Raw genomic sequence first — 144,179 nt, forward strand, 5'->3', positions numbered from 1 at the left:
GCATCCCCGGCCTTCCTGTCCCTTCAACCTTTCATTAGTTCTGAATTCTAAATGTCTCCTTATTTCCTCACTGGTAACTCTCTCAGCCTTCAATCTTGTACCCAAGTCATGAGCAATCATTACAACTGTTCCCTTTATGTCTTCAGCCTGCTTCTTCCTCCCTAAGTCTTGTTTATTCATTTTTTTTTAATTGGGGTATAGTTGCTTTACAATATTGTGTTAGTTTATACTGTACAGCGAAGTGAATCAGCTATACATATACATTTATCCCCTTTTGTGGATTTCCTTTTCATTTAGGTCACCACAGAGCATTGAGTTTCCCTGTGCTATACAGTAGGTCCTCATTAGTTATCTATTTTATACATAGTATCAATAGTGTGTATATGTCAATCCCAATCTCCCAATTCATCCCAACCCCCCCTTCCCCCTTTGTATCCATATATTTGTTCTCTACATCTGTGTCTGTATTTCTGTTTGTAAATAAGATCGTCTATACCAACTTTTTCAGATTCCGTATCCATATATTTGTTCTCTACATCTGTGTCTGTATTTCTGTTTGTAAATAAGATGGTCTATACCAACTTTTTCAGATTCCACATGTATGTGTTAATATATATTTGTTTTGCTGTTTCTGACTTACTTCACCCTGTATGACAGTCTCTAGGTCCATTCATGTCTCTTCTCTACAAATGACCCAATTTTGTTCCTAAGCCTAGTTTATTCTTATAAGAAGTTTTCTTGCCTGGACAGAAAGAATCAATAAAACATGACCAATGAAAATATTGCCTCTCCTGCACCTTCTCCCATACATAGTGTGTTATTTAATCATTGATTTTATGATATTCAGGTCGCCGGTTCTTGATGATAAATTCTCAGAGAAGAAAAACGTTCTCTACTTGAGCAGTGGGCATGGGCGAACCAAATTCTTGTGCTTATTTTGTTACTTGCTTTGTGATCTTTGGCAAAGGACTGCTGTATGATGTATGCAGATTCATGTTAGTACCTGTCGCATGATCTCAGAGTGTCATCATGGTGCAAATGAGTTGCTTTCTTCCCTTGCTCTATTTTTTTCAAAAATGCTCAGATTAGGAGCTTATGTGAGCCTCTTGAAGGTAGTTTCTTTAGTGTCTGCTGTGTGTATGTGTGTGTGGGGGGGGGAGAGGGAGAGAGAGAGGGAATGTGAGAATATAAAGAAGGTAATGAGTAATCACTTATGGAGTGAATGAATGAAACTGGTTAAAATATATGAAAATCAATGGGGTGTCATTTTCTATTAATAGTTAGAACAGAGAAACACATTCACCTACTAATTTATTTATACTTAAGAAAAGCCAAAGTTCTGAAAAATTCAATGAGATTTTTTTTGTAGCTCCCACTTTTCAGATTTATTTCAGAATTTTCCAAACCCCACATCTTCTTAGAAGGTGTATTTAAGGTTTTTAAATGTAAGTAAAATAAATCGTGCTTTCAGGAAAATGTCACCATGCTAAGAATTAGTTGATTTCAAATTTTCAGATGACCATGACTATTAATTCTCAGTTGATAGGGACTTTGTGAGCACACTACACTCAATAGCGTGAGATCTGCCAACAACAGGTGTATTTTTGTTTCCAGTGAAAGGTGTTGCCTATTTTGGCAAGAGTGGAACCAATTTATAAATCACTAGTTTACGCTGGTGTTGTGTTTACACACACACACACACACACACACACACACACACTTACACACATGTATATTTATATATGCATACACTCTCCCAGCAAACAGCCCAGCTATCCAAGACTGCATTCCAATTTGCCAGTGTCAGTAAAATTGGCTACAATACCAAAAGGTGTTCTAATAAAATTGTGTGTCTATCCCCAAATGGTGAGAGTGTTCACATGCTTCTGCATGAGTATTTTCTGTAACGCTGTGACAATGAAATGTTGGAAGCAATCCCAACAGAAGTGCATTAGTTAAATTGTTGTGCGTCCATCCAGTGGAGCACTGAGCAGCAATACAGATGCTTCAGAACTGTACCTATTCATTTAAGAGATTTTCACAATACATTTCTAAATGTAAAAGAAAGCTATAGAACTTAATATCATGGTCTCATTTTGGAGAAAGTAACACACATATAGATGTGTTGAAAATTTTCTAAATGAATATACCCTGGTGAGAACTTGTCTCTGATGTGGAGAAATTAGACCCTTTAAAAGCCTTTTTTTCTTTTTTTGCTTGTTGGTACTTTGTGTTCTTCTATACTCAACAAGAGTTAATATGATAATAAGGAAAAACACTTTCAAGATGGCTATTTGGCCATATATGTTAAAGCCCAAGAATCATCATCCCCTCAGCATAAGAAAAATTTTACACTTTGGAATAAGACCCAGGAAAATGATTAGAATGTATACAACGTATCCAAAATATTGGACTAATTTCCCCTTCCTTCAGCAGTGATATCCTTGGCAATATTAAGCACTATCATTTAAAAAATCTGTGCTAATTTGATGGGTGAAAAATCTGTTTATTTATATTTTATATATTAATCTTTAATTAATGTGGAATTAGTATATCAAACAGGAATTCTAAGTCGATGTTTTTCTTTGATATATAGTTAATTAGCTAGACGTATTAATTAGTAAACCTAATTAATACCATTTATTGAGGGCCATAAAGTGGTATGAAAATTTAACCTTATTATACACTAAATTTATAGATATATTATGGTCAATTTCTGTACTATCTAGTCGATCTCATGTATCTGCTGTCTGATACTCTGCCTGGACAAGACTTTTATTTTTATTTATTTATTTATTTTTTCTTTTGCGGTACGCGGGCCCCTCACTGCTGTGGCCTCTCCCGTTGCGGAGCATAGGCTCCGGACGCGCAGGCTCAGCGGCCATGGCTCATGGGCCCAGCCGCTCCGCGGCATGTGGGATCTTCCCGGACCGGGGCACAAACCCGTGTCCGCTGCATCGGCAGGCGGACTCTCAACCACCGCGCCACCAGGGAAGCCCTGGACAAGACTTTTAAGTAGTGTAGCTTCATGATTTAACTCTGGTGAAGATTTGCCCCTCCCTGTCCTCACTTTAATGAAGGGGTGTTTACTAAAATGACTAGAGAATTATTAATCAAGGAACTCAAAAGCATGAACAGGACTGTTTGGGGACCCCTTACAAAATTTTGACAGGTAAACGTGTGATGTATTTCTCTAGGTATCTGGGTCAGTGATATCATTACGACTTGTCTGCACACGTAGACAGTGTTCACCTGCAGATCAGTATTTCTCCTAATCAGCTTTTCTACTATAAATGTTCTAACTCCTTGCCACCCAGCTTCTTTCCTAGGAACAAGAAATAACAATGTAGAAACTTCAGATAACTCCTTGGGTTCTGTGGGTCTTGTTTCATTCTATTCATCCTGACCCCATTCACTAGGTCATTCCTGATAAATACCTTTCCTCTATATAGTAAGACACGTGCTGAGGTTTGCACCTAACAACTCTGGTAAGTCAAGCAACCCTGGCAGTGATTCATTAGAGAATTGCATACTGGAGACATCTGAGATTGCTTCTGCAACTCTCTGTGATCTATAAAGATAGTTCAAGACAGTATTTGTACATGAAGCTCTCATCTCCCATTCTGCATTCTACTTATTCTTCCAAGTATGTTCTCCTAGAGCTGTACCTTTATCTTTTTTTAATTTAATTTTTATTTTATATTGGAGTACAGTTGATTTACAATGTTGTGTTAGTTTCAGGTATACAGCAAAGTGATTCAGTTTTTTATATATATATATATATATATATCCATTCCTTCTCAGATTCTTTTCCCATATGGCTTATTACAGAGTATTGAGTAGAGTTCCCTGTGCTATATATTAGGTCCTTGTTGACTATCGAACTGTTCCTTTTTCTTTCAAGTCCTGCCATTCGTGGTCATCTTCCAGGTGAAAACGACTTTGGTCAATTTTTTTCTATATTCTTGTCTCGAAATTTCTCTGTGCTTCTCGTGCCACCTTGTCACTACACCACTGCTCTCTTTTCAGGCTTTCCATTGTGCCTTCCAGAATGACTGTGGCATTGTTTACAAAACCTGTGTTACTTTTGACATCACTTCACTTCATTCATCTATAGCAAGGATAATGTACATCTGTAGCTTTTTAGTAGATGGTCCTCATTCTGTTACCTCCTAAGTATGCAGGAAGCAGTGTTCAGTTTTCCTAAGTTTCCCAGCTATTGGTATCTTTCCTCTTCTATATGTGTGCAAATCGTTTTTCCTCTGAAGCTGGGCAGCACTCTATATTTGCTTAGCCTCCCAGCTACTTCTGCATATTCATCTACAAGTTAGCACACTTTTCACAGATTTTCCTCTTTCAAACCCTAGTTTCTACCACCATCCAAGTGAGTACAATGTTCATGTAATCTGATAAAAAAAAAGCTGAGCTTATCGCTCAGTTCCTTGACATTCTGTTGCATTTATCTTCCCCTTATGTCATTCTCAGAAATAGCTTCATCCTCAACCTGTTCATCACTCTAAAATTCTCCAGTTTTGGAACATTAAAAAAAGTTTTTGATTTCTAATTTATTATATAAAATTAATAATGTTCACTTTAGAAAAATTTTAAGAGAATTTAAGTATATAAAGAACATACAACTCACCAGTAAGCCCAGGATATTGATAATTTGTAAGTTATATATCAATCTACCTCTATATCGATCTATCCATCTATCCATCCATCCATCCATCCATCCATTTATTGTCTATAATGTGCATGTTATCTAGCTAGCTAGCTATTTACCTATAATTCTCCCTCTCAAAACCCTCAGCCACACACTAACACACACGTACTAATATATAGGTATACATACATCACTTTTTCTATGTCTGCATGAAGTGGCAATTGACACTCATTCTGGCCCAAATTGCTAGGCATAAACACGTGCCCTGGAACTAAGGCTGTGTAGATGAATTCTCAAAGTTGTAATGTTGAAATCCAAGTAGATTTGAGCAAGAAACACACAGTTTCAGCCTTATTGACTCTCAGCGTCTAAACAGAACACCTCTGTAACTGCCTATTGCTCTTGAATAATCATGAATAGTGTGACCAACAGCAGTGCAGCAGCTATCCTGCAAGACATCCAAGTTCCATCATGTTCTGTGTATCTCCAGGGGCCTTGTAGTGTCTGGAGCAGAAAGATTAACTCCCTAGGCTCACATGGCCATCTGACACAGGTGTTCTTTTCCATGTTTTTTTCATTACAGGTAGCTCTCTTTGCACATGTAAGTGTTTTTCCTTCTCATGGCTTTCTTCATCTGTTATACAGACATTTAAAATATATATACTTTTCAGGGGGCAACATATGACTCCTAAATTGTTTTATGTATCTTTTAAAAAATTATTTTAACAAGCATGCTTTTTTTTTTGTGGAAACTTGAGAGCAATACTTCATTGCCTCATTTCTGCATATATTTTTATAGACTTCAAGTTCGTTATTTTATCTATATTCAATTTGAATGGAAAGACATCATTCTAGTTCTGGTGTTTCCTAATATACACGCTGATGGAAACAGATTTATGAATCCCAATGTCCAACATGCTCCCCCAGTCCCTCACCTAGCCCCTACCCCTTCCTTTTAACACATGACTCTGCTCTTATTTTATGGAGAAGGTACTTTTCATAGTGTGTATACTTCTTCACCAACCTTCAGTCATATTTTTTAGATGTTCCTTTATCTTAACAATTTATAATCCAGAACCTTAGTTTAATCAATTTTTAAACCCTCACATAAATGATCAATTAATATTTGACAAAGGAGCCAAGAGTACTCAGTGGAGAAAAGATAGCCTCTGCGATAAATGGTTCTGAGAAAACTAGATAATAACACACAGAAGAATGCAGTTGGACCCCTATCTTATACCATACACAAAAAATAACTCAAAATGGATTAAAGACTTAACTATAAGACCTGAAATCACAAAACTCCTAGAATAAAACATAGGAAAAAAATATTCTTGACAGTGGTTCTGGCAATGATTGTTTGGATTTGATACCAAAAACAAAAGCAACAAAAATAAACAAGTAAGACTACATCAAACTAAAACAATAAAAACTAATAAAACAAAACAAAACTACACAACAGGTAAACAATTGACAAAATGAAAAGGCAACCTACAGAATGGAGAAAATATTTGCAAATTATGTATCTGGTAAGGGGTTAATAACCAAAGTATATAGGAACTTATACAACTCAATAACAAAAAAACATACAGTCCAATTAAAAAATGGGCAAAGACCTGAAAAAACATTTTTCCGAAGAAGACATACAGACGGTCAACAGGTACATGAAATGATGTTCAACATCACTAATCATCAGGGAGATGCAGAACAAAACTACAATGAGGTATCACGTCATACCTGTTAGAATGGCCATCGTCAAAAAAACAATCGATAGAAAGTGCTGGTGAGAATGTGGAGAAAAGGCAACCCTTGTGCACTGTTGGTGAGAATGTTAATTGGTGCAACAACTAAAGAAAACAGTATGATGATCCCTCAAGATATTAAAATTAGAGCTACCATATGATCCAGCAATCCCACTTGTAGGTATTTATCAAAAACAATAGAAATCAAGATCTCGAAGAGATGTCTGTACTCCCCTGTTCAGTGCAGCGTTATTCACAATAGCCAAGAATGGAAACAATGTAATGTCCATTGATGGATGAGTGGATTAAAAAAATTTATGCATACAATGGAATATTATTCAAGCTTAAAAAGAAGAAAATCCTATCATTTATGATAACATAGATGGACCAGGAGAAGGTTATGCTAAATGAAATAATCTAGACATGGAAAGACAAATACAGAATGATCTCATTTATATGTGGAATCTAAAATCATCAAATTCATAGAAGCAGGGCTTCCCTGGTGGCGCAGTGGTTGAGAGTCTGCCTGCCGATGCAGGGGACGCGGGTTCGTGCCCCGGTCCGGGAAGATCCCACATGCCGCAGAGCGGCTGGGCCCGTGAGCCATGGCCACTGAGCCTGCGCGTCCAGAGCCTGTGCTCCGCAACGGGAGAGGCCACAACAGTGAGGCCCACGTACCGCAAAAAAAAAAAAAAAAAAATTCATAGAAGCAGAGAGTAGAATGGTGGTTATCAGGGGCTGGGGGGGAAGGGAAATGGGGAGTTTATGGTTAAAGGGTGCAAAGTTTCAGTTTTGTGTGGTAAATAAGTTCTAGAAATCTACTGTACAGAACAGTGCCTAGATCTAACAATACTCTATTGTATACTCAAAATTTACTAAGAGGGTAGATCTTATGTTAAGTGTTTTTACCACACAAAATAATAGTAGTAATAAACAATAATTTACAAAGGAGGTGGGAGGATACTTTAGGAGGACTTGGATATACCTGTGGCCTTGATAGTGGTGATGGCTTCACAGGTGTATACTTATCCCCAGACACATCAACTTCTATACTTTGAATATGTACAGCCTTTTACATGTCAGTTATACCTCAATAAAGTGGTTTACAAAAGAATCTGCTGATTTAAATGTTAATCTCATCAAAAAACCCTTCATAGAAGCATCCAGAATAATATTTGAACAAGTATCTGGGTATCATGGCTCAGCCAAGTTGCCACATAATATTAACCATCACCTATTTATAAGTTAAATTCTAAGTCTTAATTTCTTCAAACTCTTCTCAGTTCCTTGGCATTCAGTGGCATTTATCTTTTCTCTTCTTAAGCCACTCTCAGAAATGGCTTTATTCTTGACCTATCAAGAAGATCTGTTCAACACAAAATTAATTTAATTTATGAATAATTGGATGGTTTTAATTCATACTTATAGTGCATAAATGATCACAGATTAATAAGTGCATGGGTTAGCAGCTTTGCTTGGTTAAGGCCAGAGAGAAATCAGAAAGGATCACCCAGTCCTATATTCTTATTCTATCAAGCTTACAGAGTACTTCTTCTCAACCCAGAAGCATGTGACACAGAAGGAGAGTTTGTAGAATGACTAAGTTACAAATAAATAAATTTGTTTAATGTGACTTCTGGGACAGTGTTCTTCCATACAGTTTGTATAAAAGTAAGGACAATGCCGGCAGACTCCACTTCCAGGTGTTTAAAGTTCATTTTAATTAACCTGTCACAGCTTTGGGCATTATTACTTGTGTGGCTATCCCTTCCTTTCTCCAGTGGGCCCAAGATTTGTAATACTGAGTTGATCCTCTTTGTCTGGCAAAGAATCTCTTGGAGGGCCCTCTCTGATATGCAGATGTAGGGCTAGCAGGAACACATTTTTCTAGGATTAGAGAATTAGTGTATAACCAGTTCTTTTTTGTCTTTTTTCAATGATGAAATAGCTGCAATGTGGAGTACATCTCTGTGGAGAGAGTGACAAATTAAATAAAAAGCCCTGGGCTTTCTGGAAGGAAAGAGTCAAATCCCAATCTATATGCCTAGTGTATGATTAATTTTCTGTGTTAACTTGGCTAGGCCACAGTACTAAGATATTTGGTCAAACGATATCCTGTTCCTGTGAAGATATCTTTGCAGATGACATTAACATGCAAATCAGTAGACTTCAGCAAAGGAGATTACCCACCTTAATATGTATAAGCCTCATCCAATTACTTGAAGGCTTTAATAGAAAAGAGAATGACCTCCCCTGAGAAAGAGAGCATTCTGCCAGTAGCCGGCCTTCAGACTTGAGCTGCAATCCTAACTCTTCTGGGTTTGCAGCCTGCTAGCATACCCTGCAGATTTTGGACTCGCCAGCCTCCACAATTGTGTGGGGCAACTCAGGGAATACTTCAGGATATGAGGACCAAAGACAGAGACCTCTGAATTAAATAGCATGTGGGAAAAGGGACTTTACGCTGGAGAACGGGCTTTAGACAAGGTTTTAAGTTTGATTGAGAAGAGTTGATTTGAAGCAATATGAAGCTGCCACTTCCTTTAAATCTAGCCATCCTCCCATGGTAAGGGTAAGGGAAGTGAGCGATAGCTAACCAAGTCAATGTGAACTAAGAACCTTAGTGCCTTATTTGAAGCACCATCACTGTCCAGGGAGGGTTCAGAGCCTGTAAAAATACTTCTATATTATGGACCAGTTTTTCCATCCAGTGACAAAACAGTTGCAATAATAGACCAATCAGAATCCAGTTCTCAGTCTCTGCTTAATATCTTGAAAAGGCATGACGTACTTTCAGCTATGTAAATCTGTAAGAGTTTTGAATGATTTGGGGAATGGAAGGGTGTATACAGAGAAATATAATGGGTTTTCTGTTAAGTGTGTAATGGGGGCTCAAATGGGTTACTAAAAACTTTTCTAAAGTTAAAATATACATCAGAATTTTACGTTAATAGATAAAAGAATTTTTGCTCCAATTTTTTAATTTTTAATTTAAATTCATCCATTTAAAAAACATTAACGAATATTTATTGGGCATTTTCTAAAACATGCACAGTTCTAAGTGTTAGAGCTAACTATTGAACCATTACTTCATGGAATTTACATTCAAGGGGAAGAGAGAAAGGCTTTAAAAATGAATAAACACACAAATACATAATGTAGAATGTTGGTGTGTAATAAGTGCAATGGAGAAAAATAAAACAGAAAGGGTATGAGTTGTGCTACAGAAAAGAAAAATGGAAATTTCTGATTAAGTTACACCTCATTGAGAAGGCAACCTTTTTTTTTTTGTTTTTTGTTGTTGTTGCAGTACGCGGGCCTCTCACTGTTGTGGCCTCTCCCGCTGCGGAGCACAGGCTCCGGACACACAGGCTCAGCGGCCATGGCTCACGGGCCCAGCTGCTCCCCGGCATGTGGGACCTTCCCGGACTGGGGCGAACCCACGTCCCCTGCATCGGCAGGCGGACTCTCAACCACTGCGCCACCAAGGAAGCCCGAGAACGCAATCTTTGACCAAGTACTTGAACTAATCATCCAGGTACATATCTGAGGGAAGAGTATTTCAGGCAGAAGGAAGAGTCAAAGCAAACGCTGTGGCAAGCCTGTGCCTGATTATTCAAGGAATATGGAGTCATCCAGTGTGGCTTGATTAGAGTGAGCAAGAAGATGAGCTCAGACCAGAAGGGACTGAGGGGTGAGTGCCGAGTGTCGGAGTACAGGTCCTGTACAGCCTTGAAAGTCATTGTAATGGATGGAGTTGAGTTTAATTAGGGTGGTGAAGATTTTTCAGTCAGTCTGGATTTTCATGTGTAGGAAGACCATGAGGGGACGACCGTAAGAAAACTTTCTCTACCTTTGATTGTAAATAAGAGGAATGAGATTTCCCTATGGGAGTTTACATGTGAAATCAACACATAATGAATCCAAACAGATATAAGCAGAATGCCTCCCTGGTCCCTTTGGAAAGGATTACTGTTTGACTAGGGGACCTTATCCATAAAAATAGAGTAGGGAGGGAAATTTGTAGTTAGGCCAATCCAGGCTCTCTCTCTCTTTTTTTTTTTTTTTGCCATATCAAAGCACACATATTATTGGATCTTAATTTTAGTTTTTATACCAGATGAAGGGTAGGGGAGAGTGTAGGTCAGCAATGGAGCACAGAAAAACTAGAAGAATCACAGATGTAAAGATGGACAATGTCTATTCTCATTCCACCTGGAAGACAGAGTGTTCTGACAGCCCTATCTGCTTGTTAAGTACATCAGATTATGCAAATGATACATCAGTTTGATTGGACTCAATAAATCTCTGTGATTAGCTACTGCTTTTTAATTTAGATACTGTGTGATGAGAGGAAAGGTCACTTCATGTTACAAAGAGCCTAATGCAATGTAGCAAGTCTTAAATAATAGCTAGTAATTCAGGGTGATTCAGGGTGAGAGGAGTTATTGGCTGATTATAACAGTAAAACTTAAGGTAAAATCTTATGTAAGTATAGTACCTGAAAGGAGATAACAAAAACCTCTTGGCTTTCGTACGTAAAAATGTATTTACAGAGCTTAAAAGCCAATAGCTTTCTTTCTTTGTGTTACACTATCTACTTAACCACAGGTGGGAACATAAGTTACAAGAGGAAACCTTAAGGCTTTACCTTTGTTCTGGTTTGAAAAGACTAACAGCACTTTTCTCTTTTTTCTTCTAAGACTCAGCTGCTCATGGCTTGTAGTTCAGGGGCTCTGCTTGTTTTTTGAGTGATCCTCCTTCAAATCACTAAATCAATGTGCAAACATATATTCATTAGCTCCTATTTTCTAAGCACTCTGTTGGTGTCTTGAGGGTGCAATGATGACTAATAAGTATCCTCAAGGAGAGCTCCGTTTAGGGGAGAATAGGTCTGTTCTGAAAAAATACTTTGATTTTTGTGTTTACTTTATGTAATTTTTAAATTATAAAAATAATAGTAACCACTACTTAAAAATCAAGAAATACAGGAAGAAAAGAGGTAAAAACATTCATCTTCCCAGCACATACAGAAACACCTCCCTAAATATTTGGGAAGTTTTTTGCTTTTTTTTTTTTTTTTTTTTACTCCAAATAGGTTTTTGAAATTTTTATGTAGTTGTGACCATTTTGTATATAAATTTGTGGCTTCAGTTTTGTTCCAATATTATAATGTTACAATTTCCCATAATATTAAATTTCATTGTAAGTGGTTTAATATTTTATTGAGTAGGTATGTAGTTGACTATATGCCCATCTTTTTATTTTTGTATATTTAGTTTTAGTTTTATTCCTTATAGATAATGTAATTAACATCTTGATGCATAAAACCCATTTTATATTTCAGACAATTTTCTTAGAGTGATTCTCAGTGGTTGAATTACTTATTTAAAATAGAAAATATTTTAAAATCTTGAATTTGATGACCAGTCTGTCTTCCTTTAAACTCTAAGTTTGTATTTTTGTTTGTTCTGTTATAGGGATGTGATCCAATAAATTTTCAACATGTGTACAGTATGTGTATAGAGCAGGCAGAAGGAATGTATTCAGCCGTGTTAACGCCTGAGTTCCTTATGCTCTACAACATATCCTTTAATAGCGTCTCTGGAAGGTATTTAATTTACTCAGTGCCAGCTCTGTGTAGTTCATTTCTGGGCACAGGGAAAACAAAGGTGGTGCCTCAGTATTCACTGACCCCGTAGTGTGTCTTTGGGTTGAAGGAACGTTACCTCTCTGTCTGTTCCAGAAGCAATTTGTAAGAGCATAGCAGTGTAGGAATGTTTTAATTAAATAAAAACATATTGAAGAAAGATCCTACACCCAGTGGTCCCAAGATTTGTCACACATGCTCAGAAAAGATCAATACTGGGACTTCTCTGGGAGTCCAGTTGTTAAGACTCCGCACTTCTGCTGCAGGGGGCGCAGGTTCGATCCTGGTCAGGGAAGTAAGATTCCGCAAGCCGAGCGGCCAAAAAAAAAAAAAAGAAAAGATCAATATCAAGTCTTTGATAATTCAATGACACTTCCTTCTCTAGGTTCTAGGTTGTGGTGAAGATGATTCATGTTAATACAAAGCAACTAGCACATTCTAATCACACAGTAAACATTTGCTCCTTTCTCTCTGCCTGCTAAGAAGACTTTGCATCCCCTTGGTCTGAGTAGAGTCAAGTAGGTGGTGACTGAATAATCCTTTTCTCCCAGTTCGAATACTAACATCATTTGGTCTTTTTTCTACATGATGTTCCTTGAACTAATCAGAATGGAAAGCAGAAAGAATAGTGAGAATTCCGGGCTGAAAAGAGATTTTTGTGAAGTTCTTTTGAGGAAAAATACAGTCTTCCATGTGTGCTATTTCTCTTCGCCCTTAGTGAATAGGAACAGAGCTATAATGGTCCTGGGAGGTGAAACAGTTACAGTAAGATCTTCCTGGAGCTTCAGTGAGAACCCATCTTGGGCAGAGTTCAAGACCTGATCTCTCATTCAAATGATTTGATGATTCTAAATAATTACTGTTGAAGAAATTTTGAAAGCCTTGAATGACATAAACATACAGAGACACAGCAGAACGATTATATTTATTAAATCAGATACAATCTATGAGTCTTAGTAACCTACCCATAATTGGGTCCTTTTTTTTCCATGATCCCACTCTCGGTTTTAGGTCCATCTCCTCCTATAGAGGTAAAGATAAGGTGTTTTAAACCTTGAACACCTCCCCTACCCATTTATCTATGTCTGCTTCTCCAGAAGTTTCTTTTTTGAGGTGTGCAGCAGGGAGGAAGACAAGAAGAGAGGGTGTCCTATTGTGGTACAGACACTGCTCCAAGAAACACTTCCCAGAGCATCAATGAAAAGGCAGAGCTCAAGACCAGATCCTCCCTGATACATTACATTGATCCTCATTGCCTGTCTCCTGCTTGGTGCTGTGGGGTCCTTTCACTATCAGTCTTTCCCAGCCAGCATCCCTAAAGGATTTTCTTTTTCTGATAATCATCTCCCAGTGGACTGTGGCCCCGAAGGATGGAGTAGGATCTGAGTAACTCCAACGCTACCAAAAAACAATCCTTCATAAGCTACACACTGCTGAAGTCCCTGCAAAAACTCCTTTAATACATCTGGACCTCAGTTTCTGCATATGTAACTTGGAGTTGTTGATACGTACATCGAAAAATTTTAATAGGAACTAGCGACACCACATACAATGAACTTCAAATGGCATCAGGCGTATATTAAAGGGAAGGGGCTTTACAAGTGTCTTATACATTACAATGCATAGGAACTACACAATCTGGAACACCAGTTCAAAGTAGTAATGTTCTTACCTGTAACCAGATGAGATTTCATTCCTCACTATTTTTAATCAAATGATTAAAATGGATCATCTTGTTAGAATCCTCTCTTTAGGTGACATTTAACTAAGAGAAATTTGTGTAGACTAGAGGATAAAGTAAACATTTTACAAGTACTTTTCAAATATATATTATCATTTGATCCTTATAAAGTCCAGTGAAGTAGAATGCTGGAAGTGATATTTGCTACATGACTTTGGAACTTAACTTTCTCCATAATCAAGATTTAAGAGAAAGTTATATTCCCAGTGTAATAAAGCAAGTGGCAGAGTAAGAACTTGAACCTGTATTTTCCCACTCAAGTTCCTGTGCTGATATCACAACAACATCTTCCCATTCCCCCAGACACTCTTTGCTCCAAAAACACCAAAACATTACCAGCCATAAACTAATGTGTTTATCCTCCTCACTACTTCTCACAGTTGGTTCTTCATTGATCTCATTGTTCTTGCCTCCAGGAAGCCTTCCTTGCCCTGATAGGATTTCGGCATAGAGGTCACCTCTGACTTCTGACCTCTATGCCTAAATCTATCATAGCACTAAACACAAGGTACTGTGATATACGGACAGTACTCACTTTGCACAACTTCATGGTAACCGTTCTTGCCTATCTGCCTCACCAGACTGTAAGCATCTCAAAGGAAATGATTGTGTTTTCAGCCATGACCTCAGTGTCCTACGCATAAGATACTAATGCATGTGTACAGAATTAATGGAGAAAAGCCATGTAATCATTTAAAAGCAGATGTATTCTTTCTGTTCCCTGAAAAAAACAAACCAGTAGAACTTGGATGGAAGAGACAAGACACCTGTGAGATTCCCAATCCTGATGGCTGAAATGTTCAATAACTAGATTAAAAAATTCCCTTATGCTTGTTGGCCAATATGTGTATTATCATTTAGAGATATCCCTTTTCATTGCAATCACTAGTATAAGAATGTGCTTATAAGAATCCATAAAATGGATTTATGGATTTATAAAATCCATAAAATGATGCATAATTTTAGTGGACCAGGAATGGGTTTTGTAATAATACTTCAGGGTTTTTTAGTAGGAATTGTATATTTATTTCTCAACAGAAATATAACTGGGTGTATAAATGAACTGCATAAGTAGGAAGCATTAGAGTCTGTGAGTAGGAGATCAGACAACATCAGGTCCAAATTCCACTCCTACCACTTGCTAGCTAGGTAACTGTGGGCAAGCTGCTTACTCTTTTTATTCTATAAAATGAGGAAAACTGAGTCTTAATCTTCTGAATTTTTTATCTTTTTAAACCCCAGTTTTTTTCATATACAAAATATGGGTAAGATGATATTTATCACACAGGAGTATCATAAGAATCAATATGATAATTAGTATAAAGGACCTGGAACTTGGTAAGCAGCTCTAATTAATATTAGCTATACTGTGTGATAACTGGGCATGCCAGCTTAGACTCACTACCACCTGTGACAACTCCTGAAATTATCTTGGAAATTACATTTTTTGAGTCTTAAAGGCTTCCCCCTACCCCCTTCTCTTGGTTGTTATTGATGATACAAATACCCTTGGAGAGCTGAAAAACCTTGAGCTTATAGAGTCCCACATTCTTATTTCATGAGAGTTCAAGCTCCCTGAGAATGCCATTGTGGAAGAACAGGCTAAGGATACAAAATAATTGGAAAAGAGAGTTTTATATAATAATGGGATTGGATCAGAAATTGCTTCACTGAACCACATGTATATGTGAGAGGATAACCTTCTCAATAAATTTTTGCCAACATAGCAAATACATATACATGTATTTATTTTGCTTTTTATTTATTCATTTTTTTATTGAAGTATAGTTGCTTTACAGTGTTGTGTTAGTTTCAGGGATCCGCAAAGTGATTCAGCTACATATATATATATACTTTTATATATACATGTATATATGTGTATATATATATTTACAAATATATATATACTTTTTCAGATTCTTTTCCCTTAGAGGTCATTACAAAACACTGAGTATAGTTCCCTGTGCTATACGGAAGGTCCATGCTGGTTATCTGTTTTATATATAGTAGTGTGTACATACACATATATTTATTATACACATAATAAATACACACATTTATCAAGCTACATTGAAGCTATTATTGCAGTGGCTTATTGGAATATAGTATTTTACTGGAAATGTACTACTTCTGAGTGGGGAATATGGGGAAGAAAGAAAGAGAAACAATAGCGTAGGATCAAGGGATCTTAGAGCCAGACTGCGGCCAGAACTTCCGCCTGCTGTACCATTGTCACAGGACCATAGCTCTGAGGTTGTGCAACACCTTTAGTAAACACTTCCTGAAGCAGAGACAAGAATGAACCCTGAGGTTTCATTCTGTCTCACTTGAGAGGAAGGGACAGACCCAGTGCACGTCTGCTTGAGACAGAAGGACAGACACCAGGCTCCTGGGATCACCCAGCATGTGGCGAGGGCTTCTTTTGACAGCCACTTTCCTCCTTTCTCCACTTCCAGGTAGGTGTTTAACTCCTTTTCAGGTTCTGTTAAATACCCAGGAAACTGCTTGCTTTTCATCTTCTCCCAGTATTTTTTTTAACCAATTTTACTAACCAGTTGAGCTGGTTTAATTTGTTTTGGGGGGCTCTGACTGATTTAAACACTCAGTGTAAAGGAGAGGCAAGCAGACTTCTTGAATCAATATTTACGCGTCTGGTCTGAGAACACTTAGAAATCAGAGGGGAAATTTCATTCAGCATCATTTAAACAGTGAATGTGATCTTTGCATCAAAGAATGGAATGCACCCAAATCAACCTTGTCAGTTTTTAGAGCAGTTAAGATGAGGCAGGTTTGACTGGTTATTGTGGTACAGAAGGCTTCAGAAAGTATCTGTTATTATTTTTCGGGCCAGTTCGATTTGTCCTATTCCTTTCAATCACATTTTTATATTTAGTCCTTTCATTATTGCTGATGATAAATATGATGAATTAGAAATAAGTAGTGGACCCATTTCATGTTTATAAAGCACTGTGATATTACTTGATCAAAACAATGTTGCCGTTGAACTTATGTTGATCATTCACTTCCATTTTGCTGGTTAGATCAAACATTTGTCGACTGAAAAAAAAGAAAGCACAATGTGAGAGTTGTGAGTGAAGTTTTATTTGGGGCAAAATGAGGACTATAGCCTGGGAGACAACTTCTCAGATAACTGTGAGGAACTGTTCGGAAGAAGTAGGGCAGGGAGATCAGTACTATGTGTTTTGGTGAAGGGGGGCCCATGGAATCAAGCATACATTTTGGCAGGAGGTTGCTGCTAGTCACGATGAGCGGATGTCTCCATTAATAATTTTAGAGCTTTTCTAGATATGAGAAAATGCAAGAAATTGGGTTCATAACATCTTCTCCTAAAAGTATCTAATTATCTGAAGGTTTGTTCTGCCAGTTTTTCCCAGAGTACAGAGTGCCTCATTTCTGATCTTTGCCGGCCCTGAACTCCTGTTTCAGGCTGTGTATTGAAGGTCAACTACTGCAGTGGCTAGTGACTTCATTCTTTTTTTTTTTTTTTTTTTTTGGCGTACGTGGCTCCGGACGCGCAGGCTCAGCGGCCATGGCTCACGGGCCCAGACGCTCCGCGGCATGTGGGATCCTCCCGGACCGGGGCATGAACCCGTGTCCCCTGCATCGGCAGGCGGACTCCCAACCACTGCGCCACCAGGGAAGCCCCAAGTGACTTCATTCTTGTAGTGCCAGATGGTGAGCAGCAATTTTTAGTTTAAGAATTCAAAAGTAGAGTAATATTCCTTCCTAATAATCAATTATATCTAGCATATCTCTCCATCTCTGATGAATTCTCCAGTTAGATTTTGGCTAAATTAGATTGGCTAACACATTTCCTTTGTTTATTTCTACTTCGAGAGCTTATTGAAATTCAGCACGTTAGCTTCAGTGTGTGAGACTCCTTCCCTGGTAAACCTTTTCCTGGGCTTTAGAATGTTTGCCGGGACCTAGAAGTGGGAACACATTATCAACAAGAAGGATGGGGTTAGGTAGGGAAATATTCTCCTACCCCTTTTGCCCACACAGTACTTTGTCACTAAAAGCATCTTTCCTTTTACGCTGGTTTCTGATTTGTTTTTCAGACTTGAGAAAGTTTTAACTTAACATCTTTTGGTATAGAACTGTGCTAGGAATTTAAATTATTGACTTAAAATTCCTATTTTTTGAGTCAAAGTTAATAGAAATCTTCTTTGCCTACATTCTCCAAAAGTAGGATCACTGAACACTCTCTGGGACACTTTGCTTGGTTGAAACATAAGAATTGTTTGTGTACTAGCCTTACCCAACAGCATAAAGATCAAGCTGGATCTGTTAACAGAATAACATAGCTACCAGTGCGGTCCACCCACATTATAGCCTTTTCGGTGAATCTCGGCATACCAATTGATTCTGTTCTCCTGTCTTTGAATTCACATCATTTGCCCCAAGAGACAAAACATTTTTAGAGGTCGTGTCTCAAAGTGTGACATCTCTGAATACTTGGTGAGAAGGGGACAGAGGTTCTGAAGTGGCTTTTTTGAGGATGGGGGGATGAACAGAAAGCTGCCTTCCCTTATCTTCCATCTGGAACAGAAAGCTGCCCCCTCTTTTTTATTTCCCATTGTGTATTTTCAAGAATGTTTCCGTGAATCCGCCTGCCAATTCAGGGGACACAGGTTCGAGCCCTGGTCCGGTAGATCCCACATGCCGCAGAGCAACTAAGCCTGTGAGCCACAACTACTGAGCCCACGTGCCACAACTACTGAGCCGGTGTGCCGCTACTGAAGCCCACGAGCCTAGAGCCCGTGCCCCGCAACAAGAGAAGCCACAGCAATAAGAAGGCCATGCACCACAGTGAAGAGTAGCCCCTGCTCACCACAACTAGAGAAAGCCCGTGTACAGCAACCAAGACCCAACGCAGCCAAAAAAAAAAGGAATGTCTCCATGGTCCCTGAAATAACCTGAAATGAAATACCCACTGAAATGTAAGACGTAAAGCAATTTCCATTTTCCCATCTCCTCCTTTTTTTGTTTCTCTGCCCCCATCATCCAGAGAATAAGTATGTGCCCCTCCAACCATGACTCCTGCCCAGTTCTTACATATGCGAAATTAAAACATGAGGTCAAATCAGGCCAACTGTTTGTAATGAGCTTTACAATCCCCTGAGAAAAATAACTTATAAGATTTCATTGTAGGAAAGGGAAAAAAATTTAAAGAATGTGACAGGTGCTTGGGGGTGAAGAAGTAAGGAGAAGTTTCTTTACTTCAGCAGAATATCCAGGGGGTACAGTACTTTTTGAAATTATTTTATTTCAAATTGCAATTTCTTCCTATCTTCATAAGTCGACTGGAAGACCCCAAAAAGTATACGTAATTTGATCTTTAGAGCCAAAGTGATAGACATAATTAGGATGTCTTTTTTCCTTTAGCATTTGTACTCACTTTTACTGCAGGAAGTTTAAAATCACCAGATAGTTTGATGGGGTAGCTTGATGGGGTACAGAGAATCCCAGAACTTAAGTCCATGTCATTGCATAAACCCTGATTCAGGGCTTCACATCATGTGTTTAGTTTGAAAAGACATTGCTTTCAACAGTTTTGAAAAGATTTGAAGAAAAATGGAAATATCAGTATTATGTACAAAGGGGCTAAACTCTAAAATGGCTCCAAACACATTAAAAAATAAAGTAGCCATACAGACTAATGTCTGGTATATTAATCTTGTCAACAAGATTTAACTTTTCTAAAGACAGGGAGGGAGGCAGAGAGAGAAAGAGAGATAGAGGAAGGAAGAAAGAGAAAGAAAGAAAGAAAACGGTTGGAAGGAAGGATGAAGGGAGGGTGGAAGGAAGGTGAGAAGTTTCCAGATTAAAAGAGAGTAAAGAGGGCTTCCCTGGTGGCACAGTGGTTGAGAGTCCGCCTGCCGATGCAGGGGACGCGGGTTCGTGCCCCGGTCCGGGAAGATCCCACATGCTGCGGAGCGGCTGGGCCGGTGAGCCATGGCCGCTGAGCCTGTGCGTCCTGAGCCTGTGCTCCGCAACGGGAGAGGCCACAAACATGAAAACTAGATAAAATACCTGACCCTAGAGTGGATCCTGCACTGGAATGGGGAAAATGCTATAAAGGATATTATTTGGTCAATTGACAAAACTGGAATACTGATGGTAGATTAAAGTACTGGCTCAGTGTTAAATTTCTTAAATTTGAGAGCTGTGCTATGGCTGTGTAAGAGAATATTCTTGTACTTAGGAAATACTCAAGTTTGTAGGGGTAAAGAACCATGATGTATGTAGTGTAACTCATCCTCAAATGGTTAGAAAAAATTGTGTGTATGTATATTTATATACGTATGTATGTGTATATACACATATGTATATATGTGAGAGACTGAGAATATTCAAAATCTCAGTGACAACAACCTCAAAATATTGGTGGCTTACAAGAATACTTTGTCATTCATGAACATGTTGGCAAAAGGGTAAATCTGTGAATTAGGTAAATCCGGGTGAAGGATATAAAGACGTTATTTGTACTATTCCTATTCTTGCAATTCTTGTATACATTTGAAATTATCACCAAATAAAAAGTGTTTAAAAGTACCCCCCCCAAAGATTTCACTTTTCTAAAACTAATAAACAGTGAAAATAATGATCTAACCCAAAGCCAAATAACAGTTTTTTCTTGATCCGGTTTTGCTCGTCAAAACTAATCCATCCTGTGAGTTCTGTGGGAGAGAGAAAAGCAAGTATTAAAGTGAATTAGTAGAAACATATTGTGTTTCATCTCAGATTTGTGTAATCCCTGGATGATAGTTAGTTGTGTTTGTTCCACAGGCCTCAAAATAATTAGTGTGCTGTTATACAGCGGGGAGGAGACGGCACCATCACACCTTAGGATGATGAGCCAAACAACACTTAGGTCTGTTGCTCTCTTTAACTGCTGTATAATTTGTTGTATCTCAAATCTCATTCTTTCAGGGCCTTCTTGGTTTCAGAAAAAGAAGGGCCATTAAGGGAAATTCTATCTGTTTTCTTTAGAGAATGTACCCTGTTGTAAGAATGTGAAAAGCTGGAAATCTGTTCACTTCACACTGAAGAAAGTGAGAGGTTGCTGGAGGCGTTTTAAAAAATATCCTGGTTTAGTTTATTCATTGATTTGTTTTGGTTGCCATTTGGAAGTGCTTGGCCATCAAACAAAGAGTTGGAAAGAAATTTCTCCACTGATTTACATGCTTAGACTCCATATTTCATAGTCAGTTGGGAAACATTAGCATTTAGATAGTAACTAGAGGCATGGAGATCAATGTGTATATCAGAGAAAATTTGTGTTGGTTGGATTGGCCTGTCCCCTTCTCACCACTTCTGAAGGGGAGCATGTGAGTGTTATCCCTTTCTGCTTTTATAAAAAGAATTAGTTGGGTAGTTATTATTTTATGAACTGAGGGCAGCTTAGACTAATATTTCCCATCAGAATAATGTGTGTTTCATACAGCATTTTTAGAAGAGTTACTCTGGTTGCAATGTTGGTGAATATATGGCTTCATGAGCTCCATATTAATGGGACTAATTGCACTGATTGAACACAGTCCACCAGGCAGCATGCGGGTGCCTTATGGTGTACTTAGAGAGTAACAGGAGACTGTACGGAATTGCTACCATCAGTTAATTTCTGGCAAGAGTAATTTTCTTACTCTTGGCATATTATTTTGAAATAATTATGATAATTAGGAAAATTTTCACTCGATGGAAAGAAAATGACTGATTTACTGTTCCTTTAGGCTTTTGAACCTCGTTTATTGTTTTAAAACTAACATTATTATTTTCCTCTACCAAAAATTAATTAAATAGAAATAAAAGATGCCCAGTGATTAGCTCTATAACAGCAAGAAGTTAAGTGACTGAGGGAACTTGTGATTTAATTCTTGAAGTGTGACTATGTAATGAGACATTTTATCACAAGGTTCTGATTAGAACATTATTGAAATGACCTCACCTATTCAAAGAGATCATTGGAGATTCTGTATTTATTTGCATAAAGTTGTAGACTACTTGAACTGTTCTTCAAGATCATTTAATCTGCCCCCTCTTTTCACAATTAAAAAACCCAAACTAAACCCAAAGTTAATGTAGTCTAGTGTTGACGCCACGGCTTTAAGTGTTTTTGAATTATTTTTAACAGTAAATCTTGAGCCAGTGAAAGAAATGCCATTTCATCTCTTTAACACTCCATTTTTGACCCAGTGAGCTTTTAGCAAATTTAACCACTTTTTCTATTCTTCAAAGTTAGATATGCAAATGGCTCTTGAATGGTCAGAAGAATGAAAGCCATCCTAAAATGATAAAAGAAAATTGATATCACTAGGAATTTTGAAAAGTTTCTACTTTTGTTTCTGAAGAAACTGAAAAAATAAGCATTTATTCCCTGGAACATCACTGGGATAAGTGTACATTCATGCAAAGTGACTAATGAAAAATACTGTTTTATTTGCTAAAAGATCAACCCCATCACATAAATTTATGTTATCACAGAATTTAGGTTTGCCTATTTTAATGAGCTAGAACTACCCTCTAGTCATTTAAAGCCTTTCCAGTTCTAGTTAGGAAACTGCTGGGTTGGGGCCATCCTGTGGATCCCTGTTCCCTTGTACCTACGTTCTCTGTGGATCTGCAGCCCCTTAACCTCTAAAGAGCTGGTGTGTTGACATTTCCTCAGGCACTTCTTTATACAGAGCAGGGACTGGACCATGTGGGCAAATAAAAAAGAAAATAGAAAATTCAGCATCAGCTTTGGGAAAACTGAATTTCTCTAAAAAAAATAACTTCTAGAAACAACATTGAAATGAGAATTCAAGATGCCAATAGTAGGTTGAATCTTTCCAATTCTCTTTCAATATAACTGCAGGTTCAGAAGTTTTCCTTCCAGGCCAGTCCTAGTGTTCTAATTGTCTGCTTCTCCAGGTTTCATATGTTTCATGTTTTGTATTCAAAAATGAAGGTATGTCTGTACTGCAAAAGTCAGCCCATTCTATGGAGCTGATATTGGAGCCTTTTCTTACTGATTTCGTTTCTTTCATTACTGTAAAATATTGCTGTTGGAAAACCCAAGAAAAATATATTAGAATCTGAAATGGCATCCATTAGTTATTTCATTTTTATGACACTGTAGTTTCAGAGTGCTTCAGTTTGATTATTCTGACACTGATTAGGTTCTTAGAGGATTACTTTGGCTTCTGTTCTCCTGTCCTGGCTTTTGCCTGAACTGTTTGCTACCTTCCCCTAGGGGACACAAAGTGGTAAAGAGAAGCGGGAAAATTCTTAGTGAGGAAATATCTTCACTAAGTGTTTTTGAATTATTTTTATCTTTGAATTATCTTTTATCTTAGTGAAGATATTAAATATCTTCACTAAGCTGAGAAACACCGGTAAACTTTCAGTGGGAAAATATCTGAAGATATAGATTAAAGATCTGAGAGGAAGAGTGGGCTTCTGATTTTGTTGATCTTTTCTGGCATCTGCATTTTTATAACTCTCTCACATAACTCAGTTAAAGCCCCTGTGTGTGGCATCATTCATCAGAAACGCAATCAACATGACCACTACCGAACAGCATATGTTAGTTCTGCTTAGCTGAATCTTCTCTAACTTTTTTTTTTTTTTGCTCAGTAAATTCTATAAAAGAACTCCCTGGAGTGAAAAGCTATGAAGTGGTTTATCCCAGAAGACTTCATCCACTGCATAAAAGAGAGGTCAAGGATCCAGGTCAACAGGTACAGCTTTTGATTTAATAAAGAATTTTGAATACACGCACACACACACACACACACACACGCATATATATAACTATATTTAATATGTAGATATATATACATACACACATTTGTGTTTTTTAACCTGTCTTACCTTTATTAATCTTCACGATAACCCAACATTCTATTATTAGCTTTATTTTGATTTTAAAATTCTGGCAGTTGAGATAAACTAACTGTCCAAGGTCACACAGAGGGTGAACTTTATTTATGGTAATTTATAACTTATTCTGTTACTTCTAAAGAAATTGATGCAACTTCTTTTATCTATCTCTTTATATATCTCTATCTATCTATCATCTATACATACACACATACAAACAAAACCATGAACACTAAAATTGAAGTAAAAAATAAAATATTGTGGGTGAATAAATGCATATATGTGTAGTAAATTAGGATTAATTCCTGTAATTGAACATAAAATTTACCTCTGTTTTTTCAAGAGTCAGCTATTAAAGTTTGTAGAATTCTTACCACTTGACAAAACACACATTCTCAGTCAGAAGAGGAAAGCTAAAACATGATGATTCATTCCACAGCAATTTTCTAATTACCTACACCTGGAAGTCTTCTGCTGGGAGCCAGGAAAATACAAATAAATGAGACATAAATGACACCTTTTACATCTACCTATTGTAAGATGAAACTCACTGGAAGCTCATATTCCCCAACTGGACAAAGTTCCTCACAAATTATTTTTTCTAAAGCAAACACATGTATAGCAACAGAACCCAGAGTAGACTCTGTTTCCCAAAATAATTGTCTCTCAACAAAATGTTTCTGCTAAATTTATATAGGACCCATATGCATTGGATTCCCTGTCAATATGGCTTTCTTCAAATGCTTTCTGGCAGTCTCTTAAAAATGCCAACTACATTTTCCACTGAATATTTTGAGGTGAAAGCCAAGTTGCTAGAAATTAACTTTGTGGTTTCTGTGTTGAGACTCTTGGTCTTCCTTGTGCAAATAATTGATTAGCGATTACTTGAAACATTTAGAATTTAGAGTGCATGGGACAGAGGGGATCCCTGTATCTACACAGATCTCAGTCTGATTGATCACTTCTCAAGGCAGTGAAGAGGAGGACTCTTGTACTTATTATTACACCACTGTGCCCTCTGCTGGACCAGAGAATTAAGGCACCAACATTACCTGTCAGGTATGCCAAGAGCACGGCCCATCTTTCTGACTGCCTCATACCTGGCCACATTACTTAAGATTTGAGCTAGAATGAAGTAATCCTCTGAAACATTTTCTGGAGGAGGCACTAACAGCCAAGACAGAATCTTAAAGATTTGATTCATGATTGTATTCTTGACTGTATTTTACATACATGGCATAAGGAGACCTGAATAAGCGTTTGTTGAATAAGTGAGCAAATGAGTAAGTAAACAAATAGACAAATGAATGAGTGTAAGTGGAATACATTTCCTATAAACCTGCATAGATGTATAGTCAACACATTCTCAGTCAAGGTCCCTGATGTTGAAACTTACATTCCAAAGGTGGTCACTGTTCTTGCAGTCTTCAGATCACATGCTTCCTTAGAGGCCAAAATCATCTTGCTGTTGGTCCATGCCTTAAAACAAAATATCTGGGGCTTCCCTGGTGGCGCAGTGGTTGAGAGTCCGCCTGCCGATGCAGGGGATGCGGGTTCGTGCCCTGGTCCGGGAGGACCCCACATGCCGTGGAGTGGCTGGGCCCGTGAGCCATGGCCGTTGAGCCTGCGCGTCCGGAGCCTGTGCTCCGCAACGGGAGAGGCCACAACAGTGAGAGGCCCGCGTACCGCAAAAAAAAAAAAAAAATCTGGCATCACAATGCCTCCCCTATTGGGAACAACGTCAGGCCTTAGCTAGGTCCACCAAGGCTTTCAGAGGCCTCGGATTACTGTATGTTATCACAATAGTTGGGCTACAGGGTTTCCTTTGTGTATTCACAGGCATCATGTTGACTTTACAGTTCTGTTTCCATCTCAGAACCATACAGGACTCTAACCGTCCCAATCCACCCACTAGACCTTACCCATGGTGTTTCCTGGAGGAAATTTTTATTTATATGTCCCTGTGCCCAGTTAATCTTACCTAGTGGGCTCCAAATCATTTCCTTCTAGTGGAAGCTCTCCAAATCAAGGTGCCTGTTTCCTCTCCCAACCCATAGCTCAGAACCTAGATAGAATACAAATAAGACACACTTCTTATTAGCAGGCATTGTTCTCCACCATGAGCTTCTACTTGAGAAGTACAGTTATAACATTACCCAGTGCACCCTCTTTCGTGTAGTCTCTGGTTTTCTCCTTTGCTGTTTTCTTTCATCCTTACCCTCTATGGTAGTATTGGCTAAAACTCCCATTACCCAATTATCTTTTCTGAAACAACCTCCAACTAATATTTTATCTGAAAATCTACTAAAATCCATTGCTGACAGAAAACAGATATCTGGAAGGCTCTTCTGTATGGACGGTCATATCTGGTATCCTCCTAATATTTTCATTTTATCTGGCCTTTCTTAAGCCTGAACAAGAAGTGGTGACAACAATTCTCCATGACGTTTGTTTTCAACCCTCAGGCTTTTTTCCAGCTCCTGTTATTCATGAAAGTGAACTCAATTAGAGCAGCTTCCCCTCCTCTAGACCCACAGTGTAGGATATTTATAGTCTGAGATTTTTGACACCAGAGACACACTTCAATAACAGAAAATTTAAAGGAAATTTTAGCTGAAATAACTGACCTTGGAGATGGCAAATCCCTGCACAATACTCTGACCAGATGGCTCTAACTTTTTTTTTTTTTTTTTTTTTTTTGCGGTACGCGGGCCTCTCACTGTTGTGGCCTCTCCCGTTGCGGAGCACAGGCTCCGGACGCGCAGGCTCAGCAGCCATGGCTCACGGGCCCAGCCGCTCTGCGGCATGTGGGATCTTCCCGGACTGGGGCACGAACCCGTGTCCCCTGCATCGGCAGGCGGACTCTCAACCACTGCGCCACCAGGGAAGCCCCTTTCTTTTTTATCAACAATTTTATTTTTAAAAATTTTTATTGGAGTATAGTTGCTTTATAATATTGTGTTTATACTGTGCAGCGAAATGAATCAGCTATATGTATACATATATCCCCTCTTATTTGGATTTCCTTCTCATTTGGCTCTAACTTTCTATTGTCCCTGGATGAGCTCAGGTCCTTTTCTCTCTCCTTCAGGAGAGGGAGGAGACAAGAAAGCTTGACCTTAGGTGTAACACAGCAGTGGAAGCATCACTGAGTCCATAATAACTGGTGCTTTATCACGTTTGCTCTGCCATATTGGATCTCTTTAATAACAACAATGTCCTAGTACTTCCCAGTGAATTGGTAGATATTACATGTCACCATGGCTAATAACCCTGTTTTATAGGACAAAGTCAGAATTCAGTACCTGATAACATCTTTAAAATTCTTCTGTATAGACCTCTCTCTCTCCTCCTGTATATATAAATCTAAACTTAAAATAGTTCTCCTTTTCCACACAGTTTACTAGAAGTGACATTTTCTTCTCTTTCTGAACACCCGAGACTATGTTTTCTTCTTGATGACTTCTTCCTGCCTTAGGGTATAGATTCATGTTATTTTGCCCATATTCTGCCCTCCATGTAGCAGTGAGAAGACCTCTAGACCAAATCATCAGTTGAGAGGCTTGCGGGTCTTTGGGTCTGTGTGCATAGTAGTACTTCTTCTCAAATAACTTCCCCACCCTGTGTCACCTGGCTAATTCATATCTCAGCTGACATGTTCCTTCCTCAGGAAAGTCTTTCCCTGCCCTTAAGACGTGAGACATCCTACCCTGCTTCCAGATTCATACCCCTTATCATATAACTCACTTTTATTGTCTGTCTTTCCACAATATTATAAGCTTTCTGACAGTCAGTACCAATTTTTCCTGCTCAGAGGCCAGTTTCCAGAACTTAGCAGTGCCTGGCATATAACCCACACTCACATCCTCTTTGTAGAATGTGAGGCTGCCTGGATGGATAGATGGGTTTGTATAAAGGTCTCAGATCATTTGTCTATTCAGTTGGCAGCTTGACTTGTTAAAAGAGGCAGAAGCAGACATTTGGAATTACAGAGACCACTGTTAAAGAAAAGCAGGCACTGCTCTCTAATGATGAGACAGATGGACATAGCCAAGTGAATCTGTGTGTGTATGTTTTTAATCACCAGTAAGTGTTTGTGCATTTTTGCAGGAAAAATTTGAAACTGAACTGAAGTATGAAATGACAGTTAATGGAAAAATCGCAGTGCTTTACTTGAAGAAAAACAAGTAAGCGTCTTTACTTCTGATACTATCCTCACCAACAGCCAGTTAGCATGTGGCAAGTGTGATAACTGAGTCTGTTACTACTTATGACTCCCACAAACCTTGGCTAATCATCTTTTACTCTCAAGTGACCCAAGGGCTTCCACGAGTATTTGTTTGTACTGAAGTAGTAGAGACACTGAGTAAGGTAACAGTTTACTAGTGTTCTGCCAGTTGAAGTCATAAAACACGATGAACGAGGTGCGAGCAGACGTATATTTTATCAACTTCTATGAAACAGCACATAGATTTTTAAGTCTCCCCCATGCATCACTGCATTTTGTTATTTTAACACTGAAAGATTAGATATTTAAAAAATTTGCAACTATTTTCATCAGAAAAACAAGACATACATAAGTAAACTCTAGGGCCAAAAAACAAGTCAGTGGTAAAAACTGACTCAGGGTCCCCTGATTGCAACGCCAATGCTGTTTCTACCCAGCCAACCACTAACCCTCCATTTTCTCATACATTACATTTTCCTTTATTCCTTCATTCCTTCATTCAGTTCATTGAAATTCAACATTCTTTTTCAAATTTCACTACCTCAGCTCTCACCCAGATCTTGATCATCCTATATCTAGACTATATCCCAAGTAGTTTCTTCCTAATTCTATGCTTTAAAGTTTTTTTAATCCCTCAATTGTTCAGTATAGGGCAACGAGATTTTTTTTTTCCCCTCAAATAGACTATCACCTTTTGCAAAAAGCCACAACTGTTGAGAGTTTGGAAACAGTGTGGTACAATGGATTAGTACAGGCTTTGAATTCAGACAAATCTGGATAGGATTCTTTGCCACTTGACTGTTTAATCTCATCTGAAAAATAAGGAGAGTAATATTTATCTGGTAGGATTGTTGAAATGATTAAATGATATGTGTAATAGGTCTATTCCAGCAGCCAGGATAGAGATGGTATAGAATACATATTAGTTACTTCCTTTTCTCCTTGCCCTGCCTCTTTTAAAAATATATTCAGACTCCTATTTGCTGGTGGATAATTGAAAGAACTTTAAGAAGCTCAGTGAGAATGCTGAAAGAGCCCACACTACCAAGTGCAAGTCAATTTTCAATACACTTTCCACTGCTGCAACTGTTAACAGTTACTGGTAACTGACAAGGACTGGGTGAAAAAGGCAGTCATCCTTAGCTGTGGGGGAGAACAGTGCTCTTTTCAGTCATTTCTATCAGCTTTGCCCTACTCAGTTCTATTTCTTCCTCAAATCTCTCCTCAAACAGGCAGAGTCTGATGAGGAAACAGACATTGTTCCACACTACTCAGGAATGTCCCTGCCCTTCCCACTCTCTCCAGTTTAAGCATCCCTTTCACGCTTGGATTTGCCCTGAGGGGCTAAGAGGTAAAACTTTTCTCCACACCCAGGGAAAGCTCTTGCTTTGATCACTGGACTTTGCAATTAGCATGAGTAAACATGACATTTTCTTCCCACCCTCAGGGGTCTCCTTGCACCAGGCTACACGGAAACATATTATAATTCCACTGGAAAGGAGGTCACCACGAGCCCACAGATCATGGTAAGACAGTATCCTAAATTCATTGCTAATTGGCGTGTGACCCACACACTCAGAAGCAGTGTCACTGCCAATTAGTGAAAGTGAAATGGTGTTATGGCAACGATGTTTTTTTCACAGTAGTAATTTCTTTTAATTTTTATTTTATATTGGAGTATAGTTGATTTACAATATTGTGTCAGTTTCAGGTGTACAGCAAAGTGATTCAGTTATACATGTATATATATCTGTTCTTTTCCAGATTCTTTTCCCATATAGCTTGTTATGGAATACTGAGTAGAGTTCCCCGTGCTATACAGTAGGTCCTTGTTGATTGATTATCTTATTTTATATATAGTAGTGTATATAAGATGTGGTACCTATATACTATGGAATATTACTCAGTCATAAAAAAGAATGAAAAAATCCCATTTGCAGCAACATGGATGGACCTAGAGATTATCATACTAAGTGAAGTAAGTCAGACAGAGAAAGACAAATTCCATATGATACCACTTACATGTGGAATCTAAAAAAAAAATGATACAAATGAACTTATTTACAAAACAGAAACAGTAATTTCTTAATAGATCCTCTAACATTTTTACAGTTTGACAAGAACAAATGTATTCCTTGACCACCATGGTAACCGTTTCCAGCCTTTAAGGACTCCTTATAGGAGAGTGGGCAGAAAGAGCTTCTTATTTTCATTTGAAAAGTAGAGAATTAAATGTATCTGGTGTTCTTATTCAGTGCCAATCACCTCTCAGGATCATGTAGTCTCTCAAACTCAAGACTATTTCCTCAATGGTAGAATTGTAGAATTCTGTGTTTTCCCTAAATAATTTCCACTCTGGACTCTTATTCAGAGAAGAAGACAGGATGAAGTGGTATGAGGAGTGTTTTATCCTTGCCATCTATTCTGAGGAAGTTTTTCAAGCATTTTCTTCCATAGCAATGCACAGAGGTTTATGTGGGCCAATACCTCACCTGTTCCAAAGTAGAAAGGTGAATTTGACTGAAGTACATCCATGTGAAAAAGTGCTAAGACTGAGCATTTGGCTTCGAGTGGATACAGGGATGTTAAACTAATCTAGTTAGTCTGGCGGCGCTCTTTGGAAAAATCAAGAAATAACAGCACAAACTGAATAATCCATTCATTGGAAAGAGCTCATCGGTGTTAGGAAAATTTACTGAGCAATTAGCCAAGGAAAAGAATGAATGTCTGGTGTTTTGGGGGCTCAGGTTTTAAACTTATACCTGTGAGTTGTTTTTTTCCCAGCCTGTATTCATCCCTGTTATCCTTCTTCGGCAACAACAAAATTTACAACAGTGTTTAGTTAATGCCCCCTAAGCATTTGGGATCATTAGCTAAATAGTAAAGATTTTAACCACAAAAGGCTGCTTAAAAAAATTTTTTTTAGGGAGACTTCCCTGGTGGTCCAGTGGTAAAGAATCCACCTTCCAATGCAGGGGATGAGGGTTTGATCCCTGGTTGGGGGACTAAGATCCCACATGCCATGTGGCAACTAAGCCTGCATGCCACAACTACTGAGCTCGCGTGCCTCAACTAGAGAGCCCACACACCACAACTAGAGAGAAGCCAGCACGCCGCAACGAAAGATCCTTCATGCCTCAGCGATGATCCTGCGTGCTGCAACTAAGACCCGATGCAGCCAAAAAAAAAGAAAAGAAATTAAAAAAAAATTTTTTTGTTGTTCAGCATAAAATGATTTGAAAATATTATAGATCTTGTTTCAAGATTTCAAATTCAAATTTAGTAGCGGGTCTAAAGTACATACACACTTTTCCTTTGTCAAACCCCTTTTCCCTTTTCTCTAGGATGACTGTTATTACCAAGGACACATCATTAATGAAAAAGTTTCTGATGCTAGTATCAGCACATGTAGGGGTCTAAGGTAAGGCTTCATAATGGTTTGTTTGTACCTGTGATGATGGGGGTGTGTGTGTGTGTGTTAATTACCTAAAGAATCTCAAATATAATAAATTATACTATAGTTGAGTATGAATTCTAAGGACTCAAAAATTTTGAAATTTGAAGGAAACATGGCTTTTCTTGGTAGTAGTTTGTAAATTACACCTCTGAATTGCTTGCAGAGTTGTCTTTGTTTGTTTGCTTGTTTTCAAAATATAGGTTTTTGAGTCCCAGTTTTAGAGTCAGAATCTTTAGGGAATGGGAACACCTCTCTTCACTCTAAACTCTCTCTAGTGTGACCAATCCATGCCTATGACATCCATTTCTTTTGGGATGTTAATGACTTGTCATGTATTTGTCTACAGTAAGATATCTCTTCTGATGCCCAGACTTCATTATCTCACTTCCTCTTCCATATCTCCATATCTCTCCATATCTGGATATCTTAAGGAAATCTCAATCTTAATATACTCCAAATCAAACTAATGATATTCTCCTTCATGTGGCATTTTCCCAGTGCTTCCTATCTCAATAAAAGATATAGTCAACCAACCACCTAATATAGAAACCTAGGTTCCTTGATGACTTCTTGCCTTTCAAATATGCATTTTCTATCCATTTAACAAGCCCTATTGATTATATGTTCTAAATATTCCCTGAGATTATTCACTACATTCTCTCTCTACTGCCACATCCTAGTCCAAACTGCCATGATCCTTTAGGCAGGCTATTGCAATAAATCACCTAACTTATTTCCCCAATCCACTCTTCTACTTCCAGGTATGTTTAGTCCAGTCTCCCTGCTATATATTCTCAGACTTTTTCTTCCTAGCAGTTATCTGCCATAATTGCATGTATTACGTATACATCATATAATTGTACATATTTGTGGATCAAATGTGATTATTCGATCCACATCCATCTTCCTTATTTGAATATAAGCTCCATGAGATGAGAGACCACGACTCTTTTCCTTTTACCTTCTGCGCTTGCTCCAGTGTCTAATGAATAATGGGTGCTCGCTCCCTAATTCATGGTTAAATGAATCTTAGCTCAGGGCTTTAGCAGAGAGAATCGAGAAGAAATTGATAATATTCACTGATTATGTGCCTTATGTATTATCTCCTTCAATCTTTACGACTATACTATTAGGTAGGTATTATTATTCCCATTTCAGAGGTGGAGAACTAAGGCTATGTGAGTTTAAGTCTTTTTCCCATGGTATCATGGATAATAAGTGATAGACTCAGAATTTTAACTCTATCTATAAGACTTCAAAGTCTCTTTTATTGTCGGTGTATCTTTAGAGCAAACCAGGCATGAGAATCGGAAGGACACTTGACTGAGAGTCAGGAATTTTCCATTCTAGCACCAGTTCTGACACAGGTTAGCTATATGACTGCAGTAGTTACTTCTCCCCAACTAGTCCAATTTCCTCATAGAGAAAATAAGTTTAGGTAATCTCTAAGCGTCTCTTCAGCTATAATGTTATACTATATTTTACTGCCATGAGCTTGGAATGCTTTGGCATTGGTCATTTTTTGAAGTCGACAAGGCTTTAGTGCTCAGAACTGGAATATTTTTAGGAAGCTTAGATTCTTGTGTTTTTCAGGGGTTACTTCAGTCAGGGAGATCAAAAGTACTTCATTGAACCTTTAAGCCCCACAAATCAGGATGAACAGGAACACGCACTCTTCAAGCACGGTCCTGATGAACAGAAGACTAACAGCAACTGTGGGATGGATGACATGTTATGGGTACCTGAAATTCATCAGAATGCAGCCCCATCGGCCACCAGTCTTCTTGTATGCCTACTTTTATTTTTTATTTGCGGTGCTCTCATGTATCTCATCCTGGCTGCTCTGGTTTCCAGTCTTAGTAGCTCCAACTGACTGAAACTTTACAGTCATTGTTGAAACTAGTAGGTTAAAGAGACATTAAAACCTTACTGTACATTGACGATTTATTTAATGAGTGTGTAAGGATCAACTATTATTAACAACATGTTGTGTGCAAGGGTTAAAAAGATGCATCGATATAATGCTGGCCTCCTAGAAGCAGACAGCTTTCACGATGCTACAACATACAACAAAGGTGTAAAGTATTATTACTGCTTTGAGATAAAATACCCTGCCTTCTCCATGAATGAATTTATTCAATAAATCTTTCTTAAAGTACCGCCATAGGTGCTGGGGATATAGCAGTGGGCAAAATAAATATCAGATCTTCCCACAGGAACTTAGAATATTCTTTCATACCTGGAATTCAGCTTCTGGTCACAGAAGGAAAATGAATATTGCTTGTGTTTGAAACTATAAAATATATACACAAAAACTTTGTCATTATTACCTTCATTTTCTTTAGGATACGCTTCACATCCAATCATCTCTTCTACTGATACATGTTCTCAGAATGCATAAGCACTGGACAGAATAGGTTTGAATAAAATAGAATCTCTGTTGGATTCAATTTGCTATGGGTTTAAATTCTACCAGCAGTATGATATCTAAGAGTCCAGGAGAATCACTCTGAGCTATATGTTCCTATGAACGTTGATCTCCTCGTTTAGCTTGGTACAGGCCTCTAGTCTTTCTGTCTCAATTCCTTGGTAACTGTGTGCAAATAACCTCGCTCTCATGACATCTTATTGTTTGGTTTTGCTAGTTCTTCTCAGTTCCTCTCACTGTTATCCTGCCTCTGATGGACCACTAAATATTAGAGGCCTCATGTAACTCAATACTGGGTCCCATTCTTTACTTTATCTACACATTCTTCCTAGGTAATCTCATCCAGTGCTATGTCTTATTTAAATAGGAACTGTTCACTAATTACCATCAAATGTATATCTCCAGCCTTTGCCTGTAGAGGCCAGACCGTTACAAGTAGCTACCTACTTCATGCATCTAACCCTTGTCTGAATTTCTCATCTGGCCTCTTACCAATTTCTACTGATTAAAGAGTTCAAGAACCCAGATCAGTAAAAAATCTACTGTGAAACATGTTTTTTTGTTTTTGTTTCATTTTGTGGAGAGACAGAAACTGAAAATAGGGAGGCTTGGAATGTGGGAAGGCGATCAAGCACTGTCTGAGAAGAAAAGGACAGACTGGGTGCCGCGGTGGCTCTGGACTTTGCACCATTGGTAAAGGAGGGTGTATTCACTGGGATAGGAATAAAAGGCAACCAAAACAAAACCCTAGGAGGATGCTGAAGTTAACGTGCCTCTATTTCACAGCAGGCTAGTGGAGAAAGTCCACCGTTCAAAAAATATGAAGACTTTGGTTTTATTTTTAGCACTCAGTTGTGTAATCCTTTACACTCTTTGGTAAAAATGAAGGGGCCAGACTAGAATATCACCAATGTCTCTTCTACCTCTGACATTCTGAGCCTTGTCTATAGATGATTCTGGATGGTTAGTTAGAGTCAAAATGGTAATATTGTCCTCCTTCATTCCCAGACCAACCAACTCTTACAAAATTACTCATTTAAAATTTAAGAATGACTCTTGCAGAGAAAGATGTTGTCTTAGTAATCTTCTTTTTTATGTTTATTATAGAAATCCAAAGACCAGAAGGCTTGGGAACAAAATAAATACATAGAATATTTATTGGTCCTGGATAATGGTGAGGTAATTATATCAGATAAATGTGTCTTTTAAAATGCTATACTACATAAATTTATTATGCAAGATATTAAATAATGGATAAGTTTTTAAAAATAATGAGTATGAGCTATTCTTTTTTACAAATTGTTTTGAACCTAGGAAATATAACATATAATTAGACTGATATGATCTTACCTTTTAAGGAATGTACATCTAATATGATATGCATAAACTGATTTTTTTGCACTATAATGTGCCTTTCTCATTATCTTAGGAGCCCCAAACTTATTTTCCAATTAAATTCCTTTGTCACTTTGTCTTCTGTTAAGTAGTTAAATCATTGGTAAATTAAAATTTATGCTCATCAGGGAGTGGTAAATAAAAAAAAAAAAAAAAACTAATGGATAGAATTTTCTGAAAAAGATGATTTTTTGGTAATATTCATTGTTAATCTTCTTTTATAAGAATGCATTTTATATATTGATTGTTCTAAACCTGAAGTCCACATGTGTGCTCTCAAAAGGAAAATTTTTGTGTTATGATAATGTAAGTTAGTTCAGACCCTAAAATTTTGACCTCTCATTATACTAAATTCACTTACTGCTCATATTTTTTGAAATAAGTAGACTATTCCTTGCACTAGTGCTCCTCAGCTTAGGAAACTATGGTATTTAACTGAAAATATGTCTGCAATAGCTCCTTAGAGCTTTACACTGAGCTAGTACTTCAGGGGACAAAACATCATCTCTTCTTCCAGACTGCTTTAATTTAGGTAGAGAAATAAGGAAGTGCTTTGTTTTTAATGTTTAAGTGTTAACTTTTATAACTGATCATTAGTTATAATAAGTAAAATAAAGTGAAATTGCTTTTTCTTACCTTCCAATTATATTCATTTCTATCAATGTCTATATTTTGTCTGTAGTTTAAAAAGTACAATCAAGACCAAGAGGAAATAAGAAAGAGGGTGTTTGAGATGGTCAATTACATCAACATGGTATGATATATTTTATTAAGTGTAATTTTAACAATTTGCTAGGTGATGCCATTGGGTGTTTCTATGAATGTTCATGAAGCAGGGAAGAAAAGCCAATAGTCCTAATACTGCTTACTGGCTCTTGAAGGGTGACCACAACTTTGGCAACTTAATTGAATATTAATATTACATGATAGAGAAGTATCTCACATACTCACCACACTATTCTCAGGTCCATGAAGGTATAGGAGGTGGTTTTGTTTCATGGTTTTTATTTTTCTAAAACCCAGTAAGAAAATGCTGACACACAAATCCCAATAGAAAACCAATCTAAGGAAGAAAATGGAAAACCAACCAACCAACCAACCAAAAAACAAAATAAGCCAAGCTCTTGGTACATAGCAGCTTTCAATACCTAATCTCATTTAATCCTTGAACAACGCTAACATATTATTAAACGTAATTTATAGCTAAGAAATTAGTTTCTAAGATGCAAAATAACTTGCCTAAAATCACAAAGTTAGGAAATGGTAGAGAGAAGATTTCAACTTAGATTGGTTAGATTTCCACGCCTATTTCCATTGTAAAACTGTTGATTTGGTTCTTTAAACGTGATTTTATTATCTAATTTCTAAAAACTTTTAAAAAATGATTTTTATATCATTTCTATTTAAATCTTGTTAGTTTCCTATTAGTTGAACATATGGTTACCTACTTAGTTGAAATGGCTGAGTCACTTGTGGTCCTGCAAATCCTCTGAGGATAGAAATAAAACGAAGGTGGATACAGTGACCAAGGTCATATCTCATCTTCTCACCACAAAGAGTATGCTGACTCCTCTTAAAGAGCCCCAAGAACTGGCCATATTTATTGAGCACCTACTTTGTGTCGGTACTTTTCTAGATTACGGAAATAAAATGGGGGACAAAACTGACAAATATCCTTTTTTTCAAGGAGTTATCCTTCCCTTCAGGAAGTTAGCATCCTTGTTCAAGGAGGCAAACAAACAAGTCAAATAAAGAGTATGTAAGATGGTGATAAGTGCTATAAAGAAAAATAAAGCAGAGTTTTTAAAAAGAGAGAGAGAAAGGGAGAGAGAGAGAGAGGGGAAAGATTGAGATATCTTGGGTGCTGTGTTAGACAGGGAAGTCATTTCTAATAGGGTAACATTTGAGTAGAGACTTGAAGGAAGGGAGAGAAGTCTGACCCTAGGCAGAGCAAAGGACCTGAGGGCAGAACCTAGATTGCCTTGTTTGAGGAATAAGGGGAAGGCCATTGTGGCTGGTTGTAATAAGCCAGGGCTAGGGTGGGAGGTGACATCTAAAGGTAGCAGTGGCCAGAACCTGAAGGCCCTGTGGGTCTGCGTAAGGACTTTGCTATTCTTTTTTTTTATTGAAGTATAGTTGATTTACAATGTTATGTTAATTTCTGCTGTACAGCAAAGTGATTCAGTTATACACACACACACACACACACACACATATATATATATATATATACACATTCTTTTTCATATTCTTTTCCATTATGGTTTATCACAGGATACTGAGTGTAATTCCCTGTGCTATAAGTAGGACCTTGTTGTTTATCCATCCTATATATAATAGTTTTCATTTGCTAATCTCAAACTCCAAACCCTTCCCTCTCCCACCCCCCTCTCCTTTGGCAACCACAAGTCTGTTCTCTATGTGTGTGAGTCGGTTTCTGTTTCGTGGATAGGTTCATTTATGTCATATTTTAGATTCCACATATAAGTGATATCATATGGTATTTAGCACTTTGTTATTCTTAATGAATGAAGAAGACATTGGAAAGCCTGAGCTGAGGTGTGACACGTTCAGATCTGTGTTCTTAAAAGATTACGTTGGCCATTCTGTTGAAAATAAACTGAAGGAAAGCAAGGGCAGAAACAAGACCAGGTAGGGGAATCGTGTCACAATTCAGGGCAAGAGAAGAAGGCAGTGATGGGAGACCTATTGAGAAGATCTGATGTCTGGACAGAGTCAACTGGGTTTACGAGGTGGGTGGAAGATGAGAAGCATAAGAAAAAGAGTGGAGTTAGGTGACACCAAGGGTTTTGACCTAAGCAACTTCAAGAATGGGGAACAATGGTGGGGGATGATGGAAATCTATCAGAGGAAAGATTAGGATTTCCATTTTGGACACAGCAACTTTGAGATATCTCTTTGTATAAAAATTTCTAGGTGGAAATGCTGGAGATACAAGATTGAAGTTCAGGGCAAGAGATGGCAGGTCCAGGTCCATTGATATAAATCTATGACTTTAGCACATATAGATGGCCTAAGACACAGGTTAGCAAACTGTAGCCTGTGGACCAACTCTGGCCTATTGCCTTTTTATAAAATAAAGTTTTATTCAAACACAGTCATGCCCATTTGTTTACATTGTTTATGGTTGCTTTCCTGCTACAATAACAAAGGTGGTGAGTAATTGCAACCAAGACCACATGGCCTCAAAGCCTAAAATATTTTCTACCTGGACCTTTGCAGAAAATGTTTGTAAAATCACCAAGGGAATGGGTGTAGATAAGTAGGAAGAGGACACAAAGATATATACTCGAAGTACTTCTCTAAGGAGGAGTAAAGAGGGGAAGAGGTGAGAGAGTGGAGGTGAGACCAAGGAGTAGACAGTGAGATAGGAGGAAAGCCAGGAGAGGTTGTTATTCTAGAAGCTACTTGAAACAAAAATCTATCAAAGGAAGACATGATCAATGATGTGAAATGTTCTGAGGACCAGGAACTGGCCACTGGATTTAACAAAGTAGAAGTTATTGGTCTCCTGGATGAAGCAAGTTCCTGTGGAGTGTAAAAGCATGATTCCAGGGAGTCCAGGAGACAATGAAAGAAGTGGAATTAGAGACAGCAAATACAGAAATTTTGTTATAAATGGAAGCAGAGAAATGGGGCCTAAGTCATTGGAGGAAGAATCATAAAGAGAAATTCCGGTCCCGCCACGATGAGGCATCCTTTATATGCTAATGAGAACCACGGCACAAAAGGCTAAACACTGACAGTGAAAAAAAGATGGAATAATTTTTGGAGGAATCTCTTTGATCTGGGGAGAGATGGCAGGTCCAGCGCATGCATGGAGAAGTTGGCCTTGGGCTCACAGTTCATTCATATAGTGAGGAAGGGGAAGCACAGGTTGTTTGAACAGGTGTAGACCAGTGGGTGGACAGGGTGGGAGCTTGTGGAGATTCTCTTCTGGTTGCATCTATGCTCTTTGATGAATTTGGCAGCCGGGACGTCTGCTCAAAGTGATTATTTAAAAGAAAGTGGCAGAATTTTTGAGAAAGAAGAGCAAGCATGAAAAAATGTATAGAAGGTTGTGAGAGTGAATGGGTTTCGGAAATGCAGCAGGTTTGCTGGAGGGTGGTTCAGACCACTTGAGGTTAGTGGTCATGGCTTCTAAGCGAAAGCAGCCAACATCATTTGTTTTCCCCTGTCTGTGTTCGGGGCTTGATGGAGGAGAGACAGAAGGGAGAGTTTGTTTTAACCGGGATTGGAGTTTTGTCAGGTGAGTAAGATAAAGAAGAGAGGAATAAGGAAGTTGGAAAAAAAATCAAAGGCAAGATTTTAATCTGATTAGATTTTTACTTTGCTTTTGATGATAATTGCATTCCTCAACACTTTTCTTGTTTTCTTGTTTTTTTTGAAAAAATATCTCCTCAGGTTTCTCAGCAGAAAGTTGCCCCAGGAGAAGGCCTGTAACTGTGTAGTTTTTTTCCCCAGCTTTATGGAGATATAATTGGCATATTACATTGGGCAAATTTAAGGTGTTGTGTTGATCTGATATATATTGCAAAATGATTAGGTTCGCTCACCTAATAGGTTGACTAACACCTCCATCACGTCACATGATTCCACCATTTCTTTTTTGCGATGAGAACATTAAAGATCTTCTCTCTTAGCAATTTTGAAGCATAGAATACAGTATTATTAACTTTAGTCACCATGTTGTACATTAGATCCCCAGAACTTACTCATCTTATAACTGGAAGCTTGTACTCTTTGACCAACACTGTGCAGTTTTATAAACTATAGTAGTAATTTAAGTTTTCATCTTTAGAGTAAGTGTATTGTCTCATAAGCTTAACTAGTTATTTCTAAAGGTTATTCTGTATGCATTGTAGATTATTTGGTTCAGTCCAGTTTCAAGTATTAGAGGTCCCTTACTTTATTGTAACTCACATATGCAGGACTTTTTCATGTAGCCTGTTCCTTTTCTGATGTCCAAATCAGCACCGAGTCAGGCTTGCTAATTCTGAAAAATTATGACTCTGAGGAAGTTACATAGCATTTGAGGAAATATATTTATAGTAAAGTCATAGTCATGAACTACTAGCAGGAAATTATAATATTTTTTGAGGTTGCAAACAGGAAAAGTTTGTTTCAATAGACCCTTTGTCCCAAAAAAGGGAGTTTATAGACCTGAAATATCTAAGGGTGTCTGTCTTGCCTACAAATGGGGATGCTAGTGTCTGCCAAAAGAGATGGTAACTTCCATTTCACAAGTAGGTTTGGAAAGAAGGTTTTTACAGTGCTGTTGTAAATAAGTTTCAAAATCTAAAGTACATTGAAAATATTAAAAGATAACACCATTATGAGTTGTTACTTTGCCATTTATTCTCTTTCAATAGCTTTATAAAAAGCTCAATACTCATGTTGCCTTAATTGGGATGGAAATCTGGAATGACAAGGATAAGATAAAGATATCCCCCAATGCAAGCCTCACCTTGGAAAATTTTGCTAAATGGAGGGGGGCTGTCCTCCTAAGAAGAAAGCGTCATGATGTTGCTCAGTTAATCACGTATGTAGAGATTTTCCCCTTTGTATGTTCTGTGGTATTTGCCATAGACATTTTTCAAAGCCTTGGCAAAGCAAATGGTATCTCAGGTTACAGGTTTACACATAGAGCGTTAAAAGTTTAAAAAGTATTCATTTGGATCTTATGTTGCATGTGCTCTTTTTACTTTTGTTCCAACGATTTCTTTTTCTTTTTTTTTTTAAGAGAGAGGCTAGTAAGTGAGCAATGATTCATAACAAGCTTGTTTGTTTTGATTGTGTATAACAGAAAGGAAAGGCGGGTTTAGATAATGGCAAGAGGGATTTAGATTCAATGTTTTAAAAGAATGGATTAGCTGTACGCACCAATCAGGACAAACTTCTAGGACTGAAGGAAAATTGAACATGATATTCTAATCCCATGCTTCTACCATCCTGACAAAATGACTAATTAGTGACTAATTTAAAAAATAGGGGAAATAAATCCAACAGCTATAAATGACACAAGACTGCTAAGCATATGCCTCAAGACAGTTCTGCCGGATGGTTTGCAGCTGGAATCAGATTGCAACAAAGAGTGACTTAAAATTACTTGAGTTTCACTACCTAAGAAAACAGTGGGTGTCATGGGAAATAAGTGGACTAGGTCCTGTCAGAATTAATTAATATTCTGTGCTGGTTGTCTGTGACTGCATGATGCATCAGCCCGCAACTTCCAGACTTAAAATAAGTCTTCTTCATTTATATGTCTAGTGCCTTGCCTGGGGTGCCGGTTGGTCATCTCTTTGCATATACAGCTTTTCATGCGGCTAACTTGGACTTCCTCCAATATGGCAGTCTCAGGTTTCTGGATATCTTAACAAGGTGACTAGCTTTCCCCAGAAGAAGCATTCTAAGAGGCCCAGGAGAAAACTTCAAGGCTTGTTATGACTCAGTCTTAGAAATCACACATCACTTCTGGTGTATTCTATTGGTCAAGAACAAGTCATAGACCTATCCAGTTTTAGGGAAGGTGCTACACAGGATATGAATACCACAAGGCTGGCTCATTGGGTTATCTCTGAAGGCTAGCTGCCACAGTTCCTTAATTTGGAAAGATGAGTTCCAGACTCAGGGGCCCACCACAAGACATAGCTCATTTTGGGGAGTGGTTTGGTGACTTTCCAGGGTCTCGAAGGTAGTGAGTAGTAAGGGAATTCAACTCTTACCAGACTGGTCCCAGGACAAAGCTAAAATGGTAGTTGAATCCAGTATTGTGAAGTAATAGGGTAGAGAAATATAAATTATAGACAAGATGACAGATGTATAGATAAAAAATAGTAATCTAATATCAAGAGTAGATTTCCTGAATAGACCAGAATAAACAAGATAAAAGAACTAAAAAGATAAGGATGGAAGGAAATAATTGCCCTTTCATGTGTAAATTGAAAGCCTTACCATTTACCTGACAAATTAACAAAATATACCTATACCTGGGCATAACCGGGTATGAATCTTAGAGTCCAAATATACTCTATCCACTGAAAAGAGAAACCAAAATAGGTAATCCCATAATGGAGGAAGATTTTATTTTTTATAAATGAGCTAGTAGTAAGAATTAAATCCACAAAAATGTAGACTTAAGTATAAATAATTTCACAATATAATTTTAAAAGAGAATATAAATGCCATAAATCTTTAAAATATCATGTATGATACAAAATATCATTACAGAATAACAGATATTGAAATCTCCATAGGGAATGGAAAGTGGCAGGAAGTTCTCTGATTTCCTCATTTTTCATGGCAAAATGTGTACTTGCCATTCTTTATGTTGATAAGTGGAAAAATATAGGTTCAACTTTTTATGTAAATGCACCTACTATGGGAATTTTTAAAATGATGCATACTTGCAAATTTCTAGACGCAAACTGGGGTCAGATTCTTAACAGACAATAATAACAGAATAATAATAACAAAAAAAGCACATGGAATTATTAAAAATTGAAAGAAAAAATGAAACAAAACCAAAATAGAAATTAAAATTACTAAAGACCAAATATATCATCTACGTAAATAAATGCAAGTGGTTCAGATGTCACTCCAATAGGACAAATATTGCAAATGCATAAATGCTTCAATAACACAAATACTTATAGAATGAGCCCAAACTTAAATCAAGCTACAGCTAAAACAGTGCTAAAATAAAAGTAAACATATATAAAAATACATGAGGAGAATATAAATTAAGGTGAAACATGTTTCATCATAATTTATATATTTATATAAATTTATACATACATATGTATATTATAAAGCAAAACATTTGTTAGAAAAAAAATCCCCCTTTATTTCCTGACAAGAAATGAATTCCACAATGAAAAATATAAGAATCATGAATAAGAGATATAAAATATTAAAGTGATTACTCCCAGATGCTTGGATTTAGGTGGTATGAAAACCATTGTATTTAAAAAAATGCCTTCTGCAAACTCGCTGAAGGAAATATTTGAGTGATGATTCGCAATGTGAGTTTCTCTGTTAATTAGTAAGGGTTCTGGATGAATTGTCTATAGAAAATATACTTAGAGTCATAAGCTTTATCAATTTCTCTCTTTTTCGCAGGGCAAGTGAATTTTCTGGAACAACTGTGGGCCTTGCTTTCATGTCTACAATGTGCTCTCCGTATCATTCTGTTGGCATTGTTCAGGTTTGTTTAAACTGTTGGTTCTACAGCTCAAGCCTGTCAAATGCTGTTCTGCTGCATCTGTTGAGAAGGTCATGTAGTTTTTCTCCTTTGGTCCTTTGGCATGGTAAAAAACAGTGACTGAATTTCAAATGTTGAATCAATCTTGCATATCCAGTATAAACCCAACATGGTCATAATGTATTATTTGTATATATTGCTGGAGTCAACATGGTAACATATGTTGAGGATTTTTGCATCCATATTCATGAGGGATATTAGTCTGTAGTTATCTTATCCTGTAATGTGTTTTTCAGGTTTTGTTATTAGAGCAAGTATCAGGGTGAAGGATTTGCTCCCAACTCTTCGATTTTCTGGAATATTTGAGTAAAGTTAGTATTATTCCTTCCTGAAATGTTTGGTATAATTCACTAGTAAAACCATATGGGTCTGGCATGTTTTTGTGGAAAAGTTTTAAACTACATTTTCAGTTTCCTCAATAGATATTGGACTTCTCAGGTTATTTATCTCTTCTTGAGTGAGCGTTGGTAGTTTGTGTCTTCAAGGAAAGTTATCCATTTAAGTTGGCATATATTTGTTGATGATATTCCATTACTATCCTTTTAATATCTGTAGGATTTGTAGTTATTTTCCCTCTATCATTCATGATATTAGTAATTTGTGGGGGGTTTTTTCCCCATTATCAGTCTGGCCAAAGGTATATCAATTTTATTGATCTCAAGGAAACAGTTTTTGCTTTACTGAGGCTTTCCTAGTTTCAATTTCATTGATTTCCGCTCTTGTCTTGATTATTGATTTTTTTCTGCATTCTCTGCATTTAATTTGTTACTCTTTTTCTAGTTACTTAAGGAAGAATTTTAGATTGTGAATTTGAGGGTTTTCTTCTTTTCACATATAATCATTTAATGCTATAAATTTCCCACTATGCACTGCTTTAGCTGCATCCAAGTTTTTTGGATACGTGTGGTTTCATTTTCATTAAGTTAAAAATATTTGCTAATCTTTTTAATAAATTTATTTATTCATTTATTTATTTATTTTTGGCTGCGTTGGGTCTTTGTTGCTGCGTGCAGCCTTTCTGTAGTTGCAGCGAGCAGGGGCTACTCTTCATTGTGGTGCGCGGGCTTCTCATTGCAGTGGCTTATCTTTGTTGCAGAGCACAGGCCCTAGGCTCACGGGCTTCAGTAGTTGTGACACTCAGGCTCAGTAGTTGCAGCACACGGGCTTAGTTGCTCCGCCATATGTGGGATCTTCCTGGACCAGGGATTGAACCCGTGTCCCCTGCATTGGCAGGCGGATTCTTAACCACTGCACCACCAGGGAAGTCCCCTTAATTTCTTTTTGACTCATGTATTATGTAGATGTGTATTGTAATAATTTTCATTATTGACTTTTTAGTTTAATTCTGTTATTCTGTCATGGTCTGTGTATTCATTTGTTAGGGCTGCCATAACAAAATACTATCGCCTGTGTGGTTTAAACAACAGAAATTTATTTTCTCACAGTTCTGGAGGCTGGAAATCCAAGATCAAGGTGTCAGTAGCTTTAGGTGACAAGGTATCTGAGGCCTGTCTCCTTGGCTTGATGATGACCGCCTTTTTGCTGTGCCCTCATGTGGCCGTTTTTCTGTGCACACTTATCCCTGGTGTCTCTTCCTCTTCTCATAAGGACATCAGTCTTACTGTATTAGGGCCCCACCCTTACGACCTCATCTAACCTAATTATCCCTTTGACGATTCTATCTCCAAATACAGACATGTTAGGAGTATATTTTTTCTGATTTTAAGATTTTTCCTTTGTCCTTAATTTCTTCGATTATAATTATAATTATGTTATAACTAAGGAGTTTTTGTGGGGAGAGGTGATTTATCCTACTTAGTGTTCCTTTGTCCTGGGGCTTGGCATTTGTGATTAATTTTGGAAAATTTTAGGCCATTATGTCTTCAAATATTTCTTCTCTTCCATTCTCATCCTTTTTACTTTCTGGGATTTCAATTACATATAAGTAATTGAACATATATGTATGATCATTCTATATTACCCCACAAAACTTGTATCTCCATGTTTGTTTCATTTTGTTTGGTTTCTCCTTTTTATCATTTTTTTCAATTCGTGTTACCATTTGGGTAATTTCTGTTGAAACATTAAATCCACTGATTCTTTCCTCAGCTATTCCAGATCTACTATTAAGCCTATGGAAGGCATTATTCATCTCTGTTACTGTCTTTTTCAATTCTAGTGTTTCCATTTGATTCTCTCTTATGGTGTCCAACTCTCTTCTGAAATTTTCCATCCAGTCTTATATGATATTCATTTTTTCCACTGAAGCTTTTAACATATTAATCGTAGTTATTTTAAAGTGCCTCTCCGATAGCACTAATAATCTGAGTCTGGTTCTGTTGATCGGCAAGGTATTGTTTTTTCTTGTTTTTTTGCGGGGGGGATGCCTTATTACTTTTTGTTGAAAGTTAGGCATCTCGTGAAAGGCAATAGTCTGAGGTAAATAATTTTTTTTTTGGCTTGGAAATGATCCCTTCTTTCCTTCTTCTAGGACTTCAGTGTGAAGATTGGAATCAATCTAGCAGGAGTTGAGCTGGGTTCGGGATTTTTTGATTGGTATGGACATCCTCAGTGCATCACAGATGTTAAATTCCTTTCACATTATTTTGTGTTTAGAATGAAGGATGGTTTGCCAGAGTTTTTCTCACTGTGTGTTCCACACTCATCTTTAGGGCTTTACTGCACCTCACAGGGAGTCTCTTTAAGCTGTTATCCATCTCCCATCAATAGGTTGTTGTTACTTGTTACTGGATGATTGTTGGACGTTTGGTGGGAGGAGGGCATTTCCTTTTGTTCTCATTAAGCTCAGTCTTAGGCAAGTCCTGCATCTCTTAGTTTCTGGCATGGGTCCTTCTAGTGATTCTGGTCCACTGCCAGATGGTAGAGACCTCTAGTGACGTAAACCCAGCAGGCATTCCTGCCCCTTCTGCCTCTCCCCTCCAGTGGTAGAGGTGTTTTGCTTTTGGGTTTTTTATTTCCCTTTCTTTTTCTTTTTCTTTTTCACAGTTGCACTGAGACTTCACCAGTGCGTTAAGGGTGGCAAGATTTGTTGCCCTTCTCTTAGAAGTTTAAGACCTTAGTTAGGGCTAGGACTAGAGTAAGCCAAGTGAGGCACTTAGCTCACCCTGGTGCTGGTCACGTTTGCTCCATTACAGGGATAAGGGAGAAGGATTGTGAAGGGGTTTCATGCCTTTGCTACTGCTGTTCTGCTCCCCCAGGTCAACACCATGATGGAGGATTTCCCAGAACTCTGACTTAGTGACGTCATGTGGAGAAAAATCTGTGAATAGGTGGGAATTTCTCTAATTTCTGAATTCCTCACATTTTGCATATTCTCTTGCTATTCCACAATCAACATTTATCAGTTTTTTGGGTTTTTTTTTTTTTTGGTGTTTCCACCACACTTTTTTTTTAAAATAGATCTTTATTGGAGTATAACTGCTTCACAATACTGTTTTAGTTTCTGTTGTACATCAAAGTGTACAACAGAATCAGCCACATACATACATATGTCCCCATATCCCCTCCCTCTTGAGCCTCCCTCCCACCCTCCCTATCCCACCCCTCTAGGTCATCGCAAAGCACCGAGCTGATCCCTGTGCTATGCTGCTGCTTCCCACTAGGTGACAGTTTTACATTTGGTAGTGTATATATGTCGATGCTACTCTCACTTCACATCAGTTTTTAATGTTTTGTATGAGTTATTACTGGCATCTGGTAGTGTCTGCCCCAGGTAAACAGAAGTTCACGTCCAGCTCTCCCACTAGGTGCCAGCCTGTCTTTCCTTAGATTTCAGCTTTGTTGCCTTGTGACCTCAGCTCTAGGATTGGTTCTAGAAAATTGTGAATCTGACTACAATAAGTTTGGGTGGGATGCTCTGTCCAGCTTTCTATTATCTGGTGATGAGAAACAGGGGTCAGGGAATTCTCATCTGACTTTGTCTAATTTCAGTTTTCATCAGGCCCTGGGTCTCAGCAGCTAGGCTTTCTCAGTGATCCTGCGTCCTTTCAATGGCAGCAAAACTCTGCTTTCTGACTTTTGCAGATCATTCCTGGAAGAGAGTTTCCTGGCCCTCCTGCACTGGCAGAAAACCTCACTTGATATCAATATAGGATCCTAGGCTCAGGATTTTTGTCTGCCCCTCTCTCAGGAGTAGAGGTTTTTGTAGTTTTGTGTGTGTGTGTGTGTGTGTGTGTGTGTGTGTGTGTGTGTGTGTTAAACTCATGCCCTATCTGTAACAGGTCGGCAGTTCTGCTATAGGTTGTTGCCACTTCTCCCGTCAGTGAATATGTATATATCTCTCCAATATATCTTATGAGTCTGGGTTTATGATAGGCTTCCTATCATAAACGGAGGAAGTAAAATATGTATTTTAAAACTTGAAAGTGCCTACCATAAAATTGGAAGAGAAACTAGCCCACTTAAAGCAATAGTTAATAATATATGATAGTAACATCCATAAGATGTTATGGAAAAAACCTGAACAAACTTTCTGGCCAACCCAACAGACTTAACACTGCAGTAGGAATCCAGAGGAGAGGATTGTAGATGAAGAGTAATGTGGTCAGGAAAAGTTGCACTAAAATGAACCTCAGAGGTTGGATTGGATTTAAGGGGAAGAGAGGATGGAGGTAATCCCAGTAGAAAAAAACCATTTAAGTTATGAAAATAATTATTTAAAGGAAGGTACCCTAAATTTGAAGGAACCTCAAATAAGGCAATCTGGAAAGTGTCTATTTAAACACATTTCTTTTTTTCTTAAATTGTTTGGTTTGTTTTTGTCCCCACTGAAGACTCTCCATCTTAATAGGTAGTAAGGTTACCAGGTTCACCTCAACAGGATGAAACAATATTGTGAGTGGTAGGTATTAACTTCCTGTCTCACATACGTGTTCCTTGTTTGCCAGCCTTGTACTGTGCCTGATGGACTTCTCTATTTTGTTCTTTGAAATGAAGTACATAAGGGAATCAGTTTTCTGTGGGTGGGTGTTATTGGCATATTCCTGTATCCCTACTGGGAAATTACAACCAGCAATAATTCTTTAGTGTTGTTTTATTGCTTCTGGATAACTTGGATGTCCTGGTCCAACACCTTTAATCAGAAACAATCTGGTAATGAAGTTGGCTACTCGCTGAACTTCATGCAGTAAGGGAAGTCTGGAGTTGACTGATGTCTAGTCTTGGCAGTAGTAGATCTGAAAAAGGTACCAGTGGTTCTAAAGTTCTAGGTTCATGAGCACTTCTAGATCCCTATGAACTAAATACATTAAAGACCTCCAATTATTGATAAATTGGAAAGAATTTGAAAAACAATCCAAATGTGAGGGGGGGAGGTAAATCAGTTTTTAAAAATTCTAATTTCTTATTATTGTTGAAAAAAAGGTTGTCATTATCCGTCATGGCAGGAAATAACAAAAATCTTCATTATAGGGACCCACTGACAAGAACAGAGAGTAGGCTGTATGCCTTGTGATGGGGATTCAGTACCAAAGGGGTGTGTGTGTTGGGGGGAGAGACAGCAAGAGATACAGAGACAGAGAGACAAAAGTGCAGAGAAAGTCAGGGTGAGAGACAGGAGAGAAGGGAAGAGAAGGAGAGAGGGGAAGAGATGGGTAAGCTGAGGAAACTGAAGCTAAAATCAGACTCTCTACTCCACTTGACTACAGTGAAAATACTTAATTATGTCCTGAGTGATAATTCAATTTGCAAACCAGAGTATCTGTCTCCCTATTCTCATCCTCAGGACCACAGTCACAACATGCTTAGCACTGCAGGGACCATGGCCCATGAAATGGGCCATAACTTCGGAATGTTTCATGACACCTATGCTTGCAAGTGCCCTTCTACAGTATGTGTGATGGACAGAGCACTAAGGTGAGCCTTTCTGGGAAGATGCTATTTATCTGTGTTTTGGATTCACTCTGGGCTGTCATCTTCAATGACATGTTCAAATTTTCAAATTATTAAATAGCAGTATCAGGACAAAATCATGGATGTGTATCTATACCAAACTACCTTGTACCTCATCTATGTGTAATGTTTTTCATTAACTGAGACATAGTTTAAACATACTATCTCTTTGCTGTTGGGGTGATACGTCACTTTATCCTCATCTTAGCTACACAAGATCTGGGTTCATAAAATCATTAGCATTTATCACATTTTCAGTGAATTCAGATTGGGTGGTGGTAATGGAGAAGTTTTAGAAGAAAACTGTAATTAAAGAAGAATGGGGCTTCCCTGGTGGTGCAGTGGTTGAGAGTCCGCCTGCCGATGCAGGGGACATGGGTTCGTGACCCGGTCTGGGAAGATCCCACATGCCGCGGAGCGGCTAGGCCCATGAGCCATGGCCGCTGAGCCTGCGCGTCCGGAGCCTGTGCTCTGCAACAGGAGAGGCCACAACAGTGAGAGGCCCATGTACCGCAAAAAAAAAAAAAAAAAGAAGTAAACTCAAAATGGTTTAAAGACCTAAAGGTAAGGCTGGATACTATAAAACTCTGAGAGGAAAACATAGGCAGAACACTCTTTGACATAAACCACAGCAAGATCTTTTTCAATCCACCTCCTAGAGTAATGAAAATAATAACAAAAGTAAACAAATGGGACCTAATTAAACTTAAAAGGTTTTGCACAGCAAAGGAAACCATAAACAAAACAAAAAGACAACCCTCAGAATGGGAGAAAATATATGCAAACAAAGCAACCAACAAGGGATTAATCTCCAAAAATATACAAACAGCTCATGTAGCTCAATATCAAAAAAACCAACAAACCAATCAAAAAATGAGAAGATCTAAATAGACATTTTTCCAAAGAAGACATACAGATGACTAAAAAGCACATGAGAAGATGCTCAACATCATTAATTATTAGAGAAATGTAAATCAAAACTACAATGAGGTATCAACTCACATGGGTCAGAATGGCCATCACCAAAAAATCTACAAACAATAAATGCTGGAGAGGGTGTGGAGAAAAGGGAACCCACCTATACTCTTCGTGGGAATGTAAATTGGTGCAGCCACAATGGAGAACAGTATGGAGGTTCCTTAAAAAACTAAAAATAGAGTTACCATATAATCCCACTCCTGGGCATATATCCAGAGAAAACCATAATTCGAAAAGATACATGCAACCCCAATGTTTATTGCAGCATTATTTACAATAGCCAGGACATGGAAGCAACCTAAATGTCCATCAACAGAGGAATGGATAAAGAAGATGTGGTACATATATACAAAGGAATATTACTCAGCCATAAGAAAGAATGAAATAATGCCATTTGCAGCAACATGGATGGACCTAGAGATTGTCATACAGAGTGAACTGTCAGACAAAGACAAATATATGATACCACTTATATGTGGAATCTTAAAAAAGGGTACAAATGAACTTAGCTACAAAACAGAAATAGATACAGATGTAGAAAACAAACTAATGGTTACCAGGGTGTAAAGGGGGGGGCAGATAAATTGGGAGACTGGGATTGACATATACACACTACTAGATATAAAATAGATAATAAGGACCTACTGTATCACACAAGGAACTCTATTAAATACTCTGTAATGGCCTATATGGGAAAATAATCTAAAAAAGAGTGGATTTATGTATATGTATAACTGATTCACTTTGCTGTATATGCGAAACTAATACAACATTGTAAAGCAAATATACTCTAATAAAATTTTTTTTCAAAAAAGAAGAATGTTCTCATAGGAAGATGACCAGAGTCTTTGAAAAGAGATTACACATTCCTGCCACACCTTAGGCAAAACTGCCCTGGAATTTTATTTTTAAGAACCCCACAATCCCTTTTATGTGTTCATTTCCTCTTTTTGTATTTCCCTCTCCCAGCTCATTCAAGCTAGGGTTAGTCTCCCATGCCCTTCCACAAAGTAGCATATGGCTGCATGCCAGTTACATATCTTATGCTATCTCTCACGTATATTACTGTAGTTTAAAATTTTTTTTTAATTTTAAGTATAGTTGATTTACAATGTGTTAATTTCTTCTGTACAGCAAAGTGACTCAGATAGGTAGGCATATATATTCTTTTTCATATTCTTTTCCATTATGGTTTGTCACAGGGTATTGAATATAGTTCCCTGTGCTGTACAGTAGGACCTTGTTGTTTATCCATCTTATGTATAATAGTTTGCCTCTGCTAATCCCAAACTCCCATTCCTTCCCTCCCCCGCAACCCCCTGCGCTACTGCTTTTTTTTTTTTTTTTCTCCTTACGCGGGCCTCTCACTGTTGTGGCCTCTCCCGTTGCGGAGCACAGGCTCCAGACGCGCAGGCTCAGCAGCCATGGCTCACGGGCCCAGCCGCTCCGCGGCATGTGGGATCTTCCCGAACCGGGGCACGGACCCGTGTCCCCTGCATCGGCAGGTGGACTGTCAACCACTGCGCCACCAGGGAAGCCCGGCTACTGCTTTTTTAACCTCATTGTTATTTGTGGAATGAAGAGAGGCTGTCAATAGAAATCCCTCTGAAGGAAAATGAATTCTTAAACATGTAAATAAATATAATTTTAGTGCCTTTAAGACTTCAAAACCAAGACGACCGAAGGCTGAATTAGATTATCTGGATAAATTAGAACGATTTTTAGTTTATTAAATAGCAGCCTGGATGTTCTGTTTTAAGATGTGACCATACTTGCTTTGTTCATTAAGCTGGAGGTGTTTATACCTGCCCGGGTGGGCTACTTCAGGAGCAAAAATAAGAGCTCATGATTTAGCAGTTGGTGAGTGTCTTCCCTTTGATCTTTTGGGTCACGTTTTGAGTGTATCACACCCAATGTCTGATATTTCCCCCTATCTGCTCAGCGTGACTGTATTCCATTTTCTTTTTCCTTACTTTTACAGCTTCTATATACCTACAGACTTCAGTTCTTGCAGCCGTGTCAGCTATGAAAAATTCTTGGAAGATAAATTATCCAATTGCCTCTTTAACGTTCCGCTCCCTACAGATATCATATCCACCCCAATCTGTGGGAACCAGCTGTTAGAAATAGGAGAAGACTGTGACTGTGGGACCCCCAAGGTACCACCAAGTTCTTTCTAAAATGATCTACTTTGTTTTTCAATTGCTGAGAGATAAACTATCAACGTGCGGTTCACTAAAAAAATCACACTTCTTGTAATTTTGTAAATGTTTGTTTGTAGACATTTGTTAGGCCAACTTTGGGACTCAGGACATTTTACCATTCGAAGTGCCTGGCTTGGTCCCATCCTCTTGACAGGGCAGCCAGGATTCTGAATGGGACCTTTGCCCCCATCTTATTAATACCTAATGCGAGTACCAGGCCAAGCTCTCAGGGGGTTGGCCTTTCAGTACTTCAAAATAGGATTACACATTTATCCCTTCTGTGAGAAAAAGGAATCTTTCCCAGGTGATGTTTGTTTGAATAAGGGCAAGAGTTTTTGGGGGTTTTTTTGCAGTACGCGGGCCTCTCACTGTTGTGGCCTCTCCCGTTGCGGAGCACAGGCTCTGGACACGCAGGCTCAGCAGCCATGGCTCACGGGCCCAGCCGCTCCGCGGCATGTGGGATCTTCCCGGACCCGGGCACGAACCCGCGTCCCCTGCATCGGCAGGCGGACTCTCAACAACTGCGCTACCAGGGAAGCCCAGGGCAAGAGTTTTAACCCTAAAAATTGGTAACTGTAAATATCTCACTCTGAGGTTCCCAAAGTAGGAGTTTCCCCAAAGCCTTGTGCAGATGCCTAATTTCTCAGAAGCAAGGTGGGGAGAACAAGACAAAGTATACTGCTTTACAGAGAGCTGAATTAAATGTCAAACTTGAATAAAGAACTATATTTTTAGATTTTCAGTACATGCTCTAGAGATTAAGTTTACTGCTGGATAGATACAAAATTGATGAGCTGAACTAATTATGTTCTGTAACAATTTAGAGGAATTTGATTTTCAAAAACTGTCCCTTTCTTTTGTTTTCTCTCCTATTTCACCAAAAATAGACCATGTTCAGTATTACTATGGGAGATTGGGGGAACTAGAAAAGATATTCAAATAAAAAAATGATGTAAGTAGAATTCAGATAAACTCAGTATTTCTAACATTAAACTTTTTTTTTTTTTAGTTTTCCCCCAAATCATTTTCAGACTGTATCAAAGAAAGGTCTGTGTGATGAATAAATTGTATTATGAATTGTGCCAAAATGAGACCAAAAAGTAATCTTGCATTTGCATTTGTTTCTGGTATTTCTTAGGAATGTACCAACGTTTGCTGTGATGCAAAAACATGTAAAATCAAAGCAAATTTTCAGTGTGTGGTAGGGGAATGCTGTGAAAAATGCCAGGTAAGATTATTATTTTATCTATCTTAATAATTATGATTACTTTGTTTTTTCTGTATTAAAATCTTAGGGATTATGTTAAATGAAATAGGCAAAGTAATATTTTTCTGTCTATAAAATAATGTTACCTACCATCTAAGTCCTCACTGAGTACTTTGCAAAGATGGGCTCTTTAATCCTCCAACAGCCCTTTGAAGTATATATTATTATTTAATTTTGTTTTCGAGCAGAGTCTCAGAACAGATAATGTACAAAATAATACAGCCACTAAATGGCAGAATCCAAGTATGATCAGTTCCAAAACCAATGCTTTGTTATTCCCACCTGCTATTTCTTCTGATGCCGTGTGACCCTCTTGGACCAAATCCAGTAATTGCTTGCATATCCCTTTTGTTGGCAAAAAATTAATCAGCCGATCTAAGAAAGAAATGGAAAATTTTATTCTAGCCAAACTGAGGATTATAACCGGGGAAGAGCATCTCAGAAAGCTCTGAAAACTGTTGAGCCAGTTAGAAGTCAAAGCACAGTTGTGTAAGTTTTTTGAGACAGAGGGCTGTACGTTAAATGGCATATTATTGATAATTTACACAATCCATATCTAAGCATCACCATGGCCCCTTACAAGATCAAGAAGGAACGTTATCTTTTAAGGAGTTATCTTGTTGGTGCTGGGAGTATGTTGGTCTTTATGGTTGAGCAGGTATTTCTGCTGATGGGGGAGGTCTGGTCAATGCCTAATGCAGATACACAGTGCACGGTATGGGGAGAGAGGAGGTCAGAGGGAGTGACAATTTCTTATGTTTAAATTTTCCTTGTTTTGCCATAAAATATGAATTTTATTTCACACTTTAATATGGTGTAGTGGAAAAGCTTTTAATTTTAATAATATAGGGGCTCCTCTATCTTCAACCTTTGAAGTCACATCCGGGTGAAATTCTTAGAAAAAAGACATAAGATGAGGATGCCATGTCATTTTCTCTGTGGGGCTTTTTTGACTTTCTCTTCCAGTTTGAGTTCAGCATGTTACATCCTACTGTTGCAGAGAATTCTCTATTATGATTATTTGTTTATGTGTCTTCTTAGTTAAACTGATTCTTAATGTCTGGAGTCTGATTCATGCTCACCTAACACAGAATTGCGTTCATTTTAAAAGCCCAATAACCATCTGTAAAAGGAATGTGCAGATGGCATGCCAGGTTATAGGCAGTGTTTGAGATAGGTTTTGTTTGTTTGTTTGTTTTTAATGTTGGAGGGAGAGGAAAGAAGTAAAGGAGGCCAAAATGAAGAAAATTTGAGAACTTAAGTAGTGTTCAACAAGTATTTATTAAGTCTTGTTTGTTAGAGATTATGAGTGATAAAGAAAACTAGTATTTGACTTCAAAAAACTTGCTATTTCTTTAGGGTGATGACATACATAACTAAAACATGAAAATATGATACATGATTAAATGCTCAGATAGATATTATAATGACAGACGGCCATTATATGGGTAATAGTTTCCACATATATTCTCACTTAATGTTCATAATGACCTTAGAAAGTTAATATTGGATCGGGAAACGGATCTTCAGAGAGATTAAATCCATTTGCTAAGGGTACACATCTAGCCACTGGCAGAGCCAAGATTCAAACCTGTATCTTTCAAATCCAAATTCAGGGCTCTTTTCCTACCACATGTAGAAAAGAGGAACAGTGATTTGCATTGAAGAGGTCAGAGGAGATTTTAGATAAATAGAAAGAAAAAATTCCAAGTGAGCAGGCAGGGAGAAGGAAGAAAGAAAAGAAGATATAAACATGGTTTGTGTGACATCTGGTAAGAAAGCTAGTCTGACTGGAGTAAGGGGGGCTTGAATTTGGAGGGTCTCATATGCTCTGATGAAAATTTGGATTCTTTTAAAAATATTTATTTATTTATTTGGCTGTGCCGGATCTTAGTTTTGGCACATTCTGTCACCAGCGTAAAGATATGGAAAGTCTTTTGATGATATGAGAGCATGCCTTCTCACTTCAACTAGAGAAGGGTATGCTTCCAATATCCACACAGGCCTCTTAGATTTGTATGAATGGCAGAATTTCTTTTCCTAAGGTTTCTCTGAGCTCACAAGAGCAAGACTCGCAGTAATAGATTGCAATGGAATTAACACATAAAATGAATATTTGGTTGTTTCCTCCTTTTGATAAATCATTCCATAGAAAGACGTGAGTTGAAAAGAAATATCTGAACATACAATAACAGGAATTAAGGATTAGGAAACTCTATGCCTGGGGAAGTCTCAGAGCACGCTGATCTGGGCTTATAAACTTATCTTCCTTACTATGGAAGATTTACTTCATCAATAAATCTCTGAAGCTGCAGATTTAAATCTCCTTGAAAAGCTTGTCAAAGATGCATTCAACAAAGGGAGAAATAACTTCCTTCTTTCCATCTAAGATATTGCTCAGTTTTCTTCTGTGTTTTTTCATTGTTATTTCTATAACGTTTGCTCTACAAATTCAGAAATATTGATTGCTTAAAGACTCGGGGCTTGGCCAAAGTCAACAGAAGAGAGATTATAGGAGATGGCTTCAGCTTATACAATGAAAACGTGAACTAAAACAGAACGATGCCTCTAACTATGTTGCCAAAAAAAGGCCACAGGGAAAATGTTATTTGAATCAATTTGAGATATTAGGGTTAAGTCAGGTGGGAAAAAAAGCCGCCTCTCCAATTTTATTTCCCTATAGTTTAAAAAGGCTGGTGAGGTGTGCAGACCAGCAAAAGATGAGTGTGACCTGCGCGAAACGTGTGATGGCAAATCTGGTCTCTGCCCGGATGATCGATTCCAAGTCAATGGCTTCCCTTGCCAAAATGGGAAGGGCTACTGCTTGATGGGGATGTGCCCCACCCTGGAGGAGCAGTGCACCAAGCTATGGGGACCAGGTAGGAGGACAAACCCCAGTGATGCTGGCACTACCTTTGTACATACAAAGGAAAATCGTATCACTCCAAGTGACAGTGTTTAATCATGGCCAAAGTAGCATTCTGTCCCTTTCTTCCATCTTAGAGACTGTGCCACTGCTCAAAATCCTGGATAAGTGGAGAATTTTGGTGTTGCTAGATGTAGCAAATAAAAATAAGGACAGTCCAGTTAAATTTGAATTTCAGATTAACAATTTTTTTTTTTAAGTGTCAGTATGTCTCATGCAATATTTGGGTGAGACTTAGGCTGAAAAAAAGTCTTTATCTGGAATTTAAATTTAACTGGATGTCCTGTACTTTATCTGGCAGCTCTAACCAAAATCCTTCCCAGTTAAGCAGACCCTTGGAATTGTGTGTGTGTGTGTGTGTGTGTGTGTGTGTGTGTATAGGGGTGGAATGCAAAGGAGCAGTGAGGAAAATTGAAAGTTTTTAAAATGTTTATTTTGTCCATAATACCAGAATTAGGTCATATTCTCTGATTACACCATAAAAAAAAAGTTAAAAACAAAAGCATAACTTAAGAATCTTCAAAAGCTTTAAACCCAAATTTAAATTATGCTAAATAACTTGATTAGAAGAGCAATTTTTAAAATATCAATTCGTTGGACTTCCTGGATATGATGTATACTGTGTAGATATATTTAATTTTCATACCATTTTCTGCTACATTTCCAGATTCCTACTTAAATGGCTGAAGGACTATTTTTAACAGGGAAAATACATATTCCTAAAAATATTTGAGGAAGGTTATCATATGCTGGAAACTTTCCATAATTCCTGAAAATATACATAAGACAAGATGAAGGAAAGCAACAAAAATCACTGATTGACAATATACCCAGAAAAAAAGACACCTGGGAAATAAATGGACAGGAACCTAGAAAAACCCCTGAATGAAAGCCTCTGTATCAGGCTAGGGGTGAGCTGAGACACAATTTGAGGAGAAAGCTTGATACCATTGGTGCATCAGGAAGTGCTCTGATGGTCTGGAGTTCGGTTCTGGCTCTCCTCCAGTTTATAGGTAATGCAGATGGACGTGCTAAGTTACAGCTGCAAGCAAAGATGGCTTTGCTGGTTAAAGACCTTGTACTTCCTTGGCTAACTTCAGTATATGGCAGAAACCTGGGGAAAGGAAATCTTCAGCACAGAGATGAAGCTCTGAACATCTCCTTTGTTACTTGGCTATAAATCACTGCGATAAAAACTATTACTTTCTTCTTTTTGCCTGACCCTTCAATATCGCCTCCCTTACAAATCTGTAAATTTTCTAGTACCTAGACACTGTTTTGTTCATAGTTGTTATTCCCAGTGTATCCTAGCACAGTGCCTGACTTTAGTAAATGTTCCAAGTGATCTATTGAATTAATGTTGAATATATTTATCCAATATTGGAATAGAGAAGAACTTTTAAATCATATATTTAAAGGTGGCCTTTATAAAAGAGCAGAAAAATAGATTTGCCTAAATAAAATTTCAAATTTTACAAATCACAAGGATCACACATTTAATTTAAATTAGTCTTCAAAGTTTGAAAAGTCTTATAACACATATAAGGGGGGAAAATCACTGTCTTTAACCTCCTATAAATCATTTGGAATTCCAAATATTGAAAATGTGACCAAGGAATAAACAGGCAATTCATCAATAAAGAAGTACACGTGTTTAATAAACATTAAAATCATTTTAACTCACTAGCAAGAAGTATGAAACACTATTAATACATCAGCACATGCAATATATGGTAAGAAATATAAATGAAGACAAGTTAATCTTCTACACTTGTTAAATTGCAAAGCTTTGTTACAGTTAATGCTTAGTGTTGGTGAGGATGTGACAAAACACTTAGTTTAATATGCTCTGGTAAGAGTATGAATTAGTACAATCTTTTCACAGAGAATTTGGAAAAATGTGTGTGCAACCTAAAAAGAAAAGGTGCTCCTTTCCTTAGCAATGGTACCCAGGTGTATTTATTTACAAAGGATTTTCAGCCAGCATTTTCTTTCTGAACCATGTACTACAGACCAGGCACTGTCCTCAGTGGCTCACATATATTAACTCATTTAATTCTCATAATAACGCTGTGGGGGAGGTACTATTATAGAATCCTCATTTTTACACAGAGCAAACCAAGAGATTAAGGCACTTGCCAAAGATCACACAGCTCTTACTTAACGCCTGAGCTCTTAACCACTGTGTTCTGTTGCCCCAGTTGATGGGGATCTGAGGAAGATTACCTGAGAAATTAAGCATGCGATGCTCATCTCTGTGCCTGGCAGAGTAGAAGTTTGACTAAGCACAGCATCTACCTGTCACAGCTGCACCCTCCAGCAGGATAACATTCCAGTATCTGCCTGTGGGCTGCTACTACGATAACTACGGCTCTTCCAGCTAAGTCTTCAATCATCCAGATGTTTCCAAATATTTAGATAGCCATTATTCAAAAATAGGCTATCTAAAAGATTGTTTTAACTCTAGCCATCTCTCTTGATATCAAATTAGTGCAACCTATATTTCCAAGAAGGGTCAAGGGGATGATGCTAAAATCGTATTCCTCATGCTGCTTTTCTGTTTCATGAATCCTTTATGGCACTGAACTATTTATCTCTTTTCTTTTCAACTGTGTGCCTACTGACTATGCCTGGTCCCAGGAACCCAGGTTGCAGATAAGTCATGTTTTAGCAGAAATGAAGGTGGGTCAAGTTACGGGTACTGCCGAAAAGTGGATGACACACGCATTCCCTGTAAAGCAAAGTAAGTGGCCTTGTTATTTGAACCTTCCTGCTCATTTTGACACATTCTGATTTATCCCATTTAAAGAGAAAGTGAATTTGGACATCATTCATTTGATAAACATTCATTGAGTGACTATTATATGATATATTTTAGGCTAGGCACTGAGTTAAAAAGACAAATAGGGAATGATCCACTTTTTCCAGTCTCTCATAATGGATGCTTCAAAGGACACCAAGTACAGCTGTTGTTAAATAGAATGAATGTTTGAGACCGAGCGTGCAATAGTTAAATGGGCCTGGTTGGAAATTTGCACACTGATTCTCCAGTATACTTTAGATGCTTTTCCATCTAGTGTCTTTCATTTTGATTCTAGGGTATAAATATGTATCTACTCAGAGAAATAAGCAATATGATGATTGTACAGTTTTATTTAAATTTGCCATGGCATTCCATAAAGAAAAAATACAGTAAGGGAAAGATTGACAATTTACCTAAAGAATTTGTTGTCCTTTTTATATTGATAGTCTGAAAAAAATGATAGAACACCATAAGCAATGAACTTGAGATTTTTTCTATATATTTTCCTTTGATTCTGCAATTTTAAGATGACTTTTAAAATTCAAATGATAATAGATTAAACTTTATACCTGCTCCAAATTTTACACATACAAACTAATGTGTAACCAGAGATTGAATGAAAAAAATCAGCATTTCTCAGAGATTTTCTATTAAAATAACACTGATTTTTCTCAATGATAGATATTACCAAACAAACTATATTTTGGACAGAAGGTCATCTCTTGGGGAGTCTAAGCCTCAAAGATAATCATACCCTGTGGGTTCTTCTTTACAGGAAATCATGAAAATTATGTAAAAGGCAATATGTGTGGGAGAGTGGGGTGGGAGTGTGGCAATATTTAGTCTGAGAGAGTGTGACAGGGAAAAGAGACTAGGGTAATTCCATCTTTCCTCTGTAGAGTGTATACACCCTTGTCCTGTAAAACTTTGTGTGAACACTGGATAATTTCTGCAACCAGAGGCACAAGCATTTCATTTCTTCCCACAGGCTGACCTCCTGGTCACTTCTTGATAGTCTTTGGCTGTAGTGGGAAATAAGCCTGAAAGTCCCTGTGTCCTAGAGCCTTCCTCATAAAGCTCTACCTAAATGATTCAAGAAAAACACCCTCTCAAGTCTGGAGAGAATGCGTGCCTTTCTCCACTCCTCAATGGTATTTTCTAAAAGCCTCAGAGACATCAGAAGAATCTGATTCTACCACTCTCCAAAGAGTTTTTCACAGCATTCCTCTAAATTCTGCATAAAGCAATTGATTCCAATTTTGTTGGCGATGACTTTCTTCCCCTTGCTAGTGAAGGCAAGGCTTTAATGAGTGCTGAGCAGTTTCATCTGAATTTGCAGGGGTTCTTCCAGTAACACACGATGCCTTGGAGTGACCACCGAGGCTCAGCCTTATACCGATACAACTACAGTCGAGAGAATTATTCTGCTGCCCTTCATGGCAATAAATAACTTAGCTGAAACAAGACAGAAACTGATTTCCTAGGTGCCCTCCATGATGTTAGACATCCATCCTCCTTATAGCTTCTTGCTCCATCATACGTATGACCTCCTTTCCCAAATGTTTCTCTCAGTCTGTGATGGCTTCTCCAACTCCAACCGTCATATTCCAATAAGCAAAAAGGAGAAAATATTGAGAAGAGGACATATACCCTCACGTAAGGGCACCCTCAAGAATCTGCAGTTAAGATTCTGCTTCCTTCCCATTGGCTAGAATTTAGGCAACTGGCCAAAATTTGGGAATATGAGAGCCATGGGATTTTTCTTTTGAGCAACATTGTGCCTTGCTAATACTCAATGGTTCTGTTACTGAAGAATAAGGGGGAAATTGGTATAAAGGAGAACTAGAAGTCTCTGCCGTAGGGGAAAATACCATTAGTTAAATATCGATAGGGAGCTGATTTATATTTGTATAAAACTGCATTTTGGATCCTGCTATTTCAAAGGCAACAAATTTCGGCTTTTCTTCAGTGACGCCCTGTGTGGGAAGTTGTTCTGTAATGGTGGGTCAGATTATCTGCTCTGGAAAGGACATATAATAACGTTCCTGACATGTAAAACATTTGAACCTGAAGACAGCAGTCAAGAAATCAGCATAGTAGCAAATGGAACCAAGTGTGGAGAGAATAAGGTACATTGATTAATGGTGGCTTTTACTCAAAATGTTCTGGTTGTTTGTTCATTTTGTTTGCTTGCTTCTCAAGGCCTCCTTGTGTTTCATGGAGCACAGTTTTTCAAAGTAATGTTTATGCCATTCACGTATACATGACTGCATTCTTGCCTTCAATGTTATTTAATAAGTACCTATTATGTGCTTAGCACTAGGTTGTTAAATTTAGGTAAATTTTATTTCCCCCAAATTGGTATGGTCTCAATAAATGATAGCCATTCTGATGATAATAATGAAAAAAATCGTAACAATACTATTTATTTTTACATAAATGATAATTATCTTAATATTGGAGATGATGTGATATTACCATGTTTTCCATAGTATTTTTGTTTAGGATGCGTACCTTGTACCATGTACAATGCTTAGCTCAGTGCTCTCATTCTTCAGAGTTGGACTAAAGAGGTGCATTAAAGATGACCCATGAGATATGACGTGAAGTAAGGAAATCTTCTTTAAAGAGGACTTCCTAAATATTTTATTATAAAAATGATCTAGATTCCATATTCCTATTTTCAAAAGGATTTGGTGATTTCCCTAATGAAAAGGCAAGTTTGATAACAATAATAGTAACTAAAAATACAAGGCTAAATACCAAAGAGTCAACAGTTTGCAGAACTGAAACCACTGGACATTCATGTCTACTTTGTGTTTTTCATATCACTTTCAGGTTTGCATTAATGCAGAATGTGTGGATGTCGAAAGAACTTACAGATCGGCCAATTGCTCCTCTAAATGCAAAGGACATGCTGTAAGTCTTGACAGTGTTTCCCCAAGTTTGCTGAATCTTGTGTCATTTTAGGTCAGACAGTTTGGATGATGTTAAAATAATGTTTCAGCGTTGAATGATTAAAATTATTATCTAACTCCTCACTAGTTTTATTCAATGAAAAATTCCTTCAAAGAACCTAGTACTGAAATTACTATTACTGATTCATACATTACGTAGACAGCTGAAAGGCTACAGAGCAGAGGTTATTCTTTTTTTGGAATGGACTTAATTATGGATGAATCAACCCTCGGGTTGGGGATTAGTCCAGTGAGAAAACTAACAGGATCATTGCTCCTCTAGGTGTGTGACCACGAGCTCCAATGTCAGTGTAAAGAAGGATGGGCCCCTCCTGATTGCGGTGCTTCTTCCATGGTCTTCAGTAAGTAATACTGCACATCTAATGTGAGAAAATTACTCTCCTCTTCCAAGCTTTTATTTCCTGTTATGTAAGATTTCATTGTCTTTTTTCCACTCCTCTTGGAATTCCTATTCTGTAGATATTGAATCCACAATATTAATCCCCAAAGTTTCTACAACAACTTTTTAATCATATTTTCCACATTCTTATGTTTTTGTGCTACATACAAAAAGATTTCTTGACATTTTATATTTGTCATTTTATTTTAATTTTCCAAATTTTCTTGCTTTATGATTGTTCCATTTTCATAGCAGCCTTGACTGAATGTGTACTAGATATAATATCCTCATAAAACTCTAAGAATATGACATAATTTTTGCAGGTTCACTTTGTTCTCTAGATTGTTTCTTTTGAGTCGAGTTGTTTTGTTTTTTCACCCTGTCTCTTTTATTTCCCTGGGCTGTTTTTCTTCAGTATGTATGATCCTTCTTTCAATGTGGGATTAGGTTGACTTGCTCTTTATAACTAATAATAATAAAATCTTTTCTTATTTTTTGGCCATTTGGATTTTGTTTTTTGCAGAGCATCTGTTCAAGCCATTTTGTTTATTCTTCTATTGGGTGTCTCCCCTGACCCCTTAATAACTTGTGTAAGTTTTAATATATTCTTGATATAAGCTATTTTTTCAGTTATATATGCTGCAAATAACTCCCTTCATTCTGTGTTTTCTCACTGTCTTCGTGATGTCATGTGATTAAAGAAGCTTTTTTTAATTATTATTATTTTTAAAATCTATTTTTGGCTGCGTTGGGTCTTTGTTGCTGCGGGCGGGCTTTCTCTAGTTGCGGCGAGCAGGGGCCACTCTTCGTTGCCGTGCGTGGGCTTCTCATTGCGGTGGCTTCTCTTGTTGTGGAGCATGGGCTCTAGGCGCGCGGGCTTCAGTAGTTGTGGCTCACGGGCTCTGGAGCACAGGCTCAGTAGTTGTGGTGCACAGGCTTAGTTGCTCCATGGCATGTGGGATCTTCCCGGACCAGGGCTTCAACCCGTGTCCCCTGCATTGGCAGGAGGATTCTTAACCACTGCACCACCAGGGAAGCCCTAAAGAAGCTTTTATTTTTTTTTATTTTTTTTATTTTTTTTTTTTTTTGCGGTACCCTGTTGTGGAGCACAGGCTCCAGACGTGCAGGCTCAGCGGCCATGGCTCACAGGCCCAGCCGCTCCGCGGCATGTGGGATCTTCCTGGACCAGGGCACAAACCCGTGTCCCCTGCGCGGACTCTCAACCACTGCGCCACCAGGGAAGCCCAAAGAAGCTTTTAATTGTAATGTAGTCAATTTGTTAATCATTTCCTTGATTATTAGTTTTTTTTCTTTTTGTTTCCTTTTTAAGGACAATTTTCCTATCCTGAAGTTATGAATGTATACCCATATATTATCTTCTAAAAAGGATTTTTGTATTGCCTTTTCAAATTTAAGTCTATAATGTATCTGGAATTATTTTGTGTGTGATGCACACAAAGTGTGCAATTTCATAATAACAAAAGTGTTAATTCACTGGGAAGACATACAATTCTAAACTTTACTGTAGATAACAGCATGGTCTCAAAATATATAAGTATTGATAGAACCAGAAGTAATAGCCAAATTCAGAGTTATAGTGGGGGATTTTAACACTCTTGACTCAGTCATTGGTACAACAAACAAACGAGGTATCAGTAAGGGTTAATATATTACACACAGTTAACAAACATGGCATTAAAAACATATGGAAAACACTGCACATAAGTGCAGAACACATATTTTTGTGTTCATAGACAGAACACTTACAATATGGGCTTATGCTGGGTCATAGAGCAAGTGTCAACGAAGTGTTCAATTTCGTTTTTATCTCAGCTAGATGCCCAGTTGTCACACCATTATTCATATCATAAATGACTTTCTAATAAAGCACGTATGTCCATGCACGTGTGTTGTTCTGGGATATCTGTTCTTTGCTGGTGGCCCTATTTGGCTATCCTTATGCCAGTATAACACTCTTTTATTATTGTATCTTTAAAATAATTTTGTTATAGGAGATCCTTTAACATTGTTCTTCAAGAATGTCTTGGCTATTAGCTTTTGTATTTCCACATATATTTTATAATCAGATTCTCAAGTTACACACACAATTCCTGTTGGGATTTTAATTTAGTGTAAACTACAGCTATACATTTACTTGCAGAAAATGAGCATATATAAAATATTGAATTCCAAACCTATTGACATGAAATATCTATCCATTTACTTAGTCTTCTTTAATTTTGCCCAATAATAGTTAATGGTTTTCACCACAGAAATTTTATATATATTTTGTTTGATTTGTTTTATAAGAAATTAATTTTTATTGTATTTTTAAATGGTATTTTTTGAAAAAATATTTTTCAACTATTACTAGAATATAGAAGGTCAACTAATTTTTGTATATTTATTTTTATATCAAGCACGTCTGCTAACCTCTCTTAATAATCTTAGTAATTTATTTGTAGATTCCATTAGATTTTCTACATATTCAATCATTCTGTTTCAGAAAAATGACAGTTTTGCTTCTTCTCTAATCTTCACCATTTTAATTTCTCATACTTGTTTTCCTTCACTGAGTAGTACTCTTGTGCAATGCTGAATAGAAATAGAGATAGCACGCCTCTTTGTTTCTTTCCCAATCTTAGGAAAGACTTTCAGTATTTTGCCCTGTTATCTGAAGGTATTCTGTACATATTGGATCCTCTTCATTAGATCAAGAAAATTCACTTCTATTTCTAGTTTGCTAAGAATTTTACCAAATACTTTTTATTTATTGGTTAAGATTTTTACCTCTTTACTGTGTTGGTATTGCAAAATAAATTGATTGATATTTGAATATCTAACTGTGCATACTTTGGATAAACCCGACATGGAAATAGCTCTCACGGATACTGATGGACGATGTTTGCTATTATTTCATGTTCATGAGTGATGCCTGTACTTGCTAAATTTGAGTATCATGGTTATGCTAGACATATTAAATGAAGTGGAGCATTTTCATTCATTTAAATTCTCTGGAAGAGTTTGTATAAGAATGGAAGACTCTTTCCTTAAATATCTGGTAGAACTTGTCAGTAAGCCATGTAGGCCTAGAATTCTGGACAATATTTTAGTTAAAGATTCAGTGTCTTTAGTAGCTCTAAGACCCTTCAGGTATTTAATTTCTTCTTATGCAAGTTTTACTATGTTATATTTTTCTTAGACATTTACCTACTTCACCTAAATGTCAGTGTTTTGGTTTAAGATTGCTCATAATACTCACTTATCTTTTCAATATCAATAGTATCTGTAGCATTGTTTTTTCTCTTTTTTTATATTATCCTAACAAAATTTTAAAAATTATTCTTTATGATTTGTTTTTTTAACTTTTTTTTGCTATTTCAATTTCTACTTTATACAATTCCATTTCCTTAAGTTTATTTCATCTTTAAAAGAAAAATCTTGAAAGGAATCTTTGGCTCATTAATTTTCAGTTTGTAGACCATATCGTAATTGGTGTTTTCATTATCATTTGTTTCAAATTATTTTCTATTTGCTTTCTTCTTTGGCCCTTGAACTGTTTAGACATCTATTTCTTAACATACATGCATATGGAGATTTTCTAGCTTCTGTTAAATTAATACTTAGCATAATTACATGGGGATCAGAAAACCTACTGTGTTGAGAATATGCTGAAATTTGTTGACACCTGCTCTATGACCCAGCATAAGCCCATATTGTAAGTGTTCTGTCTGTGAACACAAAAATGTGTTCTGCACTTATGTGCAGTGTTTTCCATATGTTTTTAATGCCATGTTTGTTTGTTAACTGTGTGTAATATATTAACCCTTACTGATACCTTGTTTGTTTGTTGTACCAATGACTGAGTCAAGAGTGTTAAAATCCCCCACTGTAACTGTGAATTTGGCTATTACTTCTGGTTCTATCAATACCTATATATTTTGAGACCATGCTGTTATCTACAGTAAAGTTTAGAATTGTATGTCTTCCCAGTGAATTAACACTTTTGTTATTATGAAATGCTTTTTTGTATCTCTAGTCTTCTTGCATTTTAAAGTCCACAGTTCCTGGAGAAAAATATAGCTGTACCATATTTCTCTTGGTCTCTTTTGCTTTGGTATAGCTTTTTCTTCATACTTTTACTTTCATCCTTTCTGAATCCTCATGTTTTATATCTGTCTCTCATTTTAAAAAATACAGATATATTTTAAAATTTTAGTCTCAATCGTTTTTTAAAAACAGTCCATTCAAGTTAAATGTAATTACTGATATATTTGGGTGTAATCTACAATCTTATTATATGCTTTTTATTTGTCCTGCCTGGTTCCTGTTCCTTTTTCTCTCGATTCTTGTTTTCTTATGGACTTACTGAGGATTTTAATCACTTCATTTTTATTTTTATTAATTTGGAGATTATACATTTATTTTATATTCTTCTCATGGCCAGCATAAAAATTTCCATTTTATTATTTTTAATAGAGACGTTACTTTTTAGAGCAGTCTTAGGTTCACAGTAAAACTGAGCAGAAAGTACAGCGATTTCCCCTATATCCCTGCCCCACACATGCACAGTCTCCCACTGCTAACACCCCCCAACCAGAGTGGAACATTTGTTACAATTAATGAACCTACATTGACATGTGATTATCATCCAAAGTCCACAGTTTACATTAAGGTTCATTCTTGGTTTATTTACTTTTCATTCCTTTCTGCATTTCTGAGCTTCCTTTTATGATCGTTTTCCTTCCTGTGTTTCTGAGTTCCTGCTTTCTCACTCCAAAGTAATTTTCTCTCACTCCAAAATATTTTCCCCCTATTTCTTCAGCACTTCTGTGCTTTTAGGAAGATTTTTTTTTAATTCATTAGTTGTTTTTAGTGAGAGAGCTAGTCCAAATTTCCTAGACCACCATTTTCAGAAACAGAAAGGGCTGTGTATTTTTTGTTCAATCACTGACATCTTCAACTGTAAACCTGCTTCCTTTTATAGTACTCTCCATCTGCCTGATGCCCCGGCTTTACCTCTAGACCACATCCTTTCAAACTATGGATGTCTGTGAAGTACTGCCAAGTTCCTCTTTATTTCTTCTAGACCGTGTCACTCTTTTGAAAATAGCTATGATTCTGTTGTTAGTGCAAGTACACTTTTAAAATTCTGAACGCATCTATACTGTTTCTAACACAGATGCTTCAGAACTTTATTTCCTTTGACTTTTTGGGTAGGAATTTTTATGGAGGGTAGAGAGTATTAGGTATTTGAACTGTTATTATCTTACCTAGAATTCTACTTCTGAGGTCTCTATCTCTCTGCACGCATGTGTGCTCACACTTGTGAACTTTTCTTGCATTTATGCAAAAATCATTCTTATTATTCATTTACTGATCTCCGCCATCTCTGTAGTAAGAGAGCAGTAGCTGTTTGCATTGCTCTTCAAACTTGTACCTCCTGGTCTTTGTGCTTTCAGATTATTATAAGAGAAATGTATACATGAGATAGCAAAAGATTGAAGTTGCATTCATTAATTAGATTAGTAGGTAAAAAACACCCTATAAATCAAAAAACTTTGTTAGAACCATTCCCCAGTTCACAAGGTCACATAATTTTTTTGTCCATAATAATTCTACTATAGAGCAAACGTCAGCAGGACACTCACTTATGTCCTGTCTATCTATCACTTATCAGTTATCCATCAATTCTCTTTTTCACGTCTCAGCTTCTTACTTGCTACTAAGAGGAATATGATTTCAAGTCTTCAGATTCTTTTCACTGGTTTTATTCCAAGGCTGAATTTTAACAATGTTTCCCTCCTCTTCCGCATCCTCCTTACTTCATATTCTTTCAGCCCTTTGTTTTCAATTTATTACAAACATCATCCCTTCTAAGAATTCCCAGTAGTATGATGCTTTACCTATCTCATGTAAAATGTTCTCCCTAGACATCCTCTTAATTTCTTCTATCTAATTAATATTATAATAATCATTATCAAAATATATTTTCATTTTACTGGCTATGAGAGATGTTCCAGGGACTGCATGTCCTTTGGGGAAAAGGTAGGCGGAGTTTGTGATAAATAAATAAGGGGGCTTCCCTGGTGGCGCAGTGGTTGAGAGTCCGCCTGCCGATGCAGGGGACACGGGTTCGTGCCCCGGTCCGGGAAGATCCCACATGCCGCGGAGCGGCTGGGCCCGTGAGCCATGGCCGCTGAGCCTGCGTGTCCAGAGCCTGTGCTCCACAGCGGGAGAGGCCACAGCAGTGAGAGGCCCGCATGCCGCAAAAAAAATAAAATAAAATAAAGAAATAAGGACCAGTGTGATGTATACTTGTGAATTTCCCCTATTCTCACGAGGCCCTCGTTCTCCTGGCTGCAGATTTCTCCATTGTGGTTGGGGTCCTGTTCCCTGTGGCCATCATATTTGTGGTGGTTGCTATAGTAACCCGATACCAAAGCACCAGAGGAAAGCAGAAGGAAGTCCGGAGGTAGGCATTATCTTGCCTTGGGGACGTTTTTGGCCTTTAATTCACTTTAAATGTAAGAACCCAAATTATCCAATTTAATTTTAGTTTACTTCAAATACTCAGAAATAAGTACAGATACATTTTTCTTGGACCAGAGGCTAGTTATTCTTTTTATTGGGAAATTCTTCACAGTAAGATCTCCTTTTTCTCTATTAATCACCGTTTATAATTAATAATAACTCTCATTATTAAAGATGTTTATGCTCATTATCCAAATACAGTATCTAAAATGTATCGCTCATAGCTTTATGACAAGCACTCTGCTTAGCCCTTTTACGTATGTCATTTAATCTTCATAAGGAAATAATAGTTACTATTATTCCCATTTTATAGATGATAAGGTGTTATAGATTGATCCTCACAACAGTCCTGCAAGGCCAGGCACTTCACTTTTTTACTGATGTGGAAACAGAAGCTCAGGGAGATAAACTAACATGTTCAGAGTCTTACAAAGTAAGTAATGGAGTGTAGGTTTGCACATAGATCAGTCAGTCTTTCAAAGATAATCTTGACACTACAGTCTCTTTCTAGCATTTTTTAAAAATTGATTTATTCACCAGAATGGGCTTTTAATAAATACTGGATGAATAAAACAAATCTTTAAGTAAACGGCATAATTTAGATAAAAGTTGGATTCAGCATCTTCATTATTAGGTTTCAGGGATTGGTAGAGAATGGAAAAGAAAATTAGTGGTAATGATTATTAATTACAAGACAAGGAAACCTGCAGGATGCCCTAGGGAGCAGATGAAAACCCAGTCAATTACCAAGTATGAAACAATGGGCAGAGGACACTAGCAGACTTCTCTTGAATCTGCCTCTCACGGGGAAGGAATTTCTAAGTCAGTTTATATGATATGCTTTCACATGCAGGCCACTGTCTGCCACTGACACCGGGCCACACAAGCAGAAGAGGAAACCACAGACGGCGAAGGCTGTTCAACCCCAAGAGGTGAACCATAGTCTGTACTGTGTTTGCCCTGGGTCCCAGTTTGTGATTCTCTCACTCTTGTCCTGACCAGCTAGCTGTCATTTCTACTCAGCAGTGTTTTACAAATCCATCTCACTAGTTAGTATGTAGCAAGGACTGTGGGCTCTGAACTACACATTCAGAAAGTTCACCTTTGCCTTTTGTTCAATGCAAAAGAGTCTCTCTACAATTCAGAGGCTGCTTTGCTGGGGTTCACAAAATGCAAAGAGAATAAAGAGAAAGGGGAGGGCAGATGCCAGCTCTCTCTCCTTTTCTCTCTGTGGGATTCTAGGTTGATTCCTTATTCCTTTTGCAATATCCCAATAATGACAATAATATGTATACTTGTATGACAACACCTGTAATATGTATAATCCTTAATGCCCTAGTTGTGTCCTGCAAGTTTAAAAATTTAAGTGGCAATTGCCTAATGACAATGACATTGGTAATAATGTTTTTGATGGAAACTTACCCATCTCTGATAGCTCTGTACACAGCAGAATGCAGCAGCTGGGCCACTGTGATTTTCCATCCAATCCCTTAGTGTCATCTTAGTTCTGAGCTCACATCAGAAAGGGCTGCTTATTTGGAAGCTGAAATTAGGACACCGATCATTTTTTAAAATTTATTTTTATTGAATGAAGCATTCTTTAAATTCTATAGTGCTTTACAATTTTCAAAGTTTTCACACACATGATTTCATATAAACCCATTTTAAAATTTTATTTTTTTCTTTTTAGATGAAGCTTGACACACCTGACCTTCTGGCAGAGGAGGATGCGCCTCCAGCTTCTGTTGTGAGTTGGTAACGTCTCTTAAAAATCCCTTCCAATCTAACCTCAGGGGAACGCTAGTGAAAGACATAACCCACAATGCCCAATTATTTCTTCAGGAGAATGTTCAGATCTGTGTGAATATTCATAGAAAATATGGATTCTTCTGCAAAACGTTTTGAAAAGACGAAATACGAGCTTGCCTTTCCATTATACTACTAAATTTAACCCTTCAACCTGAGTTACTGGGTCTGAAAAGCTAATTCATTAAAGAAGAGAACCGATCTGCTTCATAGAATGCCATCTTCATCATATGTCTGTTGGCATTGAGCTTGTTTCTGAACTGCATGTGCGCCCCTTAGTGAAAGCAATTAAATGTACAGGTTTAGAAGATTCCTAGTTCTCCGTTTCTGAAAGTGATTTAAGCCTTTCCGTTAAGCACACCTGTTTTCGAGGCCCCATTTTTTAATTTTTTTTTTTTTAACCTTCTTACTAGCTAATTACGAAGCCAGATTTTTCTCCACCGCTGATTCCTACATCTGTGTCATTCTCTTTCCTTGTAAGTATCAGATGGTCACTGGTGATGTTTTAAATGTCTCTGGTGCCCAATGTGAAGGGTGTCTTCAGATCTCTGGGTTCCCTTTCAGGATACGCTAAGCTAACCTGAGATATCATAGCCCATAGGAATATCTGAGAAAGAAGGCCTACTCACTATCTACAAATTAGAATGGCTATTAATTTTTTTACTGTTAAAAATAGTTCTACTGTTACATGATTGTTAAGAAATGATAAATGGTTCTGCTGCAGAAGTTGAACTGTCTCCTTCACAGGTTAGTTTCTAGACGCTCTTTTTGGAGGATACAAAATTGTATTATAAATTAGACTGTACTTGTTTATTCTAGACAGAATAAGGTCTATATTATTCACAGTGTTCTAGAGGAGGAAGGGTATGAAAAACGGAGCACATGAAGGCACACCCAGAATAAAGGCCAAGCACTCATGAAGCAACAGGTAGAGTCATTCGCTCAAGTGGATCCTGAACATACTCCCCTCATACTTGGTACTTTGTTGTGAGTACATGAGAAGGAATTAAAACTTAAGGTCCTTTTTTTCAATAATTTTTACATTTTTGGTAGGAAAACAAAACATATGCATATGGAGCACTTAACTCCTCATATATTACGTGTGCCAAAGCAGGCAATACTACTGAGAGAAGTATGGCGAGGGGACAATGAATGGGGTAGGAACGGGAAAGTAAGAGGAAGGTCCATTGACTAAGTGGTTGGAATTTGTACTGGACCCTGAGGGTTGGGTGGAAGTTAAAATAAGTGACAAGGAGGCAGGAAGGATTTAAATAAGGAAATAAGTATAGCAAAGATGGGAACTGCACAACATTTCTAACGCCCTCCCATTATTTTTGTCCCTAATACAGCATAAAGACATAAAAGGACTTTCCTCTGCTGTTTTCAAGGATAAGCCAATGTCTACACTTAAGGTAAGAGATCTATAACCAAACTATTCTAATCTTGTAGCCCTCCTAGAATCAAGGACAGAAGTGCTAACCATGTCTTCCTAGAAGATGCTCACTAAGGACCGTGTCTATATGAGTATATTTTGGGTTCTAGTATATGTCTTCTTTCTGAGCTTGGACAAAAACCAAGAGAAAGAAGACGTAAGGGTCTTTGCTAGAAAGTGATGATGACCCCAATATTCTTTGTTTTCTCAGAAAAATTACCCAGGGATGGATAGTGAGAGGGAGAAAATTCTCCACAGAAAAATTACTCGGCATGGCATAATTCTTCTCCTGATGCCCCACCCTCTACAACTGATTAGTGGCCAGGTGGATAGTTGAATCCCAGTTGTGATGTTTTTCTCTCCTTTCTCTACCCTCTTATGTTTCCACTCCTTCACTGTGAAGTATCAAGCTACAGAATAGGAAGAGTGACTACAGAGAAATCATTTTAATTTCTTAATAGTTCAAAGTTATGTAATATCTAAATTTTTAGGGAAAGTTCATTATTTAAGAGTTCTGTCTTTTTTTAGGGCTCCAATCCAAAAGTCTGAAGTAACAGCTAAACAAGGATTGGTGGGTAAATGATCAACTTAGAAGACTGGACCATCTGGATGGAAGAGAAATGTACTAATATTGCTCTTGACACTCAAGGACGTTACTATTTCTTGATTATACTTTGAAGACATAAAACTTTCAAGAGAGACATACTCTTGATTACCTTTGTATGAATTAAAATTTTCTGTTCTCTATACTCACGGGAAAGAGGATGGCTCTAAAGAAAGAGTTATAAAGCTGAAATCTCTAATTAGGTGAATTTCCTAACCTTTCCCACCCCCCCACCCCCGCTTTTTTACTGTGATGTTGACTAATATTTGTTAAAGGGTTTTGAGCACCTTGATTTCCTCATTCAGTAGGAATTAATTCACCCTCTAATGAAAACAAAAAACAAGAAATCACAGGAAACTGGGAAGGATGGGAGAAAATTGTATACTCCTCATTGGATGACTAGCAATAGCTTAACTGTTTTAACCCTGAAACTGTCAAATTAGAACCCTCAGTTACACAGAAAATTAATTATACAAACATTCTCTGGTTTATATCATGTCTTTTTCCTACCCTACATTATCTTCTGGAATTCTTATTAGCTGTGTCATTGGAAGTTCACTACAACTGATTAAGACTTTATTAATTAAATTGTTTTTTCATAGAAATTTGTATAATTCAGTTACTGGTAAGCTTAAAGTGAACATTACTTTCTAAGTAGTTTTAGTAGAAACTTAGTAGTACTTTCTAACTAAGTTTTAGTTAAATAAATTAATAACGTAAACCAGAAGTGGTAAACTGCTGACCAGCAGGATGTGTCTGGACTGCAGATTTATTTTATTTGGCCTCAATGATTTTGGCCAAAAAGTATTTTTTAATGTTTTGAATGTATTGCCAATATTTAAAACTTGGGAGATCCTGCATAAACATCCAGATCTCCAGCATTTTAAAAGTAATCAAATGGTTTGTCAACACTGGAATCACATTGCCCACAGCAACCATCAGCTTAGCTGACTGGTGATGGAACAAACATTGTAGGTTGCCTTACCAAAAACTCCTTTCTTGCTTTTCAGAAGCCAAATTTTGTTCAGTTTTCCATATGCATTTCCATTTTCATGCATGCATGAAGAGATAATCTCTGTAATAACCTATATGGGAAAAGAATCTGAAAAAGAATAGATAAATGAATATGTATAACTGAACACTTTGCTGTACACCTGAAACTAACACAACATTGTAAATCAACTATACTCCAATATAAAATAAAAAATTAAACAAAAAAGATAATCCTAACTCCATCTCCTGGATACATTTCTATCATCACTCTAAGTCAATCATAATAATCTCATTTCCTTTACCAGTGGTTGATTGATTTAGAGGTAAGTGTATTAACCCATCCTACCCCCATCCCCCCCCCCCTTTTTTGCCAATGGGCAAGACAGGAGATAGATATGCTGAGGAATTTCTAGGAAAGATATCCTTGTCCCTTCTGGCTATTTGGATATCCTATCTGGTACTGTTGCAGCCATGTTGTGATTATGAGGGCATGGCTGATATACTGAATAAGATAGAGCAGAAAAATGAAAAGAATAAAACCTGGTCTTTTAATGATGTCATGAACTGGTAGATTAGTAACTGCCTGCATCACCATGTACTTTCTTGGGGCATCTGTTGCATGACCAAGAAAATCTTCTTATTGTTTAAGCCATTTCAAGTTAAATGTGCTCTTATTTGTGACAGAAGCCATCCTGACTAATAAAGTAGCTGCTCCTATTATTAGGGCACATGTTCCACTTCATCATCACCGCTATAGATTGCTTCCAGAAAAAGACCTTCCCTTGCCAATGACAACTTTAGACATCGCTTAGCAATTAGCCCTGGACAGTCTGCTATTCTGCTCAACACTAATACAATATTACTATTCTTAATCTGCTAAATAAGTAATATTGTTATGGAAACTAAATTCCTAAGCAGAAGAAAATTATGGTATGCTGTTTACTATGAAAGTATCTCCTTGTTAAAATTTAACTCTTTTCTCTCTCACACCTGGTGTTGAAGTCCATACTCTTTTTTATAAAATTAATTTTTAAAAATGTATTGTGGTAAGAACATTTGACATGACATCTGTCCTCTTAACAGATACTTAAATGTACATCAAAGTATTGTTACCTGTAAGTACAATATTAGGCAGCAGCTCTCCAGTTCTTATTCATCTTGCATAATTGAAATTTTATACCCATTGATTGGCAACTCCCCATTTTCCCCTCCCAGCCTCTGGCAACCACAATTCTGTTCTTTGCTTCCAAGAGTTTGCCTATTTCAGACATCTCATATAAATGGAATCATGCAATATTTGTCCTTCTATAATTCACTTATTTCATTTAGCATAATGTCCTACAGGTTCACCCATGTTGTTGCATATGACAGGATTTCCTTCCTTTTTAAAGGCCAAATAATATTCCTTATTACATATATACCACATTTTAAAAACTCATTCATTCATTGATGTTACATTGTTTCCACATTGGGGGTATTATGAAGAGTGCTGCAATGAACATGGGATTGCAGATAACTCTCTGAGACCCTAATTTTAATTTTTTTATATAAATACCCAGAGGTGGAATTGTTGAATCATATGGTGGTTCCATTTTAAATTTTTTGGAGGAATCTTCATATGTTTTCCATAGCAGCTGTACCAATTTACACTCCCACGAACAGTGCACAAAGTTTCCCTTTTCTCCACACCTTCGCCAACTCTTCTGATCTCTGGCCTTCTTGACACTAGCCATCCTAACAAGTGTGAGGTGATATTTCACTGTGGTTTTGATTTGCATTTCCCTGATGATCAAGGAGGTTGAGCACTTTTTTACATACCTGTTGTCTGTCTTCTTTGGAAAAATGTCTGTTAGGCTCCTTTGCCCATTTTCTTAAACCTGGCTGTTTTTCTGAAAATATAGATAAAAATTTTACCATTTTAACCAATTTTAAGTTTACAATTCAGTGGCATAAGTACATTCACAAGGCTGTGTACCCATCACCATTATCCATTTTCAAAACTTGGTCATCATCCCAAACAGAAATTCTGTACCCGTTAAATACTTCCCATTACTACTTCCCCCAGGCCTTGATAACCTTTCTTCACCTTCTGTCCATATGAATTTGCCAATTCTAGGTACCCTAATAAGTGGGATTATACAGTATTTTTTTTCTTTCATGTAACTGGTTTATTTCACTTAGCACAATGTTTTCAAGGTTCATCCACGTTGTAGAATATATCAGAATGTCATTCCTTTAAAAGGCTTAAGAGCCTAATATCATTTTAATATATTTATTTTCTCCTTAAAACAGCTGGAGGCAATTCCGCCCCTTCCATTAAGTCTAAATCTCAGCCAGAACTTCTGGGTCAAATCAAACACTGTTCTAGATTTGGGGCTGCCATGTAAAATGACCTGGTATTGATATTTGAGGGAAATCAACAAGCGCTGAATCCACAAAACTATTAGAAAAAAATGAAATCACAACTGATTGTAAATTTGATGATTTTTTTTAAAAGTTAGAATATCATAGGGTAATGATAAAAGTTTACAACTGTAGAGTACCATATGATTTATGCAAGCCTGTGTGTATGTGTGCGCATGTATGTCTTCGCTTAATCCTTACAACAGTGTCCTCATTTTACAGATGAGAAAACAGAGATAAAAATGAGAGTAGGTTATTTTTCTCTAGATTATTCAGCTAGGATGTGTTGAAATAGGGTCTCAAACCCAACTATTCTGACTCCAAGTTTTTAGTTCCTTCTACACAACCACACTGTCTGCAGCAAAACTATTTTGAACAGAAAGGCACATTTAACATTATAGTACTAAGTAGAGAAATTCCCCTTTATCTCCAGCTATAATTTCCTTTCTACAGTGTTACCAGTGAAAATTTATCTGATGTTGGTGTCAAACTTTATGCCCCTTGGCTGTCCACTCCTTCTGAAAATAACTTTTAATTTTTCTCCCCATTCTTGCCGCTATTGATAGCACAGAGCCTGGAAAATGGTAAGTACTCAAAAAGTCCTTAACAAAAGTCTTTGGTCAAGACTCTGGATTTAGCATTATGCAACTTACACTTACCTGGTTGTTTTCTTTTGTTCTTTAATGCAAACATTTGCAAAAATGGCGAGAGAGAGGCATGGACATATATACACTAACAAACGTAAGGTAGATAGCTAGTGGGAAGCAGCCGCATGGCACAGGGATATCGGGCTCGGTGCTTTGTGACCACCTAGAGGGGTGGGATAGGGAGGGTGGGAGGGAGGGAGACGCAAGAGGGAAGAGATGTGGGAACATATGTATATGTATAACTGATTCACTTTGTTATAAAGCAGAAACTAACACACCATTGTAAAGCAATTATACCCCAATAAAGATGTTAAAAAAATGTTAATTTACTATGTTGACCTTTGGGATAGAAAGATTAACCTCTTTCCCTGATGTCCTGGGACACACAGCCTCATTCTAAAGACTGGCGTAAATAAATACAGAAATAAATTTATTGCTAAAATAACAGCACAAGGGAGCATGGGGGAAATATTTATCAAAGGAGGGCATGAGAAATTTCTCAGGGAGGTGCCACTTAAACCTTAAAATAGCAGGTTTGTCAGGCCTATAAAGGAAACAAGAAGAAGGGAGCATTCTGGGGAGATAATGAGATTCAACAATAGCATGTATGAAGTCATGGTTCATCAGGTTTATCGAGGTTAGCCTGAAATGAAGCGTTTTATTTGTTTATTTTTTTAAGGAGTCTCTTTATATATTTACATACACCACCCTTCATTAAGCATACACACACACTGTGCACACACAAATTGTGGAGGTTTCAAAAAGTATAACAAAAGGAAGAGAAACAGTTAAGAGAATTAGAAAACAAGAAAGCAAGAAAGTTCCAGAAACCATAAAGCCATGGGTAAGATGAGACCAGTGAAATATAAAACATACAGCCCTACAAGTTTGATAAGTATGAGCTCTAAGTTTTACTCCAAACTATCTGAAGACAAAATAGTAAACAAACAAGAGAAGTAAACAGGATTGATAGGAGATGGATAGCACCCATAAAATAAAAACAAACATACTAGCAACAAGGATAATAAAACTACATAAACAGAGAAAGCCAACCAAACAAATACATAAAAATCAGAAGGAGCACAGCTCTTCCTGTTTCTGAGAGTTTTCATGGTGGTATCGTTATTGGATCAAACTTGAGAACCTGACTTTGCCTTTTTCCTGGGCTTTCACACTGGTATCCCCCAGGTATTTCACAGATACAGATTCTTGACTACTTGCCCTAACCCACGCTATACTCACACCCAGTAGGAAAAGAACCCCAAAAGGGAGGAATGTGTAGGCTTAATTCAGCTCATCGACCCAACCTTTTCACCAGTGACTTTAATCCATTACTTGTCACAGTAATGGAGTAATTATTTCAAACTAAGCTGTAAACCATGAATTGAGAAATCAGATAATTGATCTTTCTCACACTAATATATCATCACCGAACAAGTGAAATAGATATTTTAACCTGTTTTAAGAGTACTTGCAGCAATATGGATGGACCTAGAGATTATCATATTAGGTGAAGTAAGTCAGACAAAGACAAATATCATATGATATCACTTATATGTGGAATCTAAAAAAATGATACAACTGAATTTATTTACAAAATAAAAACAGACTCACAGACCTAGAAAACAAAGGGTTTTCCAAAGTGGAAAAGCAGGGAGAGGGATAAATTAGGAGTTAGGGATTAAAATATACATATTATATTATATATATATATATATACATATTGTTACATATAAAATAACCAACAAGGTCCTGTGATTGCTGGATTGTAGGGTTACTCCAAATTGTCTTCCAAAGTGGCTGAAACATTTTGCTTTCCCACCAGCAAAGAATGAGTGTTCCTGTTGCTCTGCATCCTCCCCAGCATTTGATACTGTCAGTGCTCTGGATTTTGGCCTTTCTAGCAGGTGTGTAGTGGTATCTTATTGTTGCCTTAATTTGCAATTCCTCATGATATATGATGTTGAGTGTTTTCATATGCTTATTTGCCAAACATACCCTTTGGAACTGATCCAGGAACCTTTTATTTTGTTGCAACTGAAGATAATGTCATAATAAAACTTATATTTGAGTCCTTCTAATATCTCTTGAGATGGTAAATCTTCCATGCAGTGACTCAGATGACATCAAATAATACCTCCATTAGCAATAGGTGGGTCTCACAACTAAAGGTACACGAGCTGTTTGGTTTAGACTTCTGCTTTCTTCTTAAAACACAAAATGGAGAAGTAAAGAGGGAAAAAGGAAGCTAGGCTGATAGAAACAGGTTTTGTAATTAGAAAGGGGTTTTAAAGGACCCATTCAGCTGAATGATCTAATTCTAGGTAAATTTAGTGAGGAAAGAAAACATGCATATCTTGTTTACATTTAAAAATCATCCAGTCATTTCAAGGAAATAAGCTGATGTGGCACATCTGGCTATTTCTTTAGTCCCAGAAGAACTTAAGGAAGCTGGAAGACTTCCCCAGATAATGTGGGAGTGGGGGTGGATTTGTTTTTAGATTTCTGTGTGCTGCTTTGGCTTGGAACAGGAGGCAGCTTGGAAATCTGTGAGAGGGTAAAAGAGGAACAGAAGGTATTGAGCTTCTCTGGCTGTTTGCCAGATTTGCCTTGAATACACAGTGTTGTGTATTATATCTGCTCCAACTGGGATTAGTCCTGGTGGACTCAGGAATAAAATCAGGGCAATAGAGAAACCCTGAGCAGTATGATTCCAGAGGAAATGAGACTAACTAATCCTTCACAGTTGCTTTCTCACCTCACCTGCTCTAAACTGACAAAGGAAGTAACATCTAAAGAGTTTATCTTACTAATGCTATTTCTCTAGGGGCAAACGGTGAAGGTCTGAGAGCTGTCTGTGGATGGGGAGTAATTGACTTGTTTCCTTGTATTTGAGGTTTTCCACCTTGTGAGAGATGCATCAACTTCCCACTTTCTCGCTTTTCTAGCTAACAATATCTGAGGCTGTCCTTCTCTATATGCATGTCTTAGTAGAATAAGCAATAGTGCTGTGTAAAAATGAGGTAGCTGACCCAAAAATAACACATTAGGGAAACAAACATTTCCAAAGTCAAGCAATATGTTGGATTACATATTCCAACCTAGGCAGAAATATTAGAAGAGAGGAGACAAAAATAATAATAAACATACTAATAGGAGTAAAGGAAGATAGTTCAAATATGAAACTAAAACAAGAAAACATAAAGAAAGGAACCAAGGGAAAATATGAGACATAAAAAAACTTAATAGTTGAAATATACAGAATAAAATAGAATAAATAATAGAATAGATAGAATTGAGGAACAAATCAGTAAACTGCAGAGACCAAATAAAAAGTTTTTTCCAGAAATAACCAAAAAAATTACGAAGAATTTTTTTTAAAAAAAGGAGAGCCAAAAATTATGGAGGGTAGAAGTAAAAATGCTAAAGTCCAAATAATAGAAATCCCAGAAAAATGATATCTCAAAAAAGGGGAGATAAGTAAATATTTGAATAATGGAGATGAATTTTCCAGACTTAAGAAAAAGAGCACCATATGAGAAAAGCCATGGAGAGTCAAAGGGGAAAGGGAAACAAAACATTCAAAAAAAAAATCTTGCCCTTAGCAAATTTATGACAAATTTAGGAATATCAAAACAAAGAAAACAATCCAGTGATTCCAAGAGAAATAGCATATCACACAGAAAAAAAATAAAAAGATTTTCATTGACCTCACATTTTCCAACAGCTGTAATAGATTCATGAAGGAAATACAATAGCAATTTTAAAGTTTTGAAGGAAAAAACTTAGAACTAGGATTTTATACCCAACCAAACTCTATTTAATTATAAGGAGTTGATTCAACAATATTCTCAAGCATCAGGGGTTACAGAAATTGACTACACAAAGACCCACTTGAAAAGCCTTTTGGATAAATTAATAAATGAGACAAAAAAAAATCCAGAGTACACCACAAGAAATATATGAAGCAGAGATGATTAAACATCTTGATAAAATGTATGTATCCTAAAACAAAATAGTTATAGCCCCCCTCCCCCAAAGTATATCCATAATTGCCCTGATTGGAAAGTCTGGATCAATTCTATTCAAGAAAACTTTGTTATGATGGAAGTATTCTACATCTTCACCCTGTAAATGGTAGCCACTAGCCACATGGCTATTGAATGTTTGAGATATGGCTTCTATGACTTAGGGACTGAATGTTTAAATTGTATTTAATTTTAATTAATGTTAATCTTAATAGACACATGTGGCTAGTGACTACTTTTTGGACAGTATAAGTCTAGATGATATCAATAAAATGTAAGACTTGGGAAAGAGCAAGGAATAAGAAAGCGAGGTGAATTCTTGTCTTATTTGGGGGGAGAAATAGTTATCAACTATTTAAAAAGTAAGAAATAATTTGAAAAGATGAAAACAAGGACAAAAAATACCAATAGTAACAATAAATATAATTAAACTAAACTTACAAGTTAAGAGACAAAGATTGATGAACTGAATAAAAATAAAATGCATAGTTTACAAGTGACACATCTAAAATATAATTTCATGTAAAGTGAAAAGATAGGAATAGAAATATCAGGCAAATATAAGTAAAAAGAAACCTGGGGTATGTAATTATCAGAGAATATATACTTTATGGCAAAAAAGCATTATTAGGGATGGAGAGGGTAGGGAACAAAGAGAGTTATTGTATAATTTTAAAAGGTACAAAGTAAAATGTAGTATTTTATGCATCTGAACACCTAATAAATTTCTAGAACCACAAGGGGAAAGTGATAAACTTGCCTTAATTGTAAGCGATCTCAACATCTTCCTTTTAATTATGAATAGTTCAAACAGATAAAAAATTAAGAAGAATATATAGGTGATGTGGACAATATAATTAACAAGCTAAGACTAATGTAATTATATAAAGGTCTGCATCAAACAAGAAAAAAATCTAAAAAACTATTACAAAGAGATATAGCCAAAAATCCAAATACAGGGACTAAAATGTGACACTAAAAAAATTTGAATACCCAAAAGAAGGCAAGAAAGGAAAAACAAGAGAATAAAAAGGAAATGCATGCAGACTCTGGAGGGGCTCATGCCAGGGAGTGCTTCCTGGGGCTTCTGCTGCCGGTGTCCTTGTCCTCACGGTGGGACAGGGCCAACCCCCGCCTCTGCAGGAGGCCCTCCAACACTAGCAGGCTTTTAAAAGGCTACTGCCAAAAGTTGTTTACATAAAAACTCAAAAGAGAAGAGGAACCAAGATGGCGGAGTAGAAGGACATGCTCTCACTCCCTCCTGTGAGAACACCAGAATCACAACTAGCTGCTGGACAATCATCGACAGGAAGACACTGGAACTCACCAAAAAAGATACCCCACATCCAAAGACAAAGGAGAAGCCACAATGAGATGGTAGGAGGGGCGCAATCATAGTAAAACCAAATCTCATAACTGCTGGGTGGGTGACTCAAAGACTGGAGAACACTTACACCACAGAAGTCCACCCACTGTAGTGAAGGTTCTGAGCCCCATGTCAGGCTTCCCAACTTGGGGGTCGGGCAATGGGAGGAGGAATTCCTAGAGAATCAGACTTACAGAGACTCCACTCTTGGAGGGCACACAAAGTAGTGTGCACATCAGGACCCAGGGGAAGGAGCAGTGACCCCAGGGGAGACTGTACCAGACCCACCTGCTGGTGTTGGAGGGTCTCCTGCGAAGGCGGGGGGTGGCTGTGGCTCGCCGTGGGGATGGGGGCACTGGCGGCGGAGGTTGTGGGAAGGGTTTCTAGGCGTGAGCCCTCCCAGAGTTTGTCATTAGCCCCACCAAAGAGCCCAGGTAGGATCCAGTGTTGGGTTACCTCAGGCCAAACCACCAACAGGGAGGGAACCCAGCACCACCCATCAGCAGTCAAGTGGATTAAAGTTTTACTGAGCTCTGCCCACCAGAGCAACACACAGCTCTACCCACCACCAGTCCCTCCCATCAGGAAACTTGCAAAAGGCTCTTAGATAGCCTCATCCACCAGAGGGTAGAGAGCAGAAGCAAGAACTACAATCCTGCAGCCTGAGGAACAAAAAGCACATTCACAGAAAGTTAGACAAGATGAAAAGGCAGAGGACTATGTACCAGATGAGTGAATAAGATATAACCCCAGAAGAACAACTAAATGAAGTGGAGATAGGCAACAGTCCAGAAAAAGAATTCAGAAAAATGATAGTGAAGAGGATCCAGGACCTCAGAAAAAGAATGGAGGCAAAGATCGAGAAGATGCAAGAAACGTTTAACAAAGACATAGAAGAATTAAAGAACAAACAAACAGAGATGAACAATACAATAACGGAAATGAAAAATACACTAGAAGGAATCAATAGCAGAATAACTGAGGCAGAAGAACGGATAAGGGAACTGGAAGACAGAATGGTGGAATTTACTGTTGTGGGACAGAATAAAGAAAAAAGAATGAATAGAAATGAAGACAACATTCATTTCTGGGACATTAAACACAGCAACATTCACATTATAGGGGTCCCAGAAGGAGAAGAGAGAGAGAAAGGACCAGAGAAACTATTTGACGACATTATAGTCGAAAACTTCCCTAACATGGGAAAGGAAATAGCCACCAAAGTCCAGGAAGCGCAGCGAGTCCCATACAGGATAAACCCAAGGAGAAACATGCCGAGACATATAGTAATCAAATTGGCAAAAATTAAACACAAAGAAAAATTATTGAAAGCAGCAAGGGAAAAATGACAAATAACATACAAGGGAACTCCCATAAGGTTAACAGCTGATTTCTCAGCAGAAACTCTACAAGCAAGAAGGGAGTGGCATGCTATACTTAAAGTGATGAAAGGGTAGAACCTACAACCAAGATTACTCTACCGGCAAGGATCTCATTCAGATTCGATGGAGAAATCAAAAGCTTTACAGACAAGCAAAAGCTAAGAGAATTCAGCACCACCAAACCAGCTCTACAACAAATGCTAAAGGAAATTCTCTAAGTGGGAAACCCAAGAGAAGAAAAGGACCTATGAAAACAATTAAGAAAATGGTCATAGGAACATACATATAGATAATTACCTTAAACGTGAATGGATTAAATGCTCCAACCAAAAGACACAGGCTTGCTGAATGGATACAAAAACAAGACCCATATATATGCTGTCTACAAGAGACCCACTTCAGACCTAGGGACACATACAGACTGAAAGTGAGGGGATGGACAAAGATATTCCATGCAAATGGAAATCAAAAGAAAGCTGGAGTAGCAATACTCAAATCAGATAAAACAGACTTTAAAATAAAGAATGTTACAAGAGACAAGGAAGGACACTACATTATGATCAAGGGTTCAGTCCAAGAAGAAGATATAATAATTGAAAATATATATGCACCCAACAAGGAGCACCTCAATACATGAGACAACTGTTAACAGCTATAAAAAAGGAAATGGACAGTAACACAATAATAGTAGGGGACTTTAACACCTCACTTACACCAATGGACAGATCATCCAAAATGAAAATAAGTAAGGAAACAGAAGCTTTAAATGACACAATAGACAGATTTAATTGATATTTATAGGACATTCCATCCAAAAACAGCAGATTACACTTTCTTCTCAAGTGTGCATGGAACATTCTCCAGGAGAGATCACACCTTGGTTCACAAATCTAGCCTCAGTAAATTTAAGAAAACTGAAATCATATCAAGCATCTTTTCGGACAACAACACTATGAGATCAGAAATGAATTAAAGGGAAAAAAAAGTAAAAAACACAAACACATGGAGGCTAAACAATACGTTACTAAATAACCAAGAGATCACTGAAGAAATCAAAGAGGAAATCAAAAAATACCTAGAGACAAATGACAATGAAAACACAATGATCCAAAACCTATGGGATGCAGCAAAAACAGTTCTAAGAGGGAAGTTTATAGCTATACAAGCCTACCTAAAGAAACAAGAAAAATCTCAAATAAACAATCTAACCTTACACTTAAAGACTAGAGAAAGAAAAACAAACAAAACCCAAAGTTACTGGAAGGAAAGAAATCATAAAGATCAGAGCAGAAATAAATGAAGTAGAAACAAAGAAAACAATAGCAAAGATCAATAAAACTAAAAGCTGGTTCTTTGAAAAGATAAACAAAGTTGATAAAGCATTAGCTAGACTCATCAGGAAAAAGAGGGAGAGGACTCAAATCAATAAAATTAGAATTGAAAAAGGAAAAGTTACAACAGACACCACAGAAATACAAAGCATCCTAAGAGACTACTACAAGCAACTCTATGCCAATAAAATAGACAACCTGGAAGAAACAGACAAATTCTTAGTTATAACCTTCCAAGACTGAACCAGGAAGAAATAGAAAATATGAACAGACCAATCACAAGCACTGAAATTGAAACTGTGATTAAAAATCTTCCAAAAAACAAAAGTCCAGGACCAGATGGCTTCACAGTTGAATTCTATCAAACATTTAGAGAAGAGCTAACACCCATCCTTCTCAAACTCTTCCAAAAAACTGCAGAGGAAGGAAAACTCCCAAACTCGTTCTATGAGGCCACCAACACGCTGATACCAAAACCAGACGAAGATACTACAAAAACAGAAAATTACAGACCAATAGCACTGATGAATATAGATGCAAAAATCCTCAACAAAATACTAGCAAACAGAATCCAGCAACAAATTAAAAGGATCATACTCCATGATCAAGTGGGATTTATCCCAGGGATGCAAGGATTCTTCAATATACACAAATCAATCGATGTGATACACCATATTAATAAACTGAAGAATAAAAACCATATGATGACCTCAATAGATGCAGAAAAAGCTTCGACAAAATTCAACACGCATTTACAATAAAACTCTCCAGAAAGTGGGCATAGAGGGAACCTACCTCAACATAATAAAGGCCATATGTGACAAACCAACAGCAAACATCATTCTCAATGGTGAAAAACTGAAAGCATTTCCTCTAAGATCAGGAACAAGAAAAGGATGTCCACTCTCACCACTATTATTCAAAATAGTTTTGGAAGTCTAGCCATGGCAATCAGAGAAGAAAAAGAAATAAAAGGAATACAAATTGGAAAAGAAGAAGTAAAACTGTCACTGTTTGCAGATGACATGGTACTATACATAGAGAATCCTAAAAATGCCACCAGAAAACTACTAGAGCTAATCAATGAATCTGGTAAAGTTTCAGGATACAAAATTAATGCACAGAAATCTCTTGATTCCTATATACTAATGATGAAAAATCTGAAAGAGAAATTAAGGAAACACTCCCATTTACCATAGCAACAGAAAGAATAAAATACCTAGGAATAAACCTACCTAGGGAGACAAAAGACCTGTATGCAGAAAATTATAAGACTGATGAAAGAAATTAAAAGATGATACCAACAGATGGAGAGATATACCATGTTCTTGGATTGGAAGAATCAATATTGTGAAAAATGATTATACTACCCAAAGCAATCTACAGATTCAATGCAATCCCTATCAAGTTACCAATGGCACTTTTTACAGAACTAGAGTAAAAACTCTTAAAATTTGTATGGAGACATAAAAGACCCCAAATAGCCAAAGCCGTTTTGAGGGAAAAAAATGGAGCTGGAGGAATCAGACTCCCTGATTTCAGACTATACTACAAAGCTACAGTAATCAAGACAATATTCTACTGGCACAAAAACAGAAACATAGATCAATGGAACAAGATAGAAAGCCCAGAGATAAACCCATGCACCTATGGTCAACTAATGTGACAAAGGAGTCAAGGATATACAATGGAGAAAATACAGTCTTTTCAATAAGTGGTGCTGGGAAAAATGGACAGCTACATATAAAAGAATGAAATTAGAACCCTCCCTAACCCCATACACAAAAATAAACTCAAAATGGATTCGAGACCTAAATTTTATACTGGGCACTATAAAACTCTTAGAGGAAAACATAGGAAGAACATTATTTGACATAAATCACAGCAAGATCTTTTTTGATCCACCTCCTAGAGTAATGGAAATAAAAACAGAAATAAGCAAATGGGACCTAATGAAACTTAAAAGCTTTTGCACAGCAAAGGAAAGCATAAACAAGATGAAAAGACAACCCTCAGAATGGGAGAAAATGTTTGCAAATGAATCAACGGACAAAAGATTAATCTCCAAATATATAAACAGCTCATGCAGCTCAATATTAAAGAAACAAACAATCCAATCCAAAAATGGGCAAAAGACCTAAATAGACATTTCTCCAAAGAAGACTTACAGATGTCCAAGAAGCACATGAAAAGCTGCTCAACATCACTAGTTATTAGAGAAATGCAAATCAAAACTACAATGAGGTATCACCTCACACCAGTTAGAATGGGCATCATAAGAAAATGTACAAACAACAAATGCTGGAGAGGGTGTGGAGAAAAGGGGAGTCTCCTGCACTGCTGGTGGGAATGTAAATTGATACAGCCACTGTGGAGAACAGAATGGAGGTTCTTTAAAAAACTAAAAATAGAATTTCCATATGATCCAGCAATCCCACTACTGGGCATATACCCACAGAAAACCATAATTCAAAAAGACACATGCACCCCAATGTTCATTGCAGCACTATTTACAATAGCCAGGTCCTGGTAGCAACCTCAATGCCCATCTACAGATGAATGGATAAAGAAGATGTGGTACATATATACAATGGAATATTACTCAGCCATAAAAAGGAACGAAATTGGGTCATATGTTGAGATGTGGATGGATCTAGAGACTGTCATACAGAGTGAAGTATGTCAGAAAGAGAAAAACAAATATCGTATATTAACGCATGTATGTGGAACCTAGAAAAATGGTACAGATGATCCGCTTTGCAGGGCAGAAGTTGAGACACAGACATAGAGAACAAACGTATGGACACCAAGAGGGGAAAGCCGCGGGGGGATGGGGATAGTGGTGTGATGAACTGGGAGGTTAGGATTGATATAGATACACTGATGTGTATAAAATTGATGACTAATAGCCTGCTGTATAAAAAAATAAATAAAATTAAATTAAAAAATTTAAAAAAAAGAGAAAGGAAACAGAAAAATAGCATATTCTCCCCCAAAAAATAACAATACCTAAAATGAAAATGGGCAAAACACCTAAAATAAAGCAGCCTAAGCAGATATATTAGAAGAGAGGGTCCAAAAATAACAATAAACATATTAATAGGCATAAGAGAAGTTACTCCAAATATAAAACAAGAAAAGATTTTTAAAAAATAAGGAAAAATATTAGGCATGAAAAACTTCATACTTGAAATACAGAATAAAATAGAATAAATTGTGGAATGTATGGAATTGAAGAACAAATCAGTAAATTAAAGAAACGAAGTAGAGAAAATATTTCCAGAAAAAGTTTAAAATTTGATTTACATCCAGAGAGACATATACTCAATAGTACTGTAAAGTAGAACTGACTGTAAAAACACATATCATGTAAACACTCTTTAAGAAAGGCAGTGTGGCTATATAAATATCAGACAAAATAAATTTTATACAGGAAATACAGCTGGAAATAAAAAGGGACATTCATCACAAACATATAATAATCTCAAATGTTGTGCACCAAGTAATAAAGCTTAAAAATACACGAAACATGGGGCTTCCCTGGTGGCACAGTGGTTGAGAGTCTGCCTGCCGATGCAGGGGACATGAGTTCGTGCCCCGGTCCGGGAAGATCCCACATGCCACATAGCGGCTGGGCCCATGAGCCATGGCTGCCGAGCCTGCATGTCCGGAGCCTGTGCTCCGCAACGGGAGAGGCCACAACAGTGAGAGGCCCACGTACCACAAAACAAACAAACAAAAATACACGAAACACAAACTAAAAAGCATTAAGGTAGAAATAGGTAAATCCACAATTATGGTAGGTGATTTAAAATACCTCTTTCAGGCATTGATGGAACAACCTGGAAAATTTTAACAGTACAGTTATAGAAGACTTGAACAACACTACCAACTAGACAACTAGTATGACCTAATTAATAATGAGTACAGTATTATATTCATAACCACAGAAAATACATGATTTTTAAGAGAACATGGATTTTTCACTAATATGTTGATGAATGTCTCATATATTTCAAAAGACTGTAATGTTACAAAAATTTTCTCAGAACACAACAGTAATATATTAGAATTTCATTAAAATGAGATATATTGGAAAGCTCCAAATATTTTGCAATTAGGCAGCATGCTTCAAAATCTCATAAATTAATAACAAAAATAAAATTAGGAGATATTTTTAACTGATGTTTTTATCTCTTTCAAATAAAAGAAATAGTGGATAGTGCTGAGAAATGTATAGCTTCCCAATGCTTATGTTAGAAATTTAAAATCAATGATTCAAATAATAAAAAATTAAAAAGAAAATAAATTAATTAAAATTAAACTTATAAAAATTAAGAAAAAATGAGGGACTTCCCTGGTGGTCCAATGGTTAAGACTTTGCCTTCCAATGTAGGCAGTGTGGGTTCAATCCCTGGTTGGGGAGCTAAGATCCCACATGCCTCATGGCCAAAAAATCAAAACATACAACAGAAGCAATATTGTAACAAATTCAATAAAGACTTTAAAAATAGTCCACATCAAAAAAATCTTTAAAAATATAAGAAAAAATGAAATGGCACACAAAATATAATAAAGAAATGAACAAAGGAATAATTTGATTTGAAAAGAGAAATTTGGTAAAGGTTTGATAAACTTTTACCAAACATATCAAGTATAAAGAGAAAGTAGAAATTACTAATATCAAGAATCAGAGTGATTCCATCACAACAGACCCTTTAGATGTTAAAAGGATAATAACAAAGTAGTATGAAAACTTTACAGTAAAAATTCAGCAACTTAGATAAAACAGAAAAATTCCTTTAAAAACAATTTAATTTGGAAGACAGAGTAGGTGTACTTTTCCCTATTTCTCACATGAAGTACAACTAAAAACTGTATGTGGAATATATATAAAATAAACATAATAAGACTCAAAGGTGGCGAGAAGACAGAACATCTAGGACCTTGGGCTGCAAGTAAGGACATAATGGTGAGTTCCCTGGGTTTTCTTTCACCCAGACTGTATCTGAAGAAGCCATCAATTTGGAAATGTCAATGGACACAGACAAGAAAATCCTCAACAGAAGTCTGTTCATTTTAGTCAAACAACCAGGAATAAGACAGGTTAGCAACACAGAAAATTTTAAATGCTCTACTCCGGCCAAACACTACACAAATATTTATGGCTACACTCCAACTACATCAGCAAAAGCTGAATGAACCCTTTGACCACCATACTGGGGTGATGTCAGACAAGGCTAACTGGAGGCCTGCGCTTTTTTCATTCTCACCAGGCGGTAATGATCATGACAGTCCACTCCCCTTGGTCTCAGTGGAAATGAGGTAGAGAGCCTTGATTTCTACCCCTACCTGGGGAAAATGAAGGGCTCTCTCCCCACTCACTGATGCAGGGTTGTCAGAGGAAGCTTAGTGGAGAGTCAAGATTTTCATCACCTCCCGGGTGTAACAAGGCCACCTTCCCTAACCGAGGTGTCAATGGAGACCATGTGAGGAGCAGTAACAAGGTGCTCCTACCTCTCCAGAGAGGGTAGTGTCAGTGGAAACCTAGTGGGGAGCCAGAACCCCCTCTCCTACCCAGGAATGATAAGAAGCATTCCCACCTTTAGGTGTCAGTTGAGTTAGAGTGGAGAATGTGGATTTCTACCTGCAGTAGGTAGTAATGAGGCAGTGTCCCCCTTCTCCTGCCAGAGAGGTGTTAGAAGAAGTCAGCTAAAACAGAAAGTTTAAGTAATATTTAGAGTTTCAGAGCATAATATCTCCAAAGCCCAAGTTTTAGTAAGAAATTACTCATTATACCAAGAACAGTGGGTATCTCAAATTAAGTGATTAAAAAACAAAAACAAAAATCAGCCAGTATAGATGAAAACACTGAGATGACAGAGATTATAGAATCATCTGACAAAGATTTTAAACCAGTCATTAAAAAGATGCATGAAAGAGCAACTATTAACATGCTGGAAACAAAAGCCAGTATTTAAAAATCACATTAATAGACTAAATAAGAAACATCAAATGATGATATCAATCAATGAAGGAAAAATTTAACAAAATTCAACTGTAGTGCATGATTAAACCCTCAGTAAAAAGGAATAGAAGGGAATTTCCTTAATTTGTTAAAGAACTTCTAACAATTTTTAATATTTAATTATATAATATTACATTTAATTGTATTTAATGATGAAAAACTCAGTGTTTTCTCCTAAAACTGGGAACAAGGTGAGGCTATCTGCTCTTGTCACTCTTATTCATCAGTGTAATAGAAGTGCTAGCCAGTGCTACAAGGCAAGTAAGGGGGAAAGAATCAGATCAGAAAAGATAAAATAAAACTTTATTTGCAGATGACATGATGGTCTATATAGAAAATCTCAAGGAATCTACAAAACAATCCTAGAATAAGTAAGTTTCACGAGGTTGCAGGATACGAGATAAAAATAAGTTTTATTTCTCTATATTACTAATGAAAACAAGAAAGCTTAAACTAAAACTACAATCCATTTGCAGTTTCTTAAAAAATTAAACATGTGTGTAAGTCTAACAAACATATATAGGATTTATATGCTGATGAAGTACATCAAAGAAGATTTAAATAAATGGGGAGACCTCCCATATTCATGGTTAGGGAGGCTTAGTATAGTAACATGTCAATTCTTTGCAAATTGATACATGGGTTCAACACAATTCCTATCAAAATCTCATGAGGATTTTTTCTATATACAGACAAGATAACTCTAAAATTTATAGGGAAACGCATAGAAATTAGTATAGCTAAAACAATACTGAAAAGGAAGAAGTGAAAAGATCAATTTACCTAATTCCAAGACTTATTATTTGGCTATTCTCAAACTCGTTTTAATAGGTTTTATATATTTTTTCTCTAGCTCATGAACATATTACTAGTGGAGGACTGGTCTGATACAACCTAGTCTGCAACAGTTGGCAGTTTTCTTTGGTTGATACCCAAAATACTCTTCTCTTACCTAATTCTGTATTTTCTTTTCCCTCATGCACCATTCCACTTACTGTTCAGTGTAATTTTCCTCACAATTATACTGTTGAATCTCACCTCCCAAAACCCTTATACAAAGCCTGGAACATAAGTAATTCTAAATATTTGTTGAATGAATGAGCAAACCCAACTGAACCCTCTCTCATTCCTTTTACTTTATTCACCTGAAAATATACATACCCCTTATCTTCAATCTCTTTACCATCTGTCATAACTGAAATCCCACTCTCCATTCAATGACCTCGTTACCTTGCATGCATTTTAGGGATATTTCCAACATATTTCCCACATTAATTGGGAAAACTGCTAGTTCACCAAAGATGGCTTTTAAACGATTGCATTTTCACTTTTACTTCCATTAAGTTTCATGTTGCTCAGCTGTCACCTTCTATTTTTACTTATCTTTGACATCTAACAACTTGATGATAGCTAACAAATATACATTAAAGCTGTGTGATGTAGCTGTTCACCAAACCCATTTCCCTTTCCTCTGGAATCGTGTAGCTGGACTATTGTCCCAGCCTCCCTTACAATTAAATGTGACCCTGTAAGTTCTGGCCAATGGAGTTCCAAAGATGCGATGTTACTTCCAAGCCTAGCTCCATAAATGCTCCACTCTTTCTCTTCCTCCATCTTTCAGATGGATGTTGATGTCCATGGTAACACTGAAAGTTACGTGTTGAAAATGGCGGAGCCTCCATCATCCAGTGTCTCCGAATGACTGTGTGGAGCAGAGCCCCTTGCTGCTGATTGGATTTTAAGTGAACTATATGTTGTGTATAGCCACTGAGATTTAAGATTTACATGTTACTACCCTTAGAATGACCTTTAGTAGTGCACGTGGTACTTCTCTGTATCAATAAAGTCTGCTATAACTTTAGAACTTTTAATATTTAAAGACCCAGAAGCATACTAACATTATAGTTCTTGGATCTTACTGCAAGGCAATACTTTAGTGGTATCAAGCCTTACTATCATTTCAGATAACTTAGGTACCTCATCTATTGTCTAATATGAAACTCTTGTACATCTAACTCTTTCTGTGATTTATAACCTTAGTTGTTTCATTAATACTAACTAAACAATCTTTTTACCTTTCCTTAGTCAGCTCCCCTTCCATTGTTTTGAATAATTATTCTGAGTACTTATTTATTTATTCTTATTAAAGTATAGTTGATTTACAATGTTGTGTTAATTTCTGCTGTACAGCAAAGTGATTCCTTTATACATATATATACATTTAATTATTCTAAACCCTCTCTTCTCATCTCAAACCTCTCAGCCAACCCACTAATTCCTATCCTCTCATATTCTTAGAATAGGCTTCTTCCTTGAAGCGATTGAAGCCATCATGGATCCCTCCCACAATAAGATATTTGAAATACTTTAGTTCTCATATCAAGCAACTCTTCTCCTATGTCAGTGACTTAGGAGACATATATTACAGACCTTCTGGATGATTTGAAGTAAGTCTCTTTGAGTCATCTATAAAACGGGAATCACAATCTTTGAACTGACTACTTAGATCTATTACGATTACCAAATAAAAGAATGTATGTAAAATATTCACATTTTAAGGGATTATTGTAATTTTTATCCATGTTGCTGTTCTATTTTCATTTCTAGTTAGACACTGTTTAAACATCTTCCCCAGTCATCAAGTATACTTTATTATGAAACATTTCAGAATGTTGTTAACTTTTATTGGAACAAAATTCTCTGTGGTCAAGATGTTGGTCATGATTTCTTAGTTTTGTGATCATAAATTAAGTCCTATGTTTAGTAAATCCTTGGATATTGTGTTCGTAAGGGTACATGATATGTCATTCCTCATTCCCTCCAGATGCATCAAGTAAACAATCTCTTCACTATTATTTCCACAGTTTTAATTTATAGACTGATATTCAACTATTTAACAAACAGCATTAGTATCTCAGGCAGACAGTTCAGTTTACAAACTTCTTTTCATTGAATGTGAATATTTTTGAACATCTATTATCTTCAAGGTGCTGTGCTCTTGAAAGATACACCAGGAAATATATATCCTGCCTTTAATGGTTATAACTAAAACAGTCTGATCAACTGACCAAATGGGAAGATGTCATCTATAAGATTCATACAGTTGCTCAAACTGCCCCTTAGAACTCATTCCAGATTTTTCTATCTTCCTTAGTTGTTACATCCGATCAATTAGCAAGTGTGACAATTTTATGAGCTAAATATTTCTCAGATAGGTACCATTTTCCTTAAGCCCTTTAACATTTGTCTCTCCATAACTTGGCCCCCTGAATATCTCAAAAGCTTTATGCCGTATACCTATTACTTTTTATGTTATGTTCAAGTCATGGAGAACATATTGTAGTTCTACACACATATGATTTTCTACATATCCATGGCTTTTCTCACATAGTTTTCTCTCACAGAATGCTCATTCCCCTATTTCTTTTCCAGCTAATATTATCTGACTCTCTCTGTGCACCAAATGATGTATTCTAAAGTCTACCTGAATGTAGTGCACAAGCCTCAATCATAATGTTTACCATTTGTATAAACGGACCTATTTGTAAATTAATCTCTATTATTAGACTTTGTTACGGGACTATCACAATACTAAGGATAGTATCAGGGTCATCTTGAAATGCCCAGAATAGTAGCATTAATTTAATATAAACTCAAATTTAACATGATCTCAATAAATATTTAACTTATCTTGAAATACTAGCTGTATAAGTAACCAAAAATTAATGTGGTGTTTAATAGTCTGAAAGCAGACTTTTCAACAGCAACACTAGTTGTCAAAAAAAAAAAAAAAAACCCCAGTAAAATAGCTTACAAATGCTGAGACATTAATTGTCATTCTAAAACTGTATTCCGAGCTAAACCACCATTAAAGAATAGGGTGAAATAAATACTCTCAGAAAAAAAATTTTAAAAAAAGTAGTGTTAACTCTAAGAAATGATTTGTCAGAGAATATGTTTTATAAAGCATTTAAAAAAAATACTAATACTAAAAGGATCTATAAGCAAAGAAGGTGGTATGATTGTGAGTAATTTCAAATAGTATTATCTGTATAAAACACAAACTAATGATAATGACTAACTTAGGGGTGAAAATCATGGTAGAGCTAAAATACCTGACAACAACATGTAAGATGGCAAGGGGTGAGATGTTGATAAGAGTTACACCATTCCAAAGTCTTGTACTACTTGACGGTAGAGATGTTAAGATTATATTTTGTGAAATTTTAATGGTAACTACTATAGGATATATGTAGACTGTTGATCTTCTGCACCAGCAAAAAAAAAAAAAAAAAAATATATATATATATATATATATATATATATATAAAGTTACAGAGAAAGCTTAAATGACACAACAGAACGTAGAAGAACAAAAAGAAGCATGAACATGAAGAGGTAACTATAAAACTTACAGTCCAATGCTAGCAAACTCCCAAATGTATCAGTGAAAACTGAACTCAGTAGTTAAAGAGCATAGATTTTTAGATCGGGAAAACTCTGCAAATGGGGGTGTAATTTGGAGCTAATTATCTGAGAATTACCAGATCAACGTATACCAAGAAGCTCAAATTGTTCTACCTTTTTAACTAAATAATACCATTTCTAGTAAGTTATCCAAAAGAATCAGAAAATCAATCATAGAAATATACACAAATAACAACATATAAAACATTACACGCAAGGCAATATTCTAAAGTCATTAAAATAACATATTAATATACAATAGGATGACAATGTTTATGCTATAATGCTATGCAAAAAATAACAGGTTCCCCAAACCTTTTCTACAGTAAGAACTATAGTTTATAAAGTTTAATTTTCTTTTTTCTTTCCTTTCTTTTACTAGTGCATGGAAGAGAGATGAAAATAAGTTGTCAAAATGTTAACAGTAGTCACTTCTTGATGTTGGGCTGTTGGGTGACCAACTTCTTTCCCTCAGGATACTGATTTGATGCTTATGACCATGAAAATGTATTATTTTTGTAATCAGAAAAAGTTATTTTCCTTCAGTAGAACTCATAGTGCGTTTCAAAAATACTTTATATGCAGTATAATTTGAGGCTAGCACTGTCGTCAAGAGAATTTACATTTGCACATTTCCTTATAGTTTTACGTGTGTGCGTGCATGTGTGTGTGTTACCTTCTATGAACTTTATAAGAAACTTAGAGTAGGTATCATTATCATCATCCCCTTTTCACAGATAAGGAAAGTGAGGGTCAGAGAAATTATAATATCCTAGCTTATAAAACTTTGCCTGGTGCTTGTTTTACAGATTGTTTTCTCTGTGCCAATTTTTCAAAATATGTACAGACTACTGAAATATTTTCTAAAAGTATGGATCAATTTCTATAACACTACCGAATGGCATGAGCAATGGCTGAATTTAATGAATATGTAAACATATGCACACACATCTGTCTCAGTTGGTACTTTCTCACTACTATAGGAGCATCAGGGCCAAGCAGCTGTCCAGATGTGACTCCTTAAGCTGTAACCACAGACATAAACACCTCTCATAAATGAGGAACATTCTCACGATCTTGACACTGCAATTTCTTAGCAACTTCCCAGTGTCATTAGGAAACATTCCTCAATCTCCCAAAGAAGGTTTTAGGTTTTTATTATTTTTTTTCAATTTGTAAAGAGAAGTAGGGGAAGATAAAACTGGACAGCTGGGGAGACCAAATCTTCATGTTGTGTGGGATGTCTCAGCTACCTACAGTAGCCAGCATGTCTTTGGTCCTGCTTTCCACCCTCTGGCTCATCGTTCAAGCTCAAGGTAAGTACTAATATATTGACAGTTCCAAAGAATTGTTTCATCATTGTCACATCTTTCCAGAATAGGGAGAGAAAACTAAAGAAAAATTCTTTGTTATCAAAGCTGAACTGGAGGAGAAACTTGTTCTTCTCAATGTTTCCCTTCTCAATGGAAATTGTCTTCCACTCACTTTCAAAAAACCAACCGACAAAAACCTTTAAATATTTTGTCAGTATTACCTCTCTTTTTCTAGCAATAGTCATAAAGCAGACTCCTGAACTAGAGCCCTATGAAGTAGTTCATCCTAAAAAACTACACATTTTACACAAAAGAGAGATACAGAACAACCAGACAGAGAAGCATGGCAAAGAGGTAAGCAATGGGATGACCGTGGGATTTTGCTGTCATCTAACGAGATAGTAAAGGACCTTTTTACTAGTAGAAGTGATGTCACAGTCAACATCTAGTAGTTCAGTCTTGAAGCCCATTTACACGAACGCTCCCCTTTGCCCAGGAGAGGGCATAGGATTTTTCTAAATGCTTTTACCGTTAAGCAGCAGGAAGGGAGTTAACTCCCACACTGGATCAGAAAAAATAAAACAGTTTGGGTGTTTCTCCAACTCTGTGGGGGGAACAAAAAAAAAAAAAGAGGACAGAACGGCAGTATTTCTAGGAGAAGACATTCCTTGCCAAGCCCACCAAACCCATGTCTTCTCCCTACCCTCACCTCCTGACCCCCTGAATTGCCTTTTGTCTATAATAGAGGAATCATATTATCTCATTAATTAACATTTTAAAAATGTATTATAGATATTAACTTTCTGACTATTACATTTGTAATTATTATTCTATACAGCTACCTATATCATTATAATTATTTTAGATAGACTCATAAATATAAATTATCATTATATTATTACATATTTTTAGGAAAGATATGAACATGAACTTCAGTATCAGATGATATTAAATGGAGAAGACGTCATTCTTTGCCTACAAAAAGCCGAGTAAGTTGTATTTCCTGACAGTCTAATCACTGGATTATACCTAAGAGAATGTGGAAAAATAAATCTTCTTTAGACTCTATATACTGTAATTTGACATAGAAGACATGAAGCATATTGAATATTAGATGTTAATAGTTGGTGTTAATATTATCTAAGAAGTTTGATGTTTCCCTAGGAAATTATATGCAAAGAGTAAAACAAAGAGCTGCACGAATGACTTGATTCCCTGCTGCTTTTGGAATTTACTGAAAATATTTTTTACCCAGATAAACTGAAACCTTTGATGTGACTTTCCATTACTTTTTGTTGCTGTTGTTCTGTAAAGCACTTTAATTTTTTTAACATCTTTACTGGACTATAATTGCCTTACAATGGTGTCATAGTTTCAGCTGTATAACAAAGTGAATCAGCTATATGTATACATATATCCCCATATACCCTCCCTCTTGTGCCTGCCTCCCAACCTCCCTATCCCATTCATTTGGTGGTCAAAAGCACCGAGCTGATCTCCCTGTGCTATGCGGCTGCTTCCCACTAGCTATCTATTTTACATTTGGTAGAGTATATATGTCCATACCACTCTCTCACTTCGTCCCAGCTTACCCTTCCCCCTCCCCATGTCCTCAAGTCCATTCTCTACGTCTGCATCTTTATTCTTGTCCTGCCCCAGGATCTTCAGAACCATTATTTATTTATTTATTTATTTTTAGATTCCATATATATGTGTTAGCATATGGTATTTGTTCTTCTCTTTCTGACTTACTTCACTCTGTACGACAGACTCTATGTCCATCCACCTCACTACAAATAACTCAATTTCATTTCTTTTCATGGCTGAGTAATATTCCATTGTATATATGTGCCACATCTTCTTTATCCATTCATCTGTTGATGGACACTTAGGTTGCTTCCGTGTCCTGGTTATTACAAATACTGCTGCAATGAGTATTGTGGTACATAACACTTTTGAATTATGATTTTCTAGGGTGTATGCCCAGTAGTGGGATTGTGGGGTTGTATAGTAGTACTACTTTTAGTTTTTTAAGGAAACTCCATACTGCTCTCCATAGTGGCTGTACCAATTTCCATTCCCACCAACAGTGCAAGAGGGTTCCCTTTTCTCCACACCCTCTCCAGCATTTATTGTTTGTAGATTTTTTGATGATGGCCACTCTGACCAGTGTGAGGTGATATCTCATTGTAGTTTTGATTTGCATTTCTCTAATCATTAGTGATGTTGAGCATCCTTTCATATGTTGTTGGAAATCTGTATATCTTCATTGGACAAATATCTATTTAGGTCTTCTGCCCATTTTTGGATTGCGTTGTCTGTTTTTTTGATATTGAGTTGCATGAGCTGCTTGTATATTTTGGAGATTAACTCTTTGTCATTTGCTTCGTTTCTAAATATTTTCTCCCATTCTGAGCGTTGTCTTTTCATCTTGTTTATGGTTTCCCTTGCTGTGCAAAAGCTTTTAAGTTTCATTAGGTCCCATTTGTTTATTTTTGGTTTTATTTCCGTTTCTCTAGGAGGTGGGTCAAAAGGATCTTGCTCTGATTTATGTCATAGAGTGTTCTGCCTATGTTTTCCTCCAAGAGTTTGATGGTGTCTGGCCTTACATTTAGGTCTTTAATCCAATTTGAGTTTATTTTTGTGTGTGGTGTTAGGGAGTGTTCTAATTTCATTCTTTTACATGTAGCTGTCCAGTTTTCCCAGCATCACTTATTGAAGGGGCTGTCTTTTCTCCGTTGTATATTCTTGCCTCCTTTACCAAAGAGAAGGTGACCATATGTGCATGAGTTTACCTCTGGGTTTTCTATCCTGTTACATTGATCTATATTTCTTTTTTGTGCCAGTCCCATACTGTCTTGATTATTGTAGCTTTGTAGTATAGTCTGAAGTTAGGGAGCCTGATTCCTCCAGCTCCATTTTTCTTTCTTAAGATTGCTTTGGCTACTCAGGGCCTTTTGTGTTTCAACACTAATTGTGAAATTTTTTGGTCTAGTTCTGTGAAAAATGCCATTGGTAATTTGATAGGGATTGCATTGAATCTGTAGATTGCTTTGGGTAGTAGAGTCATTTTCACAATGTTGATTCTTCCAATCCAAGAACATGGTATATCTCTCCATCTGTTTGTAACATCTTTAATATGTTTTATCAGTGTCTTATAGTTTTCTGCATACAGGTCTCCTTAGATAGTTTTATTCCTAGGTATTTTATTCTTTTTGTTGCAATGGTAAATGGGCATGTTTCCTTAATTTCTCTTTCAGATTTTTCATAACTAGTGTATAGGAAAGCAAGAGATTTCTGTGCATTAATTTTGGATCCTGCAACTTTACCAAATTCATTGATTAGCTCTAGCAGTTTTCTGGTGGCATCTTTACGATTCTCATTGTATAGTATCATGTCATCTGCAAACAGTGACAGTATTACTTCTTTTCCGATTTGGATTCCTTTTATTTCTTTTTCTTCTCTGATTGCTGTGGCTAAAACTTCCAAAACTATGTTGAATAATAGCGGTGGGAGTGGGCAACCTTGTCTTGTTCCTGATCTTAGTGGAAATGGCTTCAGTTTTTCACCATTGAGAATGACATTGGCTGTGGGTTTGTCATATATGGCCTTTACTTGGTTGAGGTAAGTTCCCTCTATGCCTACTTTCTGGAGGGTTCTTACCATAAACAGGTGTTGAATTTTGTCAAAAGCTGTTTCTACATCTATTAAGAAAATCATATGGTTTTTATTCTTCAATTTTTTAATATGCTGTATCACATTGATTGATTTGCATATATTGAATCCTTGCATTCCTGGGATAAACTGCACTTGATCATGGTGTATGATCCTTTTAATGTGCTGTTGGATTCTGTTTGCTAGTATTTTGTTGAGGATTTTTGCATCTATGTTCATCAGTGATATTGGCCTCTAGTTTTCTTTTTTTGTGATATCTTTGTCTGGTTTGGGTATCAGGGTGATGGTGGCTTCGTAGAATGAGTTTGGGATTGTTAGTTCCTCTGCAGTTTTTTGGAAGAGTTTGAGAAGGATGGGAGTTAGCTCTTCTCTAAATGTTTGATAGAATTCACCTGTGAAGCCATCTGGTCCTGGGCTTTTGTTTGTTGGAAGATTTTTCATCACAGTTTCAATTTCTATGCTTGTGATTGGTCTGTTTATATTTTCTATTTCTTCCTGGTTCAGTCTCAGAAGGTTGTGCTTTTCTAAGAATTTGTCCATTTCTTCCAGGTTGCCCATTTTACTGGCATACAGTTGCTTAAAGTAATCCTTCATGATTCATTGTATTTCTGCAGGATCAGTTGTTACTTCTCCTTTTTCATTTCTAATTCTGTTGATTTGAGTCTTCTCCCTTTTTTTCTTGATGAGTCTGGCTAGTGTTTTATCAATTTTGTTTATCTTCTCAAAGAACCAGCTTCTAATTTTATTGAAGTTTGCTGTTGTTTCCTTCTTTCTTTTTCATTTATTTCTCATCTGATCTTTATGATTTCTTTCCTTCTGCGAACTTTGGGGGGATTTTGTTCTTCTTTCTCTAATTGCTTTAGGTGTAACGTTAGGTTGTTTGAGATTTTTCTTATTTCTTGCAGTAGGATTGTATTGCTATAAATTTCCCTCTTAGAACTGCTTTTGCTGCAGTTGGGTGCAGCAAACTGCAGTTGGGTGGTCGTGTCTTCATTGTCATTTGTTTCTAGGTGTTCTTTGATTTCCTTTTGATTTCTTCAGTGATCTGTTGGATATTTAGTAGTGCATTGCTTAGCCTCCATGTGTTTGTACTTTTTACAGTTTTTTTCCTGTAATTGGTATCTGGTCTCATAGCATGTGGTTGGAAAACATACTTGATACGATTTCAATTTTCTTAAATTTATCAAGGCTTGATTTGTGGCCCAAGATACGATCTATCCTGGAGAATGTGCCATGAGAACTTGAGAAAAATGTGTATTCTGTTGTTTTTGGATGGAATGTTCTATAAATATCAGTTAAGTCCATCTTGCTTAATGTATCATTTAAAGCTTGGTTTCCTTATTTATTTTCATTTTGGATGATCTGTCCATTGGTGAAAGTGGGGTGTTAAAGTCCCCTACTATGATTGTGTTACTGTCGATTTCCTCTTTTCTGGCTGTTAGCATTTGTCTTATGTTGAGGTGCTCCTATGTTGGGTGCAAAAATATGTACAATTGTTATGTCTTCTTTCTTGGATTGATCCCTTGATTGTTATGTAGTGTCCTTCTTTGTCTCTTCTAATAGTCTTTATTTTAAAGTCTATTTTGTCTGATATGAGAATTGCTACTCCAGCTTTCTTTTGATTTCCATTTACATGGAATATCTTTTTCCATCCCTTCACTTTCAGTCAGTATGTGTCCCTAGGTCTGAAGTGGGTCTCCTGCAGACAGCATATATACAAATCTTGTTTTTGTATCGATTCAGCCAGTCGATGTCTTTTGGTTGGAGCATTTAATCAATTTATATTTAAGGTAATTATAGATATGTATATTCCATTTACTATTTTCTTAATTGTTTTGGGTTTGTTTTTGTAGGTCTTTTCATTCTCTTGTGTTTCCTGCCTAGAGAATTCCTTTAGCATTTGTTGTAAAGCTGGTTTGGTAGTGCTGAATTCTCTTAGCTTTTGCTTGCCTGTAAAGATTTTAATTTCTCCATCGAATCTGAATGAGATCCTTTCTGTGGAGAGTAATCTTGGTTATAGGTTTTTCCCTTTCATCACTTCAAATATCTCCTGCCATTCCCTTCTGGCTTGCAGAGTTTCTGTTGAAAGATCAGCTGTTAACCTTATGGGTATTCTCGCTTATGGTATTTGTTGCTTCTCCCTTGCTGCTTTTAACATTTTTTCTTTGTATTTAATTTTTTTTTTTTTTTTTTTTTGCGGTACACGGGCCTCTCACTGTTGTGGCCTCTCCCGTTGCAGAGCACAGGCTCCAGACACATAGGCTCAGTGGCCATGGCTCATGGGCCCAGCCGCTCCACGGCATGTGGGATCTTCCTGGACCAGGGCACGAACCCGTGTCCCCTGCATCGGCAGGTGAACCCTCAACCACTGCGCCACCAGTGAAGCCCTGTATTTAATTTTTGATAGTTTGATTAATATGTGTCTTGGCATGTTTCTCCTTGCATTTATCCTGTATGAGTCTCTGCACTTCCTGGACTTGATTAACTATTTCCTTTCCCATATTAGGGAAATTTTCAACTATAATCTCTTCAAATATTTTCTCAGTCTCTTTCTTTTTCTCTTTTTCTTCTGGGACCCCTATAATTTGAATGTTGTGTTTAATGCTGTCCCAGAGGTCTCTGAGACTGTCCTCAATTCTTTTCATTCTTTTTTTTTTATTCTGCTCTGTAGCAGTTATTTCCACTATTTTACTTCCAGCTCACTTATTCGTTCTTCTGCTTTAGTTATTCTGCTATTGATTCCCTTTAGAGAATTTTTAATTCCATTTATTCTGTTGTTCATCATTGTTTGTTTGCTCTTTAGTTCTTTTAGGCCCTTGTTAAATGTTTCTTGTATTTCTCCATTCTATTTCCAATATTTTGGATCATCTTTACTATCATTACTCTGAATTCTTTTTCAGGTAGACTGCCTATTTCCTCTTTATTTGTTAGGTCTGGTGGGTTTTTACCTTGCTCCTTCATCTGCTGTGTATTTCTCTGTCTTCTCATTTTGCTTAACTTACTGTGTTTGGGGTCTCCTTTCAGTCTTCAGGTTCATAGTTCCCATTGTTTTTGGTGTCTGCCCCCAGTGGGTAAGGTTGTTTCAGTGGTTTGTGTAGGCTCTTGGTGGAGGAGACTGGTGCCTGTGCTCTCTGGTCTATAAGGCTGGATCTTTTCTTTCTGGTGGGCAGGACCGCATCCAGTGTTGTGTTTGGGGGTGTCTGTGAATTTATTATTATTTTAGGCAGCCTCTCTGCTAATGGGTGGTGTTGTGTTCCTGTCTTGCCAGTTGTTTGGCGTGGGGTGTCCAGTGCTGGACCTTGTTGGTCATTGAGTGGAGCCGGGTCTTAGTGTTGAGATGGAGATCTCTGGGGGAGCTCTCACCAATTGATATTATGAGGAGCCAGGAGGTCTCTGGTGAACTTGTGTCTCCCCCCTCAGGTCTGAGACCCGGCTGGAGCACCAAGACCCTCTCAGCCACATGGCTCAGAAGAAAAGGGAGAAAAGAAAGAAAGAAAGAAAAGAATAAGTAAAATAAAGTTATTAAAAAAAATAAAAAGATAGTATTAAATTTAAAAATTTTCTAATTAAGAAAGAAAAAGACGAGAGCAACCAAACCAATAAACAAATCCACCAATGATAAGAAGCACTAAAAACTATACTAAGATAAACATAAAAATCAGAAACTAGTCAGTCGCATACAGCAAACCCCAATCTACAGTTGCTCTTAAAGACCACCACATCAATTTTGGAATGATTAGTTGTGTATTCAGGTATTCCACAGATGCAGGGTACATCAAGTTGATTGCGGAGATTTAATACGCTGCCCCTGAGGCTGCACAGAGAAATTTCCCTTTCTCTTCTTTGTTCACACAGCTCCTGGGGTTCAGCTTTGGATTTGTTCCTGCCTCTGCATGTAGGTCGCCCTCTGGCAACAGTTCTTCGTCCAGACAGGAGGGGGTTAAAGAGCAGCTGATTTGGGGGCTCTGGATCACTTAGGTCAGGGGGAGGGAGAGGTATGGAATGCAGGGCAAGCTTGCAGTGGTAGAGTCCAGTGTGACCTTGTACCAGCCTGAGGTGAGTCATATGTTCTCTCAGGGAAATTGTCTCTGGATCACGGGACCCTGGCAGTGGCGGGTTGCACAGGCTCCAAGGAGGGGAGGTGTGGATAGTGACCTATGCTTGCACACAGGCTTCTTGGTGGCAGCAGCAGCAGCCTTAGCATCTCATGCCCATCTCTGGGGTCTGCGCTGATAGCTGTGGCTTGCGCCCATCTCTGAAGGTCATTTAGGTGGTGTTCTGAATTTCCTCTCCTCGTGCACCCTAAAACAGTGGTCTCTTGACTCTTAGGCAGCTCCAGACTTTTTCCCGGACAGCTGTGGCACACTAGCCCCCTTCAGGCTGTGTTCACGCAGCCAACCCCAGTCCTCTCCCTTGGGTCTGAACTCTGAAGCTGGAGCCTCAGCTCCCAGCCCTCACCCACCCCAGCGGGTGAGCAGAGAAGCCTCTCAGGCTGGTGAGTGCTGGTCGGTGCCGATCCTCTGTGGGGGAATCTCTCCACTTTGCCCTCTGCACCCTTGTTCCTGCACTCTCCTCTGTGGCTCTGAAGCTTCCCCCCTCTGCCACCCACAGTCTCTGCCTGCAAAGGGACTTCCTAGTATGTGGAAATTTTTCCTCCTTCACAGCTCCCTCCCAGAAGTGCAGGTCCTGTCCCTATTCTTTTGTGTCAGTTTTTTCTTTTGCCCTACCCAGGTACGTGGGGAGTTTCTTGCCTTTTGGGGAGTCTGTGGTCTTCTGCCAGCATTCAGTAGGTGTTCTGTAGGAGTTGTTCCACATGTAGATGTATTTTTGATGTATTTTGGGGGAGGAAGGTGATCTCCCCGTCTTGCTCCTCTGCCATCTTGAAGGTCCTCTCCTCCATTACTTTTATAATAACATATATCTAATGCTCATTCAGGGCACACAAGTTTGAGATAGATCCCAGGGTATGGGGCTCCACCAAGTTCTATAATAGTCAGTAAACTTCTCCCTGAAAGCAATGGTCCTTCATGTGTATTTACGACCCAACACCCTACAGAGATCCTTTGGAGGCTATATCCTTGGTTCAAAGAATCCCAAAATAATCCATTTGAAGGTAGAAAAATTCCTATGTGATTTTTCTATCAGAAAAGTATTTCAGGGTATTTCTTTCCTCAGATCTAAGAGGTATAACTAATGCTTTGGTTTGCTTCAGGAGCAGACTTCTGATGTTGGAAAAGGACCAGTGGTCAGAATGCCAGCTCTTTCTCACTGTAGACATTATCATTCCTTTAGTACTGATGATCTTACAGGAATATTAGCCTTTACTACCACCATGAGAGTATCATGCAGCTTTCTGCTCTCTACAGGCATCTCCTGGGGCCAGACTACCTTGAAACATATTACTCACCCAGAGGAGAGAAAATCACAACAAGCCCTCAGAACATGGTAGGTTCCGAATGCTTTCTGGGACTCTTACTTGGATCTGCTGCTTACATCATAAGATTCATAGGTTCAAGGGCAACTTAAAAAAAATTAAAGGACTTGAAAACAGGATGCTCATCTAAGACCAATGAGATAACAGATGAAAAAAAATGTATCTTTTTTAAAAGATAGGAGTAGTAGGAGGCTTCCAAGTGTTGCATTTTTAGAAGCAACCAAAAGTCTGCTTTCCCTTAAACCATCTTATCAATAGGTTAGAAATATTGTCCCCTAGGTACTTGAAAGGTCATGTCGCTGTTTACTGTTTCCTAATGATATATGCATTTATCCTGAGATCAGAAAAGGTATATTATTTAATTAATATAATTTTTTATCTGGTTAAACTACCATCATATGAATAATGCCAAGGTATAGATATCAGACATAGAGAATCAAAGCCAAGGGAAAAACAGGAAGAGAATATAAAAAGACTCATTCATGGAGTATTACCAAGCTAAGCGAGTTTCTCAGAGCCACCCTCCATGGTGCCCCAAATATCTATGTTTCTATAAAAAAACAGACAAGACTTATGCCACAGAATGACTCTCCATTCCCTTCTCAAGTCAAGACTCTCATTTCATGGATGTCTGGATTGTTGCTAACATTGACCTCTGGGGAAAATATCTGATAAATTTATTCATGCTCAAGTGTGAATGGCCAGTGATATCTTAATGTGGTACCTTTTCCAAGTCGTCTATAAGAAAATGTTTATGATGACAAGGTTTCTTACAAAGGAAAGAAAGACACAGATGGATTTTCAGACCCTGAGGCAAGTCAGTTTATTCTGAACAAGAGTTTATTCATTAGCTTTCTTGGATCATTCTACATAAGTGACCCATTACTTTGCTTCTACGAAGCGCCAACCATGTGTGAATCTCTAGTTGTAGATAAATTCTCTGGGCTTTGGATGCTGGTAAAGGGATGCCACTAACACACTAGTTAAAATAATGAGTTGCACCAGTTAGTCTGAGGGGCTCAGGAGTGGTGATGTGGCCCCCTGAGGACTCTAGAATCTGGAAAAATGAATACCTCATTTTATTGATATGTGATGCACAGTGGAGCTTACATAAGGGAACTATATTCTCAAAAGTTGACACTCAAACCTGAGAGCTCTTGGGGAGTGCTATAGATCCCATGGGGGAACTGGCTACTTCTCAAATGCAGCATCCACTCTTGCCATGAGTCCATTTAGATTCAAATTCCCCATAGAGTAGTTCATGAAACCGCTGAGGTTCTCCATGTTTTTGTTTCTGGGAGCTGGTCTGGCCACAGCCACTACTTGAAGAACTTTCCTACATATTCAAGATAAGAGCTTTCAACACAACTGTGATATGTTTATTTTTGTAGTTAAAAAAAACAAACACATTTTTTCCAACCTTAGGAACACTGCTACTATAAAGGACACGTCCTAAATGAAAAGGATTCTGTTGCCAGCATTTGTACTTGTGATGGGCTGAGGTGAGTGCCACTTGCAAAAATATTAAACATCAAGCACCACTTTGTTACACAAGGTTGAGTCTTTCTGAACACCATATCTTCTTACTATCGTGGTAAAATTGTCTCCATTGATAAAATGTTGAATATATGTGGTTAAAGTGAAGAATAATGTATCATCCTTGCACTCATTATCTGCGGTTCTAGTAAAAGTTAAAGTTAGAAATTTTTAAACAAGTACTACATTCTGGAGCTTGATGATATCTGGATCCATTTTCATGTTTATCACCCGCTCTACCACTCACTCCCCAAAACCACCTGTTTCATTTTCTTAAAGATTCTACCCTGCAATTGTCATGGTTGAACATAATTTTTCGAAGTTTGTATGCATGGGTATGTGTGTGTGTCTGTCTGTGTGGTATTGCTGTTTACTAAAATAATTCTTGCCAATTAGGGAAAATTTTTAACGTGTGAGAAAGCACAAATACAAAACTATCCACCATAAAATTTTACCTCTGTGTATCGCTATTATTAATATTTTGTCATGGTTGCTGCCTTTTATGCATATAGACAAATATATCTTTTACATGATTGAAATATAAAATAAAATATACATGATTCTTCTGCCAACCTGGGACATACCACATGACATCATAAGCCTTTTCCCAGATCATAAAATACCTTCATAGATGTAATTTTTAACAGCTGTGTTGGCTTTCTAATATTCCATCATATGGATTTACTTTGTATTTCTGAACTAATTTTCCTTCTAAGAGGAGAAAATCTTTAAGTTAATACTAATTATAAACTGTTCCTCTGGCTGATCTGCTCATCATTCTCTCTCTCTTCTGGGGTTCTTGGTATCTAAACATGCCTTTACTGCATTTTCCATTATATGTCTGGGAACTGCCAAGAAATATTTGCTAAATGTGAAAATAAACTATGGTGTACATTCCAAATTCTTTGGGATAGCTTCACCTTAGTACTTCTTGTTCAGAATTCTCTAGGTAATTAAAATAGGCTCTATTTTAGTACTGACAAATACTGAGTACAACTTAAGTTAGCAAAAGTTAGCTGCAAGGCCTACAAATGAAAACTCTATGTGTGAGTTTGGGATTGAGGGAGAGGTATCCCTCCACACTCTGGTCAGTGGATGTAACTCTGGAAGACAATCTTGAAATATGAGCCTCTGTATCTCGCAGGGGATACTTCACACATCACAATCAGAGATACATGATAAAGCCTTTGAAAAGCACAGACCAAGAAGAACATGCTGTCCTCATATACAACCAGGAGGAGCTAGACCCAGCTAATCACACCTGTGGTGTAAGAAATGTTGGCAGGAAACAGGGCCTTATTCGAACCTCAAGGTCACTCAAAAGGCCAAAGGTGAGTGCAGCTTTCTGACCAACATTCATTTCAGCAATGATGTATGAAATACTGGTGCACCCAGCAATGACTCGTATGAGTAAAGCCCAACCCTTCTTTACTTATTTAAATCTCTTTGTAAGCTTTTTAATCTCTTAGGTTGAAGATATTAACAATGTTCTTTCACTCTTTGTAAAGGAAGACTTTCTTCAGGCTAAGAAATACATCGATCTCTTTTTGGTGCTGGATAATGCCTTTGTGAGTATGAAATATAAGTACTTCTTGGCCAGTTAAGTCAACTTTTAAGTTTTCTTATCAAGTGGACACAAGCAATAAACTATTCTGGCTGAAAATACAAAGCCTGTCCACCTGATTGTCTTGTCTGTTCTACCTGCTTTGTCAAAAATAGTTTTCATTCATCCCACCCTTTAAAATTTTCTGCCAAAATATTCAGATATTGGAAATATACTTAATGCCAGATAGCAACAGTAAAACAACCACAATAACTAGAAACATAAAAGAATGGGTTATTAATATCTTTTTAAAGTTCTCACTATAATACATATAGACATAAAACTATCTGTACTTTACAAATTATGTTCATATGCTCAAAAATACTAGAATCTGTGCTTCTCTCAAATACTGCTTTATAACCAAATTTTAATAATATTAAATTGGTTTAAAAACACTGAAATTAATTTGATTTATTTAACTTAGTTTGAATTGAAATTTTATATGAATGCCAAATTGTTCTCCTGCCAAAAACGTCTTACATTTGAATTAGAATTTGTTGAAATAGATTCTTATATAAGATAGACGTGGAATGAACAGACATTTATTTACATTGAAACGTGTAATTTTTCTTAGAATGTAAAATCCTGTACCCCATCAGCTTTCTCATTTTAATTTGTGGTTTTAATTACTCTTTGCATTTTCTGTTTTACAGTATAACATGTATAATAGGAATGTAACTTTGATAAGAAGCTTTCTGTTTGATGTGATAAACCTACTCAATGTGGTAAGATATTTGTTCTCTAAACATATATTTCCACACAGGAGCTTAGGGCTTCCCTATGTGTTCACCAAATAAGGAGCTGGGAGAGTCACAATGGCTTAAGGCCAGCAGTTTTGGGAAATTTAGCAGATATGATCAACATCAAGGTAAAATCACATATACTGTAGAAAAGGCAACTTCTAGGTTTTCTATTTTCAAAATTCGGATACATTTATGCATCACTTGTGGTCAGTAAAATATCTAAAATACTAAAGAAATCTCTCCTACTATATAGCACAGGAAACTATATTCAATATCCTGGGATAAACCATAATGGAAAAGCATATGAAAAAGAATATATATATATAACTGAGTCACTTTGCTGTACAACAGAAATTAACACATTGTAAATCAACTATACTTCAATCAAAACTTTTAAAAACAGAAATCTCAAACATTTTCATGAAGAAAAATGTTCTTTCCACAGATGTATAATACCATAGATGTTCAAGTGGTCTTGATAGGTATGGAAGTCTGGTCTGATGGTGATAAGATAAACGTGGTACCCAACACAGCTGTCACCTTTGAAAACTTTCTGAATTGGCATCGTTCTAACCTGGGGAAGATGAAGATCCATGACCACGCTCAGCTACTCACGTGAGCACACGCTGGACAGGGCCAGGCCTATTTTGGCAGAGAAGATAGTTATCCCAAATGTTTCTTGGCAGACATTCCTGTTCAATTCTACCTCCCTGATCAGTTGTCAGAGAGCCTAAAGTTCTACTAATAGCAGTTCACCTGTGAGATTATTGGAGACCCATGTCAGAACACTAAAATCGACTCTTGGATGTGGGATAGCCATCTGTGGTCATTATAATGCTATAGAACAGCAGAAGCTTTTCGGGGGCCTCATGAATATGAAAAGGATAGGGGAACTAGGGAAATCTCAAACAGAGTTGAAAAAAGCTGATGGTTCCAAAGATTCAAATTGTGACAATGTACCTGTAACTTTCACACAGTGGAGTTGGCTTCAAAAATCGAATTACAGCACTGGCAGCCTTGAATTCCTTGTGTTCCCCATCGTCTGTTGCCGTTATTGAGGTTTGTAAAAATATAGCTCCATGAGGTTCTATAACCTCCAGGAAGACAAGCACAATGTCTTATTCAGAGTTAGCACAATGTACACTTGCTGAGTCAGTAAATAAAAGTAGAAATGAACCTGCTGCTAGATCACTACACTGAAGATTCCTTGGATTATGAAACAGAATATCTCTTTACATTGACTATCCCAGAGGTTTCATTCTTTAGTTTGTGTTAGGGAATGAGAACAGGAAGACTGGGACATAAAGGGAATCCAGGTGCCCTCTGGGGCCCAAGGCAACTTCAAATTAATCATCCCTAGTATCTATGGCCAGGAAGGTCAGACAAAGTGCATGCTGGTGTCATACGGCCAAACACTACCAATGTCATAGGCATCACGGCAATAGTTTTTGGAGGTCTTTGAGTACATACTATGGTGTATTTTAGTACTTCTTATAAAGAATGGAATTACCATAATTTAACCATAGTTTATCAAGAATTCATCATTAATTCAGCAAATATTGATTGAGCACTGGCTCAATGGTTAGATTCCCAGGAGGCAATCATCTCAAATGTTTATGCAACAATTTTCAATAACCAATGACAGGGCAAGAAGCTCAATGATTCAATAATTTTCATCTCTCAAACTATTTTTTTGTAACACTGAACATTGGCAAAAATTAACAAATAACTGAATAAAATCAGAAGTAATAGATATTTCTATTCTTTTTCCAGGGTAAGAGAAAGAATAGTGTCTCTCTTGCAGGAGTGATGGCACATGAGTTGGGTCATGCCCTTGGTATGCCTGATGTTCCATATAACACCAAGTGTCTCTCTGGGAGTTGTGTGATGAATGAATATCTGAGGTAAGCCCTTGTCACCCTAGAGAAAAAATATTTCTTAAATCCCAAAGTTCAGATGCAGCCTATATAGTTGGATGGAAATTTTTTTTTTTTATGTAGGGCTGTTTCCTGCTAATTCACCCTCCAGCTTCTTTTTTCTTTTCTTTTTTTTTCTTTTTTTTTTTTGGCCACACCACACAGCATGTGGGATCTTAGCTCCCCAACCAGGGATCAAACCCGTGCCCCCTGCATTGGAAGTGCAGAGCCTTAACCACTGGACTGCCAGGGAAATCCCCACCCTCCAGCTTCTTGATGTATAGGATTTACCAGCTAGCAGAGTTCATTATTTAAGATCTCCAAATATGCCAAGATAGAGTTTATAAGTATAGTGATCATGTTATTTTAACTTAAAATAATTTTAGCTTAAAATAATACATTTTCTAAAAATATTTATCTAATTAAGATGATGACAACATCCTTATAAATCCCCATCACCAATCAATTCATTTTTATGTTATTAATAGTTGCCTTTTAATTCCAGGCACTTTGCAAGGACCTGGGATAGAAAAATGAAAAAACATACCTTGCTTTTGAAGTGTTCATAAATAGAAAGATAAATATGTCCATAGAACCTCTAATTCTGCAATTATTTCCTTTCACTATTCATTGTTATTATCGCCTACCTCTTAGCCCTTGGCGAGATGAGTGAATGATAACAAATGGCAAGGCTCATCACTGCTGCCCTTTAGGACAGAAGTGAATCCACACGGGAATTTAAATTCTTCCAACTCTACAACTGGGTGTCTAGGAAAAGAATTTTTCAACCAGCAGAGTATGCCTGCTCTATGAAGCTCCACATATAACATGGTCCATTTATACTAAATTTGGAATTTTCATTGAACTACGTAATATCGTTAGACAAGTCAGATTCTCATGTTCACTTATCACTGTGTGTCATGATATGTCTCATTTTTCTTCTGGTTACAGTTCAAAATTCCCAAAGGATTTCAGTACAGTCAGTCGCTCACATTTTAAAAAATATATTTTATCTCAAAAACCAAGCTGCTTGCTGAAAACACTGGTTCCTAAAAATATGATGATAAAACCAGTGTGTGGGAACCAACTTCTGGAAGTAGGAGAAGTCTGTGATTGTGGCTCTCCTGAGGTATGAAAATATCCACGGTTTAAAAATTTTACTAAAGAGTTATTGTTGCATAAGAATTATACTGTTTTCTTTTTCTTTTTTTTTCCTTTAAAATGTTTTTTTGGAAAGTCTTTTTAAAGACAAACTTGACATCTTAGTAAAACATAGGCTTGCACTTGTTTTCAGTACCGCTTTTAGTAATCTTTTGAAAAGCATTTCAAAGCCAGGATACACTTATGACATGATTGTATGAAGTTCAGTGTAAAGAAGTAAATCATTAACTATAACATGTCACTTATGATCTTTCCTAAATATATTAGTCAGAAATTCCTAAATCACATAAAGTCACAGCTGATCATTTGTTGAGCAATAACAATTAAAAGTCTAGAAGTAAGTTCTCTCCATAGAAAAAGTGCTGGCCTTCTCTCATCAAACCAGTGTGTAAACGAGGAGAAATTAAAACAGAAGGAGAAAAAAGAAAAATCACACAAACCTGTAGAAAATGGGTTAACATAGAACGTCTAAGATAATTACTATACTTCTGCTAATCTTCATAAAAATCTGACCCCTTCAAGGCATCAGTGTACTCTAAAGAATGTCTCTGATAGAATGTTTACTAGCAATCCCAGATTAGGTTTCTAAAAGAAAGCATTCTATTTTCTTAGCAATCTTCTTTTACTTTTAAGATTGAGAAAATGAGTTACTATTTGAAGAGAATTTTTGTGTCAATCTGCAAAATGCTTTTATAATCACAATCTCCTTATTACTCACAACAAATCTACAAAATAGGTTTGTTATTTTCCCAATTTAGAAAAGAAGTGAGACGCAGAAAATTTAAGTAACTAGATCCAAGGATACAAAGCTAGTAATTGGTGAAGTCTACTGCAACCCAAGACTTATCCATTACTTTAAGAGGCTCTATGACAAGGGGGAAGGCATGTAATCTCCCTATGCCTGAGTTTATTTATTCAGAAATTTTAAGCTATTGAATTATATTAAAAGTTTACATCGTGCAACAATCATTTGTAAAGAATATTGCAAATATTCTCTTAATTATAATGAGATATGAAATTTTACAAATGACGTGATACCCTACAATAAGTTAGATTTATGTTTATCTCATTCTTACTTCCTTACATTCCCATGTGGTTTCTTGGGTGGAAGATCATTGAAGTTGTTCACAATCCTTACTATTTCTAATTTCAGCAGGTAAATAACATGTATTCAGTACATACAGACACACCTACAAAAAAAAGAGGGAGAGAAGGGAGGAGGAGAGGAGAGAGAGAAACTACTATATATGATGTATAATATCTAATATTCTTTAAGTATATCATCCAACTGCTATACTTTTTCCATATCTTGTTGATTTTCTTCTTCTGCAGTTGAATAAAATCAGAGAGAGTTCAAGCTTACAAAAAATTGAATTTTTAAACAACTGTTTTCTTATCCAAAAAGTAGTGTATATATACTTTATATAGTATCCTTTAGTGAAAAATCCAGTTTTCCATGATCTTATATGCTATTTTATTATTTTTATGTACATATGCAGGTATTTTTCTATATTTAAAAAATAATCATTCTATCTATCTGTCCAGATATTATCACACAACTGAAATGCTATTTTAATGACTGTAACTATGTAACACACTTTAATATCTTTAATAGAAAATTTCTTCACTGGCTTTTTTTTTTTTTGCAGTGTTTACATAGCAATTATCTAGTGTTCATTCTTCTGTAAAACTCCCAGTATTTTTTTTTTTTTTTTTTTTTTTTTTTTTTTTTTGCGTTACACGGGCCTCTCACTGCTGTGGCCTCTCCCGTTGTGGAGCACAGGCTCCGGACGCGCAGGCTCAGTGGCCATGGCTCACAGACCCAGCCGCTCCGCGGCATGTGGGATCCTCCCGGACCGGGGCATGAACCCACGTCCCCTGCATCAGCAGGCGGACTCTCAACCACTGCGCCACCAGGGAAGCCCCCAGTATTTTTTTTTTTGTCAACTTGCCCACAAATACAATTGAGATTCTGGTTGAAACGTGTTAAATTCATAATTCACTCTGAAGGCCACTGGCATTTTCACAATATTAAGTATTGTCTTAAAAGACAAGTTGCCTTTGAAGTTTTTCAGGGAAGTTATATAAAATGTTCTTCATGCAGTTCTTGCACATTTTGAAAGTTTATTTTGAAGTATTTTCAATTTTTTCTTTTTGCTATTAATATGTGTAATGTTTTCTTTTTTATTTAGGTTCTAATTTATTAGTGTTCTTGATGTTATTTTATTGTTATCTTAAACAGCTATCTTAGTGACTCATTCAAAGTTTTTAGAGTTGATCCTCTCTTTTTTTCCTAGGTCAAGAATTATACCACATATGAATAATGAAAGTGTGATTTTATGTTCCAATTATTATACTTTCATGTATTTTTTCACTCATAGCATTTGTCAGAATTTACATTAAGATACAGCCTATGAGTAATTTTTTTAAATTACTTTTTATTGGAGTATAGTTGCTTTACATAGCTTATAAATAATTCTTGTCTTATAGTTTATATTATTGAATATATTTTTGCTATTCATCAGATAGATTTTATCATAATGATGCATAATTCTGTTCATAGTTTACTAATATACGCTTAAATAAGTAAATAATGGCTACCTAATTTGTACTAATTTTTGCCATGTATCACTATAATATTAGTTGTTTTCTCCCCTCAGCCTTTTAATATGATGGATTATATTACTTAATTCTGTAGAGCTGAGTCACTCTTGCATTTTTGGTGACAAAAAAAACCCTGCATAGTTTGTAACAGAGAGTTGTTATATTAATAAGCTAGTGTTTTACTAATATTTTATTCAAGTTTTTGCATTTATATTCATAAATGAGAAGAGTACATATGTGTATATTCATTACCAAATCTCATTATCGAAATTATGCAGGCTTGGTAAAATGAATTGAGGATTAAGAAAATTTTTTTCTCTATCTTCAAGCTGTTTGAATAGTATAGAAATATTGTCCTTTGAGCTTTTAAATTAACTTACATGTAATACCACGTGGGCAAATTTATTTGGGATAATTCTTGGATAATTCTATTTTTGTCCTTTTAGGAGGTAGTTTTCACTACTCAGCATTTTTTCTATTATTAAATTTCCTTGGTCATTTCCATTGGAATTTGTATAGCAGAGTAATTTAGTTTAGAAAGTGAAATTTCACTGTCATCTTGTACCAGAATTCTGTGCACCTAGTCTACAGGAAAAAAAATACTTGAACCCACTTTCGCATTGTGTGTGTGCTTTAAAGGAATGTGCCAATCCTTGCTGTGACGCCATGACCTGTATGTTAAAACCTAAAGCTGACTGTGGAAAAAACAGTAAACCATAACACGTAAGACTTTTTTTTCTTTCTTTGTTTCCAAATATTTTCATACTTCTATGTGATTTAAGAAAGATGTGACACTGAGTTCTACAATACACTAAAACACAATTTATTTTACGTTTTTTAAATGACTCAGTTTCAGAAATGAAAAATGACATCAATATGAACATAAATAACTCAGAGTTGTGTGTATACTAATATAGTAATGAGAAAAGTGGCTACTTTATCATCTACTAGATCAGGACTGCTGTAATCTGTGCTAAAATTTGTATAAGTTTCTATTAGATAGTTATAAGTTTAATATAAAGTAATATGACAGAAAATTTTATTTAAAAAGGTCTCAATTGAAGAGCAAATTTTGTTCTTAAGTGCTGATCATTGAAACTTGCAGCGTAGTCAGAAAATAACATTTAAGAACACACTACAAGATTTAGCAATTTTATTCCTTTCAAAATGCCTCAATAATTCATAATTCACTTATTATTTTTGTGTTTTACACACTCCTACATAAGTTATACTAGGAAACCTAATTGTTCTGAATATATTCCTTTCAGTGAAAAACAGTCTCCAAATCTAAAAATGGCAACAAGAACAAAAAGTTATAAATAGGGGAAAGGTTCAGGATAAATTATATTAAAGGAGTTATTCTTACAAATCCCCACCCTTTCCTGAATTTCCTGAATCTTTTCTGGGACAGAAACTGCAGAGAGATTATAAAGTGAATAATCGACTCAAAAACCATTGACTATAACTTCCTCAAGGAAAGGATCAGAGGGGTCATAAGATGAGGAACATCATTAATTCTCTCACCAAGCATCATTGCACTCAGCTGAACCCCTGGTGTGATCCACTCTGCAGGGAATGCTAGACATCAGGCCCATTTTCTTCCTCTGTCACAGAGACCAGAAGCATAGCATCACAGAAAACATCCATTCAACTCTTTAGGGGCTTGGAATGATAGGTGGGCATGCCCCATTACTGGGCAAGATTGGCAATTTAGTATCATGGAAAGAAAATTGGACTTGGACTCAGGAAACTTCAATTCTTTTCTTAGTTCTTCCCCAAACTAGGGACTTTAAGCTAAGTTATTTAATTAGTTTTCTCACCTGTAAAATGAAGCTAATGATATTGCCTTTCAGTAGGGTTGTTAGCATTTTTAAAATTCTATAAATATTTATTATTATTACATATTATTTTATAATTTATAATAACCATGGCTTCCAAACTTTTTTCTTTTGATCAGAGAATGAATCCAAAAATCCACTTCATTGAGATGCTACTTGCCAGGACAAGAATCAAGAAATCTAAACATGCCAGGAATCTTGCATATTCTCACTGTTGCCCTGAGATATATTTTGCTTTTCACTTGTCATTATGCTTCCTATATTTTTACCACTCCAGCAAACAGGTTAATAAATGTATTTAGAGAAGCTGCATATTTTCTAAGCCTGATCTTTAGTGTATTTTTAAGGACCCTGAAGCTGTTGTTTAGCTCTGTTCTTTGGAGAACAAAAGAAATTAGCCTTTGACTAAAACACCTCAAAATGTTCTGCTGAATTATGCAGGCTCAATTCAGAATTGTAAAATGTTAAGTGACATGTGTTTTAACCCCACTTTTTTTTTTTTTTTTTTTTTGCGGTACGCGGGCCTCTCACTGTTGTGGCCTCTCCCGTTGCGGAGCACAGGCTCTGGACGCGCAGGCTCAGCGGTCATGGCTCACGGGCCCAGCCACTCCGCGGCATGTGGGATCTTCCCGGACCGGGGCACGAACCCGTGTCCCCTGCATCGGCAGGCGGACTCTCAACCACTGCGCCACCAGGGAAGCCCCTTGTTAAGCATTTTTCATTTTGTCATGTGTAATCCTTTCACCATCACATTTAATATTAATTTGAAGAAGTCTGCATTGCTTACACTGGAATTTAGCCACCAAGGAATGCTTCATTCATCTATTGGCTTAATGAACCACAATGTCAATGAATAAAAGCGCAACTTTTTGAGGATTTTCTGTGTGGTCATTTTCAAAAATGAATACTTTCTAGCTTTGCCGTAGGTCTGTGTTAGACATTAAAGCCTCACATAATTAGACAGTTTTCCCTCTGGTCATTTGACGGCATTGCCACAGAGAGCTGGGCATCGTGATGGAGATGGAAAAGGTCACATCATATTTTAATGCCCAAAATGAAATGACTTGAGGCCAGTCACACAAGACTAGATTTCTTTTTGAAGTTTCTCTAAACCCTTTTTAACAATTAAAATAATTGCCCACATTTCCACTGATGCCTGGGCCGGGAGAACAGGAACTTAAACATACTTCTAAAGATTAGGTTTTGAAACAAGCAACCTTCCAGAAAACCCTGCTTGCTGGTGTCGGCTGTCTTCCCCTTCCTTGCTTCCATATTATTGGTGGGTTTGTAACTACAAGTGTTACAGTGAAGCTGCACATCTGATGTTGCTGGTAGCCCTGCTGCAGCCAGGACTTGTCAATATCCCCAACTGTCCACTGGTCTGATACAAACTCCCACCCAAATCTTCCAAGGAAAAAGGGTTTCTTTAGGTTTATTTCTCCTCTACCTCATGCTCAGATAGAGGCTTCTTATAGTAAAACTGCTTGACCTACAAGGATTATAACCAGTGGCATGCTGGAGACAGCTAGCATTGGTTGTAAAACACAGCCATTACTAAAAAAGCAACCCATAAAAAATGTATAATTAAATACATTATATTAAAACCTATATTAGAGCTCCCCAGAGAAACACCATACATACTATATTTACATTTATTCACTCTTTATGATAAATAGATATATATCATATACATGATATCTATCATATACATATGATAAATACATATCTACATCTATATTTATAGATGTCTGTCTGTCTATCTATCTATCTACCTACCTATGTAAGAGAGAGAGAAACTGAATTTTGTTCTGAGGAATTCGCTCACACAATTATGAAGGCTGAGAAGTCCCCATTACTATCATCTGAAGAACCAGGAGAGCTGGTGCTGTAATTCAGTCCAAGGGCAGGAGAAGTTGGGCTGAGGTGTCCCAGCTCGAGCAGGCAGGCAGGAAGAAAAAACAGGACAATTCTTTTTTCTCCACCTTTTGTTCTGTTCAGATCCTCCACAGATTGGATGATGCCCACCAACCTTGAGGAGGAATCTGCTTCACTGAGCCTTACGACACCCCGTGGTGCAGTCACAGAAGCAAAGGACACACTGAAAACTTATCACTTCCTATTATACTGCATTTTACTAACCCGTGCTCTTCTTGTTGTCTAGGTCTACCATAATCATGTGATGGAAATCTCATACAGATCTTCCTTGATTTATGATGGGATTATGTCCCAACAAAGCCATCGTTAAGTTGAAAATGCAGTTAATACACCTAACATCGTAGCTTAGCCTCGCCTACCTTGAACGTGCTCAGAACACTTCCATTAGCATACAGTTGGGCAAAATCATCTAATAAAAAGTCTGTTTTACACCAAAGTGTTCAATCTTGCAAGTAGTTTATTGAATACTGTACTGAAAGTGAAAAACAGAATGACTGTCTGGGTACAGAATGGTTATAAGTGTATGGGTTGTTTCCCGTCATGATTGCATGGCTGGCCGGGGGCTTTGCTTCCCTGCCACTGCCCAGCATCCTGAGAGAGGATCATACCGCATATCACTAGCCCGGGAAAAGATCAAATTTCAAAATTCGAAGGACAGTTTCTACTGAATGGGTATCGCTTTTGCACCATCATAAAGTCAAAAAATTGTAAGTTGAACCATCATAAGTCTGGGACTGTCTGTATACCCGTGTGCTACTCTGTGTAGTGTGTACACCTCTACTCTGTGTTCAGTGATGTCACATTAGTAGCTTTGAAATGGACCCTGATGGGAGAATTTTATTACAGAAATAGGCAAGTGCTATAAATCACTGATTGTTTTGTGCATTGTCTATATTTCAGAAAGTGATGGAGAAGTTTTTTATAATGCAGATTCAACTTAAAAATGAGTCTTTAGGGCTTCCCTGGTGACGCAGTGGTTGAGGGTCCGCCTGCCGATGCAGGGGACACGGGTTCGTGCCCCAGTCCGGGGGGATCCCGCGTGCCGCAGAGCGGCTGGGCCCGTTGGCCATGGCCGCTGGGCCTGCGCGTCTGGAGCCTGTGCTCCGCGGCGGGAGAAGCCACAGCAGTGAGAGGCCCGCGTACCGCAAAAAGAAAAAAGAAAAAAAGAGTCTTTATAGCAATTACAATGTGAATAGCACAACAAAATTGAGAGACTATTCTTTCAGTATTGGAAAACTATTATCCACTTAAAGTCACTCACATCTTTGACAAATGAGAGAAATTCCAATATATATTTTTGTTGTTTCATTTCTGTTCATCTGCATAAACAAAGATACAAGATCATATCAGAACTACCCTCATTCATCATTTGCAGCAGCTAGTTTGGCTACAGACACAATTGTTCAACAGAAATCAAAGAAAGCGTCCTGTGAGAATCCAAAGGCTGTATGAAATTTACAATAAAGAATATTGTATGCTTTATTATTATTTAAAAATTATATGACACACATCTTGATATCAGTAAAATTTATAATAAGCATATGTACTTATGTGCAAACATGCCTTTTTTTCCCCGAGAGCCAGTTGTTAAAAATTTACCAAGGTACCACTGATTAGAGCATTTTATATCTAAAATTTTTAAGTCATACTCATGTGACTTAAAATCACTTTGTCCAGGGTATATCAGTGTTATCAGAATGCCCAGGTCATGGGAATGGATTCTAATAGCCCAGAAATATGATCTCCATCCCTTTTCCACTCTCTTCTCACCTACTAAGTCCATATACATAGTCTAGTCCTTTCCTCTTCCTTTCAGTGTTGTTTTTTTTTTCCCTAAAAGATCCCTAGTGTTTTTCTGAAATTTGCCTCGATTAGGGCTGCTCCAGTCTATTGAACATGGGTTTATATCTATAAACCTCAAAGGCAAGAGTCGGGATTTTGATTTTTTTTTCCACCTTAAAAGATTATTCTCCCTCAGTTATTGAGACAGTATATAAATACATGGACTAGAGCTGAAATAGGGAGGACCCCTTCCAATTCTACTTAATAGCGTCTAAGCTCCAAAAGCTGATGCATATTGAGGGGGAGGGGCAACACCTAACTTCAAGTGGCTTCAGGCTGTAAGTCCCAAGCCCTTGCCTAGCTAAAATGTCCTATTACATAATTTAAAATTTCTAAACAACTCCCCATTTTGTAACCAAAAGTGGGGTCTAGTGCTCGCTGCTCAAAAGCCAATAAAGAGGCAAGCTTGGTGGAAAGGAAAGTTTGCTTTATTTTGGATGCCAGATACCAGGGTGGACACCCGTCCAAAGGCTGACTCCCCGATACTGACAGAGCTTTTATAGGCTGAAGGAGGAGACTACATGCAGAAACAGCACAGTCAGCTCTGACCGTCATCTTGAAATTGGTCATGAGGTAGTCTGACCACTGCCATCTTGATTGTTTTAAGAACAGTTAATTTTCAGTTCTAGGGTTGGTTTGTTCCCATTTCCTTGAGGCCAATTCTTGGAATTGTGGCAGCTTATGTCATGGCTACAGTCCGATCATCATGTAGTTAGCTTCTTCCACCTGGTGAGCGTTTCAGTACCTATAAGACAGCTCACAGGATATGGCTCATAATATTACCTATAGCCCTTGAGTAGGAACTAAGGGTCCTTGACTAATGTTTAATGACTAAACTATTATTATTTGGTCTCCTTTGACCATTTTCCTTTGTTTCTGCATTTTCTCACTTCTCTGATTAAACTTATTCTTTGGCTAAAGTTTTTCCACAGATGAAAGACAGACAGAGGACTTGGGGGACAAGGACCATAGGGTCCTGCTCCGTTTCTATTTGTCATGAAAACATAGCATCTTCAGAAAAGTGGCTTAGAGATTTGGACAATTTTTAAAGGCTGGGTATAATTGGCATATTACCAAATAACCAATTTAAATAAAAGTTTTCCCACTGAGTTTATCAGGAGTCATCAAACTATCTGGGAAAAAAACTGCTGTGATAAAGACTTAAATACTGTTTTTGGAAACCTTCAGATGATTGGCATGTTGGTAGACCAAACATCTGAATAGTTTGCTTTTGACATTTGGTAATATGCAGACAGTCCAACAGTTAAATGTGATGTGTTTTTAACATCCAGAAATTACTTTTCAAAGGCATAATTTTGTTTCCAACCAAAGCAAAATCAAAACACCACCATACATCTGTTCGACGCTGTAAGTTTTTCAAAGTATTTTTATATCTTTTACTTAGTTTGATTCTTAATGAAATCAATAAGAGATATGCATGAAAAATATTATTTTTATTTCATAAGGAAATAATCTGTGGCCAAAGAGGTTGTTTAGTGATTTATCTAGACTTCTATAGGAAAGTTTGACAGAACTCAAACTCCAGTGCCCTGAGTCCCAATGTCAGATCACTTACAAATAATTTAGATGTTTACCATTTTATCCTCCTTTCTGATGGGATTATCTCTGGAATGGATGAACCTCACATCTTAAAGCATTCAGATGGCATTTATATATTAAACCTTAGAGTGTGTCATAAATCCTAAGAGAACCTAGGATGTTGGAAAATTAATTTGAGCTCAAAGGCCTAACTAATGTCTACAGATAGTGCTCAGTAATCTGCTTTCTACAGACACTGCAGATGTTACTTCTGTTTCCTCCAAAGAGCTTCCTTTTCAAATACATGTTTCAGGAAGTCTTGAAATATTGGAATCAGTTTTTACATTGCCTTTCTCTGTCTTCCTTGTGATCAGGTAGTCAACAAATTCTAAGAGGAAATTGAAGGCATAGTAACAGAGGATCAGTAAAAGCTCACCAGGGACTTCCTGGGTGGTCCAGTGGTTAAAACCCCACGCTCCCAATGCAAGGGGCCCGGGTTCGATCCCTGGTCAGGGAACTAGATCCTGCATGCCGCAATAAAGGTCCCACGTACCGCAACTAAGACCCGGCGCAGCCAAATAAATAAATTTTTAAAAAATAGAAGAAGCTCACCAGAAGAGAAAAGGTAAGAGAGAGGGAGTAGAAGGAAAAGAAATCTACTCTCCTCAATGGATATATTAGAAAATACCCTTTCTAGGTGGCTACCACTCGGTACCAAGTGACTGGAAAAATCATTCTTCATCTTGACCATCAAATATCAATACATCAGAACATTAGTTACTCACAGCTATTCAGCTTTGCCTATCCCCAAGTCTACCACCACCTAGGGACAGCCCAAAATTGACAGAGCTTTTAATTTCTGAAATCAAATTAATCGGGATTTTGGGCATCTTCATAGACAAATGACAATCATCAAGAAAAGGTAAACCTGTAAGAGGGAGAGAGTGCCCCTACATATCTTAGGGGTAAAAAGAGAAGTGCTGTTTTCTCAGGTATAATAAGGTCCACGGGATACAAGAAAGCAGTGAGAAATCAGGGTCAAGGGTAGGTAATAATGTTTCCGTGGACAGACAGGAAGAAACTGAGAGGGAGAATCAAGGTTTGAAAGGTCAGTGCTGTGGCATCAAATTAGAACTACACAGCGAGATCAGCTATACAGAGATTGCTTATAAGGAATCTAATCCATCATACAGGAAACATGTCTAACTCTTCAAATATTCTGGAGCCCCTGACTCTCCTCCTGGACTGGGCTCACTCATTTTCCTTCTGCTGACGCACCACGAAAATTCCCGATATAGCTCTTCCTCAGCTGTTATCGACACAAGCCAATCTTAAATAATGAAAAGTAATGACTTCTTTCTTGTTTCTCTTAGCAGATCTAACTAAAGTGCTTTTTGAAAAAACTGACTTTACTATAGACTTAATTATAGGAAGAAATAAATAGCAGCATAAAAAGGAAACATAAAAGATAGCCGTCTTCCCACAGTGTGGCTTTTCTGACAAGGGCCAGTCCAAAGGACTGTACATCTTCATGGACTTTGCCCAGGGCCCTTCCTCCTCCTCTTTATTTCCACGGGAGGGATTCCATTTTATTATCTATTAACTTTTCGTCCTGAATTTCTGAGCCTTATTCATCCCTAAAAATCCCACTTAAGAACCATCTGCAACGCCCTCCCTGTAAGTTTCCAGGAAAGCCGCTTACTTCCCCGCAGGAGACTCTCTTCCAGGAAGGCTTTGGACAAGGAGCCAAGTTCCGGTGACAGGGAACAGACAGCAGATTTGCTCATCCCAGCGGCCTCAGCGACACAGAGCAGGGTGGGAGGGGCTCTCCGAGGCCGAGGCCGGCTGATCTTCAGGACCTCCCAGGAGCAAGGACTTCTTGCCTTTCCCCATCTTTGCATCTCAGTCTAGTCCCCTTTTCTCCCGCATCAGAGGGGCTGTGACCAGTGCGCGTTGTTGAACAGAGTAGAGGACTCCAGGATCAGGGCAGGTGGACTTTAGTCTGAAGTCTGGAAGCTTAGAGAGGGGCTCAGGCAGGGCCAGGATTTGTGGACTCAACGCCGGCTTTCGCAGTTGTGGACACTATTTAGGGTTTTACGCGCCCTCGTGTGGCCACAATATATATAGCAGCAGAGCCCACCTTTACTACCCGTCCAATCTGCATTTCCTTCAAGTCATCTTAACAAAGTTGATCCACTGGGGTGGAAAGCTGCACCCCTGGCCAAGCTTTATCCATTCAATACAACAAACTGCTCTCTGGTTAACTGCTGAATGAGGAAGTCGGTATCTTGGTGCTACTTGCGTTTTAAGAGTTTCTAAGGACACTCTTCCTTATTCCTTTCAGATTTGACCAGTTTCCCACCTAAGAAGACTCTTTGAAGCTCAGAGGACAGATGGGCATGCATGCTCTGGAAGTGGTCTCCTCCCAGCACTGCTAATGTACTGCACATACGCACATATTCACACACCAAGCTGACTGCACTGATTACCTGGGATAATTACCCACGGGGTTTACAGATTCCGCACAGCTGTCACTCAGAGCCTGGGCAGGGGGTATCAACCACAGGGTTATTGTCCCTAGTCAGAAACACGAAAGGAAAGGTCAAATACTGAGGACACTCTGGTTTATTTCCCAGGGATAAAAGGAAAAAAAAAAATTGGATCAGAGGAACTCAGAGGTCTGCAGATCGTTCTGGCATAGAGTGACATACGTCAGAGACTTCAAGCATTTGGGTTTCATTCCCAGACTCGCAGGCCCTAGAGGTAACCTGGTTCGTTCAGCCAAGAGGAACCCTGCTAAGCCCTGCTGGGTGGATGTTCCATTTAGTGGGCTTTCAGAAAGATTAGGGCCAAGAGTAAACACTGAATCACTAGGGTACATCCTCTATGCTGCCTAAGAATTAAAATTAGTCCAACCATGCTATCTCCTATCCAAGGGTTCATCAAACTTTTCCTTTCCCCTTCTACTCAAAAGGAAAGCTATCTTCTCATTAAATCCTACACAAGCTCCCTCCTTTCTCCTTAACCTTAGCCTGGAGACACAAGATGCAGGATGACCTGCTCCCTTGTTTTTCCTTGTTAATTCTACCTGGGACTTGAGCCTTACCCCTCATTGCTTGCCTGTGGACCACAAATGTCTTGGATTATGGCTATCCATCTACTACCATTTTTGAGTGCTAATATTCTGGACACGAGTCCTTGTCAGATATATGTATTAAAAACATTCAGATAAGTCAGAATATGAATATATATATATATATATATATATATACACACCCATTGGGTATAGTGGAACTTGCCTTTTCATTATCTTAATGCTATCTTTCCAAGATTCAAAGTTTTTAATTTTAATGAAGGCTAATTTATGATTTTTTTAAATGTTTGTTGTTTACTCTATATTCGCACATCCTTCTTCCCTTAGGGTTGTTAAGATTTTCTCTTATGTTTTCTACCGGAATTTTTATTATTGTATTGATGCTTTTTACATTTAGCTCTATGATGAATTTCAAGTTAATTTTCATGCGTGGTGTTAGGTAAGGTCCAAAGTTCACTTTTTCCATATATGGCCTGTGGTTCCAGCACCATTTGTTGAAAAAAATTATCAGTTCCTCATTGAGTTTCCTTGAGGCATTTGTAAAAACAAAAAAATCAATCGTTTATATGTGAGAGCTCGTTTCTGGACTCTTTATTCTGTTTCATTGATCTATGTATCTAATCTATGACCTTGCTCAACTAACTTATTCATTCTAACAGCTTTTTCTCTCCCCTAATTTAAATACTGCCTTTTCTTGTTGTATGTCGTCTAGAGGACTACAAATCCCAAAGCTCTTCATTGATGTGTCACATTATTTAGGATCTAGCGACTATTCCTAAATCAGTTTGTGCAGCCAGTTCAGTGACAGCCATTCAGTCTGGATGTGGCATGTGTGTTCTGTTCCACATCCTGGTGCCTCACTCTTTCCTAATGCTACTATGTGATGACTTCCTGTCCCGTACACATGCCCTCCCACCAAGAACCAGGCTGATATGACCATCACTCTGTCTTCCCCATCCTCCAAGTCAGTGGCATCATCTATATTTTGCTTTAGGCAACATTAGCCCAGTAATTCAATTTAGAGACTGGAGATTAAATGGGGGGGGGAATCTCATATTCCATAATTGATAATTTAGGATTTGTATTTTTTTGCTTTATTTTTTGTTGTCTATTTGAACGTTTATGGCAATATTTCTTCCTTTTGTAGAATAAATAGAAGTACAGAAGAAATTGTAAGTTTGAGGAAGATGGACTCATGTTTGGAATATGCCAGGATATTCTGCACAACTCAGCTACAAGAGGACATCTTTTTTGACCACAGTGCATGTCGACCTCTTGTCTTACATAGGGATATCCACCCAAAAGGGTGTGATGGTCTTCGCTGAAATGAGGGGCCTGGGATTGAGTGCAGAGATGTATTATATGAAAAACTAGGGGCTCATTTACTTTTTTTAAAAAAGGGAAATACAAACAAACAATATTCAACAATAAAGTCTTCTCTAAGAATGTGAGCAAAGAAAGATAAAAGCTTCCGCTGAAAACTGGGAGATAACGTTTCTCATGGTCTGCTGCCAGGGTTGGGATGGTCATTGTGTGGAGATTGTTACCTGGTTTATTTTTCTTGTATTTATTGAACTCCTACTGTGGGCCAAGGGGAAAAAAAAGCACGCTCCTATTTCAGGCAGCAGAGAGAATTCTTTATCTCCAAAAATGCAAATGGAAAAGAGGGCACCACCTCCTGTGTCCATCAGCAAATACCAGGGCCCACCACCATCCTTCATCACCCCAGGCCCTGTGGCCTCGAAATTCTGATGATGTATAGCATCATGTTGTTTTCTTAAAGCATCAGCCAGCAGGTGTATTGACACTCGGTTGGCACCCTCCAGAATCAGGCTCTGTGCAAGGGAAACTGAACAGGGCAGATGTCTGGGAAAGTGGGAAGCAGTGGCAGGGATGTGAAACTCACCAGCCACTTGCAAACAGCATGTGGTTAGTGACCATATTTCCTTGGTGCTAAGGGTAACATCCTTTCACATTTTAACATTTATGAAGCTGGGATATTGCTTGTAGTATATATGGATGTATATTTTTACACACACACACACATTTGATGAGGTAGTGTTCTGTTTTTCTCTTCAATAACTATAATTAAATCAATGCTGTAGTTTACCAGCATGTTACCTGCCAATGCAGGAAGGCACTCATTACCATGTCAATTCTCACAATGTGCTAATGATACTAGTTGCCTGTTTTTTAAAGCCATATGTCAAAGTGATTAGTGCCTTTCTCTTTTTCATTAAGAAAACTTACAGCATGCTTCTCTTTTATTAGGCAACTGTGACACCTGCTGTCAGAAACAAAGAACTTACTTTCCAATTCCTTGCTGGTCTTTCCTATGGAAAAGAGATAAATATTGCTAGAACATGAAAACTTCTAGGAGAAAATGAGCAAATAACAGTTAATTTTTCCTGACCATTGAAATTCCAGTATTAAGTAGGTAGCATTATGTGTTGAAATATTGTAAGCAGCCCAAAGCATGTCTCTGTGTCTCCCCCTTGTTTTTACTTGAGGATCTGGTGATGAGTGATTTAGTGACCACAGATGGACAAATATTTGCAGACATCTACCCATTCTTTGAGCAGGTAGATAGCACCCTTCTATAGTTTCTAGTTCCTTTTGTATGTTTGTTCCTATGTTTTGTTTTGAGCATTTTCTTTTTTCTTTTAATTTTTATTGGAGTTTAGTTTGCCCATGGGCTCTGTGGGTTAGGATTTCAGCAGGGCACGGTGGGGACAGCCCTTTACTGTCTGGGGTCTCAGCTGGAAGTACTAGGAGTGACTAAATGCCTGGATGTCAGAGCAATTGAGGCGATGTCACCCATGCATCTAGCGGTTGATGCTATGGGCAGAGACCTCTGTGCTCTATAGACTGGGACACTTATCTGCTGCTTCCCCACAGCATGGTGAGTGAGCATTAGCATGCAGCAGGTCCTGGATCCAAAGGCGTCCAGAGCCAGGCAGAAGCTGCACAGCCTTTTCTGACACAGTCCCGGAGGTTGTATAGCATCACGTGTGCTGTACTGTATTGCTTGCAAATGCACCCCTGTGGTCAGTCTAGATTCAAGAGGAGAGGTCCATGTTCAGAGAATCTGTGAACATGTTTTAAAACGACCGCATCTATTTACTTGTGTGCCCTGGCAGTCCATTTCTTACAATCAATTAGCAGAGCACCATTGTATGGCTGTGCCATGCTTAGTGTAATCGATTTAACCTTTCATGGCTATTTAGGTGGTTTCTAGTTTGTGGCTATCATGACTATAACTGCAATAAATATTTGTGTACAAGTCTTTCTATGGACATACATTTTTATCTCTCAGGAAAATACCAAGGATAAAATTACTAGGCCATATGGCAGTATATATTTAACATGAGAAAGTAACACAATGTTTTCTAGAATATTATGACTTTGTATCCCCATCAGTTTATATGTGAGAATTCAAGTTACTCCACATCTTCACCAACAGTTAGTATCATTCATCTTTTTAAATTTTAGCCATTCTGCTACGTATGCAGCATTATCTCCATGTGATTTTAATTTGCGTGTCCTTATTGACAAATGTTATGAACACACTTTTGTACGCTTATTGGCTATATCTATTTTCTTGTGCAACGTGTGCGTTCAGATCACTTGTACATTTTTATTGTGTTGTGTATCCTATTATTGAGTGATAGCAATTGCTTATGTATCTGGACACAAGTTCTTTGTCAGATATACCTATTACAAATATTTCCTCCTAGGCTATCTATCTCTTGCCTTTTCATTTTCTTAAAGATTTCTTTCCAAGATTAAAAGATTGTTGTTTTAGCATATATGTGGAACCTAGAAAAATGGTACAGATGAACTGGTTTGCAGGGCAAAAATAGAGACACAGATGTAGAGAACAAACATATGGACACCAAGGGGGGAAAGTGGCGGGGTAGGGGTTGGTGGTGTGATGAATTGGGAGATTGGGATTGACATATATACACTAATATGTGTAAAATGGATAACTAATAAGAACCTGCTGTATAAAAAAATAAATTAAATAAAATTCAAAAATTCCAAAAAAAAAAAAAAAAAGGATTGTTGTTTTTAGATTTGTGGTTGCCAAAGGGGACAGAGAGGCAGGGGAGGGCTGGACTGGGAGTTTGGGGTTAGCAGATGCAAATTATATATAGGATAGATAAACAACAAGGCCCTACTGTAGAGCACAGGGAACTTTATTCACTATCCTGTAATAAACCATAATGGAAAAGAATATGAAAAAGAATAGATATATATGTATAACTGAATCACTCTGCTGTATACCAGAAACCAACACAACATGCTAAATCAACTACACTTCAATAAAAAAAAGGGTTTTATTTCTTTTTGTTTTTTTAAGTATTTATTTTTTAGAGCAGTTTTAAGTTCTCAGCAAAATTGAGAAAAAGGGAGATTTTCCACATAGCCCCTGCCCTGACATGCATATGCACATAGTCTCCCCAAAGTCCTAAACCAGAGTGGCATATCTGTTACAGCCGAGGAACCTACACTGACATGTCATTATCAACCAAAATCTACAGTTTACATTAGGGTTCAGTCTTGGTGCTGTACATTCTAAGGGTTCGGACAAATGTATAACGACATGTATGCATCATTATAGTATCTAACAGAGCATTTTCATTGCCTTAAAAATCCTCTGTGCTCTGCAGATCTTTTTCCTCCTTGCCCCAACCCTTGATAACTACTCATCCTTTTAATTGTCTCCATAATTTTGCCTTGTTCCAAATATTGTATATAGAGTTAGAATCATATAGTAAGCACCCCTTTCAGGTTGGCTTCTTCACTTATTAATATTCATTTAAGGTATTTTCATGTCTTGTCATGCTTGAGATCGCATTTCTTTTTGGCACTGAATGATATTCCATTGTCTGGATGTACCACAGTGTATTTATCCATTTACCTACTAAAGAATAACTTGGTTGTTTCCAAGTTTTGGCAATTATGAATAAAAGAGCTATAAACACTCATGCATATAGGTTTTCGTGTGAACCTAAGTCGTCATCAACTTTGGGAAAGTAGTACAGAGGGCAAATGCTGTATTACATGGAAAGAGTATATTTAGTTTAGCAAGAAACCACCAAATCATCTTCTAAAGTGCTTGTACAATTTTGCATTCCCACCAACAATGAGTAACGGTTCCTGGCACTCCACACCCTCAACAGCACTTGGTATTCTCAGTGTTCTGGATTCTGGCCATTCTAATAGTTGTGCAGTGTTATCTCATTGTTGTTTTAACCTGTGTTTCCCTGATATACGGTATGGAGCATCTTTTCATATGCTTTTCTCCCGTCTGTAGATAGTATTTGCTGAAGTGTCTGTTAAGGACTTTGGCCAATTTTTTAATGTGGTCATTTGTTTTCTTACTATTGAATTTTGAGTTCTTTGTATATTTTGGATAGCAGTCCTTTATCAGATGTGTCTTTTACAAATATTTTTTCCCAGTCTGTGTCTTGTCTTCTCATTCTCTTTACATTGTCTTTTGCAAAACAGAAGTAAAGTTTGAGGTCCAGCCTTACCTTAATACCTCAATGTTTAATCTCCACGTATTTGGGGATTTTCTGGTTATCCTTCTGTTATTGATTTCTAGTTTGTGGTCCATGAGCAGATGTATGATATCTATTCTGTTAAATTTGTTAAGGTGTGGTTTATGGCCCAGAATGCGGTCTATCTTGCTGAATGTTAGGCACAAGCTTGAGAAGAATGTATATTCTGCTGATGTTGGATGCAGTAGTCTATAGATGCCAACTCTATTGTTGATTGATAGTGCTGTTTATTTCAGCTATGTCTTAATTGGTTCTCAACTGCTGGATCTGTCCATTTCTGAGAGAGGAGTGTTGTGCCTCCAACTATCATCTATCAAGTGGATTTATCTATTTCTTCTTGCAGTTCTATCAGCCTTTGCAACACGCTGTTGTTAGGTGCCTACACAGTAGGAATTGGTATACCTTCTTGGAGAATTGACCCCTTTATCATAATGTAATACTCTTTAACTGTGATAACGTTCATTGCTTTGAAGTCTGTTCTGTCTGAAATTAATATGGCTACTCCTGCTTTCTTCTGATTAGTGTTAACATGGTATTTTTTTCTCCATCCATTTACTTTTAAGCTATATATATCTTGTAGATGACAAGTGGATTTCTTGTAAATGACATATGCTTGGGATTTTTTTTTTTTTTTTTTTTTTTTTGCGGTACATGGGCCTCTCACTGTTGTGGCCTCTCCTGTTGCGGAGCACAGGCTCCGGACGCGCAGGCTCAGCGGCCATGGCTCACGGGCCTAGCCGCTCCGCAGCATGTGGGATCTTCCCGGACCGGGGCACGAACCCTGTGTCCCCTGTATCAGCAGGCGGACTCTCAACCACTGCGCCACCAGGGAAGCCCCAGGTAGTGTATTTTATAACAACAAAATAATTCTAATTTCTCACCAGTCCCATCCTGATTACTACCATTCAATTCACACACACACACACACACACACACACACACACACACACACCCTATATCTATCTATCTATATCTATATATCACAACCATTATATGATATATACATAAGCATAACATAATTGAATACATTGTTGATAATATTTTGAACAAGTTGTTATCCACTAGATCAATTAAGAATAAGAACAATAAAACTTTTTATTTACCTTCAATTACTCCTCCTTCAATGCTCTTTCCTTATGTATATCTGAGTTTCTGACTTGATCATTTTCCTTCCTTCTGAAAAATTTCTTTTAACACATTTTGGAAGGCAGGTGTACCAGCAAAAAAGTCCTTCAGTGTTTTTCGTCTGAGAAAGTCTTTATTTCTTCTTCACTTTTAAAAAGTAATTGTTCTGGGTATGCAATTCTAGGATAGTTGGTGTTTTCTCTCAATACTTTGACTATTTTACTCTACTCTTTTCTTTCTTGTATAGTTTCTGAGGAGAAGTTAGATGTAATCTTATCTTTGCTCCTCTGTAGGTAAAGGTTTTTTTCCTTTGGCTTCTTGAATTTTTTTTTTTTTTTTATCATTTCCACTTGCTTCAAGGTATTTTTAAATTTTGTTTGTGATTTCTTATTTGATCATTGGTTGTTTAAGATTGGGTTGTTTACTTTTACTTTCCCTCTCTTTATGGGACTAAAATTATATACATATTAGAAATCTTGACTTTTTCCCATAAGCTGTTGAAATTTTGTTTATTTTTTTCAGTATTTTTACACTCTACACTCCATTATAGACATTTTCTATTGTTATATCTTCAGGTTCACTGATCTTTCCTTTTGCATGCCTAATCTACTGTAAATCATAAACAGAAATTTAAATTTTGAGACCAATTTTTTTATTTCTAATAATTCCTTTTTTGTATTCTTTGTATCATTTATCACTTTATTAACTTCGTTTTCTTTTAAATATTTGAATATATTTCTTATCAATGTTTTACTATTCTAGTGGGCTAATTCCATTATTTCTGTGATTTCTAGTTCTTTTTTTATTGGTTGATCTTCTCCTGGTACTGGGTAATATTTTTCTTTATCATGTTTAGTAATTTTTATTGGAGGTCAGGCATTGTAGACTTATACTGTTGAATCCTGGGCTTTGTTGTGTTCCTTTAAAGTGTACTGGGATTTGTTTCTGATTTAATTTCTCTTTCTGATTGTTCGTTATTAGTGTATAGGAGTGCCAGAGATTTCTGTGCATTAGTTTTGTATCCTGCAACCTTACCAAATCCATTGATTGGTTCTAGTAGTTTTCTAGTGACATCCTTAGGATTTTCTATGTATAGTATCATGTCATCTGCAAACAGGGACAGTTTTACTTCTTCTTTTCCAATTCCTTTTATTCCTTTTTCTTCTCTGATTGCCGAGGTTAGGACTTCCAAAACTATGTTGAATAAGAGTGACAAGAGTGGACATTCTTGTCTTGTTCCTGATCTTAGTGGAAATGCTTTCAGTTTTTCACCACTGAGAATGTTTGCTGTGGGTTTGTCATATATGGCCTTTATTATGTTGACGTAGGTTCCCTCTATATGCATTTTCTGGAGAGTTTTTATCATAAATGGGTGTTGAATTTTGTCAAAAGCTTTTTGTGCATCTATTCAGATGATCATATGGTTTTTATTCCTTAATTGGTTAATGTAGTATATCACATTAATTGATCTGCATATATTGAAGAATACTTGCATTCCTGGAATAAACCCCACTTGATCATGGTGTATGATCCTTTTAATGTGCTGTTGGATTCTGTTTGCTAGTACTTTGTTCAGGATTTTTGCATCTATGTTCCTCAGTGGTATAATACCTAGGAATAAACCTACCTAAGGAGGCAAAAGACTTGTACTCAGAAAACTAAAAACACTGATGAAAGAAATCAAAGATGACATAAACAAAAGAGAAATATACCACGTTCTTGGATTGGAAGAATCAATATTGTGAAAATGACTATACTACCCAGAGCAATCTACAGATTCAATGCAATCCTTATCAAATTACCAATGGCATTCTTCACAGAATTAGAACAAAAAATTTTACAATTTGTATGGAAACACAAAAGACCCCAAATAGAAAAAGCAATCTTGAGAAAGAAAAAAGGAGCTGCAACAATCAGGCTCCCTGACTTCAAACTGTATTACAAAGCTACAGTAATCAAGACAGTATGGTACTGGCACACAAACAGAAATATAGATCAATGGTGCAGGATAGAAAGCCCAGAGATAAACCCACACACATATGGTCACCTAATTTATGACAAAGGAAGCAAGAACATACAATGGAGAAAAGACAGCCTCTTCAATAAGTGGTGTTGGGAAAACTGGACAGCTACATGTAAAAGAATGAAACTACCTAACACCATACACAAAAATAAGCTCAAAATGGATTAAAGACCTAAATATAAGACTGGACACTATAATAAAACTCTTAGAGGAAAACATAGGAAAAACACTCTTTGACATAAACCACAGCAAGATCTTTTTTGATCCACCTCCTAGAGTAATGAAAATAAAAACAAAAATGGGACCTAATGAAACGTAAAAGCTTTTGCACAGCAAAGGAAACCATAAACAAGATGCAAAGACAACCCTCAGAATGGGAGAAAATATTTGCAAATGAAGTAATGGACAAAGGATTAATCTCCAAAATATACAAACAGCTCATGGAGTTCAATATCAAAAAAGCAAACAACCCAATTAAAAAATGGTGGAAGACCTAAATAGACATTTCACCAAAGAATACATACAGATGGCCAAGAGGCACATGAAAAGATGCTCAACATCACTCATTATTAGAGAAATGCAAATCAAAACTACAATGAGGTATCACCTCACACCAGTAAGAATGGCCATCATCAAAAAATCTACAAACAATAAATGCTGGAGAGGGTGTGGAGAAAAGGGAACACTTTTGCACTGTTGGTGGGAATGTAAATTGATACAGACACTATGGAGAACAGTATGGAGGTTCCTTAAAAAACTAAAAATAGAACTACCATATGACCCAGCAATCCCACTACTGGGCATATACCCTGAGAAAGCCATAATTCAAAAGGACACATGTACCAAAATGTTCATTGCAGCACTATTTACAATAGCCAGGACATAGAAACAACCTATATGTCCAACGATAGATGAATGGATAAAGAAGATGTAGTACATATATACAATGGAATATTACTCAACCATAAAAAGGAATGAAAGAGTGCCATTTACAGAGACATGGATAGACCTAGAGTCTGTTATACAGAGTGAAGTAAGCCAGAAAGAGAAAAACAAATATCGTATATTAACGCATATATGTGGAATCTAGAAAAGTGGTACCGATGAACATATTTGCAGGGCAGGAAGAGAGATGTAGACGTAAAGAATGGACATGTGGACATGGGGGGGATGAGGAGGGTGGGACGAATTTGGAGATTAGGTTTGACATAAATAAAAATGTCCATTTTTATTTATGTCATAAATAAATAGATAGCTAGTGGGAACCTGCTGTACAGCTCAGGGAGCTCAGCTCGGTGCTCTGTGATGACCTAGGTGGGTGGGATGGGGGTGTGGGAGGGAGGTCCAAGGGGGAGGAGATGTGGGTGTACATGTGGCTGATTCACTTCATTGTGCAGCAGAAACTAACACAACATTGTAAAGCAATTTTACTCCAATAAAATAAATAAATAAATAAAGTGTACTGGACTTCCCTCTGATAGTCTTTTCAGCACGGACTCTAGAACTTTTAGCATGGATCTAGAGTAGCCTTTTAGAGCATGAATCTAGCACTAGCTTAGCCTTACTACTAAGATGTGATCCCCCCTTACTCTACTGAATGTTCTGAGTGATGAACAAAGTCTCTCCATTCTGGTTCTGAATTTAGCTCGTAGAATTACTAGCTGAGCTTTTGTAATTGTTTGGTTTATTACTCCTCTGTAATTATTCTTTCTTCAGAAGTCACTATTTTCCTGATTCACGAAGTTTTCTGTTACACACATGCACAAATTTTTGTTCATCCATGAACTCTATGGACCCAATGTCAGATTTCTGGAGCACTTTCTCTGCTACACTGATCTACAAATCCTATCTTCCTAAGGATTCTCCCACCCAATTGAACTCTCTCCTCAATTCAGCAGAACCATAGGCTATGTTTGTGTTTCCTCTTCTTGTGCTGCATTTCAGGTTGAAATCAAGGTTACTGTGGGGCTTCCTTGTTTGTTTCCCTTATTTCAGGGAAGCCTGTTGTCTAATTTCTAAAAATATCATTACATATAATTTGTTCTGTTTTCTGGTTGTCTATAGTATAAACCCAAATTTCAATACCCCGTAATGAGGAAATTGGAAATATTTGGACCTATTTTTTCTTATTCCATTCATCAGTTATCTGTGGGTTTTGGAGAAAAGAACACCTAAGTTTAATTTGTCACCTTAACACCTATAGTTTCAAAGCAGTGAAGAATAACATTTTAACCATAACATATGGTATTTGGATGCAGTTATCCTAACAAAACTTCGTTCTTATTGTAAAATATAAGAAAAATCCAATCCCTTTAAATAAACGCTAAATACAAAGATAAAACGCATCATGAATTTATAAACATAAGTGTACCTCCCACTCATAGAAACTATTCCATGCACTCCATTTCTCATCACTAGATAAAAGGGCAGGAAGAAACTTATTTTAGAGCACTGTACATCGATCTCATGATTGAAATGCAATCATTTCCAGTTCTTGAAGTTCTTATTCAAACCAGAACTATATGTCTTTTTATTCACAGTGTTTTTCCATTCAATACAGGCATACTGCAGGTTCAGTTCCAGACCACTACAATAAAGTGAATATCAAAATAAAGCAAATCACATGAAGTTTTTGGTTTCCCAATGCATATAAAAGTTATGTTTACACTATACTGTAGTTTATTAAATGTGCAATAGCATTATATCCAAAAAAGTACATACCCTTATTAAAAATACTTTATTGCTGAAAAATGCTAACCATCATCTGAGACTTCAGTGAGTCATAGCAGTAACATCAAAGATCACTGACCACAGACCACCATGACAAATAGAATGAAAATGAAAAAGTTTGAAATATTGAGAGAATTACCAAAATGTGACAAAGAGACACGAAGTGGGCAAATGCTGTTGAAAAAAGGGCACTGACAGACTTGCTTTATGCAGGATTGCCACAAGCTTTCAATTTCTAAAAAACACAATATCTATGAAGCACAATAAAATGAGGTATGCTTGTAAATATTTTTTGTTTGTTTTATGGGAATTCTACACGCCTGGTCTGCATGCCTTGGCCTGGCCACTTATTCTTTCTAAACTTCACTATTCATAGCTTAAGACATAAGGATAATTTCTATTTTACTAGCTTACAAGGTATTACCAGGATCACATGAGATAATCTATGAGGTACCTTTTTTAGATGTATTGAGCTATATATATATCATACACATGTTTGTGGAGTCCCAATGTCCTTGACATAAGCCATTATAATGTATGTGAGAATATTTATTTTACTAAGAAGTTACTTTGATAGTGTATGTCCTGAGTCTCTCTTCCTGAAAAGCATTTGATTTTAACTATATGGAGAATTGGAACATTTGCATGCATTTCATTAAGAAAAGTAATGGGATCTCCAATTAGTATAGTCAAATATTCATTCATTATCCTCAGATTTAAATTAGCTTTTTAAAAATCATATATCTCCCTTAATTGGTAACCCACATTAAAAATAAAAAGAAAAAAAACTAGTAAATATGAATATCAAAGCTTATTGCCTGGTCTCTCTCTCTCTTCTAATCTATCATCCTATCCATACCAACCTACTTATTCCTACACTGGGTAGTTAAAAAAATTGTTAAGGTAACTAATAATGATACATAATACACGAAGATGAAAACATCAATTTGAAGCAAGCAACAAAAAGTAAACCTCTGGGTTTTTAAATATTCATCTTTATTAATTTTGTCCTCAATGTGAATAAGAGGTGTTCTGGATCAGAGAGAGATTAGTTATTAGTATTTCCATAATAATAGCTGTATTGTTTCCTTTGTTCCACTCTTACCCCAAGACAATACAATGAAAGCCAGATGGGAAAACTTATTTGAGTGGTCAGATACTCCCTAAGCAAGAAATGGAGAAAAATGGATTTTCTCAGCTGTCTCATGGCTGTCTTTCTCTCCAGTCCAAAAAGAAGACAGAAAAACCTTTGTTCCTTAGAGACAGGATGGAAAAGTTTCTAAGTTCTTACTCTAATCTTTTGGAATATAAATATATCACTCCAAAGGCCAGAGATGCCCCAGACTTTCAGGCTTCTATGACCTATAGATATACCTCCAAGGTCCCAGGTCTCATTTTCCATTGAAATTTTAACTCATACTTGTACCTATGGAATTAGATAAATGTCACTGGAGTTCTCTCACTCTCTATACTGGTGTATTATCTTCTCATGGCTTATTCTTAGGTCAGAGTACAAAATTTCTACAAAATTTATTCAGAAGATCCTTGATCTGCAGAAACACAAAAATATTTTCTCTATATTGCACAGTCATACAATGGCAAGATCATAAAATTTATATGAACAGCAAAAGTAGGAGAAAGTAGCTCTAGGTTAAGTCCTTGAAATTTCTCTTTTAATAAATCTCAGAAATCAACTAATTTCCTAGTTAAGAGACTCTCTCTTTAGAGTAAAATACATATACATAAGTCCTGTGCATATACACACACAGAAAACAACCAAGCAGAAAAAAAATCCATTATTTTCACTCAAAAGAAGTGACTATGTTTTGTTTTGTTTTTGTTTTACTTCCACTTGGGAAATTAAAATAAGCTTCACAGAAATTAGAGAACCAAAATATTTTGTTGTAAAATAGAGAGAAAAACTCATCAGGTTGACTTAAATGTTCTTTTGATTTTACTTTTTCAGATAAAGGGCTTTTTGCCCAGGGCATGTTATTGAAGTCAGATTTCCTTATTAGGAACAGAGCACTTTAGAGCTAGAAGACTCCTTCAATATTTAACAACCCTAATGGAATCAGAGCTAATTTTAGAAAATGTATGTCTAGGATACATATTGATTTGTAGTACTGATGAAGTTTGTGTTTCTTCAGAATTATATATTTCCAGTTACCTTTCTATGTTCTTATTACCCAGATGGGCTTTCTAACTGCTTTAAATCATAAATCTTTTAAAATTAGTATATCTTTTTAAAAATTTAATTTATTTTCTATTGGAGTATAGTTGATTTGCCATACTGTGTTAGTTTCACGTGTACAGCAAAGTGATTCAGCTATACATATACATATATCCATTCTTTTTCAGATTTTTTTCCCATATAGATTATTACAGAATATTGAGTACAGTTCCCTGTGCTATACAGTAGGTCCTTGTTGATTATCTATTTTATATAAAGTAGTGTGTATACGTTACTCCCGAACTCCTAATTATCCCTCCCCCCACCTTTCCCCTTTGGTAACCATAAGTTTGTTTTTGAAGCCTGTGAGTCTGTTTCTGTTTTGTAAATCATAAATGTTGACAGGAGGTAGATGCTTGGGATTTTTAAAAAAAGGTATTGACCTTTATTAGAGTTAATGTGATATCCTGAAAAGCACTGGCTTTGTAGAATACAGACTTGGTTGGAATCCTTACTCTGCCACTTACCACCTGTATGAAATTAGAAAGTGAGATAGGTTTACTCACCTATGAAATTACCCCCCATTAATACATGAGGACACAGGATGTAGAGGCACTGGATGAAGTATGGTTACATGCTGCAAACTTTTGGCAGTTTAACAGAGATATATAAATTGCTAGCTGTGTGTGTGCGACACAGTAAGCACTAAACCCATGGAAAATAACTTTAGTAAATTTCTAAAATAGAAATGATTTTTCTCTTTGTTCAATCTCTCATGGACCATCTAAATATCTCTGACTTTCCATAGCTCTGCCTTCTTCACCAACAGGAGGGTAACTCAGGACACAGTTGGAAAACTTCTTGTGCATCTTTTGAGGACTGCATTCGTTTGCATCACTTATACTGACAAGATCATTTACACACTTTCAACAAAGAGTGGTGCCTCAGTGTCCAGGAAAAGAATGCCTAGAAACTTCATTATGAGATTAAATACTCTAAAAGACAAGTTTGGCTTTCTTTCAACAAAAAAGATAAAGCGTTATGTAACACAGTGAGCAAAACAAATTGTTCCATTTTTGTTTCTTCTTGCTTTTCTGTTTTTTACTGTGTGTGTGTGTACATGTCTGTGTGTATATGTGCAGTACTCTGTAACTTAGGCTATTTGAGAGGACTTCTATTCAACTCTTTTCTCCAGATTTCCATTTCAGTTCCTCTTAAGAGCTCTGATCAGTAAAATGTAATGCAGCAACCTCAATACTATTGAATATTTATCTCCTCAATGGTTCAAAACTTTAAAAACAAACAAAGGAAAAATACACTGACAAAAACAACATTGCCTAAGACACGAGTTGGTATATATTTTCTGTAAGGGACTAGATAGCGAGTATTTTAGGCTTTGTGGGTCATGTGGTCTCTGATGTAACAACTACTTCTCTGCAGTAGCCATAGACAATACATAAACAAAGGGGTGTGGCTAAGTTCCAATAAAATTTTATTTATAAAACTGGTGGCCCACAGACCATCATATCACAACCCCTGGCTCATAAAATACAATGGATGCAATTTTATTTCTTAATTTTGTGGAATATCACAGAGCAACCTTCCAAATAGTGGGTTACAAATCATTACATTTAATATTCCACACTAAATACAGCTGGAATATCCTGTCTCTAGCAAGGAAAACTCCCAGGAATAAAATCCCTCCATCTGAGGGATAGGATTGAAATTTACCAATGTGAGTGAAAACTAAATTAAGATAAAACTGATAAAATTCTCCTTCCTGGTCAGAAGATCTGGTACAATCAACACCATTTTCTCCTTTCTCCACTCCAATCCATCATGCCAGATGTCCTTATCATAGGAGAAACAGGTCTGACAATATTTTTTCTGTGTTTAAAATTCTAACAGCTATTGTCTTCAGGATAAAGTATCATTCTGTTACTCTGGCAAACTGACTTCTTCATATTCCATCTTCAACCTACCTGGAAAGCCTTCTTTCACGGCACAATCCACCTCCCCAATCCCATTTAACATGTTCCATTGTTAACATCTCCATTGGTCACCCAATCAAAGGATCTGTCAGAATTTTAGATATGAGTTGACTTCATCTACATTGTTTTTAAACAATTTCATTTAACTTCATAGCAATACTCTCCTAGAGAGTTCATACCTTTGAGCAAATCTCATCATTCCATTAATATCCAACTAATTTTTTTTTGTCCTGCTTAAAAGACTATTACAGTTTCTACAAGAATGTATTACTCAGTTGAAGCAACTGAGAAAGTTCAACAAGGGAATGGCAGAAGCGAAGATTAGAGGGGCTCAAGCCGTAACAACAAACAAAAGAGGAAAACATAACACAAAAACAAAACAAAAGCACACTTCCTCACTTCATAGGAAGAGAATGAGAGTAAATAATTTTCTTGGGTGACGTCTCCTTAAGAATTAGGGAAAAATAAGTATGATTCTTAAAAGAAGAAACCAATGAAAAAAATTAAAACTCTCAATCTCAACTTTCTCTTTCTATTTCTGCTTCTAACCATGGCCACTAGCAGGCAGCAGGACCATCACCAACAAAGCACCGTGGAAAGCAAAGGCTCAAAATACTCCATATTTGTATGGCACGTGGCTAGAGTTTGAAACTGGAAGGGAATTTCAAACCTTATGCAGGGGCTGGTTACTTTGAAAGATTAAAAGTATTTTTTTTTTTGAGATTATCACTACTGTAGGACTTCTCTGTTATGCTCAGAAGTGAGAGAGCAGGATAATGGGAACCTCACACATTGTCTAAGGGACTTGGGCATACACAAAGCTCCACCATTTGCTGATTACCCTTGAATGGGTGAATTTCCTTTTTGAGACTCAGTTTTTTCATCTGTAAACTGGCTAAATTATTATTTAATTTAACTACCACATACTGTTAACACTGAACGAGCAAGTGACGGACAGAGTGAATGCTCAGGGTATAAGTTTTATTTCACCAAGCTTTTAATTTCAAGGCTGAATCAAGACTGTGCATTCTGAGTTAAGGAATATCCAGGTGCCAATACCCCTCCCTCCCTTAATGTTCTCTTTGTGAGGTGACAACTTTGGCCCCATGCGGAGCTTCTGGCACAGGTTTGAGGGCCATTCCCAGCCTCTGCTCCACGATTAATGAAGTGCTGCTGGTACAGTAACATCGAGATCAAGCTGTGCCGGAAGGTATAACTGTGGGTGAAAGCAGTCTACAGAGTTTGAATGGGCAGACCGTAGAGATGGTATCACATTCTTTCCCATTTTCAGAAGAAAGGCACGATCGATATCCAAGTTATTCGAAATATTACTATGACCCTGACTCCTACTACTTGATGGTCCATGAATAGCCCTTAGTCACAGTGATTAGGGGGCTTTTAAGCAGGCTTAGGTTAGCTACACAGAGACCCAAAGAAGCTCCCATTTTCAGGAAAATGAGAATTACTGTGAAATTTTTGTTCCGTCCCAGTGAATCCATAATATTTATCATCTGTTCTATAAAATGAGTGTAGCAATAATGTTATGATAAATTATAATCAAGTTCTTACATTACTATTTATTGAGTACCAACAACATGCAAGGTCTGGACTGTTAGACTCCGCAGGTGACATGTGAATGCTCGCCGTGGTCTCTGTCTTCAAAGGGCTTGCACATATTTCAGAAGATAAAGTGAAGATTATACTAATAATTTCTATGACTGCAAATATTTGAGAGCAGTGATAGGCAGAGGGTAACTTCAGATATATCACTTTATTAAGAAATAAACAAACTTACTCAATACTGTGGATTCCACTGTATCTAGTCTACCATAACAAGCAGAGAAGAAAGACTCACTCAAAGGTACTCACATACCAACATGCAGACTGTAGAGCAGAGCTAGGCAGGGTATCAGGAGTCAGGGGAAGGAAGGAGCAGCGCGTGCTATGGTGGGAATAGGGGTAATAGAAGTATCATGAAGAATGTGGTACTAGATGTGTTGGGTTCAGGGAGGGTAGACAGGGGATGATGGCCCCTCACCCCAGACAGTGATTTATTATATTTGTCAAATTGGAGGCAAAGGGTGGCATAGAATGAAGCATATGATGAAGCCACAAAAGACTGACAAGTATACTCTGAGTTCTGTTTAATCAACCTTGAACAAAGATGTTTCAGCTGAAATTGTAGGCAGATGAAAGGAGGGCCAACTGTGTAGGAGAACTCCCACAGGCATACTGATAAAAGGAGCAGGGGCACCAAGAACTGAACGGGCCAACCAACCAAACGGTCACTTGGCTAAAAGTAAAGTCCTTATACCGTTTTGTTGATAATCTTAAAATATCGTGCAAACAGTAGCTAGATAGGATAACTTATGTCTCCTTACATTTGACCATCAAT

General features: G+C 37.2%; 2 protein-coding genes across 2 annotated transcripts; both read left to right on the forward strand.

The window, feature by feature from the left end:
- Positions 1-16,200: 16,200 nt before the first annotated feature.
- On the forward strand, positions 16,201-73,806 carry ADAM28 (ADAM metallopeptidase domain 28). Its single transcript, XM_060153589.1, has 24 exons — positions 16,201-16,252; positions 23,439-23,542; positions 27,795-27,871; positions 29,360-29,438; positions 31,257-31,333; positions 32,963-33,155; positions 34,905-34,976; positions 35,875-35,946; positions 40,586-40,755; positions 43,335-43,419; positions 49,220-49,350; positions 52,346-52,523; positions 53,707-53,796; positions 56,519-56,714; positions 59,402-59,504; positions 61,534-61,693; positions 62,403-62,483; positions 62,805-62,883; positions 69,288-69,396; positions 70,309-70,387; positions 71,146-71,202; positions 71,675-71,737; positions 72,611-72,673; positions 73,222-73,806. The coding sequence occupies exons 1-24, from the start codon at positions 16,201-16,203 to the stop codon at positions 73,240-73,242; spliced, it is 2,391 nt and encodes a 796-aa protein (XP_060009572.1). The 3' UTR covers positions 73,243-73,806.
- Positions 73,807-97,143: 23,337 nt separating this feature from the next.
- On the forward strand, positions 97,144-117,916 carry ADAMDEC1 (ADAM like decysin 1). The gene is made up of 14 exons (XM_060153590.1): positions 97,144-97,258; positions 97,491-97,609; positions 98,168-98,244; positions 106,297-106,375; positions 107,790-107,866; positions 109,045-109,231; positions 109,409-109,468; positions 110,157-110,228; positions 110,692-110,861; positions 111,224-111,305; positions 112,020-112,150; positions 113,114-113,291; positions 116,567-116,650; positions 117,885-117,916. Exons 1-13 carry the CDS (start codon positions 97,171-97,173, stop codon positions 116,645-116,647), a joined length of 1,401 nt encoding a protein of 466 aa, XP_060009573.1. The 5' UTR covers positions 97,144-97,170; the 3' UTR covers positions 116,648-116,650; positions 117,885-117,916.
- The last annotated feature ends 26,263 nt before the right edge of the window (positions 117,917-144,179 follow it).

This window comes from Lagenorhynchus albirostris, chromosome 7 (genome assembly GCF_949774975.1).
Source record: "Lagenorhynchus albirostris chromosome 7, mLagAlb1.1, whole genome shotgun sequence".
Classification (NCBI taxonomy): domain Eukaryota; kingdom Metazoa; phylum Chordata; class Mammalia; order Artiodactyla; family Delphinidae; genus Lagenorhynchus; species Lagenorhynchus albirostris.

What these genes read in the sequence shown, in the direction of transcription:
- ADAMDEC1 (XM_060153590.1), top strand. Translation starts at nt 97,171, where the DNA reads ATGTTGTGTGGGATGTCTCAGCTACCTACAGTAGCCAGCATGTCTTTG. An exon ending in CAGAGAAGCATGGCAAAGAG is followed by an intron (nt 97,610 to 98,167) that starts GTAAGCAATGGG and finishes ACATATTTTTAG; the next exon opens with GAAAGATATGAACATGAACT. An exon ending in TGGTGCTGGATAATGCCTTT is followed by an intron (nt 109,469 to 110,156) that starts GTGAGTATGAAA and finishes TCTGTTTTACAG; the next exon opens with TATAACATGTATAATAGGAA.
- ADAM28 (XM_060153589.1), top strand. Translation starts at nt 16,201, where the DNA reads ATGTGGCGAGGGCTTCTTTTGACAGCCACTTTCCTCCTTTCTCCACTT. An exon ending in AAGCAGAAGGAAGTCCGGAG is followed by an intron (nt 69,397 to 70,308) that starts GTAGGCATTATC and finishes TTTCACATGCAG; the next exon opens with GCCACTGTCTGCCACTGACA. An exon ending in CTGTGTCATTCTCTTTCCTT is followed by an intron (nt 71,738 to 72,610) that starts GTAAGTATCAGA and finishes TCCCTAATACAG; the next exon opens with CATAAAGACATAAAAGGACT.